A 125,952-nucleotide genomic window follows, 5' to 3' on the forward strand; every position below is an offset into this window, starting at 1 on the left:
CGAAGCGGTGAGCATTTGTACATGGAACTCCTCAGGAGCTCAATATGATTGCCTAAAAACTTCCGCACTTCATCCAAATAGCTGCTTTCTCTGTGCTAAATAAACCATACATCTCGTTGCCTTATCCTGTATGCATGGAAAAGATGTGTTTGAATAAAAAAGCACAGAGCCCTTCCAGTACTTGTTTTTTCCCACCAGCCTGCACCCCTCTCGTGTCAGTTCCTGATCTGGTTTCTCTCCCATTCTCCTCCAGTTCCTCTGCTCCTAAGCCAGTCTCGTCGAACCCTGGCTCTCGCCAGCCATCAGCGGTGACCCCAGGCACTCCCAGTCTGAGATTTGCAGTGGAGGAGCCTGATGAGGAACCTAAGTGCAGGTTCACGCTGGGTGGGGTGGCATGGAGGTGGTCAAGAGGACTTGGCCCATCTCCACTGGTGTCCCTGCTGCAGTCCTCATCCCCCCAAGGATGCTCTTGCTCCTCAAAACCTCGCTGGGGGTGGTGTCTAGCAACAGGTTGCATTTGGGGGTGCAAAGGACACTGTTGCATTTTGGGTATGAGTTTCTCAAGGTAGTTAGTCTTCACAGAGGAATGCTGCAAAGCTCCATCAACATCAGGAGATGTTTCCATAGTGTGCACCAAGCCACAAGTGTCCTTTTTGCTGTTAAGCACCACCAATGTTAATTTAGAGGGGAGCGGGAGGCATGCTTGCTCAGGGAAGATGGGGAAAACCAATTACAAGTTCTCATACGAATCCAAATGCGTCTTCCTAAAAACACCGCCTCTCAAAATGAGGCTGAGATTTAGCTTTCACAATAAACCTGAACTGTGAACTTTTTAATTTGCACATGGTTTCAGGAAATCTAACTCATCCTATCAGGAAAAAAAAAAAAGCCACTTTGAAAAAAATGCTCTTTTGCTTGTTTCTTTATTCCAGGAGCAGAGTAATTTATGTACTCATTTAATTTTGTTCTGCCACAAACAAAACCACAGTATATAATGTGATCTCTGTTGCTGGAGTGCTTATTGTTGGAAGGACATTGGAGAAGACATAAATGTCCCTGACACAAAAGAAGATCCCAGGTTTCAGAGAGATCACGCAGATTGGAAAATACGGGGATTTTTGGTTAAATTTATGAGTGGTCCTTTGTTCTTTCCTTTATAGTATGATAGCATAATAATCTTTTAAAACCACAATAAGAGCCAGGTACCTGAAAGATTGGTGCTTTATAAATACTTAAACAGATAGACCGCTATGAAAATCTTTTGTTCTGCTGCATTTTTGCCCACTGTTAATATTGCTCCAACAATGCAGGAAAAAAAACTTCTAGTAATTGAAAACCAGTTGTGTTTGGAGATGAGGTGCTTAGCGTCTTCAGAGAAATATCTTCCAAAACAAAGAATGTTATATTACAGACGCAAACTGCAGAAACGACGTGCTGGTTCTGCATATATGTGCATATAGAGATACCAAAATTCTCCCAGCCAGCCGGTGAAGCAGCCATATATCATCGTTACGATAGCATCCGACGGCCGCATTTCACAACTTCTGAAAAGTCAAAGAAAAACCCAAAGCAGCCTTTACATCTTGCTGAACAAAAAAGCCCACAACACGTGAATGAACTCAAGTCAGCCTGTGGGTAATTGGCTAAATTATCTCTAATGTCACCATTTCATCCACCAACAGCGAGATGCTGATAAGCTGGGAGAAGCTGAGCTCACTGGGAGGATGCGGGGAAGCAGGCTGGGTACCCCCCGGCCGTGCCCTTGCTCCCCGGGTAAAGCAATCCCATCTCCTGCCTCAGTTTCCCAATTAAAAATGGGAGAGCATCACCCCGCTGTCTCTCACATTGGGATTTTGAGAAGGAAGGGCGTTAGCAGTGTGCTGTCAATGAACACCGCTTCTGCCTGGCATTAGTTTTGAAAACAATTTTATTATTTTCTTTGTCTTGCCAGAAACACCAAACAAAAGGAAAAAGCTTGGGGGTGGGGAGGGAAAGCACCTTTTGCGTCATATCCACACGAATTGTATGTCAGACAGACATGGTCTGTCCATGTAGAGTGGAAAAGGCTGGAGCTGGGCTCTGGGAGAAGTTAGCAGACGTGTGTTTTAAGCACTGTTATGGTATAAAATGGTGATGGAATCGCTGCTTTCATCTGGTGGGAGAGTTGCAGGCAGCTGCTTCCCTCAGTCTGTCTTCACCAGGGGGGCTGAGATTTTCCCAAGTAATGTGAAATTTTGCAGTGGGTTCAGTAAATGGAGAGGTGGGACACTGCCCAAAAAAAAAAAAAAAGGTGCTTTTCATTAAAAGAAATAAACTTACATTACCAAAAGGAAGAAAATTAGCTTCAGGAAGATTGAATTGAAATAAACACTCTTCTTTTGGGTCAAGCTGTATATCAGGTGTCCCGTCGTGACAGCCGGATCTCACGCTGACTTAGGGGACTTTGCAGGCGGCTCCAAAGCCCAGAGTTGGTCTTTCCCAGTCATTAATAAAGGACAAAGCCAAGGAAAGATTTGTTTTTATAAAACAAAGAATAACCCCATCTTTTCACTAGGTGTTTGGGGTATTTGGTTTTTAGTAGGGATGTGCCAACTTGTCAAGACCTTAGTTTTTGGAAAGAATTTATCTATGTTAAGACAACTGGAAAAAGCTAATTCCACCTACTGATGGAATTCGGGGTCAAAGTAAGAAAAAGAGACAAAAAAGAGAGAAAGTGCGTCCCCAGCAACCTTATCAGCTAGGAGCAGGACAGAGCCACATTCCAGCTTCTCTGCCAATAAAAAATAATTATACATACAAGTTCTTATGGAGGACAGAGGCAGACCAACGGCTGGGTGACCAAGAGCCTCCTCATCACCAGCGAGGTGGGAAGGTGACTGGGCCAGCTGGGAGATGCCTGGCTCTTCCAGGAGCTCCCTCCAGCTGGAGGTATCTGGGGGTACTGGGAGGGCGAACAGGGCAGATGGTTCAGTCGGTTTGGCTTCGTCCAGGGAAGCGCAGCATCTTCTGCAGAGTGTGAAAACCTGAGTGACTTGACTCTTACCACAGCATACTGTCCAGTCTTTTGGTTCAAGATCAGATTTTGGCCCAAAGAAAAACAGAAATCAACACAAAAATGCTCCAATTGGGTCAACAGCCTGCATTTTTAGTTTTTTATTATTAGAAATATTTATATTACAGTAGCTTGGTATTTTAGAAGGCTATAAATGCGTTTTTATATAATCAGCATTTTTAAAAGTCTATAAACATCTACTATGTTTGCCTAATGTACTATAAAAGCTTCCAAAGGAGCTGTTATTATCCAACTTGTCACCTCGCACATGCTCCAAGGAGGGATTTTTTTTTCTTGTCTGCTGTTAATAAAATGAAGCAAACCATTAACAGCTTTGGAGCTGCAAGGAGAAGTAAAGGGGCTTGTAATCTTGGACTCCAAAGGAAGCGTCTGCAGCTTTGCTCCTCGCCTCTTTGAGATTCCCACCACGCAACAACAATTTCAAACAGACAAAATCAGTTTAGGTTACATAAATTCAAAAGCCCAAGCCTGCTTCTTTTAAAGTAACATCTTGCATTTTGTTTGGAGTGTTGCAATCTCTCACATAACGTTTTGAACTGGTCCAGTTTTACAGCCTGCTGTGCATCACCCTCAGGTTTCTGTGGTTAAAGGAGCTGTAACGCAGAATTATTACATGCACACACACATTATTATCACATATGTACATGCATATATGTGTATGTGCATGTATTTATGGATGCATGCAAATAGATATATATATATTTTAAAAATATAAAATCTAGCAAGCTGTGGTGCTTGCATGTTCAGGACCGGTCTCTCCTGGCACTTTCCGCATGCCAAACTCACGGCGCTATCGGCACACGGAGCAAGCTCCAGACCAAGTCCTGATAAAAAGATGCCGAGCGTTTTGGAGAGGAACGAGGATATTTTGGTCCCTGCAAGCTCAAGGGTTAGCATGGTGTAAACCAATTAGTGAAGGGAAGAAATCTGTGTGTAAAAAGCAGGCTTGGGTTTTAAACAGTCTCTTAATTCACATCTCAGATATTTGCTTTTGGTTCGTCTCTGTTTATAGTTTGCTCCTGTTCCCAACATATCTCGGTGTCGGGACGGATTCTCCACCCCGGGGAACCTGTCAGGGATGTGATAACAACTCCCTCAATCCAAAGAAGGGCACGATTGCGCCTGCGATAGTGAGCGCCTGTGACAGCGAGCAGTGCAGGGTCCCACCGGAGCACGGGGAGCTGCTCCTCCCGGGGACTTTGTGATTTCGGATGGGGCTGAAAATAGCATGAGAACCTGTCGCTTTTGGCACCCGAGTTCTCAACAATTCCGAGATGCTCCCAAGCACATAACAGGCAATGAACTCCCCCTGTGCTGGCAGGGCTGGTATTTTGGGTAAAGGCCTTCCTGGATGAATTTGGGGTGGCCTTGGGGTGAGTCAGGGTGGAGAAGGGCTTCCATGGCTTCAGTTATTCAAAGGGCACAGGCTGGAAAAGCAGTGGAGGGCCTGGCTGAGGCCTGAGAGGAGGCAGCTTGGACATCCCTGCGATGACGGTAAAGAGAAGGAGAAAAAACCTACGGATGCAGTTTACGCCACTGCAGGAAATTCCTGGCTGTTCTGCAGGGAAATGAGTTGAGGATGCAAAGGGGACACTGGTGGTTGCAAGGACCACGTTGGGGCAGAGCAGTGGAGAATGGAGTGTGGGTGGCAAGTTTGGTCCCTGGGGTCAGATAGAGCTGCCCGAGGGCTACTTTATGTTGTGACCAGCACAGGGTCTGGCACCTCAGGGACACCAGACTTCATGGTTTTGCTGACACACACCCCGCCCCGAACTGTCTGAATGGTGACAGTGTGGAACAGCCTGTCCTTGGGACCGAGGGGGCAGAGGGAAACCCAAGCTCCCAGCACGGGTTCAGGAGAGCCGTTGCCTGAGATAAAAAGCCAATGCAGCCCAGGACAGAGAGCAAATGCGTCAGCCGGAGCATCTATTTCTGGCATCGTCCTCAGAGCTGGGGAGCTCAGACATTAGGGCATGGGGAAGCACCGCTGGGACCTCCTGGGAGCCCTTCCCACCTCGTGGCACTACGGGGTGGTTCCTGCAGGCATTTCCCGTCCTTAGATGACTTGCTATCAGCTCCCAACAAGTACAACAACCTCAGATGAGTGTTGCCTGACGGTCTCACACCAGTGTCCTAAGTGAGGTGTCCGTGGGGATCAGGTCTCTGTGCAGCAGCGCACAGACCCCGTGGATGAGCATCTCCATAGCACGTTGCTCCGTGTTCATGGATGACTGATGGGAGCAGAGGGTGTTTGGCATCTCATTGGATTTCATGCAAACTTCCCATCCCAGCTGCAGATCCGGCCACCACCACCCAAGCATGCACTGGCGGATACTGGTCCCTCCAGCCCCAACCCCACAAAGCCTGCCCACAGCTGTGGTCCGTCAGCAGCATGAGGTGCCCCTGGGGTATGAGGAGGTGCTGTGGTGCTTCTGGCTGAGCCCCAATGGGGTGGGATGGTGTGGAGACCTGGTATGGGCAGGGCAGAGGGGCTGTTGGATTCAGGAGGTGCTCCAGGGTGGGAGGCTGCGGCAAACAAGCAGGACAGGGTGTCTGAATGTGGCCAATGCTGCATCTGTCATCATTTATCTGCTTTCCCAAGGTGACCTCCCCTGGACTCTGCTGTCCTGGACATCTTTACTTTGAAGCCAAACCTAACACAGCTTTCTAGAGTGGTTCACCTGCTTCTCTGGGTGCAAGCCAAGAGCAGGGTCTGAGCTGCCAAAATCACCCCTCCTCAGGGTAATGCTGGGCAACGCTTTGGAGGATGGAAAGCTCCCATGACTCCCAGGCCCAGGAGACACCGCTGTGTTGGTGACCCACATTAACCCACCATGGCAGGAGGGGTTTCCCTGGCTGGTGATGGGGCTTCCCCAGTGCTCCCCACGTAGGGCAGAAAGTCCAACACCTTCCCAGCCTTCAGCACCTTTGGAGACACAGGAGAACAGGTGTGGCCGAACAATGGGGTGCCCAGGACCTCGTGGTGAGGGACCCGGCCCCGGCATGAGGTCTTTGAATCCTGGTTCTTCCCTCTGTAAGGTGAAAATCAGAATCCCTTGAGCTTCTTCCCCACCTTCTCGCCTGGATGCCTTTCTGCCATGGAGGATGAAATACAAATGAGAGGAAGAAAAGGAGAGGAAAAGAATAAATAGCGGATGGAGCCAAAGGTCTTCTGGCACGGGCAAGGTCTCTGCTCCACGTCTCCCAGCACCGGCACTTACCAAACATAGCCAGGGCCCTGCGAAACCTCCGGCCGGCGAAGAGTAGTAAGATGAGCTCCCTCTTGATTTGGCCTAGCTAAAAATAGCGGAGGGGAAAAAAAAAGGCAGAGTCAGGACCCTGCAGGACCAGTAGTCAATGGGCTGCGAGGAGCGATTGAACTCCAAATCCTGCTCAGCAGGCTCCAGCTGACGGGCTATTTTTTGCCGTGGTTGACTAAATATGGTCCGGGAGGGAAGAGCAGGAGCAGGGGCCGCTGGCCCGGGAGCGCGTGTTTGGGATGCTTCGCTGGGTATATAAGCACTGGAAAGGTGGACCCGCTTTCTGACCAGCGCTTCCCCCTCCCCTCCGCCAATCTCCCCCCCCACACCCTCGGGGGTGCGTGTGTGCATCCCTCCTGGCACCCTGACCCCCACCCCGCGCTGACCCCCGGGGAGGGGGGGGTGTGAGGAGGAGAAAAGGAGATGGGGGGGGATGTGCAGGCACTTCTGCAGGCGCAGCCCTTTCGCATCAAGGTGTGCTGCAATCCGGGCGGGCAAGGTTGCTTCTCCTTAACCCCTGCCTCGCCGGAGCCCCGCTCCCCCCGCTCCCCCCTGCTCCCCCCACCCGGCTCCGCCGCTCAGCCCCCGCCGGACAGGACCGCGCTGCCTCCCGCCCCCCCGCCCCGAGCCGCGGTGCAGCAGCGGGGACGGAGTTGGAGCGATGCTGGGTGGAGGGGGTGAGGTAAGGGTGGATGGGGAGGGGAGGGTTTGCCTGGGTTGGTTTTTTTTTTAAATTTTTTTTTTTTTTTCCTCCAAGTGAAGACTAATACCATTACTGGGCCTGCTCTCTTTTTCCCTTCCTGCATTAGAGATTGGCTATAAGGAGAAGGCTGACGGCTGCAGCATGAAGCGCATTATTACCTTGTGATTCCATGACCCTCCTCTATGCATCCCTAACTCTCGAAAGCTGATTCAGCTTTCAGCTACTGCTCTGGTGAGTCCTCTGCTGCAACAGAAGCTCCTAACTGGTATGTCTTCTTCTTCTTTTTTTTTTTTTTTTTTTTTCCTTCCCTTTCCCCTCTTCTGCTCCCTGCCTTGCCTTTAACCGCTACCGGCTCTGCTCGTTTTTAAACACTTTTTTCCTGCCCAAGGCAGGACTGAGTGCCCATGCAACTTACCCGGAGACTTAAATGTGGGCTTTTGCATCGGGCAAATGTATGTGTGTGTGTGCAGGGATGTGCTGGTGTGTGTTTAATCTGTGGATGGGTTAGGAGATCTTCCCCCCCCTCCTTTTTTTTTTTTTTTTTTTTTGTTCTGCTGTGGCATACTCTGCATTTAAAAAAAAAAAAACCTAACAAACTGCAGAGCAAGCAGTGCACTAGAATAATCTGAACTGAAATGTTAGAACTTTGACATGCAACTGTTCTGCAAGGTTAAACTGGCCTTTAAATGCCTAATTCAGACACAGGCTGGCTAATGACACCTGGGGGGATTGGGGCTTTATTTATTTATTTGCAACAAACTAGTGCTATGAGCTAATAGCAGCCAGGGCAAAAGGGGGAAATGTGGTTAAACTTAGCCTAACTTGCAATGATCTCAATGCTGCGGTGATTAACTGTTAAAATGCCGAGAAATGAGCGTTAATTACAGGCGCATGGTTTGTGGACGATCAGAAAGGGAATACGAGGAGGAGGAGGAGAAGAAGTTAGGTTTTCCCTGCCAGGGTTTGGAATTCAGGTTACACTTCATACATCAACTGACTGTTATTGCTTCTGCAGCTCAGAGTTGACTATGGTCGTTATATTTTATACGGTAGCGGTGATACCTACTCACATAAATATATGGACACCGGTATTGTGAGATGGATACTGTGCTACGTGCACACGCGCACATAAATTTGGGGGTGTTTTATAGCATGCATATGTATATTTTCCACATCTTTATACATAGCTATATAAATGTTATATGTAAGCAGGTGTAACACATCATCCAAGTGCAATGCATCTCCAGGCTGTGTTTAGAGTATGGGTACCTGTACGTGTCTGTGCCGGAGAGAGCGTACACTCAGCAATCGTGCATAATGGTATAGGCAGAAATCTGTGATTTGTGCTGTCAGGTTAACTGCTGGCTTTCTCTCGAGGGGACGGTTGTGTCTGTATCTCCCAAGGACTGAGCCCTGCGCCCAGCCCCTCCGCCATGGGCTGCGCTGCGGCGAGCGCATGCCTCTGCCTCGGCCCCGCTTCACTCTCCCTTCTCCAGTGCCCAACCCTAAATGCGAGCTGTTTCCAAAGTCCCCAAAGTTTCCTGCTGCACAGCTCCAGCTCGACTTTGCCGCCTGGACCAGAGCAGCACCTGGAGCCTGGGGCAGAGCAGGGATATAACACACAGCACCTTGCTTTCCATGCTTCCCACCATCCTCCTTCCACCTCCAGGCAATACCCCAGGCTCTTCCCTTCCCTTTTATTTGCCCCTTGGCCTCTGCACTATCCAGGTCTCCATCCGTTTTTTTTTTCTCCCCGGAACAGCCACAATTTTCTTGCACATGTTTTTCTGCTGAGAGCAAGCGCAGGAGCTCAGCTAGCCTGGGCGAGTGAAGGACCTTGGACGACGCTTGCCCACCGCCACTCACTCTTGGCGGTAGCTGCAGGATGGGAACTGGAGGGTACCTCTGGCATCACCATTAAAAGCACGGCCACCCCATTCATCCACTCCTCCACCGAAAGGCACAACCCTGGAAAGCGCGAGCTTCCATACAGACCCTCAAAGCAAATTTAAATCTCCAGGATGAACTTTGCTGCCGTGGTTGTGTCATTGTCTGCAGTTTTAGTAAGGATTTAAAAGGTCATTTTTTTAACTCTTACCTAGCGCTCTCTTTAGTGGCCAGCAGCCACCATCCCGCTTGTTGGGGGCTGCTCAGGACAGCCTATGTCAGATGTGTGTGAAGAAAGCAAACGGGGTACGAGTTGCAGATGTTAAATGGTCCAAGAAGTCCAGCAGCTGTCCTGCTGTTGTCAGTCTGAAGGAAATTCAATACCATGGAGTGCCTTGGCTGTGCAAAACCCCCCACCAGCACTTTGATTTTTGTTGAGGTTTTTTTCTTTTTTTTTTTAATCTTAAGCACCCAGACTTTCCCTCACACTCCTCAGCTCTCCCTTTGCTTTAATTTCACTGCAGTCATGCATTACAATGGTGCCACAGCTCCATCTCTCTTCCCCTTAATCCAAACTAAGGGTTGAAATTTGCCTTGAAATGAGACAAATAATAATGGTTGGAAGGGCCAACAAACCCAGGGAATGAGGAGGGAACTGCAGAGCCAGGACCCAGGCGTGTGCTGGTGTCGCATGAGTGGTGTAAAGCCATTTTAGGGGCTGGGGGCTGAGCACAGTGGATTTACACCCCGGCTCCGCGCGGCCTTTGCTTTTTGTCGGTGCTGGAAGTCGATGAGAAGCAGGAAAAATATTTACTCCCCAGCTGGCAGCGATTATTTTAAAAAGCAGTGGAAAAGCGTCAATGCAATTAGGTATTCCAAAGTGCTTAGTTTGCCACTTGCTAAGTTTACTTAAACCCTCTTTAAAGGGTTCATTAGAAGGCTGTGAGAAACGGTGAAATTCATTAACACGAAGGCAGCCATTCCGCCTTCGCCTGTAAATTGGTATCGATCGGCGGCAGCGGGGCGGTGGGCGCAGGTGAGCGTGCCCCGCTCGCTGTGCTGAGCATGCAAGCAGCGCCCGCCGTGACCTCCGCCGTCGCTCGCCGCCTAAATCCTGCCCATAATAGTCTCCCATTCAGCTCGGGCGGCGTTCGCAGCCCTGCCACTCGGCCCACATTGTCCGGGGAGCTTTAAAGCTCAGCGCGGCTGCGAGGAGGCGAGGGAGAGGGGGGAAAAGGCAGTGGCTGCGCGCGGGGCCGAGCCCCACGGGTGCCCAAGCGTGCGAGGGCGTGCACGGGCGCGCGTCCCACGGGGGCTGCGGGAATAACTCACAAAGACTTTGGCCCGAGTTCCCGGCGCCTGGTTTTTATGTTGCATATCTGCAGGTGTCTCCCCAAAAACCCTTAGCCGGCGTGGAGCTCAACCGGATGACTTATTAGAAGCAATTTTTAATTTTTAAAATTTTTTTTTAAATACCCTGAACTCCCCCGAAAGGCGTGTGCTATCTTTCGGGGTTTGCTTATCTGCGAGGTAGTGTCGCGTTCACAGCGAGCAGCAGAGGAAAAATCCCTGGATTCACTAGGTAAGACGCTTTCTTCTTCCTGTGCTTTAATCTCTACTTACTGATGAAAGCAATTGCTTGTCTGGAGCTGATGAGTTTTCTTACTCTGGCAAATGGAACAGTCCTTCCCGGTGTCGGTTTGTAAATCAGTAGCTGGCTGTTTGATTTTTTGGCTTCCTGAAAACAAATTGGCTTTTGTTTCCAAATTGCAGGATGGAGGCAACTGGGAAATGATACATTTACCTTTCCCCCACATGGCTTTGTCTAAAATTGTGTCTGTATGCATATAAAGCAAAACCCTTCCACTAAACCCAATTTTCGTCTTTTTAATTGCTGGAAGTTGATGATTTTGAAGGAAACACCTACTTTTTAGGTGGAGTGGGAGGTCGGCTTTTACTCTCTGCCGTTTACGTGACAAAGAGCCCCTGCCAGGGCAGCCACCAGACCACTGCCACTTTGTGTCCGGGCAATTATCCCGTTCCTCTTCCCAGGGACCAAAATCCATCACCTGCCAAGGGCAAAGCCGGGGGTGATGGGCAAGGAGCGGGAGTCGGGGGGATGTGTGTGCTTCCGCACATGGGCTGGGCAGGAGGAAAGTCTGCTGGTTTAAACTGAGCCGTAACTCACTCTTGGGATGTAAATTGTAAACCAGGGCTATTTTTCCTCCTGTGACCATATAAATGCGCATATTGAAACTACCTGCTTGAGAGACATACTTCTTTATATGCCCATATGGACCTGGCAAGCTATGGAATGTAAAGAAGTATGTATTTCAGGTGGGAACCCTTCTCGAAGGAGCAGTGCGTGACCCCGGGCAAAGGAGGGGAGAAAGACAGACAGATTATTTTATTTATTTTTTTTTTTTTTAACTGCCTGACCTGGCAGACAGACTGGGGAGTCAATTGATGATCTTGTTCCAGCGCGTGTATTGTTCTGTCACTTTGCCTGTGTCAGCAGGTGGAAATGCTCATCAGGACATTAAATATTCAATATGCTGACTGCGGCATGGGCTTTGAAAGGCGATACCAGAGGAAAACTGGCTGTCCACTCCCGGGTTTTAATGGGGATGCAGGCCAAGTGCTCCTTTTTCCTTTTTTCTACTTCCCCGTCAACCCTTTTTTCCCCAAAATAAGACTAGATAGCAAAGAGAGCTGGCTGATCTTTAGACCTAGGAAAAACAAAAGGAGATGGAAAGGGGGAGAAGAAGAGAGAGAAAAAGGATACAACACCTGTGACTCGGGCGTGCAGTGTTCTAGATTTAAATTAATGTGCAAACTCTGCTTTTTGGCTCTTTCCCATGTTAAAACTTTTTGTGCTTAAAACTGGTGAGGAGATCTTCCATGTTGGTGGGATGAGCCATCGGGTCGGCAGATCCCAGCTAAGGGCAGAGGAGCGCTCCGAATGGATGAGTATTATCTTCCCAAAGGGAAATAAGAAAATTAGCTCCTTTAATTCCAGAAGCCTTCACAGGCTTTCGCTTTTCCTTTTTAACCTTTTCCGATGTAAAATAGTTGGCTGTTTTTCCAGAATCTTACAATAGTGATGAAAGAGATGCGTTTTAAATACAAGTTTGATGTTCCACCTAGATGGGAGTTGGGTCCGAGGGTGGAAAGCTCTCAGCCCCAAACATCCTCATGCTCCTGTGATGCCTCTAAGGACGGACAAAGCCAAACTCCTCGGAAAGCCGCTCCCCAGCTGCCCAAACTTAAGTTGCCTTCTCCGCAGGCCAGCTAAGAATTTGGCAAAGTTTTGCTTTTGACAGTTTTCCTGCAATTGCAACCCCCGTCTTCGCTTGGCCTACGGACTCCTGACGCATTGTTTGGTAGGCGCGATGCCTCAGCGTTCCGCGCCGAGGTTGATCCAGTCTTACGGCTCGCAGCATCCTCTCCCGGGCACAGGAGTGGGCGAGACTCGAAATTTGGATTTTTGTGGAGTCTCTATCTGTCTCTATTCATGGCAAGCGCCGCCGTCACTTGTTCCATGTACGCTGAAGAGGATTTAACTGCAAGCAGGTGCTAGTGAATAGCGGGTTGGGAAAGGCAGGCTGGGCTACCGGGGAGATTTCCTGTGTATAGGAACGGGTGAAGTTTGCTAAGAGCTTTTCTGTTTTTGTTTAAAGTAAATACCACGGCTGACAGAGGTGTGGGAAGCGCTGAGCCTCTTCCTAGCAGAGGAGGAGCCTTTTCGTTGCCAGGTGGCTTTGGGAAGGCCGGGTTTGTGCTGGAGGATGGTTGATGCGCATATCACCCCATTTCCGTTTTGGGATGCTCCGGTTATACCAGGCCCCGCAAAGCAGGGACTTTCCTAGCGGCCTGTGGTGGGGTCTCTGGGGGCCTCCCTGCTCAGCCCTGCCAGCAGCCATCCAGCCCCACGTCCCTGCAAAGACAGGTACTGTGGGGTCCAGCCCCATTTTGGGGTCAGATTTAAACAAAACACTGTTGGATGCTGGGAAATGAGCTGAGCCCGAGTAGGAACGCGGTGCCCGCACAGGGCTGCAGTTTCGCTCCCTTGTAAATCACCAATGTTAGCCTGAGTGTCTGGATGAAAATTGAGGACAATTCTCACCATTCTGGATAGAACACAAAACTACACGTTACATATAATTTATATATAAAATTGCCCTCCTTTCCCTACTGGCCTTTTGCTCCACCTCTTCTCCCTTTCCTTCTCCTTCCTTCTTTCCTTTCCTACCTTCTTTCATTTTCTTTTTTTTTTTTTTTTCTTTTTTCTTTGTTCTTTTTTTTTCTTTTTTTCTTTTTTCTTTTTTTCTTTTTTCTTTTTTCTTTTTTCTTTTTTTCTTTTTTCTTTTTTCTTTTTTTCTTTTTTCTTTCTTTCTTTTTTCTTTTTTCTTTTTTCTTTTTTTCCATTTTTTTTTTTTTTTCTTTTTTCTTTTCCTTCTCTTTTCTTCCCTTTCTTTCATTCGCCAGCTCAGGTTTTACTAAAACTCCTGTGCCGCTGTGCGTTGTTCTCACAAAGGTGCTCGTGGTCTGATTTACTGTAGGTACCTGCATTCCTAATGCAATTTTTATCTCCTTCCCCCCCTCTCTGAATTAATACGCTTGTTAATCACACGGAATTGCTAACTTTAGGAAGTCACTAAGTGCTCAGATTTATTTTTTATGTAAATATTTTCAAAGCTGTAATTCTGAGCGGTCTCGCAGCATGGGAGCAGAGGTGGCAGGTGAGGCTTTGCCGTGGCAGGGGTCTTGAGGCGCCTGGGCTTGGACAATTTTAAAAATGAAACAGGGAGTTTGTGTGTGGACCCCCCCAGAGCCATGGCATCCCCTCCCTGTTGGCGTTGATGGAAGCAGATGATGGCTGCAGGCCTTCAGCAACCAGTTTGTGCCGTTCTTGTGCTTCGTGGCAGCTCCTCTTTCCTTTTTTACCTATTTGGATTAAAACTGTGACCATTACGTTGCACTAGGTCCTCTCTATTTGCTATCTAAAGTTAAGCCACTTCTCTTTCGCTCTTGGTAAACTGGTGAGAGCACCTCCCAGCCTCGAGCGGCGTGGCGGGTGCACCGCGCGGAGCATCGGTGCTGGAGCCGCCGCGTGCAGCCGCGCCGGGATGCTCAGGTGCGCCCATCCATCCTGCAAACCCAGGACCGTGCAGCGCCAGGTGCAGAAAGAGGAGCTTTGAGAATTGTAAAAGCCATAAATCCAGTGGACCAAATTAGTTAAATTTTTCTATTCTATGCCTCACAAAACCCAGCCGTTCTTGAGATGAATTCTCCGCATGTAAGCGGAACTACTGGCAGCGTAAGATGGATATTTTGCACATGTACACGAGAGCACAGGGACAAATTTGTGCCATGTGGGTTTCCCCAGCGGGTTTTTTTTTTTTTTTTAGATTTGTGTGTTTGTTATGTTGATGATCTATTATTACTGCTGTTACCATTACTTAATATTGGAAGACAGGTGGTCCAATAAACTCCAGCACCCTCTTTTGAAAAAAAAAAAAGGAGGGGGGCATGTTTGCAATTCAAGTTTAATAGTGCATTCATCAAGAGCAATAAAGCATTTTATTGCACAAGTATTTCAAGGGATGTGCTGGCCCTGGTAAAAGCATTAGTAAAGGGGTGCATCAGCAATCTCATTTAAAACTGTCGACCCAACGTGAAAAATGTTGCGTTGAAGAATAAACTGCTATTAAGCATGATTAGATTGACCTGCAGGACAGATATTTTAGCTGCAGCAGCACAAGTCGATCAAAGTGAGCATCGCTTAGATTGCAAATTTTTTTTTTTAATGCCCTAAATTAAAAATGAAAGAGCCTCCAAATATTTAGGACCAGAGAGTGACTTTGGGGGTGAGGTTTGTGCGTTCTATTCGAAGCGGTTTGGAAAGGGGGAAAATGTATTAATTGCTGCCCCTTTAGCATACATTGAAAGTATGTTACTCGGATCAACCAATCAAAAAAGAAATTGTGCTGACTCAGCATTCGGGCTAGTCTGCACGTCCGATTGCAGAAGAGATCAGCACTGCACTGCAGTATCTTTCCCTGCCTTTGACACCAGCCTAGCTGGGCAGGGCTTCCCTTGTGTTTCCCAGGACTGGTTTAGGCCAAGAACAAGAGAAGGCCCTGAAGAGAGGAGGAGAGAGTCAAGGTTGCGTGAGCCTTGAGCTGCTAATGATCCTTTTTAGTCAGTAAGGAAGAGCTTCCATGCTAGGTTTGCCCTGCCAGATGCAAGCGGCATGAATTGCTTGGGAATATATCTATTTTTAAAGACTTTCACCACATCTTGCACTTAGCAGTGACTGTGGGCGAGGGGATGGTGTGTTCTTTGCAAGAGAAATATCCTCGCTCCTCAGCTCCCATCCCTCCCCTGAAAGCCCAGAGCTGCTTTAAGTATGTGAAGATGGTAGCTTTAACATTTTCCCCTTGATGTGGAAGTTTCTTTTGACCTTGGTCAAGCAGGCAGTGATGCTGCGAGACGTTTTTCTGTCGGGATGCGAGGAGTCATGATGGGAGCAGCCCAGTGCTCCAAGGGTGGGAGCCAAGGGCACGGGCTTCTCTACCAGCTTGCTGGGCTTGCAGATGAGTTGTGCAGCTCCCCTGCCTCAGTTTCCCCCAGAGATAGAGTAGGTGCTCGGCATGGAGTTATTAAAGCCATTGCTTGCACTGTGAGGCTAAAGCTGGAGGAGGCCAAAGTGGGTTGGTGCAACTACCCAAGGATGAGCTCGTTCTGGGTCTGTAAGGACTGCCCTGCTTTGGTGTTGGGTTGAACAGTGATGCGCAGCACGTGTTTTGGGGAGATAGCACAGCCTGGCTGAACTGTGCCCCCTCTGCCCTCATACCGAAATGCAAAGACCTGGCTGGACTCCCCAGCACCTCTGAGCGGGTTCAGGGCATGAGGTGCTGAGGCCAGACCTCAACCGGGACCTCACGGGGCCGTGGCTGCCTGGGGAATATCCAAGCGGGAGTGAGCCGAGCGATGTGGTCCATGAGATGCTCCAGCACTGCGGGGCTGTTCGCTGCTTCATGGGTGCTGGTTGCCAGTCCGGGCGCAATACTGCACAGCGCTGCGTTGCTGGTTGACTCTGCTGGTGCCGAGGAGGTTCTGCAATGTCAGTGCGGCTCCTAGGCTTGCCGGGCCCTGGGTGCATTGGTGGGTACCTGCATGGGCAGGTGGAGCAGCGTCCCCATGGGCTGCCTCCTCCTGACCACTGCTGCGCCCCGGGATGCTCTGAAGACATTTTTCCTCACCCTGTTTAACCAGGACCAGCCTGCATCCCTGGTTTAGTCTGTATTTCTGCAAAGCGGTAGGTATGGAGGAGCAGAAGCCAACAGTGCATATCCTGCATGCAAGTGGAAGGCTTTCAGATACAGATAGGTCTGGAAAAAGCCAAACATTTTAGCAGTTGCAGCAGTTGCTCGTGGTGCTCAGGAGGCAAGCTACGCGCTGGGGCTTGGGGGAAGCAGAGCGACTGACATCTCGAACAGATGCAGGGTTTTCCTTTTTTTTTTTTTTTGTCTTTTTTTTTTTTTTTTTCAAATGAAGCACAGGGCTGCGCCTGTGAATGCCTCACCATGCCCAGATATGGCCTGCGCTGGGACCTGTGCCGCTATCTAAAAAAGCCCCGGGCAGACTGATGAGCCCGGGGGGACCGGGGAACAGCTGCTATAAATAGTGCTCATTCTCAGCTGCCCTTCTGGTAGGACTGGATTAGGTGGCATCTGGGCAGCCAGGAGGCGTGGGGCTCGTGACCACCGACCGCAGAAGTCACCCAGCAGCTGTAGGGATGGGAGCCATCCCCGCGAAGCCCTTACATAGGCAAGTCAACCCTGGCATTTGGGGAGTCGGATAAAGCTACGGGAGCAGGAATCCAGTGACCTAAGAGCAATCAAGAATAAAGTTCATCGCGATGGCCGGGGCAGCGCTTCCAATCTGGGAAGTGACCCGGCGTCGGAGGCGGGATGTGGCCTTCAGCTGCTGAAGCTGTTCGGTGCAAGAGGAGGGAGATTTTGGGAGGGGGTCGGCAGTGCAGGAAGCCAAGCGTTGCAAGGAGTTGCCAAGATGAAGAGATTGGTGTCCTCTTGTGGGACGCTGTGGGTTAATTTACTGTCAGGAAATTATTGGAATATTATTGGAAGCTCTGCTTTAACATTTGTGTTTACTTTGGGTAAACAAATTAACAAAAACCCCCAAGTCTTAATAATTTAAGGCACCGACTGGATGGAGGCTAGTAGGAAATAATGAATCTCGCGCAGTGATTTCACTCCTAACCTTGCACAAGGTGGACGGTGGCTGTAGCTTATGGATGCAACACTTCTGGTCTCTACATGCGAGGGGTACGGGTAGCTACGGGCTGCAGGAGCCTGATCCAGCTCCCGTAACAGCAGTGGAAAAGGACTGGTTTTGCTTGAATTAAGCTCAGCCTCGAGTATGTAAAGGGAAAAGATGGAGCAGGGAACGGGGATGGTTCGGCCGAGCGGAGGAGACAGCCATGCAGACGATACCCAGAGGGGATGCCCTGAAATATGGGAGATTTGGGATAAAAAGCAGGGAGTGAGGCTGCAGCTTGTCCCCGAGCAGGTCTGCTGCGGGACGGGGACAGGGATGCGTGGGCAGGCAGGGCGAGAGGCGTGTTTGTATATGGGCTTTCTCCCTTCCGCTCCTCACCGCTGCCAGGGCTGTGATGCACGGCGTGCTGCACCACCTTGCTCTCTTTAAATTAAGCCAGCTTTGTCCTAAAGCCCTGTCTTTGAGACAATACAGCGCACCCGCGCCCGCTAAAATCTATTGTGCCATTTTTGCAAAGACCAGCAAAAGTCACCCGTGTGCCTTCCCCTCCCTGTCCTCCGCGCTCATTTGGCCTGTTTGAAGCTGAATTTATTCCTGGGAAGGTCCCCATCAATTTGCCTTGCTCTTTTGTCGACAAGTTTATTAAAAACCCGGGCAACTACATATTAAACTTTTATCAGTGTAGAGGAAGAATACGTCCTTTGAGCGGCCACAAAAGTTATGGATTGGGTCTTAACGTTTCTTGTTCCACCGTTCGGCTGAGTCAGCGTAACAAATAAAAGCTGCCACTTCTTTTTTTTTTTTCCCTTTCTAGTGAGACTGTTCCCTTAAGGGTGTAAGTAACAGTGTCCAATAATGCAGAAAGGTTTCAGGTGTGGATAAGCACGAGCTTTTTTTGTGTGTGTGTGTGTCCCTAAGTCTTTAATAATTTGAATTATTACCTTAAAACGGGAATAAAATACGAATCTTGGAGAAAGTTATTAGTTCTTAGCTCTGAGCTAATAGTTCTGGTAAAATAACTGATAGTTTATAGTGTTTATATGAAAAACGCCCCCCAAATCGATAATGTTTGTTGGACCGCAAGTGATGTGCTTCCATCCCCAGTGAGGGTACGAAGGGGTTGGAGCACCGGCCCTCGGCGATGCGTGGCTGCTGTGATATGGGAGCTTTGCTCTTTTTCTTCAGTCATGAGATGAAACAAAGAGGAGGCCAATATGTTGCACCAAAGATGTTAAAAATAAAGCGTTAGAATCGCATAACCTAGTTCCCATTTTGCCGTGCGGCTGAGTTTTTAGGAGTTGAAAGAAGCCTGAAAAATAATCGGTGGGAAGGAGTTTGAACTCGTATAACAACAGACAGGCAGGGAAAAAAGTGAGTATCCACGGGACCGAGCTGCAATTCTTAAGCTCCGCCGGATAACTAAATAAATAACTGTCCCCAAACAGCATCTTTCTCTGCCTGTCACGGCGTCCAAGGATTTTTCAGTCCTTAAACAGGTTTGCTGGCATAATCTGTCAAGTCCAACAGGGAGGTTTCCGCGCGGCAGAGGATCATTTTTCACCACGCAACAAAGCGGCCTGCAGGTCCTGCAGGCTGGGAGCAGCTCCGTAATTAGATAACGGTTAACATACGTGTGTTAGATGGGGCATCACTCATGCCACGGGATCCAGCCGAGCCTGCCGCTGCCGACGCTGCACCACGCCGAAAGCAGGCAGGGAGCATTCTGGACAAATACGTCTTCCTCCAGGAGTTTATCTGCATCACCATTTGCTCCAATTATAACTAATTGGACACATATTGCATTTTCATAGCATCTAATTTTCTATTGATTTTAACGGGACTGCTGGTGTTTTGTACTATTAAGTGGTATCTTGTATCGGTTGCTGTTTAAAAATGCTGAGTACACTCCCCTGTATGGAATTATGCAGTCAGCAGATGTTTTAAAACCTATTTAATTGTTTGGTCCATAAAATGCACAAACTGTATTAGGGAACGGCTTTGTTCTCTTGTGAGTGAGTGAGTTGCAGAAAAAAAAAAAAAATCCAACTCCGCAACTATTTCCACTGTTGGATTCAGGAGCTGCAGCTCCCAGAGACCTGCTCAGGGAATCGGCTTCGGAGGGTCCATCTGCATCCCGCACGGAGCCGGAGCATTTGCAGCTCTCTCCAGGTATGGATGCTCTGCATTGCCAGAGCAGATCAGGTCTGTGCTTGAAATAGGACCTTTATTTTTACCAGAGGCCTAAGACCAAAATTTGGATGAAAATAGAGATTCTCATATTAAAAGCCAAGATTTTGATAAGGTCACTTTTGACTTTTTATATAACTAAGGAATAAGATGCTAATTGTGCTAGTTGTAGGATTTGGGGCTTGATTCTCTGACGTGGATGTTGCAGTGTAGCTTGGCAATACATCCAAATAAAACCAGAATATCAAATTAGCCATCACGTTTCAGCAAATACTCAGCGAAGCAGGATGAAGGCAATAGTCCGCTACTCAGCATCATTTAAAGAAGATTCAAAAGAGAGATTTAGAGGAGGAACAGAGAGGTGGCCTGGCAAAAAAAAAGCCTTTCCAGCGATGCGCGGTGGATCATTGGCTCGTGGATATTGGATAATGGTATTAATGGCAGGGAAGGCAGATAAAAGGTGATGGAAATTGTGTTATGAGGCAGCCGAGGTACCCCGGGGTGCTGGTGAGTTTGCACCGCCTTCGCCAGCCGTTAGCAAGAGCCACGGTGTGTCTGTGGGAGACAGGTGAGTTCATGGGGGCGTATAAATTAAATAGACACTTTATTAAGTTCAGGTAATAGTTTTGGTTTGAAAGACTGAGCGACTACTGCAATGTCAGCAACTACTTTAATGCACAAAGGAACTGAGTGCTTTTTAATTAAGTCAAATAAAATCCGAGTGGAAGACTCCCAAGCCTTGCCTGGAGTCTACTTTTGGGTTGAATATCTATAATTTTAGAAATGTTAATAAAACACAGTCCACTTTTTACCTGTGATAATATAAGTTAAATTAATATTCGATGACTGTAAGGAGAAGGATAAAAGCAGCAAGGTTGTATTTTCTGGTTTACAAATGGCACATTGTGCAGAATACAGCAAGTGTGGCATTGATTTAAGCGTCCTCGCAAAGACAGCGCGCAATAAAGTTGAATCATCTGCAGTACAAGTATGGCTGTTTGGTGGAAAAAATAGCAAAGTGAGAGAGCAGACATTTTCCTGTATTATCAAAAGCCACTTCATTTGGGGGAAATTTCCTCCAATTTAGTAATGTTTGGATGAAAATCAAATAACACATTAGCTTGAGGAAAGAGGAAAGAAGCCTTCCAAAGCTAATTACAAAGGGAATGTGCACTTCATTAAGATAAAGCTGTAGGAAATCAATGTTCTGTATTGTTGTTTTTTCCTTTTGATTGGATTTTAGGATGATAAATTGTTAATGCATTTGATCTAAAAATGATTTGTTTATTCAGATGAAGAGCGACAGTACTTTGTCTCATTTGGCCTTTTAGCTTATAATGATAATCGCTTCGACGGCCGCTCGTTTCTCAAAAGGGTATCGGACTGGAATAGGCAGGAGATTTCTGGACTCAGAAGGATGGGCCCTATGCAAGGGTTTGTTGTAGGCTAATTCTATTGCATGTTGAATCTTCTGCTTCATTAGGAATATCGACAAATGCTGACAAATTATTTGGCTTTGCTGTACTGTCTATAACACGTTTTTATTAGAATATTGAGGCTAAAGTGGAACGGTCTTCAACAGATCCCATCCTTTTATGTTGCCTGCTACTGATCCTACTTGCCATGGCAGTGGTTTGGTAATGCAGGGATTTTGCCCGTCCTCCTGCCTGTAATAGTTAATGGCGGAGCTGGCAACCAGGCCAAAAGCAAAACAGAGGCACCACGCAATGGGCAGCAGAGAAAGAAAAGCGATGCACACATTTATTTTGGCTTTGATTTGCCTCTGGTAAGTGTTGCTTGCTCAGTGTGCCCATGGGTCTCCAATGCCATCCTGCAGCACACGTGGACTTGGCCCTGCTCGGGGACGTGCGGCGCAGTGGGCAGGCAGGGCTCGGAGCAGGGTCCTGGGAAGGGTGGCACCAGCACCTGATCCTGGCCCTGGGGAACAGAACAGTCAGAAAGGACCTTTCCAACTTGAGACCCAATTTCATGGGGAAATGACTGGATGTGGACTCACTTTGGACAGCAAACCTAAATTTGCTGGTGTTGGGTGGTTGAGGTTTTGAACCCAGGACACGGTGCTGTCGCAGCACGACTTTTGAATGCAGCTGAGCGAGGCCTCTGTCATTCATCTCACTCGGGTGGCTTGTACATCCCCAGCACCCAACTGGGTGGTACCCAGGTCGGTGGAGAGCTGTGCTCTTCCTGCCAGGAGGCTACAAGCCCTCTCCAGCCGATAGCGTGGGCTGCTCTTTCTCGGCTGCTGGGAAAGCCTCACCACCAAAGAGACATCATTAGTTTTGATTAATGGCATCCAGAAGAGAAAAACTAATTTTCTAAAAAGGAAAACCTCACCCATAACTCACTGCAGAGAATTTAAGCAAAACATTAGAGCATCCACGCCGACTCGCATTGATTTCAAATAAGTTCCTGGGCACTCTGAGAAGCCAAGCTGGGGGAGCGAGGACAGCACTTGGCCACAGCAGAAGATGCTCGGTGTAACCCCCGCACCTCTCTCCCACGGCGCTGCTTTCAAATGAGTCTCCCCAAATTGATGGGACCAGGACAGAGCAAGCGTACCTGGGGAGTAGAGCATGGTTTAGGTGCACGGTGGTGATGGTCAGACAGCTCAGCGTGTGCTAACCCAAAATCCACGTCCACATCAGGGTTCAGCGTGCAGGCTCGGCGCAGCGTCCGTCACCAGTGGCACTTCCACCTCCCCACAATCACCAGTAAATAATTGCTTTCCTTTGCCTCCTGTAACTCACCAAAGGAGGAATTTAATACTTCCAGGTCTTCACTGTCTAAGTTTCCATTTAGTTCCTTGGCTTGACTGTCTCTTGAAAAGGTACCTAGAGATAACTCGATTAAATTAATTGTAGAGCTCTTTTTAAAAAGCCGTTCCCTTTCTCTCCATCTCTCTCTCCCCGTTTATTTATAGGCAGCGTAGAGTAACGGGTTTGGGCAGTTAAGTGATCTGCAGTACTTACCGTTACAACGCAAAGCCGGTGTTTCTTGGGGAGCTGCAATCCTGGCCCAATATTTCTGTGCGCAGAGCTTCCAAGCGCAGGTGCTTTTCCTGCCATCATCCTGCAGCGTGGTGGGCTGCGAGGAAGAGGGGGGAAAAGTCACCTTTGCCTTGTGACGCATGTAAATTCTTTAAATAGGTTACGCACATGGCGATGTGCAATATCTGCGCGCGGCTCGAGGTTAAGAAGGGAAGGCCTGACTTTATTGGCTCCCACTGCAGAAATGATCGGAGCTGCTGGGATTTTTAAATTTGATTTACCGAGTTATTTTTAGCGGTGGGGTGGTCATGCCGCAGGGCTCTCCAGGAGAAATCCACTCCCCGGTGCTGCAATGCAAGCCGTCGCGCGAGCGGCTCAGGCAGCTTTTGCCATGTGGGGGCAAATTGCCCGATGATGAGATTGCAAGAAGAAAAAAGTTTTTTTTTTTTTTCTGTTTTCCTCCCTCTTTCCACCCCTTTCCCTTTGGTTTCTGGTGATGGCAAATGCAACCATTGCTTGTCTCAAGCAGATGCTAAAACTGCTGAAAACACCGATTTTAATGCCAGATGAGAAAAGACGGGAGGCTGCAGGGCAGGGAGGCAGAGTTTGCTAACCTCTAAAAAAGATTTCAGGTGTTTCAGCCTTTTCCTTCCCATTTGCCAAGGAGAGCCTGGAGGGGAGAAGGACCGTAAAACACTGAAAGGAAGAAGGCAGGAGGTGGCAATTAAAGTATCTGGATTAAAACAATAGCCTTTGCTTATGTCATGCTGTAATAGCAATGTGGCTCTCAAAAGAGACGGAGCCAAATACCAGGTTTAAAAATGCTCCAGGCTGGTGGTTACCGCTGCAGACTATTCCACTGCTATTAAACCTGCCTCTTTAATTCAGACATGCTCTTCGGCTGCAGCCACTAAGAAACTTAAATAAATCCCGACTGCCTGGAAGTGAAGCCATTCAAACCAGCAGCAAGCTCAGAAGAGGTCCAGGCAGCTGGGAATGGAAAGACCCCGAGGAATTCCCCTCTTTTCTGGCCACAGCCCATGAGGCCAAATGCTTTGCTAAAGCTGGTAAAATGGAACCAAATCAACTGTTCAATGGATTTGGTCCCCTTCAACCAGCTGTAGCTGTGCATTGATCTCTCAGATGAACCTTGGAGGATAAAACACTCGAACCAGACCAAGGCAACTCCAGTAGCAGAAGACAAATGGCCACGTGAACGCTGCCGATAAGGAAATTATGATGACTGGCATCTGCAGATCTATCACTCAGACTCTAAACTGGTGGGCTGAGCCTGAGTCATTATGTGGTTGCCAGTCAATTCTGCCTAACGGAGACCACTCAAGATTGATCATCTCTATCGTCCGCCTGTATTGATCTCAGCTGTGATGCAGGACTGTGTATTTCAATGGCAAACGCTGCGCATTTTCGTATGTATTCGCTCATGCCCACCCGGGAGCCCCGTGCCTCAGTGTTTCATCTGCTGCAACGAGGAATAAAGGTTTTGATCTGAAGTTCCCTCCTTGTGTTTTGTACCACGCGTCAAGCTGCTCGTTCTATAGGCTCTAGTGAAGAAATGGGTTGTTACAGGGCTACCAGAGCAGGGAATGAGTTGGGAATACCATCTACTTTCTAATTGCCCCAAATTGCAAATATTCACAGCCTGTACTGGCCAACAATTTGGGGTTTTTTTTTTCGTTTGGGAGATAGAAGCTGTGCTCCTGAAAAAGGGTCCCCAGTTTGACTTTGTTGACCTAAAAGACTTGTAAAGTGTCTACCCTGTCTGGTCCTTACAAGCACTAATGTTATGCTAATGGACTTAAAGAAAATCACTCGCTTTCCCATGTATTAATGATTGGTGGGAAAGTAAGCTGGGCATCATCTTTTCCTAACCATTGTCAATCTATAGAACTATCACAAGCCATGGATATTGCTGGTATAATGAGTCATTTGGATGCAAAAGTCTGATGGGAGATTATTCATGTCCTTACTTCTTAACGACCGCTGGCCCAAGTTAACTCCTGGCATGAGAGAGTGCAGAGATCTGGTTCTTTCCACACACCAGAAATTTGGTTCACTTGACTCCACGTCTCTGGTCCTTTAGGTATCATTTCAGTGTTCTTACTGGGTCCAAAAGTATTCATGTGCTTTAAGGTAAGGAGCTATTTGCTGTACCTGAGGCTTAACATGCATCTAATATTTATGTCACTGGGTATTTAAACAGCAAAGCCACCAGACAAAATGTTACTGAGGGAGAGCTTTCCTCAGCTGAAAGGAGAACAGTGCTTACTGTTCTGCCAGCTCATTTTTCTGCATTTTAACTGCCTAAACATCCATGCCAAAATCCTACTGAACTCTACATGGCCTACATGGGTTTTTTTCCCTCATATTCTCCAATTAGATCAGGCAGGCACCCAATACTTCCACCTGAGAACAAGTTGAGATCAATAAGCACACAGGGAGCTGAGCGCTCAGGTCTCCAGCTCTCTCTTTCAGGATGCAGCGATCAGTTCTCATACTGAAAAGACTGCTGAGATGTCAAAACATCACTACATATGACTAGTGCCTTGATAGCTGCCACGCAGTGAGGCCATCTTCAGCGGTGAAATCTCCTTTTGCTAGGGCCCGGACCTGTACAACAGTGCTGACAGGTACATCTCCAGGTTACTGCTGGGAAGATGTAGGTACTCAGTTGTTCTGTTACTTTCTCCCTTTCTGTGGTTCATCAGTATTGAAGTGTAAATATGCCAGCAAGGAGAAGTGGTTGAATCAGAACTGATTGGAAATATTTCCTCCTTTTTTTTTTTTTTTTATGCGAAAGCGAGAAGCAACTCTTGGAGAAGGATGTTTTTTATCGTGCCACTAGCTGATTTCTTGGAAACACGTAAAAGAAATTACTGATGTTTTTGTTTAGTTAGTTTTCACAAATTCAACATCTTTCCAAACACCCAACAATGTATCCAAAAGGGCTCTGACCTGACCTCATAGAAGAGATGCTGCAATGTGCATTTACTGACACTGGTGCTCCAACAAATCCCCACATGAGCGTGGAGCCAGTTTGCAGCCATGGGCGGTAAGGATGCTCGTGGCTCTCCAGCTGCATCCAGACAGCACAGCTCTGCCCTTGGCAAAATAAAATAACCAAGTGCCCATCACCTTTGCCGCTGTCAGTCCAGAGACTCATAACCAAAATCACAAGGGAAGGGGAATCCTCAGCACGAGTCCCTAATTGCTGGCAGTCTGGGCTGTGAGTGATAGCGGGACTCTAGAGGAAAAGGTTGAGTAAAAACAGATGCTTCCAGCAAGCTGTGGCCTGGGCGTCCAAAATATCACGCTCCTCCGTCCTGCTCCCTTCATGTGGGTTATTCTTTCTCATTCCCCAGGGCTGCATCCAGTGTAAACACCACGACTATTAAAATTCTTCCTTGGTAATGATAATTAAGTCACTAAAAAATGTCAAATGAGGAAGCTGGAGGCAACCTGATGAAAACATGGAATGTAAATGAAAATGTTTTCTCCTTGAAGAAGTGTGGTCCGTATTTCGTATTTGGGTACCCCCAAAGACACCTTAGCCTTGAATAGCAGGAAAGCTTCCAGTCTTCTTGAAGCCAGAAACATATGAATATACAGGGATTACAAAAGTTGGGCCATGTATTTAGATGCTTAAATGTGGATCCCACCTTCAGGCACTCATGCTTGAAGATTTCTGCCAGTATTTCTATTGCCTAATTATATCTTTATGGAATGAGAAATTCAATTCACTTAGTAAGGAATTTCTACAACAATACAGACTATTATGGTCTGATCGAGGCAATACCAGGCCCAAGCAGAAGGCAGCAGGTAGACTTCAAGGGAACTCTCTAGGGACTACTAATATATAGGGACAAACCTAAGGCATGGGACAAAAGGTTACAAATATCCCTCCCAACAGTTTGTGCTTCAGCCCCTCTCACTCCCCAGTCCCTCCTGATGCAATAGCAGAGTTTTGGAGCAAACGGAGCCAGCTCACGGCTGCCCATTGTAGCCAGGAACTGCCCAGGTCATGAACCTGCCCATGGTCTGAAAACTGGATCTGCTTCCATTGGTTTCCCATAAAGCACAGCTCTGAGTGGAAATTTTACCCCTGAGTTTGAAAACCCCAGGATCAGGTCCTGGCTATGTCAATATAAGCCTTTAGCCAACCATCCTTACCTACATCAACTTTAATTGTCCTCTGCATCCACAGAGAGCCCACCAGACACTGCTGGTTTCCTGGGAACGCTATTAACTTCTCAAACACAGCATCCTGAGAACTCAGTCCTGCAAACCTTTGGTGCAAATATTAAATGACAGTGAATAATTAGCAGGAATAATCCTTTTTTTTTTTGCTTGACCCTCTTCTGTAATAAGGACCTTTGCTGGCAAATGCAAACATTGTTTTCAGGAGCAATTCACAATCTGGAGCTGCCAAACACATCAGCCTAAATACACTAGTACTCTGATATCCCTGTTTATACAGGACTTAATATAGATAAAAACAGCCACATTGTCTGTCCCAAAGACCTGAGAGCATTCATCAGTCAAGTGTAGGAAGAGAAGGTGGCAAAAGAGGTGGCAAAGAAGAGACCCACTTCTACCTTGGGTACATCTGCAAGTGGTGCAATCAGATCAGCTGGCTTCTGTCCATGGACTTTTATTATGTGCATCCTTTTCCTTCATCTGGTTCTTTTATTTTTTTTCCTGAGAGGAGAGAAAAGAAAGGACAAGGCAACCAACGGGCAGATAATTGTTCTGTGCTGACAGTTTTTCAAGTGAGGGAAGCACAATTTTAGTCAAGAGATCTGCGTTACCACAGCACTTGAGCAGAAATGTCTTCTTTTCCAGATGGCCTTGACATATAGCCTGAAGGGGCTATCAGGATGCAAAGCTAAAGATGGTTAAAGACATTAAAAACTGTACAATGTGAGCACCATCTACACCAGAATCATCATCTAGGAGGAAGATTCATCCTGACGTATTGGGCAGAAGACAGACTTTCTACTGGTGTTATGTAGAGTGGTTAAGCCAAAGGTATTTTTGAGATAGATGAAAAAAATATATATATTCCTGCTACTAACCGTGCCTTTTCTAGTGGGTCTTTATTGACTCTTGAAAAACTATGACCAATAAATGTAATGATCTGCCTTCCCCTTTCTTTCCGGGTGAATGATAGCTCCTGCGGGGTGTTTATCGCTGAGTGCAGTGACTGGCTGGAGCCGCTCATGTCTAACTCCACTTCCCAGCAAGCTATTGAATGCATCCTCTTCATCACAGGGCCACGAGTATTTCCCAGGTCCTGCCAGGGCTTCTTTTGATAACAAATACTGCACTGGGAAGAAGACTGTAAATCTTACCATAGGATGGAGGGAATCTGAATTTCTGCATTCCTTGAGTTTGATGTTGTGTAAGTCGCTGTAATTTATTTGCACAAAGGATGAGCTCAATACTCTTGCATTTTTTAAATAAGCTGCACAGCTCTTTTGTACAGTGGGTGCAGTTGGAGGGATAGAGAACTGCAAGGACAGGACTTCACCTGCAGGAAAATATCCTCTACTTCCCCTAAAAGTGATGAAAATGTCAATAGTATTGACACAACCCCTAATTAAAAATGACTGCCATAATCATGCATATGATAGCCACAAGACATTAGTTTGGATTAAACATAAACAGCGAGATGTGCTGAGCATCTTTTCCAAAGGAATAAAGGGCTGGATGATGGTATCTTCTGCACATCCAAGAAGAGGAGAAGGATGCCTTCACTCCCACGCATGGGCTGGGTGCCGCTGAGGTGCACGACGGCAACTGCCTGCGCAGCCTGAGCTGTGTGCAGCCGCGAGATAAAACGTGTCCATGCGTACTGCCTTGGCTGAGCTTTCAGCAAGCGTCCTCTACTCTGTGTTTGACGTGGCCAGACAGCACGAGCATGGCTGGTCGCACAGCTTGGCGGGTTCGTGCATTACCTCAGTTACTGCGGCAGCGCTGAGCTCTAGCAACACCCCAGCCTGAGGTGTGGATAAATCCTCCTTTTTCCCCAAGGAAAAAAAACCTTCATTTTTGAGGTATTCAGCAAACAGAATTACAATAAAAAATGCCTTGTCAGTGCCCCATGTAAATTATTTTCCTATGAAATTTTCCACCTGGATTGGACAGACTGCCTATTCTAATGTTCATCTGCTCTTACCTTAGCCTTGTGCTATTAATGTACACCCAGGCATCTCAGCTGACTATAGGTAGCTGTCTTTTATTGTACAACACCAAAAATAAACACTGCGATGTTCCATGTAGACCCAGGGCTGCAAGATAGGGTTGCACTGCTAAGCTGGGGCTGAGCACAAGAGCATCATCTGCCACAGCTGGGCTGCAAGGAGCTGAACGACTGAGTAATGGAGGCAGAGCATGGTCCATCTTCCTCTTGAATGTACAAGAGGCTGAACACCAAGGATGATTTTTCCATCTCATGTGGGACAGGTATTTCACATCACTTAGCACCTCCCTCCCATAACATATACCTCCAGCTCTTTCTGCCCTCCCCCTCCTATAAATAATTTTGTGCAGGCGTCATAGTTCAGCCCCGATTGGGACTGGACTACACAGTCTCTCCCTCACTCCCCACACCATCCAGGGGGACGGAAGGGAGAATTGGTAAACAAACAAACAAACAAAAAAACCCAGCAAAAACACATGGGTTGAGATTGAACAAAAAGTAAATTTAACAGCAATAACAGAAGAAAACAAAACAGTGATGGAATACAAATACAGTACAATGGCTTACAACAAATCTCCACACCCAGTTTCTTCTAAGCAGCAGGAGGCTCCCTTCAGCACCCTCCTCACTGATACCCTGAGCATGATGTCAGATGGGATGGAATAGCCCTTTAGCTAATTTGGGTAAATTAACCCCAGCTGTTAGCTAATTAGTTAATTATCCCAGCTGGGTGCCCCAACCATAGGGGCTACCAGCTCCAGTTTTCCACCCAGCTCAGGTGAATATTGACTCTATCTGAGCCAGAACCAGGACAGCAGGGCATGACAGACAGCTTCTGCTTTCTCTGTTTACCACTAAGGGGGGAAAAAAGAGTGAGAGGGAGAGAGAGAGATTTGAAACTATTTCCCAAATATGCAAGTGTTCAGCTGTGAGCTAATATCCTGCCAGGGGTAAGAGGTGGCCCCGTGCTGTACTTGTTCAGGAACAAACAATGAATTATCCTCCAGTCCCTCCTTGGCGCCATGGAAGGAATTAATTTCTATCCATCCTATCCAGATGGACAGTAACCATAGCTGGTTTGCCTCATCTATCCTTGCAAGAGAATTTGAGGTTTTCACACAAGAAAAGTGGAGAGGAACATGTTGGTTGTTAAGTATTTACGGGGAAATGAGTCGCTTGGAACGCGTAATCCATCCTTCTATGGTGAGGAATTGCCATGTCGTGCAGTTAGGAAGGAGCTGGCAGATGTCCTCGCCCTTGTTTTAGACCCTGTTGGTCTCCAGAGCTCTTCTGCTTGGTGTTGTGGGTGATTTCTGCCCTTCTGAACAGGCAGGGTGATGCTGGAAAAGCCCAGTGGGTTACTGCAGGTGCTTACATTGATGGATGCAATTCCTTGACTTTATTGAGAGAGCGTCATCTCTGGTGAGCGAAGCTGGAATTAAACCTGGTGTAACACCCTCACTTCACTTTGGGGATGAGAATTTCATTCTCAGCTGTGTTGGAAGTGCTGAAGACTTCCCGATAATACCTTTTCTTCCCTTTAAAACTTTGATTGTTATATCCAGCATGGCATTTAACACTGGAAATTTTTATGTGGGGTGTCTGTAGGTTTTCAAGCATGGGCACATTGATTCATGACTGTATTAACCTGATGCATCTTTTAAATGGAAAACTGACATAACTTTCCATCAGAGACCTGCTAATAAAGCACATTTACTTGGTTAATCCATTTTTTTTCTGTACTAAGTGCACTACATAAGGTATAAAAATATCAAATCAATAGCCAAAGAGTATATAAAAATGAGACTGAGCGGTCAGAAACTACGTGTGAGCCACCCTCTCTTTGGCTTCTTGGAGGACTCCAATTTCTGTTTTTGCTGGCAAAAAGGCTCATTCCCAAAGTCACCCCAGGATGGCGAAGCTGCCAAACCCAGGTGTCCTTGCAGGTCCCAGAGGGGAGCGGGTGCCATGGGCCACCTGCTTCCAGGGGTCTCGTGGCATCAGCTCTCCTGCAGCCCTCCCTATTTTCAGAAGTACCTAGTTTGAAGGTATTGGGTTTTTCCTCTTTATTAGTTTTTGTTATGATTGCAGAAGGAACTGCGTAGCAGGAATGCGTGTAAAAGACAAAGGCATCTTCCAGCACGTTTGTGCAAGAAGCCCGTCCCAGCCTGCCAGGGAATCCGCACAAACTCCCCTTTTTTATTTTTCAGTTGGAGTACAGTGATGTTATTTCAAAGAAAATGCCTGCACAGCCTCCTCTCTGCAAACACCGCAGCCATCATTCGATCAGCACAACTCTCTCGTGTGAGCTAATTTAACAAGCGGTTGCTTTGCAGGCTGTGGAGAATTGCCTTTTACCTAATAATTCTGCTAATTTGCTTAACTTTCCCGGATTGCAAACAGCCCTACTCTGAACAAGCAGCTCTCTAAATGAACCCCCAGACAATTTGTTGACAAGAGAGGAAAGGAAAGGTGGATGGCTTGGGAGGTTGAAGCTCAGAGTCTTTTATTTTGACCTTTGGGCCAGCATTCAGATTTGCTTGTTGGGAAAACTGCATTCAGGATATATTTTCTTCAGGGATTTACGCTACCCTTTCGCTCGTAATTATTCTCACTTGATGTCTTCCATAAATTAAAGATGCTTCTATTAGCGAGCTCCAGTCCTCTCAATTATCCTGCTACAGTCTCCTTATTTGTGGCTGTTTGCGACACCAGGATTGCCATCCTTGCAATGCTGCTGGTCAGGGGCTGCCGGCAGAGAAATAAGGAATGTACACGAGTAATACAAACGTCTGAGCAATCCCAGAAAGAAATGAAAACTGCAGTAAAGGTAAATGTCAGACTATTTAAAGACAATGTTAACTATTGATTTTTTAGAGGAGACTACCTCTTCAAAGGATGGCGAGCATGCCTTCAGATACCGATGAGGCAACCTAGATGGATGAGGGAGAGAGGGAAGAGAGCGAGCTGGGAAGACAGAGATTTTCCCGGAAAGCAAAAGGAGGCCTTTATGAAGCCTTTGGGATTAAAGAGGTGGCTTAGGTCTTTCACAGTGTCCATCCTTCCGCCAGTTTAAGCACCATGCCTTTTCCAAGAAATGAAGGGCAACGAAGCACTGATGAACCACAAAGAGATAAGCAGCAAAGGACTCTTTTCACCAGCGTTTTCCAGTGAAAAACGAACCCTCAAGCACACCCAGCGATTTGTTGTCTAAGTAGCAAAGCTCACTCAAGTTTCCCGATTTGGCTTCCAGCAGAGATGCTCATTGCTCATTCTCACACCCTGGAGCAACTTGGACTCTTCACGCAGCGCTCGCTCTCCCCACCCGGGACCACCACCGCCGCAGCAGGGACTTATGCTTATTGCTGGCGTGGAGATCTGGGCAGCTAGCAAAAAGCAGGGCGCAAAACTATCATTCTCCCTGTACCTACAACTAGGAACTTGTGGGGAATTATAACCAACTTGGCAATTTTTTATTATCCCTTAGTACAACAGGATAGGTTGTGATTTTGTATGGTTTAAGAGAAAATCAAGCCTAGAATAAAAGACTTTTTTTTTTTTTAAGAAATACATGTGTGTGTATAAATATTAGAAAAAATACATATATATGTACGTAAACATTATATATATTTTTACGCACACACACACTTGCCTTATGGCCCATGCTGTGATATCCCTGCCAAAGCACCCGGGAGCAGACATTCCTGGCCTCAGATGCACACATCTGCAGGGAATTGTTCCTTTTCAAGCTGTAGCACAGAGATGATGCTATACATGGTGCTTTGGGAAACCGGCATGATAAGAATTTAGTTTGGGGATTTAAAGGTCTTCCAGACCTGCATTTTCAAAAAAGGAAACTTCTTATCTCGATGGGTGTTTTGGCACAGGAGGGAAGAAGGATCTAATCCAGTGAAGTGTAGTGTCAGCAAGGGCAAATTAATTTTTCACTTGGATACAATGCCTTCTTTAGAGGATAATTTGAGTCTTAAAATAAAAATTTTTACACACATCCACACAGCAAAGGAAACGGGTGATGCTGGGGGGGCCGCTACTGACTTTGGCAGGTTTTGGAGTGAGTTCATGAGAGGAACGGACCCTCCCAGTGCCCTAAGTTTCCCCTCTCCAAGTCTTTCGAGTGCTTCAGTTTGAAGATCCCCATAGGGCTCATAACCCCAGCGCGCCTTCTTTGCAGCCAGCTCAAGTTGCAGAACCCCGCCCCCCCATTCCTGGTAGATCCTAAACACAGTGCCATACGGTATTACTGCCTGGGGTAACTTTTGGTTTAGATGCATTATTTCAGTAAGGAGGTCTTCAGACAGTGTTAAATGACAGATGATGTAATTTTTGAATGCGATGTTCATCCAAATTTTATTTTCTGATGTTTTGACTCATTGACTTGATGTCTCTCTATTATGCGCACACCTCTGAGATGTTGCTGGCAATCATTACGCATAGCACTGAGTTAGTGAATAAAACCACTCCCGGAACTGCTTTGCAGATCACAGTATCGTTTTCTCTGTAATTGTCCTACAAACGGCGGAAGTTATATGGAGAGAGCAGTGCGCTCTGACAGGCTGCATATTTTTGCAGCGTGCATCAGATCTCACTCTGGCTTCTGAGACTTATTTCTGATGGTTCTTGGGGATTTAACTTTAAGACCAATGTATTTTAGTATCCATATACGCGCCACTGTTCATGTCACCCGGCAGCAACCGAGGATGAGCTGTCTCCTTAATATGGATGAGACACCAATTTATCTAAGTTATCACCTCCCAATCTCTCATTCATCTCCGCTGTTAACTGCTGTGTTTCTGACATCCATACCCAAACTATCAGCAACTTCTTCTCCTTCAATTGAAACCATAAGTAATTTTTGGCTGGAAGTTCTTGTTATGTATATAACGGCTTCTTCATCTCCTAGCTGGAATTCAGCAGTCAGGTGACTGAATCAGGCTCCGGACACCACATTTCAAACCCACAGCACTGCATAGATCCATGCAGCACGGTAAATCAAAAGCCAGGGTGTCTTTTCACCGTCTGAAAATATATGACCAAATTAACACGTCCCAGGCTTACTCTGAACAACACTGGCTGTGTACAGCCCAGGCGTTTGACTGCACAGTCAGCAATAATTTCCCCTTCCCTATGCAACCCCAAACCGGCAAAACTTAGCTCTACTCCTGGTATTCTCTTTATAGAAGGTCCTAGTGGTATTACATATCGAATAAAGGTCTCATTACTCTTTTTCTGCTTCCTTCATGCCATTGCTCTTATTAATCATCGTGTTCTTCAAGCTGGTGCTACAAGTTTCCCTGCCCTGCAATCCCCCTGCCCCTCCGTGCTGCAGGTGCCATAGGGAGCATGGACCCGCTGAGGACCACTGCTGCTGGTTGGGTCAGTGCTGGGTGGCTGGAGACCTTTCGGCCATCAGCTCTGGTCTTGGTTCTCAGCCTAAAGAGATGGTCTCCCCTTTCTGCCCAGCCGTGCCTCGGTGCACCCAGGGATGCTCCCGCTGTGAAACACCCCAACGCGGTCAGCTTTGTGCCTTGCAGCATCTCTAGATGTAGCCCCAGGCAGAAAGGAAAACTCTTTGGTTGTGCCCTAAATCTGTTAATTCCACTCCAATTTCCCTCCAAAAATTAGTGTGAACAACTGAGGACAGGTAATCTGCAGCATCTCCTTCTCCCCCATTCAAGCTCCCATTTGAGTTTATTTCCACTCAAAGAGCCCCACTCCTCATTTCCCACTGGCAGAAGCACCGCAGCCCACGCTTCCCACCCCGGCTCCCACCCACCACGGCCCTGCCCGTGCCATGCAGCAGCATTCCTGTTTGCCGTGTGGGACCCGGGGAGTTTGCTGCCTTCTCCGGGTAATGTATTTTTCAGGAGCACAAATGACTTGCTCAGAGCACTGGAATGTAATTCTCTCTGTGCTGAGGATGAAATGCAAAAAGGCAGAAGAGCAGGGGAGAGCTGATCCCCCCTCAGCTCCGTGAATTCAACAAATCTGATGGTTTATTCATTTTAATTAGCCTTGAAATTTATATATATGTCTGTGTGTATATATACACACATATGAATTCACATAATGACACATAATTAATCTAGAGTTTGGTATTTCAGAACAGGTAATTAAAATAGTTCATTGTTGATAAATCACTTGCAAAATAAATTATTAGCAATATCACTGTTAGCATTATGTTTATTACTACAATTTAGAGAAATTAAGGCAGTTCGCTTACATTAAATTAAACACGAAAGCACGGATGTAACGTACCCTGGACAATATCTATTTACTCGGAGAACAAATGTGATGTGTGCATTACAGTACATTTGCTAGGTCATACATCTTGGATGGCCTCTTCACGTCACCACCAGAAACTTAATGCCGACGCACAGACGATTCCTGTCTCTTCCCGTAAACATAAAAATAGGATCTGCTGGACTTTAGCACTTGCTCTGCACTGCAGCACGCTCCAGGCAGCTCTGGCTGATCCGCGGATGCTGAAGGAGGCTTGGACCCATGTGGGATGGAGGGTGGCTGTGCGGCATCGCAGCCGGACCCGAGGAGTGGGGAGCTGACGGGGGCCATGCCAAATGCAAGTCTCCAAAAAACAGACGTGGGAAAGAAAATAAAATTTCTCACTCCTCAGCAGGACTCTGGGCCACCGTTACGAGGCAGATTATAGCCAAACCACACAGAAATGGAATAAATCTCAGCCTGACTCTACGAGGTGTTAAAGGCTTGAAGAGATCATTTAAGCATAAGTTGAATTTGATTTTTAAGCAGCTCTCCTGTGGGGAAATAGGTATCCCTTGCATTTGACAAGTGTTCTATCTGGAGGTTATTCAGCCTGGGGTCTAAGGAGCAGCAGGGAGGAGTCAGTAGATGAAGAGGACACAGAGCACCTCATGACTCCTTTTCTGGATCTGCCTCTCTATGGTTTTATAGCTATGGGAAATAATCTATAATTAGGTGTATAAACCAGCCCTCTGATCTCTTTGCTTCTGGCCCAAAAGAGCACAAAATTGATAACTCAATTATAGCTGCTGGAAATACAAATAAATTAAGAGCACCTGGTAGGAGGAACGCTGACAGAGGGACACCCATGCAGAAAGCGCGTGCTGCTCTTTAATTGTGAGCTCAGAGACGATTACAGCCCCGGGGCTGGGGCTGGAGCAGAAGAGGGACCAGGCTGAGCCCTTCGCTCTCAGAGACGTGGGAACAGTCCCACTCCGTGACGGAGCTGAACGTCCCCTGAGCTGATGGCACAGCGCGGCAGAAGCCGCGGGGACGGTCATCTGACCTTCTCAACCCAGGAGCAAACCCAGGTGAAAGTTTTGGGAGTGATGAAATCCTCTGGGAAGAGAGGGACCTCCTGAACGGCTGGTAAGCCTAGCTTGGTTATGGGGTGAGGAAAAGCAGGGTTGGGTTTTTACAGTTTTCAGCATAAGAAAATAATTAGTGCCTAATCCTGTCCCTGGCAAATTCCTGGGAGTTTTTGCTCTGAATTTACAAGTAGAGTAATGTAGGATATCGAGGGTCTTCTTCACTTTCTGCCAAGGCATCTAGCATTTACAAAACCCCCTTTCTCCACCGAGGCTGGTTTTTAATGACTCCTGTGCTGAATTAACAGTCTGCACCGGTGTGACAATGACAACAGCCACCAATGACCACTCTGTTTGTCTAAGCCACATGTTGAGCTCTGATTTCAGTCCCTGCCACAGACTCTCTTTGCAAAAGGGCTTCTGGGTCTTTTAGAGCCATTTAAAATGTGGAGGATGAGCTGGCCTGTCCATCCCGGCTCCTTTGATATTCTGCTGCCTGGAAGTGTCCTTGAGTCAACAGGGAGCACCGGTAGGCAAGAGTGACCCGGAATGTTGTGAAGAGCAGGAGGAGAGAAGCCTTTGTAATTTCATATCCCATTCTGGTGACCCACCCAATAACCAGTGAAATGATATTTAAGCAATCTGCCCTTTGATGCAATCTCAACCACATCAGAAGGGTAAGCGTGGCTTTGTGGAAAGGTCTGTTTGTATCAGGCAACACACTTCGTGGCCCCATGGAGAGTGTGTGATGGTGCAGGCACATGGCATACGTGCAGGTTTTGTTTTAAAAAGAAAAGCAAAAGCACTCTGCAGATGATCCCCAAAATCTTTGTGCCAAAACCATTCCACCGTATCGCATTGAACAGGACATTTTCACCCATCAAATTGTTTCTTGGACGAGGGAGGGCATAGATTTAGCTTTGTGTGGTGCCATGGCACAGTCCAAAGGATGCGAAATCCAGCTAGGGTCACACGCAGCCCGTGACGGCCATGCAGGGGAGGGGGCACAACCTGGGGAAGGTGCCAGCTCTTCTCATCCCAAGCGCCGTGCCTCCTACTCGCCTGTCCATGGGCATGCATTGCTTTTCTGCTGGAGCTAAAACAGAGCAGCACAATAATATCCACTTCATGGACATGGCAGGTTTTTATTTCCATTGCCCATGAAGAAACCTGGTGCACACCATCCTTCCTCTGGCCAGTGCGCGGGGCGGATGTTAGAGTAATTCTATCTGAAAGCTTTTAGCTCCCGTAACTGATGATTTATCCTTGTGCTGTAATAGCCAGATATAGCAATAATAGTAAGGATTTAATTGTTTTAATGAAAGTAGCTTTTTCTGCATTCAAATCAATTTGCTAAGTTTGGATGACGAAGTCGAAGATTGGATTTGGCCATGCTTTTCGTGTGCCCTGAGCAAAAAGGCACAAGCCATTTCAAAAGAATTATCTTGGCATACTAAAACTTCTGATAAGTAACATCTGCATAACTAAAGGCAATAGGAATAGCCCAACCTGAAGAAAAAGGGGTTTACAGGAATTAGTGTCTCGCTGTCACATTTGTAAGAGGGACACATGCATTGTTCAGATCTTTGCACATTAATGGCTGTATTTGATTCAAAATACAGCCAGTGAACCCTCAGTAAATGGAATTAAATGGTATGTGTCTGATTTGAGGGTGACAATCCACCAATTGTTTCTTGTTTGAATTACTACCTGCGTGGCTGGGCACAGCGGTAATTGAAACCATAATGTTTCATTCCTCTTTAGCTATAATTTATCTGAAAAGTTCATTCACCGTTATTCTATTCGCCTTCCTGAAATCTCTCCCTTTACCATTACCGTGCTGTCAGGGACCGCATCCTTTCTGCGTGCCCAGATTTTGACCTGGTTTGGGCTCAGCAATTCTTTGGCATTACCTTTGGCTTAGAGCTGAGGTGAGTACATCCTTACAAGGTTCTTCAAATTTCCCTTCAAAACCAAGGATTTGCAGTGCCTTTGAGACCATCCGATGTGGTGTGACCAGGATTATTGACCTGGACCAACTTGAACAGCAACAGCTGTAAATGGAGAGGTGTCAGGGGTTACTCTTTCTTCCATCTGTGCCTTGTTTTGTTCCTTTCCTTGGTTCTTACACACCATACAGAGGTGACTGTGGCTGCCACAGCAGTGCTGGGCATATAGGGGTAACAAATAGATTGCCTCTCTCTTGACACTACCAATTTATAAGCAATTTCTAGTCTGTTTTCACCCAATATTGATAAAGAGAAGAAAATGGAATGCATTTTATTCACCCATAAAGTCTGACATTTTCAAAGATAGAATCAAATTATCTCCCTCATCTACCTGCAGATAGCTGGATTGCTGGCTGGGTACGACTTTACGCCTGCAGAGTAACGACACCTGGTAATAACAGGGTTATTTTCCCTAAAAATAATATGAACCACAAAAGCCAAACTCTGTGTCCCAGGATGGTAGCACTTCTTTTCCCCATGAGACCAGGCTGGAAATCCCTGGGAAGCCCTTGAACCTCTCTGTCAGCAATGGGGCATGTTGTTGGCAGAGGCCTTTCTACAAAGGCATTTGCATCTTCTTGAGTCGGTGCCACTGCCTGTGGTCTGGTCGTGACTCAGGAGTGATGAACCTCGGATTTTGTCCTTGTTTTGGGGCTGATTTAGATAAAAATCCCGCATGGCTCGTGTACAAGTTGTCTGGGAATACGGCAGTGCTATGAGGAATTGCAGGGAGAGACAGAACTCTCTGCTGCCTGCAGACACAGGGGGGTGGAAGAAGGAACAAAGAGGGAATCTTAGGAAAGAGGATAATGAGACTTAAAAGATAATTAATGCTACTGGTTCCCAAATACCACAGTTCTCATAGCTGGGCTGGTGAGCCCAGGGGAAAAGCCAAGTGCTGGAGAAAAGCTGGCAGCTGAGGTGGGGCTGCGAGACTGGAAGTGCTGCTGCAGGGAGGGTCCTCAGCACATCTGGTCCATCTCTCCAGAGACAAGGTGTGCAGAGATGCTTAGGCTCTGGGAGGCATTCATGGCACTGATCTACCAACCTTCACCTCTGTTGGGGGATCCTGGCACCTTGACAGAGCATCCTCAGGCTGAGCTGAGGCGATGGGTGGAGAATAGCAATGAGCAAGGACAGACTGGCATCTAAATGTGGAAGGAGTGTGGCAGCTCTTGAAGACAGAGCTGTGGAAGGGGTGAGGGTGGAGCGAGACAAAGCACCTGGAGGACAAGTGCTGAGAGGGGAACACGTCACCCAAGGGCAGAGAAGGGCAGTTTCTCCCTGGGGAATTCCTTGCGTTTCCATACCAGCACCTTGGTCCCTGTGGTGACAGCAGATCAGGGGAAGACAGCCTCTTCTCCATCCTCTTCTGGACCCAAAGGCTCTTCAGTTTCCCCTTCCAAAGCTGATGATTCCACATCCACCAGCGTAGGAAAGCGTAGGGCTCTTGGCGGTCTCAAATGTGCTGGGCAGAGAGAGGAATACTGACCCGGGTTATGTCACTGTTTTCTCTAACCAAATCCCCAGCAGCAAAAGCAATCCCAGCTGCCTCAGAGGGGAATTTCACCTGAAATGAGACCTCAAGAGTTGGTCTCTCATGTTCTCCCACTTCTCCCACACCTTCACACACAAACAATGGCATACACACAGAACATCTTTGTTAAGGGTTGTACTTCTTCATACCTGGAGTCACAGAGCCCTCCCAATTTAAACCATCCCTTGCTTTTTCAGGCTTACCTACTAAATATATATTTTTTTTTGCTTGCCTTAGAGTGCAAGCTGAATAATTAGAGCAAGTGGCTGCATTTCTCGAAATCAAACTGGAATTTGTAAGTGCCAGAGGACGTCGGCGGTGCTGGAAGGGAGAGGTAATTGACATTCTCTTTGGGAAACCTCTTCAAAAACTCGGGCCCGGGTTGTTCTGGATTTATTGTCAGTGGTGCAATACAGGCAGGGAATATGATAATCCTTGCAAGCAAACAAACAGCACAACCAAAAGCAACCAAAGCAGAAGTTCAGCTCCGCTGTGCCTCTGACAGCAGAGAGGGACTGGCCATGACCCGGCTCATCTTCCAGATCTTTCATACCAACCATGATGTTAGGGCATTACAGTGCAAAAAAAAAAACCAATAAAGTTCTGAATGCGGCTGGAAGGTCTCATCAGCAAGCGCAGGACCCCACAGACAAAGCCCAGGCGGGGCTGAGTGCTCAGCCGCCCCTGGGGCACTGAGGGGGATGTCTTTTCCTGGGCCATGGCTTCTTCAGGGCTTCCCAAAATGCCGCAGTGAGGTCCCGCTGCCTGCAGCGGTGCAGAGTGACACAGCGCTGATTAACTGCAGGCTTCCCAGGGCTTGCCAGGATTTCCAGAGAAGCAATGGAGAGAATTTGTGTGGCATCCCACACCCCGCCGTGGTGAGAGGAGAGCCGGTCTGCTCCGCAGCCCGCGTGCCATAGATAACGACATACCTGTATATGTGAGATATATACATATATATGCTGCAAACGCGGCGCATACGCGCTAGGTGCACAGCACAGCCTCGATTAACTCTTGCCTGAGCCAGGCATCCTCTTGCACCACAACACGCATTGAATGACACCCTTAGGAGATGTGCGTGCACCAGCCTCTCAGCAGCTTCTGCTTAAAGGGCAGCTTTGATGTCCTTGCCGTTGGGATATTTCCAAAAAGGAATAAATTGTTGTCCCTGATCCCAGTTCCCCTGGAACAAACTACATAGCCTTTCTGAGGTGGGCACTTGCTGTCAGCGCTTGCGCCAGGGCTTTGCAGGGCCCAGCAATCCAGCCTGGGCGTGTTAGGACGTTTTGCTCCTGGTTGGGTTGAAGCAAAGGCTCAGCTCCTCCTCATGTGTCTGCGTTTATGGAAGTGCTTGCAGTACCCTGAGCACCAAACTCTTGCAAAATGAATAATATTAAAAAAAAAAAATTAAAATCCAAGTTAAAGCTCATCGTAACACAGCCCCAGTAACCCCACGGTACGGGATTTGCAGTGCTGGAGGTTGGGGCAGGGGTTTGCTGGGCGTCGGGGTGCAGTGACCTTGGGGCAGGTTGGGCAAGGAGTCGGTACCAGGGGCTGTGAGCCCTTGCAGCAACCACAGCTCCCCCTTCCCCACAAGCAAAGTGTTCTGGGGAGTTTTCCAGTGATTCCCCTTCAGCTGGCCGTTTACCAGTGGCAGAGAAGAGTCTCCTCCCTCACCAGCTTTCGGAGGTGCTGCTCCGTGCCCCAGCCTGCCCAAGCCCTCGACATTGCCGTGTCTTTACCGCTCACGACCTGAAGGACCACACGCCTCACTTCTGCCCACCATCTGCCTCTCCTCATTCGGTGATTTTACAAATGAATGTCTCCAAATCCCCTCTCATTCCACCTCTATTTCCAAATTGCAGTTGTGTGGCTCGTGGTTTAACTGCTGCCGAGAGCGCAGCAGCTCCGGTGCATCTCAATAGCTGATTTTTTCAGGATCTGATTCAGGTCTTGCCTCCAGTGATATCAGCAGTGGGAACACGCTGTTAAATGTGTTGAAGTGAAGGAGAAAAACACTTGGGAATGTCAGGGAAGGGGCTGGCGAGCTGCACCATGGGTCCTCTCCACCAGTGCTGCCCTGGTCCCTGGGCCTCCCGCTGCTCCCTGTCTGAATTTGGTGCATGGCTCGAGCACGGAGCAATGCCTGCTCTCCCAGGCTTCCAAGCTTCTGCTTGGGTGACAAAAGCGGTTCATCCTCCGAGGTGTTTCGAACACCCTGCTTTGCCTCCAGCTCAAATGCCAAGGTACTGCCACGATATCGTGCTCGTGCCCCTGGATATTTTTTTCCCATGTTCCAGAGTCGTCACTGCCAAGGAGCAGGTCGTACCCCAGTGCTTTCCCCTGACCTGAGTGGGTTTTCCCTACTGGAGATCCAGGGGAGAGGAGAAGCCCAGCACACTTTGGGTGCTGTTGGTCCCCAGGACTCGGTGAGAGGGTGCATCTCTGCTCTCCATCCGCTGCTGTAGCTCCAGGGGCGCTTTGGGAAGGCAGTGAAATGATTGGGTTTAGAAACAGCCTGGGAAGCACTTAATTCCTGATCACCTGTGAGCCACTTATCCTGCGGAAAAGCACAGGGAGGCAGGCACGGGGGAGAGCTGCTCCAGCAATACTTGGCTCCAGTCGCAAAGAATCCCTTGAGACCCTCACTGCGACTTCTGCCTCCGGCTGTGAGCAGAAAGGTGCTGATCCAACAGCAAGACCCTGCGGAAGTCATCGGGAGGTTTGCACCAAGGAGCTGGGCGACGCCGCAGCCAGGGAAGGAGCAAAGCCTCCAGCGGGACAGTGATGGAGAGGTGCTCCCGGCTGTTCTGCAACCGGGACACGCGCTGGTGCCACTGCCCCTGGAGCCACCGCGGCCGTGGCCGGAGGGCACGTGGGTCCCGCGGCGGCTGCGCTGGCCTGGGCCTGGCTACCACACGCTCACACATAATTCCTGACCTCCAGTCGAAAGAATAATTCTTTCTGCCACGTCTGACATTTAGCTGTACAGTGATCCTTGCCAGGAAATTGCCATCATTTCAGTTCTGCTCCCAGCTACCATTCTGATTTATATTTTTGTTTTTATCCAATTTTTCTGACTTGTTTTGGTAGGGTGGACAAAATGTTCTCACTCAAGACAGATGACAGTTTGCCGATAAGAGGAGCAACTTATCACAAACAGCTCTGATTCTTTCTCAAATGCTTAGTCTGTTGGAACGGCTTTAAAGGCTAATGTGATATTGTAGGTTAGCCCCAAATCTGCTTTCCCTCCTGTATTTCATACTTTATGGCTCTGAGCATTGGTCCTTTTAAAACAAAACCCTTCCATCTTTTTCAGATCATCCATGCTTCTCTTCCTTCCCTACCCGCCTCCCCGCCATATCTTCTTAATTTAACTGTTTTAAAACTTCTTTTGGTGTGGCAAATAAAATAAACACCGTAGATGAGTGACCTCTTGGAAGCTTGGTGTCCTTGAGTCTAACTTTAGAAATCATTTGTCACAGGCACAGAAATGTGCACTGCAATCAGAATTAGCTGCCAGATTTTTTTTTTTTCCAGACAATTATATTGTAATTTGAGTGGCATTCTTGATAATAATTCAGCTTCTTCAACCTCCCCCCCCATGCTCCAGTAAATCATGCACTAAAACCCAAAAATTCTGGCCTATTCTGGTTTAAAAATCTTTTTCTTATGAGTTATCATATGGAAAATAAATGAGAGGGAGAAGAGACACAAGAAGCTGAGCAGCTTTGAGCTCTGGAGATAAGCCCAGTAGGCTAAGAGGGTATTATGCGGTTGGTTTTAGTTCAGCAAAACCAGAACATTCTACCAGAACTGGGTGAATAATTTGCAATTAGTAATTTGGGCCAGGAAAACTTGCAGCTTTACTGAGTGAAATTCCCTCTTCTGCTAGCAAAGCATGACATGCTCTGATCAGGTGCTACTGTTTGAAATTGTAGATTTTGCAGCAGAATAACTTTTGATCTGTAAATGTGTTATTTCCATGCGACTATTTATTGCTAATCCTCTGGCTGCATCGCTGCCTTGCACAGGATGGGGGATGTGCTGGTGCCAGCGAAGGGATAAACCCCCAGGCACTGGTAACGATGAGGAGCTCAATGATGTTCAAACTGGTGTCCGAAGCTCAGGGTTCAAACCTCCTCCTCCTCCTCCGCCGGGTAGCGATGCGGCTGGAGCTCGCTTCAGCCACCCGTACCGATATTCGTGCTGCAGATGCATTTTTATGATGCTCATTCCTGTAGCACAAGTGCTTGGGTGGGTGGGGACAGGGCTACTGCAGGGCTCTGTCAAAGTTCCACCGGGATTGAGTTTTTGAATAATCTGTCGGACTGCTCCCTCTGCCCTCCGTTCAACAGACAGTTCCAGTTTTTATACAGCAGTACGACACTCAGTTGCTGAAACCACTCCGTGAGTCTGTGTGTGCCAAGTAACCAAACACTGGAGATCTCTGCCTGGTGCAGGACATCCCGGAGGGACAGAGAACACCATCTCCATGGGTGCAGAATCCATCCTCACACCCCAGAAAGATCCTGAAACCCTTTTGGGAGCTCCCACTCCCCTCCAGAGCCATCGCGGGTGGGTTCGCACAGCCCCAGCGTGGGAAAAGCCCCTTCCTGATCGCTGGGTTTGGACCGCGGGTGAGAACTCTACAGGGAACTCACTTGAATTAATACATTTTTGGGAAAAGCCTCTGGATTTGTAGCATTAACTGAGAGCAGGAGGAGCAGGTATCCTGAAACAAGAGTTGCTGGGGAGTCAGGTCTCTTGAAGAATTTTGGCAGTCCGATTCAAAATCTTGAAAGACCTTTTTGGGGTTCAAAACACAGCTGCCAGCCTCCATTGTTAATCACACCACTGCAAACAGCCCTCACCTGTCCTGGGAAGGAAGGTGTCTGGTGAAAAACAAAGCTGCCCGGCCGTAGGCGTGGGTTCGTTCCCCAGGCGTGCTGCAGCATCGCTCCCAGACGCCACGGCGAAGCGGCTGCACCTGCAGCGCTCCCCTCTCCCAAAGGGAATTTCCCAGCTGTGTCCAGGCTGACGCAGAGCCGGGCTGAGCATCCCGGCAGGCACCGCACGGATCCTGCCGTCGCAGGAGACAGCGTGAGCCGCAGCCTGCACGGCAGCAGCAAACCTCTCCCAAGGTCGAATCCCCCCCGAGCAGCACAAAGGACCCTCTGGGGGCCCCTAAGACTAACACAGCGTGAAATTCAGGTCTAAACACATGTACAGCTAGCAAGGTGCCTCCTGCCCACTCCGTTGTTACCTGGAAATGGGGCACGCGGTGTCTTGTAAGGGTAGTAGCTTCATTTTCCCCATGCTTTTACCCGCCCCCAGCGCTGGCAGCTCCCCCTGTGACTTCCCGGGCCCCGTGCGCATAGAGGCAGTCAGAGGAGACACGTTCACCTCTCCGTGTGATGGAGTTATCCTCCTTCCAGAAAATAAATGTCCGTGTGGGTACTTCGCATTTGTATCTGAGGAGGTGATACCGTCTGCCTGGTTCTTTCAATTTTTCATCCTTCTGGGAGGAAAATGTGATAGGAAAAGTCTAAAAATTAAAAAAAGACTGAGTGAACAGCTGTACCTAGCACCTTTTGCAGCACAATCCACCCAATTACTTTCTTTCCTCTGCCTTTTTTAATTTTAAATCTTCCCCTGAACGTAGGTCCAGGGTCAGCACGGCATTAAGGTGCTCCTGAAGCACTTCAACTTTAAACCGTATCCCATGGAAAGGACACGAATCATCTCTCACATCTTCAACTAAAGAAACAGCATTCTATCCAGGATCCAGCGTGTATCTATAAATACCAGCCCCTCGCAGCCAGGCGAACGCTCGGCCCGTTACAGAAATGGGGAACCTAAATCACGGAGCTGGCCGGGCTCGCCTGCGGTTAATCTTTATAACGAGAGGGAGCTGCACCGAAATCTACGTATTGCTGAGATGGCAGGAGGTCCCGAGGATATACAGAGGATATATCCAGTGCAAATGCCAGGGAAAGCTGTTCCCATAAAGATGCCCAGAGTAATCCCATCTCCTCCAGACTCTCTCGCAGCCCCATGGGTCACCACGGGACAGAGGTGACACGGGACATGGCGAGCGGTTGACGGCCTCTCTGGAGCTATGCAGGTAGAGGACACGTCTTGAGGGGGCCCTTCAGAAAATAAGACAAGGAAAGATCTGTGCCGCAGCTCTTCTGCTGATGGAGGAGGCTGGATGGGTCACCTGCTTGCTATTGCCCCTTATCTAGATGACAGGCAGAGAGCTCCTGAAACACATCTGTACATCGAAATGCAAAACCTAAAGGGATTTCCAACCCTTTGATTTTTTCTAGCATTTCGCTTTCATTTTATTATCCTAAATATATAGGTTTTTAAGTCCCAGGGCAGATGCTCACCTGCAAAGGCTGCTCCCAGGGACGCAGCCAGGCCGTAAGGTGTGGTACGCTGCTCTATGATGTGTCCTTAGTCAATTGTTGTGGCTGGTAAGCAAAACCACCCAAGCTCATTTCTGTTCTAAAACAGGAGGGGAAAAAAGGGAATACAATAACTCATTTTGAGGTAATTTGCCAGGGATTTTGTATATGATCACGAGGTCTGTAAAAAGTGGGAATAGTTGCAAAAATCTAACATGGCCTTTTAGTGAAAGGGATCGCAAAGTTATCAAACACTGACAAACTGAGGTGAAGGTGCAGTGGTCACAACGCATTTTGCATGTCTATAGATCACAGACTGGGTTTGCACAGCCCAAGAGCTGCTTTTCTGGTGAGTTTGATGGAGTTTTAGTCAAATCTCAGAGAGATGTCACCACATGGGCTGGTGGGCAAGGATTCAGTGCCGGCGGTTGGCGCATACGAGGTGTGACCGCCCTTCTCCTCCATGACCACCCACCACATGGACCTGGCACAGGTCCTGCTGCTCTTTTCTCTTTCCCACATCTCCAGGAGAAGCATGAGGAGATCTGGGGTGGGCGAGGTCCCCTTCCCCAGGACGCAGAGCATGAGAGTCCCTCCGAACATGGAGATAAATTTCAAAACCACCATGGAAAGACAGCCATGTCCCATAAAGTGCTGGCTGCTCTTAGGAGAGAAATGGAGATTTCGGCCGCTAATTATAAAAATGGCAGGCAAAACCCTGCACGATACGATTTCTTACATTAGATAAATTTTATGACAGAAAAGACTTTTAGTGGCACTATTTGCAGACCTGGCCTTTCGCCAGCTCACTGTCATTAAATCTGCCGATCTTAAGTATCAGCTGCACTTATTCAAAGGGGCTATAAATAAACCCCGAGGACTGTTAAAGGAGCTGGCTTCTTCGGGCTCTTTGGCAAGCCGTGGATGGACTGACATCGCGAGCGTTCGGGCCACCCTGGCTGAAGCGGAGCACGCAGCATCTCTTGGGATGGGTTTTTCACACGCTCTGAGATTTATCTTCCACGCTGCAAGACACACACGACTTTCATGAAAAGGAAACCTCTGTTTACGCCAGTAACAAACTGTGTTCTGTTAGGGCTGGACGAGTCCTTGACGGCGTGCTTGAAGGCTGAAACTGTTTAACCTTTGCCTAGCTGCAAGGGTTAAAGATGAACAGGAGCACGGGGAGAGGATAAGGAATGGAGCTGGGATGTTTTATAAAATAAAAAGGTGTTTTAATGTGAAATACAGCAGAAGTCACCACTCCCAGGGCATTTATATGGTATCAGCTACACTCGCGCTCAGGAGTGCCACCGTTCTGGCTCTCCTCAGGGATTTACCTGGTAAAAATCTGCCAAGCCCACAGGTGCACCCCACCACCCCGAAACGCCCGTGGGTGGCAGGCAGGATGCTCCGGGATGCAGCAGCCGCCCTCCGTGTCGCTGGTGCAGCCCCTATGAAAAATGGCTGGCAGTACTAATGTGTGGTTAATGACCCATGGGCCAGAAATGACTAAGATGCAGGAATTAAATTTACAATCAACTTCCTTTTTTTTTTTTTTTTTTTTCTCCCCAGGCCTGAAACCTTGAAACCAAAGTTCCTAATCACAAAAGCCCATGAAAGCACCTCTTCTCTCCCAGGCAGGGCAGGTGACTGCAGGCAGCCGCAGTATCAAAGTTGGGTGCTGTCACTGTGCCAGGCGTGACATGGGGCTGCTTCGGTGGCAGGGTAAATTGATGACACAATGGCAGGAGAGCTCACTAGTCGATGCCAGGTTTATTTTTGTAAGTGCAAACTAATGAAATTTAGAGGTTTTAATAAAACTTAAAAAAAAAGTAGACGGTACAATTTAAAAATGAAATTCATAACTGGACCAAGCACCAATCGCATTAAGGAAAGGAGAAGCTCAGGCTTTTTCCCAGAACAGCACCCACGGTTTTTGGCAAGAGACAGGGAGCTCCAGTTTGTCCCAGTGAATCTTCCGGCTCTGCAGAAGCGATGGAGCAGGGCTGTGAGGAGGCGGGGGCTGTGCAGGGTCCCTGCAGACACCGCGCCATCCCTCTGTCCTGGACTCAAATGGGGGAAACCACCGAGAGGGGCTTGCAATGACACCCTGCAGCGGGCACTGACCTCTTACGGAGACCATTGAGGGGGGACCTCACTCATCACAGTCTGAATTTTAAAAGGTAGCAAAGAAATTGCTTAAAAGGGAAAGAAAAGCAACCATAAATCCACAGTAGCAGCATCCCAGAAAATGAAAGTGAGTATCCACGAGGAGAGCTGTTCAAAGAAACAGACAACCTTGAACATCTCCCAGCAGGAAGGATGCCAAATTTAGAGCAAGCTGGAGGCATTTTGTAGCTTGTTTATTTTACAGACTTTCTGCTCTCTTCTCTCTTACTTCAATTCTCTACTCACAGATTTGCCCCTAAATACTCTGCCGGGATAAAGAAGATGGAGGGGCTCTTCTCAAGAGTAGGGACAGGCACATCCCCAGTCACTGAGCCCAGTGAGGGCCAGATCTGGAGAATCGCTGCAGTTTGGTTTTGCTCTGGAACAGAATTCTCTCCCCATAACACATTAACATGCATCAGCTGTAAATAAAATCACCCAGACAGGAGACTTTTTAAAACCGTCAGAAGTCTCTGTTCCAGCCCTTGGCTGCAGAACGTTCGGGTTGGTTTTTTCTTGCTTTCCAATGGACCCAGTTAAGGTGTATATGGCTTGGTCCAGGCTGTTTTCAAGCCAACACACCCCTGAAGCACGTGCCAGAGGCAGGAGACGAGCGGGCGAGAGGAAACCTCCAGCTCTCAAGCCACCTGTGCAAGTGCCCCAAGCGCAGCTCTTCCTCTCTTCCTTTGGCACAAGGGGTTGCCAAAACTTCTGGAAATCCCCTGGGGAACCAAAGGCAAGGGAGCTTATTCCCTAAATGTTATGTTTTTGTGGCAGCCCAGTAAAAGTGCTGGGGTGTGTGGGGGGGAAGAGCCACAGAACAGGTCAAGATGAATGTGTGAAGTGGCTGCCGGAAGAAATCAGGAGGTTGGAGGTTGTCTGGAGCAGACGTACGAGAGATTGGTTTTTGAGTCCTTCTGCATCCACTGCCATCATGACTCTGAAACGCATCTCTGCTGCAACGGGGGGTGGTTGAGCTGAGCTTTTTCCCTCCTGCTGCGTTTCTCGTGCCAGCTCTTTGGGCTGGACGCCTTTCTGGAAGAAGAGACACTTGGACTGGATGGGCAGGAACAGGCACTGGAGAAGATGGAGAAGCACAGAAATCCTTCAGAATCCACTCTCATCCCTGGCCCATGGAAGAAAATGAAGAAGCCAAAACGAGAGCTAATGAACACACCAAGGGAAGTGACGAGAAGAACATTAATTGCCTGTACAGCAGTGCGGCGAGTCTCAGCAATAAAAAAAAAGTGGGAACATCTAATTTATGAGTGCAAATTCTATCTGGAGAGCATGACTTAAACTTGGGGAGAAAATCTATGTGCCTGGAATATTAAAATCAATAGTTGTAACCTATTTAGAAAGATCTGAGAGGGGAAAGAAGGTGCAGGAGGAACAATCAATGTCAGAAGTGACATTGCTGTGTTCCAAGCACCACAGAAACTTAAGAGAAAGTGACCTTAAATACAAATAAAAGCCAAAAGAAGATGCTTCTTCAGACCATCAAATCTCACTAACTCCTTAGTTACCTATCTATATAGTATTTAAGAAAATTTCCCTATGCTACCCTGGGGAACATCAACTTGAATGATATGAGACGAAGGGCTCACGCTGCTGGTTTTTGGAATTTCTAAATGTTGTAGGAGAGCATCTCCTAACTAAAACCAGGAGGATGCTCTATAGGATCATCTTGACAGCTGGAGAACCTATCACAGATCCAACAGCTAGCTACAGCCAGCACAGAGGTGACCCCGTTTCATTTGTACATGCTGGGCACAGACAAAAGAAAGCCTGAACCAACTGTTGGTCCCTTTGCCTTTCAGCAGTGTAAGCCAGGTCACCTGGAGGATTTTAAACAGAAGATGTGAATGATATTTGGCAACTCTTTGTTTAAAAGCACTCTGGCTTCCAGGGAATCTAGTAAAATCTCAGCGTTGAGAAAGAGGAGGTTGTTCTGGTTAAAAACAGAAGCTCAAAGGGAAGTGAGAGTAGGTCTAAATTCATTGAAAGGAAGGAAGGGAAAGTGAGTGAGGAAGAACATAAACCACCTCCAAGCAGAAGGCTGTTGGGTCAAACCTATGGCTAGCAGAGCTCAGGGCAGTGCTCTTTAGATATCAGAGACTAAAAGTAGCTGTCTAGACAGAATAGCAGACCTTAAAAAAATGCATAAAAGGCAGACACTAGATATTTAATTTCTCTATTTTGGGGAAAAAAGCTAAGTGAAGTAGCAATGTAATACGATGATGTGAAATATCTTCAGTCCCAACTCAGGATGTTAAACAGCTGCTACTACAGCTATAAGATTTTTTTGATCAGCAGTCCTCAATATTCAGTGCCTGAGAGTTTTAAAATCTGTCCCAGGAGCACTTCGGACCAGCAACGTCTGCGAAACGAGGAGTTTTCCAGAAGACCGACGCAGCGCTGACTTTGTGCCAGTGCATAAACGGCGCAGGGGAGGATGACTTGCGTAATTATAAATCTGATTGTCTGATGTTGATTTTGTGAAAAATAATGGAAGAGCTGATAAGGAACTTGATTAATAACAATTTAAGGAGAACAATTAATTATAATCAACATGAGTTAATGGAAAACAGATCTTATTAAATGAAATTGATATAATTTTTCAAGAATGTGATTAGAGATTTGATTGATTTAGTACATTTCATCAACACTGCTACGTTTGACTTCTGCAAGGCATTTGACTTCATGTTGTCTCATTTGTTAGGAAGCTAAAACAATACAAAATCAACACTGCAAGCACTAAACGGATGAAAACCCCGCTAATATGTTTAAACATATCAGAGAACCATCCCAAGTGGCTGTGTTTCAGCTCATCATTTTTAGCAAATGGTAGAAAATCAAAACTCATGACAATCAAAGCTTGCTGATGAGATTCGGAGTAGTACCACGGTTGTTCTGTGGATCAGTCTCTTCCTCAGCCCTGCGTCTTTTGTGAGCGAGTTAAAAGCGAAGACCAGCTGGTGTAAAGTGGGCACACATGAAGCCACACTTCTAGGAACCAGGATTTCACCGGGGGCAGGAGGGATCCTATTACACAATGCTGGAAACTTGATAAAATAGCGGAGTGAAATATCTCCGGTGTAACGTCTGGTGGGACGCTGCAGCTATTTCTGGTGTCTGCGGCTCACGAGGGATGGTGATGAATGGGAGAGGGCACACGAGAATGACTGAAGCGTTGCAAAACATGCCTTATAGTGACAGATTCAAGGACCCCAATACGCTTAGCTTAACAAAGAGAAGGTTAAGGGATGGCTTAATGACAATCCAGATGTATTCAGACAGGGTACAGAAACGCAGAAAGGGAGAACTCTTCAATCTAATAGACAGAGCTATAAAAAGAGCCGGTGACTGGAAGCTGACACTGTTAAATTCAGATTAGGAAGGGTGCACTTTTTAAATGGGGAGAAGTAACATCAGAACTCCTTCCCAACAGATGGTTTCAACATCACTGGCCGTTTCAAAATCATGGTGATTTTTTTTTGTTTTTTTTGTTTAAGTCATATCCTGGATCTACCAAGGATCACTATAGACTGACATACAGACACCCACACTGCACGGATGGGGTGGTCCTTCTTTGGGTTTATAGTGTTGCTAATAATGAGTATTTAAGTTATCATCCCCGGGCACTGAGTGGGACAATTCCCTTTTCTCAGAGTTACTGGTCTGGCCTTGCTGCAGACTCACGAAAACACCTCAGTGTTATTAGTCCTTCATCTTTGCCTTTCACCAAAATTCTTCAGCAGGAGCTGTGGGTGCAGGCCCCTCGCTTGGGCAGCTCCAGGAGCCACCCATTGACTTCTCCTGGGACTGGTCTGCAAGCCCAGCCAATGTCTTGCTGTGCATCCACATGCACTGGGGACCAAACACGTGTATATATACACACACATATATATACACGCTTCATGTTTTGTTTGTTTGGGTCCTGGGGCATTATTTCTGTGTTTTCAAGCTCTGAAAACAGTGTCAGAAAAAAAGAATTCCTTTCAAATAAATGCTGTGATGGGTGGAAGGGTTTAGATAAGAACTGATACCTAAAAGTGGGATAATTGAAGTTGTTTCATAATTGATTTATATATAAGGGACTTTATCTTCTGGTATGGTCTTTACCTTTAAAAGCATGTCTTTATCTTATATAAAGGATACAAAAGAGATGTAATTTATTATCTTAACTTGTAATGAGGTCAGGAAAGAAAGACTTCTAAGCCCCTCCACATCGATTCATGATTTTCCCGTGGTTCTTTAACAGCAAAATCCACCCAGCTGTAAGTTCAGGGCTTCGTCCCTACATCTGGGAGGCTGGGACCCCGTCTCATCGCTGCTGTCCACACCAAGGAGCTCTCTGCCCGTGCTGGGCACCACGGAGGAGGTGGGTCTTGAGCTGTGCTGGATTTAGCTCTGGCATGATTCAAGCCATCGCTGCTGTCCCCACCGCCTGTCACCTCTTTGTTGCTCTGACTGGCACCCAAGCGCCGCAGTTGATAATCCAGATTATTAACGAGTGGGGAGGAGGCAGCACTGTAGGATGCTGCCAACTGCAGTAGCCAACCATGTGTGTGCTTCTGCATCTCCTGCTCAGGGCAGAGGGCATCAGGCAGCAAATTCATCAGCACCTCCGATTCAGTCTGCAAGAGCCCTTTGCTCCAAATGCCATTTAATCCAGCTCCGTGTTAGCCAGCCAACAAGATTTCCATTGATTTCAGGTTTTGGCCCAAGAACCATGCAGATGCTTTTGAACTGAACAACTTCAGCACAACGCTTACGTTTTGTCAGAAGAAGCCTGAACCGGCAGAGACTGTTTTAAAGCCAGGGTAACATCATTGCTATAGAGAAAAACACTACTTCAATGTGTTTCACTGTAACAACAGCCCGTTTATTAAAACACTTCACCATTTAATTTATCCGGCATTTTATATTGAAGAGCACTTTCATTAGGATTCCACTGCAAAACCGAAGGAGGCATTAAATCATTTAATATACTGACAGCTCACTTAATTTGTTTGAGCACAGGAGTCTGATTCGAAAAAGCAGACCTTACGCAGTGCCCTGTCTTTACAGCACTGGCATACAATGTCCTATTAATTCCAGGGTAGGGTTTTATACGAATTTCGTTTGAGATCCCGTTACGGGCTTTCCTCTGGTCAGCAACCTGCTGCGTTTGCCGGTGCTGCCTGCAGGCATCCCTCCGGGTGCAGGCCAGCCCAGCTCCACGCCTTTTGCTTCTGCTAATGCTTGTGAGCATTTAGCCCTTTGCATTTGACGTCTGGCTTCGTTTGATGGATCATAGAGCAACCGGCGTGGCTGGAGCAGCGGGACACAGCAGCAAAAGCAGCCAGCCCCGAGGTCCTCAATGAAGTCGTCAATTTAACTCTCATTAATCGGCATTCCTGGCTCTGGAGCGCTTGGTAAAACCTGGGAGATCCACTGCAGCATGCTCCTGTCTGGGTTTGTGTTGAATTAACTGGTAGCACTCAGTTCTCCAGCTCTGGGGTGATGTATGGTGAGGTTCCACCAGCCCTGCCCTGGGAGATGCTGAGCAGCCTCAGGACTGTCCACAGCTGTCACATCCAAGCTGTCCCACCCAACTTGTCACATCCTGCCTGAAGCAAATCCTCCACTTGGTATTCTGGGCGCTCAGATCCTTGGACAATCAAGCCCCTGTGGCTTATTACTGATGTTCCCAGATCTGCCAGAATAAATGGCGGAGAAGAAAACTTGTCATCTGTGACAAAGCCCTGGGTGACACTGGGGTCCCCAGCGGCTCCTGGTTTGGCTGCTTTCCAAGGCTGGCGCTGAAGCAGAACCTGGGAAACAATAGGACATTGTCCATCGGAGGCACAGGACATCATTAATAAACATTAGGGAGCTTGATACAATCTGGCCAAAGCAGTACAATGAAACGAGGTACCAGAAGCAGGATGGAGAGGAGGGAAAGAGACCTGAACGGGGTCTTTAATGACTCATCAGACTGCGGAACACCGCCCAGAGCAAGGCTGGGATAGGAGACATTTTAATGAATTCAATACGTGTGCACCCTTTGAAGGCTTAGCTCCCCATTCCCCAGTAATGTTTGACCCACCTGAAGATACTGATCATCTAGAAAATAATAACCAGTAAGCAATAATAATAGTAATAATAGGAAGAGCAGGACCCTCATCTCCAATTCATATTTATAATCCAGCAAATATCTCACCTAAAGCCAGAAGATTTATGGGTTTGCATCTATAATTAATATTCTTCCTTAAGCAAGAAAGGGTATTTTTTCATACAAATAAATCTGGTGCTTTAGACCTGGATTTTGAAGCCTAATATTTAAATCCCCGGCAAGACACGGTTATTGATTGTATAGCTGCATATACAAGAGAGACGCCATGCACATACATATAGATAGCATTGTACATTTAGATTTAAAACAAATAGATAAAGTTTCTCTTTTAAATGCAATAGATGAAGGCTAAGGAGGAGGAAGATGGGTAGGCTGGCTTGGTGTCTGCTCCCAACTGTCCCTGTTTCCCCAAGATTCAATTTGCGTTAGGCCTGTCGCTAACGGCAGGGCTGCTCCTGGGCGCCAAGGCACATAAAGGGCTTTGAGACAAAGGCAATCGATCTACTTTTAGTTTTATGAGGAAAATAAACAGTTAGGCTGATATAACAGTAAAAGGGTCAAACAGGGTCAGAGCTAATGAAGTGACTCACAGGAGGGTAAAATTAAAGCACGCTTCCTTTTCTCCATCCTCTCTTGCATACCCCTCCGTGAATGACCCCTGTGTCTGCCCAAAATCACACATGCGGGTAACAGCAAAGCACTAAGGGTCAAGCCAGCTCGTTTGGGGCTAGGAGCAGTACTTTCTTTGCCTAAAGGTTTCCATCTCCAGCAGCATCTGCTGAGCAATGGAAACCCATGGCCAAGGCAAGCCCTGCCCTTCAGCTCCTCGCCATGACTGCGGCGTGGACCACAGCCATTGCACGCTGCCAGGGAGGCTCAAAGGTGCCCCAAATCGCCCCTTCAGGGCTGAGTTGGTCACTGGTGGTTGGAAGTTTCCTTTAAGGAGCTGTGTTGTAGGCTTGGAGCTTTGCAAGTCTGGGGCTAGCTTGGGTCTCACGTGGCAACCCCCTTGCTAGCCCACAGTGGGTCAAGACCAGCTTGGTCAGCATTTGTGAGCTCCAGTCTGTGCTCAGGGGATTTCCACACTCTCTGAATAGTCTCTACAACCAGATTTCAAAAGGTTTATTGATTCTTTTGATTTTGTCAGAGTTTCTTTTCACTTTCCTGAGTGTGACTAGCAGAGTGGGAATGTGCTGGGTAAGCAGTCGAACCAAAACTAGGAAAGGACAGCTTCTCTGGTGCTAGTAGGGATTTATCTGAAAAATACTGAGAATTACTGGAAATTTAAATGTAGGCAGTGTTCCAAGGTCAAGGGTGTAAGCATCACCTCACTTAGTGGTGCACTTACCAACGGAGGTGAAGTACTTCTGCTGTTCTGGATCCAGAGGATAAAGATATGAACAGAGCCCAGACAATTGTATTTATACTGTCCTAAGCTGTATAACATCCCCATTTAACTGAGATTTTAAATATTCATGTTTAAATATTATTCATCAAAAAAAAAAAAATCCTTTATGCACTCGGTCACTTGAGGAGCACATCGGCGATTGCACGCCAGTGCAAGAGCCCTGTTCAAACCATGTGGCACAGGAGCTTCCTCCCCCAAAATTATAATCTCTCAGAAGAAAGATAACAGCCCTGGGAAGGAGGAGGAGGGCAGTGGCAGCGATGCTGGTAGGGTGCAGCAAAGCAACAGTGAGCCCCCGGGCAGGCTGCTTGCACCCTGTTTTGGCGTGTCATCTCCATCACCTGTGGGATGCATGGACAGGTAGATGGTCTCCTTCCTCCAAACATCACTTTCCAGAGTCAGGAAGTCTCTATGGAAGGGGAAAAAAAAAAAAAGAAGTAAAGGAAAACTTCCAGCAAGAACACGAAGGAGTTGTGCTGCTCCAAGACCTCGTCACCGTGGAAAAGCCCTCCCTAGAGATCTGTTGCCCAACTGAATCCTAAATGATTTTTACCCCCACGAAAGACACATATTGTGGATGCCCAGCCACTGCTCTTACCTGCAGCTGGGAAAGGGGGAATAAATTCATGGTTGTTGCTCTCCAAGGCCAAGTACAAATAGCACAGGGGCTCAGGAAGCTGCAACCAGCGTGGGGTACTCAGCCAAGGCAGAGCTTTGCTGCAACTTCATTTTCATGATTTAGCGTTCCCGCTGTAAATAATTGATACTAATGTAAGTGAGATAAGAGACAGACTGTCTGTGGCCTGGGAGGAAGTGGATCCTGGTGACATCCACCCAAAAATGTGCTTGCAGATTTATCTGAAATAAAAACGTTGAAAAGCCAAACGCAAAATACGAGAGGTGAGGAAGAGAGGAGGGATGCGAAAGGTAATCCATGGATCAGCTCCGAGGATGCTCATCTAAGAAACAGCTACTGATATTACTTCCCTTACCAGGAGAACTCCTGCACTAACTAGCACTTTCTAGCTCTCCCTAAATGTTGCTCTCACCCAAGTCAATAAGCCGTGTCCCTGCATTGCCAGAGATCTGACTGGGTACCAGCGTGGTTTAAGGAAACAAAATGTCATTGCCGGGGGTGTGAGGAGCACACCCCTCCTCATGGGAGACACTGTCAGCGGGAAAATGCCGGTAAGCTCGGTGTATTTGATGCCGTTGGCTTAGGTTATCTACAAAACAGCTGAGTACCAGGAAGGAGCCCTCCTGCATCTTTGTCTTTGAAATCGGAGAAGACAAAATTGTATATGTGGTCCTGTGAGGGCAGCTGTGAGACGGGCGATGGAGACAGCCGCGGCTAGGGTGGAGAAGGGGAGAGCTCCCTGCCAGGAGCGTTCAAACCCAGCATGTCCAGGGGCAATTACACACTATCTGTTTCTGAATCCTGATTTTTGAGGCTGCTGCTGGCATTTCACGTCCTCTGAGCAGTCTGCGCCCGGTGGCAAACAGACATTCGCTTCACCTGGCGTGACGTAATGCCGGTTTTGATCCTGTCTAGCATATATAAAAAAAGATAATGTCAGCTGGAAAAAAAATGACACCACCGCTGAGCCACCTTTACAGCTCTCCACTGAACTTTCTCTCTCTCCGTCGTTACATCTGACCTGCGTTACCGGTCACTCATCAGCCCAAAGACCTTCCGCTACCCACTGTAAAATATAAGCATGCCTGATGGTTTTAAATTGCTGGAGGACGTCCCAAGTATGTGACAGCAATCTGCAGTGGTAATTCCTTTGTTTCAAACAATTTCCTTGGAAAGGTGGTGGAGGGTCCCTCAGATCATGGGTCTCCCATGCCTGGAGCAGGCAGGTTTCTTGTACTCAAGTCTCAAAGTCCATGACTTTACACATCACTCTGGTAAGCACCTATTCAGAGCTCTGAACAGGTTTTAAAATCTATTTCCTAGCCCATAGATTTCATGCAGGAAGCCAGGTGAAAAGAGCTGCTTCGGAAATACTCAGAAAGAGCAGTTTTGAACCATCAGTGACACAGATGGAGAAAGCTAGAGAGACTTTCTAATCTCTAACATGATTTTATGATTCAGTGAATAATACATATTAGCATAATACTAACCAAAAAAATCCATACTCATCATTTACTATTAATTAGTTATCAACATTATCCTATTATTAATTATTAACATCTACACTATCAATCAGCCCCTGGCTGACTGATAGCTTAAAATCTTGCATGAAGATGGTTACAATAGCTACAGTACATCACATAATGCGCTTCACAGTTGGGTTGTCACATCCTCATCTATAAAGCTTTTTACTAATGCACTTTACAACATATCTTACAGTACACAGATGAAGAATGTGGCTGCACCCAGTAATAATTCCATTAATTATGAATAAAGCATTTACAAATGACATCCTTATTTAAAAACGGTGATGAACACATTTTGTTTTAATGCGGATGCGCTGTGTAATTTGTAATTCTGTAAAAAGCAATGCTGGCAGCATAGGTCAGGGAAAAAGGGCCAAGATCTTATGATCTTTGCATCAGAAAGCAAAGGGGGAAAAAACAGTGAAGAAAATTATTGACAAACAGCAAAACGCTGGGATGAAGCTGACCAAACTCCAAGGTGACGGCTGGAAGGAACGATTAAAGGTGCCGCACAAAGCTGAAAGGCGAAAGCTCTCATCCAGTGACCTTGCATCACGGTTGTGTCAATAAAACGCTATCCTCTATTAATGAAGCCTGTGTTTTCATCGCTTTCTCTCGTTTGCAATGGTTTCAGCTGGCTGGCAGCTCACCAGGGCTCGTTTGCCATGGAGAGCTTGCCTCTGCAGTACCTCGGCACCGCTCTGTGCTATAGACTTTCTGCGACGGCAGAATATTTATTACATACGATATTTCACTGAGGCTACTTACGTCAAGAGGCTATAAATACATTACTCTTCCTAGTTTACTTAAGGGATAAAAAGTGAGTAGCTAAGTTTACAGATCAGGCTCAAGCTCTATTAATGTGCGGTCTATTCATTTGTATGTGTATCTCAATTGTTTGAAATTATTTTCCAAATTAATCCTATGAGTTATTCTTGACTTACCGACAATTTCCCAGCACAGTTGGTCGAGTTGTGCAGTGGTCACATTCAGGTTATTACTTATATTATGCATAAAACGGTTAATTTAAAGTCATGATGCTTTTTGGTAATAAAACTCTTAATATTTATGTAAGTCATAGTTTTTAACTGAGAGCCGTGAGCCAAGAGCTTTTTATCCCAAGGCTCCACCATTTAAAAGCGTGCTAACTGGGGATGCAAAAATCCCAGCAACTCACTGCTGACCGCACTGGTGGGAGATTGAGAGATTTGGTTGCCACCAGAAAGCCAGCCAAATCCTCATGATTATTTTTTTCCTTAAGTTCCTCATTGTTTGCAGCAGCCTGGAACAACAAGATGGCCACGGTGCCGTGTATCTGTCAGCACACAGCCAAAGCGTGCATGGCGGTGAATGCTGTGTGCGGCGCAAGTTTCTGCAGAGGCAGAGAGTCCGGAGAAAAGACCTGGATCCATCACAGAAAGACAAGAAAAAAAGATTGCCTTGGGAAGGACCCAGATTTGGGTTCCGCCAGATCTTTTTGCAGGGCTCCTATGGAGATGAGGCTGCAATTTCACGTGAATTATTTTCCACGTTCCTTTTCAATGTCCCATTCTGGTATTCAAGGGTGACACTTAGTGCAAAGGATGACACCTGATACAGCCCTTTCCCCACATTTTCAAGGCAATAAACATAGTAAAAGGTTAATACATAGTGTTCACTGCCAGCAGTGCCAAACAGGACATTTTGCAGCCCCCTTCTCCTCTTGAACCCAGGGAGGGCCAGGCAGCGCAGGAGAGGCTGCTGGAATTACAGGTCCCTTTGTGCAGGGCTGCTTTGAAATGCCCAGTATTTCTCCAAACCACCAGCAAGTTGGTTTTCAGAGCTGGCTGACAGAGGATTTATTTATTAAGGTTTTTGGCTCCTTGCAGCAGCGGCTGGGCAGCAGCGGTTCCGCAGAGTTATCAAAAATCTATTTCCTTGCAGAGTCACGAGTAAAATATCCAACCCCCTCTGAAAAGCCGAGCACAACATTTACATTTTAATCTCACAAAACACTTTCGTTTCTGACAAACTGTGTTTTTTGGTCTGTGTGTTATGGAGAGGAAAGGCAGCGGGGTTGCAGGAGAAAGTTTTATAGCCCTGGCAGCGAGCGTGGGCTGCTTCGGACACATGCCATGGCCGGAGCGGGGCGGTGACCTCCCCATCCGCAGTGACAGCAAAGACCGTCACCCTTCGGCGCCGCTGGAAAAGCAACCTGGCCACCAAAGATAGCGGCTCACAGGGCATCTAGCATCGGGTTCGGTTAGCGATGGCACCTGCCTACGTGGAACAGGTCGGGGTCGGAGGAATAAGCCGCCGTGGCTACAGACAGAGCCAAGAGACGGGGTCTGAACGCGGGCTCACGTGGGGTTTGCGGTAGCCGTCTTCAGCCTCGACTGCCAGCGACCCAGGAGCAAAGGTCCGCAAGGACGCACAGCTCTGGGCCGCGCGCGGAGGTTTTTATCGCACCCCTCAGCAGGCTGTACACACCGGCAGCTCGTCCTTCCCCAGACCCAGCCGCAGCTCGTGTTTCACCGTTCCAGTCCCGTCTTTGCCCACAGGGCAATGGGAATAAAGTGGAGGTGCTGGTTGGACCCAAGATCTACAGTTTGCTGCCCGGCAATGAAAAGCGTCTCTCTCTTTTCCTCGTTATCACCGGGGCTGAGGTCCTGCACTGCTGCCGTAGAATCGCTGCAGCAAGGTATGAATTATGGATGAAATGAAAAATCCCAGCCCGGTGCACAGAGGGAATATGCAAAGTGCAGAACGATCACCTCTGCGCAGGAGCCTGGCTATGTGCTGCCTTCAGGTCCAGGATGCCAAAAAAAATCCGCTCAGCCTGTGACACCCTCACCCCATGACACCCTCACCCCATGACACCCTCCTCTCACAGGTCTGAGGATTCCCTCCTCCCGAGGGCTTGGAAGTGATGACGTCCATTAATTTGAAAAGCATCCCCTTATGCTTTATGAGATCTTCCTGTGGAGGTACAGAGGGCACTGTATGGATGAGATTCCTTTGGGATTTAAACATGGAGCATCTCCAGGGTGTGGAGCGGTGTCCACTCCCAGCGTGGAAGGGCTTCCCCGGGGAAATGTGCCATGTTGCAGATCCACCCCCTGCTCCAGATTTGCTCCTGAGCACATGAATGCCCGGCATGGCCTTGCCACGAGTGGAGGAGCTCCCAGGGGTTTGCGGAGGCGTTGGCCGTCTCCTGCCCAGGGTCCCTTCGGCAGAAGCACAGAAGTGTCAGACAAGGGCTTCAAGGCAGTCACGGACTGCGGCTTTAAGGGTCCGTGACTTGAGGAAGCTCAGTCTCTCTGCTCACAACTTCTCCATCAGAGAAGAAAATGCCTTTCAGAGGGCATTTAAAAAATGTCTTTTAATTTTTAAATGCTGTAATTCCTCCCTTGCAAGCCCAGCTCTTTGCGTCCACGCACCATGTAAGAGCACGCTGCAAATGCATTTCCGCGTGGCCATTTCTGAGTGTGCAATATCACATCTGTGCTAAAACCAAGCAGAATTTTTTCCCTGAAGCAATATTTTCCTCAGTATTATTGTTACTTTTTCTTTTTAATGGTTTGCTTGTCATGAAGGCTCTTCAGCCTCTTCGTCTGAGGAAATGAAGGCTCCCTGCTTCTCCCTCCTTGTCAAAGCCAGCTTTGGCAGGCAAGAGCAATGCTGCCCTTGTCTTTTCTGCTAAAAAGTTTTACTTAGCGCTGACTACAATTATACTGGACTGAAGCATCTCATTGAACTGGAGCTTGGCCACCCTCTCCATCATCACGCAGAGCCCAGGTTGGCATAGCCCAAGGGTGGGAGAAGGGCCAGGCGTTGCAGCCGGACCAGACATCCTTCTTCACAGCTCAGCTTTGCGCCAGATGAAGACCACAGATTGGAGATTGAAGAGATGAAAAATAACGAAATAGAGAGGTTGCTGCTATAAAGAAAATCCCCAGAGGCCAATGGTCACCCTCCCATGGTGGCTGAGATGCCGCAGCTGCTGCTCAAGGTCTGGTTTAGTTAAACCTCCTGCAGCGCTGTTATTCTGCCTGGGATAACAGTCAAAATTTGTCCCATTCCAAAAACCAGCATGGCATAACTGCAGGTAAAGAAGAGCTCATCTGTGCTGAAGGTGCTGATGAAGGTGACAAACAGCTGAGCAAAGTGCTGCTTTCTGCCTGGGGAGCAGCATTTAAGTGCTGGTATCTTAGCAGGGTTTCCTTGCAGGAGCTTCAGCTGCTTCCTGCCTTTGCCCTGGTCATTGTCTGCGCCTGTTCTGCTGGGAACCACTTCTGGTGGGCTTATTGCCACTGGTGCCACAGCCCTCTCCATGTCCACCAGCATGTGCTCCTCCAGCGAGGATGGGACTTGAACAGGCTGTGGGATGCTGTTCAGGTGAGGATTGCGTTCCTGAGAAAGGGCTGATGTGCAGGATTGGCCTGGGGTGCTGGGAAGGGAGTGAGGATCACCAGTTATGTCCATCTGTAGCGTCTCCAGTGGAAGAGAGCACGATCAATTTTCAGCTCTCAGAAGATGAAATAGGTCCAACGTCTAAGAGTCCAGCTTTAGCTTCTTTCTTTCTGCTGCCTTGCAAAATCCTTGAAGGATTTTGTGTGATGGCAGCGATGTCTTGTGGGAGCTCCTGGCGTGGCTGTACTGGAGGACAAACAGGAGCTCTGGGCTCTCTCTGCAGGATGCACTCAGAAATGGGAACGAAGCAAACCGCCGGTGTCTGGACAGGGCTGGAGCAGGTGACACCAGCTTGGCCCTCTCCGCCAGCAGTTTGCGGGTCTCTGGGCAATTCCTTTCTCACCCGTCATCCTGCCCCTGCCCGATACCTGGCAGGCTGGCAGAATTAATTGATTGGTATTGTACAGGCTTTTGAATTTTTCCTGGTAAGTAGCTGTTAAATCTTATTATTATTATTTTCTGTCACAACCACCGTGACGAGTGCTCCCCTGTGCGTGTACTTAAGCCATCCAATGTTGGCTGCTTTGTTCTTAATTTTGATTATTTTAAGAAGTCCTTTAACACATCAAGTAGTCTCCACAGATGAGGATTTATAGGAAGGTCTCAAAAGCTGTCAGAGCAATGTTTTTCCAGCGGCAAAAACTTAACCTCCTCTTAGATCTTTATTTCTGCTTCGTCCTGGGTTAGACGACGAGATGGCGTAGCCGCAGCAAGCGCTCGGTTACAGCTATCAGGATGAAGACGTGTTGTCAGTTGTTTTATTTTTGATCCTATTTGAATGTGTCAATCAACTGTCTCAAATCAAAGAAAGTGAGAAGGAGCCTTTAATAGTTGTGATTTTGAAACTTCAGGCTTACCTTTATTTTTATAGACACTAGGTTAACGGTCGGCGGGCTCTTGTAAATCATAACATTTCTAAATATACCGGACAGGCTCTCAGCCAAGCTGCTGGTGAAGACGGTGTCTGTTCCCATCAACTTCTTTTCCCCCTTCAGATTACTTTTGCATTGAATAATTTCAAATCCTAACACAAAAAAATCAGGGACTGTTAACAAGACTAACAACGCTGTGATTAATGGAAGTGTAATGTGAGCTACTGTACAGCCCTTAAAACCGGATAGCTAATTAGTGTAATCACAGAGGTGGAAATAATTAAAAGACCATAAAATAGAGGTAGCCAAATAACTTTATCTGACCCAGAACTGGTGAGAAGAGGATGGTTTAGTGGGTTAGGAATGGAGAGGAGTGGAGCAAAAGGATCTGGGAGTAATCACCATCAGTGAGGTCTCGGGCCATTGTCTCTCCATCAGACAAGTAGAAACAGCGCAGATTTTACAGCAACGTAACCCAGATTGCAGCACAGTCCTCTGGCAACGGTGCTTCGCGTTGCAGAACCCCCCTTCCATCTTGATCCGTTGCCACAAGTTTAGTGGCAAACTAAGGAAGGATGCTTGCGGCGAGGCGGGATCCGGCTGGCTCTCGGTCTTTCTTACTCTCTTGTTCCCTTTCTTCTTTCCCAGGTTATTAGCAAACACAGTCTTAAACCTTCATTCACCTTCAGTCCCTGAGCCCTGCAGGTTTGGTTTCAGGAAAGCGAGAAATCAGCGTCCTAAGGTGCTTAAGAAGAAAATCCTGTTAAAAGATTCCCTGTACACATACAGCTTGTGGTGTATTTATGTGTGTTATTCACTATAAATTTCACAGGACTCTAACAGCTGCTTGAAAAATCTCTTGCTGAGAGGGAAAAGCCTTTCTGTGCAGAGGAGAGTGGCGCAGTGAGCAGCGAGGGTGGCAGTCGCTGCCAGAGCTGCTCCCAGGGGCTGGGTGCCTGCCACCCTGCTGCATCCGCACCCACAGCCTTCGCACCCAGGTCGGTGCAGACGGCCCCGAGTACTTTGGGTGATACCACGACATTTGTGCAATGGAGAATCCTAAACAACCCCCAAAATGCATGCCTGGTGCTACTCCACGGGGTCCTCCCGTGCAGGACCGCTCAGATTCATTTCTTGTTAATGAGAGACCCAGGATGGTGTGATGGGCTGTATCTCACCCTTGGAGATCAGCGGTGACCTACCTCTTGCTGCTGGATGAAATAGCTCCATGTAATGAGCTATAAAAAAAATCCTAATTGGTCATTTTCCAGTTGGGATGGGTCACCGCTATGGCCACCTCCATCGGCTCTTCTTGTTTCTGCCGCGGTTTTGTGTGTGTTTCGTTTGACCTGAGTGTAACGAGCAAAGAAGGATAAAGGAGCTGCAGACACAATCAACGATCAACTGCTGAAGCTGATGAGTATGCCGAGACTGCTAAGTGGGTCTTCATTAGCTATTCGCACACTAAGAGCAGCCCTTATTTAGTCTGCTTTCCTAGGTGAATCTATTTTTGAATACCTTTTGTACTGATCTTGTCTGGGGGGTGGGAGGTTGGATGGAGGGTACCACCACCACCAGGTAACCAGATTATTTTCACAAAAAAAATAGACCTTGGCAGCAAGCTGAAAAGAAGAGAGAATGTAATGGCATTTAGAGAAGGAAGGAATTATTTTCCCTGGTGACAACTGTAGTGGGAGGCAGAACTTTATCTTCTTTTCACAGCTCAAATGAAGCATCACAGCAGCAGCATTAACTGTGCTTCCACGTTTCCAGCATGCCCCACCAGCTCAGATACGTGAATCGCATCCCGGACGTCCTCGAGGGTGCGGATGGGACAGTGCTTAATCTCTGGCAGTGTCTTCATGAGAGAAAGGTGTCTTTTTCATATGCACAACTCTTTTCCACAAGGAGTATCACCTCAACTTTCTCATTTAAGCTTTTCTTAAAAGCCACGGCTCCCCTTGTGCCGAGGCTGGTTGGTTGCGGATGCCTCTCGCCCTCCCGGCCACATCCATCGGCGGCGAAGGCTGCCCTCTCCCGATACACCGAGCACCGGAGGGATGCAGAGGCTGAGTTGTGACCCAGCAGTGATGGAAGCCCAGCACCCACCCTGCTCCCAGCTGCACAGAGCACGGCCCAACGATGTTCCGCCCAAGTGAGCACAGAGCAATGCGGCCACAAGTGTCCCCTGAGGTGGCCTGGCCCCGTCACTGGCTCCTGCCCAAGCTGCATCCCCTCTTCGACAGCGTGTGGGTGCTGCTTGGGAAACCACCCAGAGCACTGCATTCCTTCTGGCAGAGGGTTTCCATCTTACCTGACCACTCCTGCCCTCCCAAACCTGCCCAGCACCATTTAAAAAAAAAAAAAAAAAAAAAAAATTAAAATCTCCCATTGTGGGAGTGAGTACCATACTCCTGTGAGTTATCTTTTTCCAGCTGAGGCTGTGGACACTGCAGACCGTGGGTGACACCCTGGGAAAGCCGTGTTTAGCAGCCTTTTTGTATGAACAGCAATGCAGACCGAGCACTTGCATCTCTGGGGTTTGTAAACAACTGATCTAAGAGAGATTCGGGTTTTTTTTTTCCCCTTTGTGCTCTTGACCTTATTTGCTGAAAACGAAACATCACCTAACCTTCCAGGAAATGCTACGACTCTTTGATCTGACGCGAGAACATAAATTTTCTGTAAGAGTGCATCTGTTCTGCATCTCGGGTCTCTGGAGCCGAGTTCTGGACACCAGAGTGGGAATCGCAACGTCCTGAACCTGGGACAGCAGGGCCGGAGCCCCACACCTCTTCAGCCTGGGGAGCAACAGCCCCACGGGGCTAGGCACTGACTGAACTGGTTTAGCACCAGTTCCTCATGGAATAATCCAGCTTTCTTGGGCCTGAATCCCCTTAAGGATCTTAAGTTTTGTGGGAGAGGTGAAACCCTTCCCATCCAGCTCTGTGGGTCTGGCTGAGATAAAACGCAGCTCTTCAGCCTCCCAGTAACCCACCTGGCCCTGCTCCAGCCTCCCCACATCACCTCCTGGGAGAAGAGGTCTTAAATTCTGTTGCATTGCTGAAATTTCGGGCTCTGCATGCCCCATTCAGCGAGTGCAGCCCCCAGCTCGCGTTTCCGACAGCGTGTTTCCTGACCGCGATGCCTGCGGGTACCCAATCTTGGCCTCAGCAGTTCATGCCTCCCCCTCGCTATTTCGAGGGACAGCAGAGGTCTTTCCGGGAAGGTGGTGGGGTGAGCGTGGGGCTCGCGTGTGAGGTGGCTGTGGGGCTGGGGGGAAGCTGTGAAGCTGTGTCTGCATTGGGGCCGGAGGGTTATTTGAAGGTAAGAGGTTATTTGTGGGAAGATGCGGTTCTCGTGCTGCTCACAGCTTTCTGCCCCCCACCATCGCGAGTGGCTGAAGAAGACATTTATTTTGCCGAAAAAGCACACACATTCAGATCCAGACTGTTCTACCCAGGGTGTTTTCACCGGCGTGCAGATCTCTATTTCATGGCTTATTCCTGGAGCAGGGGCTCTCCAAATCCCACCAGACCCGGGAACGACCTGGAGCCACCTTTGCATTTTGATTCCCTCTGGATCAGGTGGGTGAAATTCCCAGCCCCCAGCATGCTGGGGAAGATAGGTTTAACTGGCCCCACACTGGTACCCCCTCCAAAAACCAGTATTTCTTTCTTTCTGCCTGGCCCACCTTTCCTTCTTTTACCACTAGATGGGAGAGCGAGACTGGGCTAACTCGTGTCCTCATCCCGCCGGGAATTCCGAGGGGAGGTGGGAACGGAGAAGCTCCCGCAGGCACCCTGCAAACCCTCCCACCTCGGGAAGGGAGGGGGTAAATCCCAAAATCCACAGTTATCGCCGAACCCCCAAAATGCACGGTTAGGGGGGACGAATTCCTGCTGCTGCTTTCCCCGATACCGGTACCCCGGCCGTAGCTCCTTTGCCCTCATGTGAGGAGGAATCACTTGCACAAAGACTGGAGACGTTCTGGGGGTGAAATGCTGCTTTTTTTTTTTTTTCTTTTTAAATATCCACCTGTCCCAGAGCAAAGGAAGATGGGCAAAGGGCTTGCAATTCACTCCTCTCCTCCACACCCCAAATCCCACTTCCCAGGAAGCCGGGTAACCCCAATAATTACTTTGGAAGGTAAATAATAAAGCATTTTTCTCCTCCTTTCCTTGCACACTTTCCTCCTGCAGGATTCTCGTGGGATGATACTCCCAGTGATACCGTTTTCCTGCAGATATTAAAATTTGGTGCAACCATTGCACGTGCAGGAGGAGAATCCGCGCCCCGGTCTGATGCCGCTCGCCTCGGGAGGGGAAGGCACCCGGTTCATTATCGTCTCATTAAAATTACTTTCCCCGCAGCACTTCCCATCTCCCGAGGCAGCTCCCGAGGTTTTGCTGGGACTGGGTGTGTTTGGGAATTACATTGTTGCAGAAGCACTTTCTCAACCAAATTAAGGATTGCCTAGTTTGACTATTTTTATTATTACAAAGTTTAGAGTTTTTTAAAAATGAGCATATCTTCTTCCTTCCTGAGATTTCACAAGTCCTGGAAGAAATCTCCTAGCAGCCAAATTCTCCCACTGCCTATGTGACTATGGCAGAATATGTAATCCTGTAACTTCAAAATTTTCTTTTTCAGGGTTTTGCTGTTTGCTCAACCTTCCTAATTTGCAAGATTTTTAGAGAAGTGACTCATCTGATTTGTTTCATGCTTGGCACAGTTGGGCACTGAAATGAAATAATTCTGATAGCCTCCCTAACTGCAGTGCCCTTTGCTGTTTCTGTGGGCGTCTCCTGGCTTTGCCTGCACGGAAAATACCTGTCATTAAGCTTTTAGACAGAAATAACGGCTGCTTTGGAAGAGGAAGCCGCTTTGGAAGTTCCTGGATGTAACTGCTCCTATTTTCCGTAAGCAGCAGCCACCCCGCCCTGTGTGTGCAACGAGGCTGTTGAGTCACCAGCACCAAGCATTGACTGGCGCGTGCACCTCGCTGGGGCAGCCTCAAAATCGCCTCCAGAGAAGAGACATCTTTCTTCAGCTGATAATTACGGATGAAAAAAATGTTGCCTGGAAGCACTTTGAAAAAAAAAAAAAAAAAATTAGAAATTCCAGATCTGTCAGGTCCAGGACGCATTTGCTTGTGCAAAGGCAGGGTCTGGCTGCTGGGGAGAGCCTGGGGTGACAGCAGCAAAGAGGACAGTGGGGTGGGAGCATCCCTGCCAGAGCTGGGATTCACAGAGGGATCTGGGAGATGCAGGGATGAAGGTCAGGGCAGCCATAGGGCATCTCTCATAGATGGTCAATCATATGTCTGCTTCTGGCCAGGGACACTTATGGGGGACGTTGCTGCCCTGGGCCAGTTGCCTGCTGCTCCCTGTGCTCCTTGGATGCCAACACTGGGTAAGCAAAGAAAAAAAAATCTCAAATACACAGGACCACTGCGTAACTCTGACCGGCTTTGCTGTGCTCCCAGTTTTATATCCCTTTCCTCTCACCATCCGAGAAGAGAATAAAAAAAAAAAAACAAACCAACCAGAAAAAGCCCTAACTGGGGAGAGGAGCTACAAAGCGACCGGGGGCACAGTATACCCTTGCGCTGCCACAGGACCAGGGGGATGAGGACACCACGGACCGACCGCTGGCCTCTGCCGAATGCGGGAGATGCTGCGGCTTGTGGCTGCCTGATGGCTTTCAGTGTGCCAAATACAAAGGAGAAGTGGAGCTGATTAAGTTTCTCTTTGATTATAGTGAGGAAGCAGCATGTGCAAGTATTGCTTCAGATGAGAAAGATGTGGCTGTCACCGATTGCTGGGCAATGTCGTGTCACTGCGGGTCGCACCCAGAGCCCTTCGGTAGCTGGCTCATGGCATCTGCGTGGACCCTTCTGACAGCGATTAAGAACAGCTCCATGGATTTGGAAAGGGGGCAGAGGAGCCTGCCTCCTCCTCAGGGGCGTTTTGAGCCCCCAGCTGGGCACGGAAGGGTGCATGTGCTGGCGATGCCGGCTGTGACCCTTTTGGAGGGGCAAGAGGTGGTTGGGTGGTGGCAAGCACAGAGCATGACTTAAGTGAAAACGATAACGTGGGTGAACAGCGGCCCTGCACACCAGGCATCCCTGGATGAGGGCTCTGCACCACAGGCGACGGCTGACGCTTGCTCTGATCCTGACCCGCACGGGCACCTCCCGCCCAGGACACAATCCGGCCTCACAGATGCAGAGCCTGAGCTCTCCTCTAGACCTTCATCCTGTCAGAGGAACTGTAGGGATGGATGGAATCAGCCAGAACAAGTGGGATCCAGGCCTTATCTGGGCTAACAGCAGGATTAGCTGCACAGTTTCTTTCCATGTTTACAGGGGCAATATTTTTCCAAAGTTCAAAGTCTTTCTCTGCAGAAAGCATGTGATGCGCTTCGCAGTCACACCATGGTTTTGGTGCTATGAACAATTAAAAAAATCAATTTGTGGAACAATATTTTCTATGTTTGTAATCTCTGAACTAATTACAGGCCTGGAAAATCAATTGCTATCTGGAAATCTTTCCAATACAGCTCGCTAAGCATGCTGCATATCATGCTGGAATATATTCCTCACATGCACGCGATGCTCGTGGCCATCTCCTGGATCACACGGGCAGATGATATCACTGTCGATAAGTGTCTGTTCTTCATCACGCTGCGATGGCAACACTTACCAAAATCTGCAGGGGGGACGGGGCAGAGCAAATAGCCCAGTACGTGAGATTCAGAGCAACGCCCACGCCAGCATTTTAAGCCAACAATAAAGAGTTGAAAGGCTTGGTTAGTTCAACTGGAATCTTCAAAAAGATTATGAAACAAAGTCATTAAAAGTTCATGCCTCAGTTAGAATGTTTTTTCATCAGGTTTTATGGAAAATAAAAAAAAAAAAATTAAAACCTTTGGTGACTTAAAATAACCTCTTTCTCTATTCTCCCAGCAAGAGAGAAGTTAATGGGTAGTTCAGAGTTGATTACACTCCAAAAGCACGCGTAAAGAGGAAGGGTGTTGCTTCGATGAGTATGATCTCCTCTTGCTGTACAAACACGCTGTGCTGACCATGGCAACTCGCTCAGAGCCAAAGCTCAAACCTTCCATGCTGATGCTCAGCACTGCTTCCCACGCGCCGCGGGCGTTGGTGGGTCTTACCGGAGCCGCTACTGCCTCGCTCGTGCCCTGCGAGAGCTCCGTGCGCTCTTCCTCAGTACAGTGGAGTTTGTGCTGCTGCTAAAGGAAGAGTAAATACTCCCATTGGACACGGGGTAGAGAGCAGAGCAAGTGGATAAGAAGCAAAGACCACAGCACAGGTGATTTTCCCCATGCTCCTGTTTGCGTCGCTGCTTGGTACAACAGAGTGATACATTCCCAGCTGTCACAACACCAGAAAATATTTGCTTTCATTTTATACATTTTTTTTCTGATTATTCTTCATAGCTTTTTCCCTCCCAGCGAATGGAGCAGACAAAAAGTGGAACTGGGGTACAGCTCTGACCTCGCTCCCTCCCCAAGCTGGGGACCCACAGCTGCAGCCGCAGCTCTCGGAGCAGAGCTTCGGGTCGAGTGACCCACGCAGGTAAGGTGCAGAGCATCCCCTGTTCCAGCCCTCATCTCAGGAGACAGGCCACAATTCATAGTCCCTCCTAAGTAAGAACTTAGCAGGTTAATTACACTCAAAGAATTTAAATTTTGGAGATGGGCATGACCCATGAAATGATCTGGATTGTAATTATTGCGATTATTAACTACTGTTTGCATTTGGGTAGGATTCCCTTGTCCAGCTCAGGAGGTCCGGTGCACGGTGTGGCACAGAGGAAGGAGCCCCGCGAGCAGCGGGGCCGGACCCGAGCCTGGCCGGGGGAGTTTATGGGAACAGCACTGCCTTGCCCGCACCCAGAACATACACTCCCATGGCGTGGCTTTGCCAATCTGGGCTGCTTCCAGCCAAAAAGCAACAGTTACAAAAATACGGTGCTTATCATCATCACAGTCAAAATTTCCCTTTTAACTCCTAGGCTTGATCTGACCTTGATGGGAACTCGGAGCTGCCGGGTGCCACGTGCTGCTCTCGCTCTACGGGAACGCACCCACGGCTGCCGCACTCCACTTCAATGTGCGTCCTCCTTGGGTGATGCTGTCTTTGGATGTTTCCATCATTCTTCCCAGCGTGCTGTCACACTTCATTCAAATAAAACTTGACTGGACTGCAAGAAATCGCTTCTATTTCTATCTGAGGCAAGAAAGGCTGTGGTGCCTGCACATCACCTGATGGGAAAGACCTGAGAAAAAAGAGCTCAGGCCCTTCGGAAATCTTTCAAAAAGAAGCTACAGCTCTCCCTTATCTCTTTTAAATTTAACACATCACACTTTGTGCATGCTTAGCAGCAAAGTTCCTAAGCTCGTGTACAGGTACAGCGTGGCCGTGCTGCCGCTGGCTGGTTTATAAAGAGGGGAGAGCAGGACAAGCAGCGAGGGATCACTGCCATCGTGCCATCAGCACCTCGGGGACATCCCAGAAGGTTTGCATGAGGTTATGTGGTTCAGCAGCCGCCAGAGCACGTGTCACCCATGAATTTATCTAATCCTTCCTCGAACAGTTACACTTTCGGCTCCGCAATGCCCCCCAGCAACGGTTGCCACCGTTTAATCAGGAGTTGTGCAAGAGTTTGCTTTAAACCTCCTACCTCATCCTTCCATTTACAGGATCTTTTGCTCTTATAACGATAAACACAGCTCACGGAGCCAAGCAGAGTGGATTCTGATCTCTGGTTTGCAAAACCAATGGGGTCTTACAGAGGCAGGACAACACAAGGTCTGATAAAAATCCCAGGGGGGGATTTTCAGCTGCATTTGCCACTGCAAGCCAGCACTAGCCAGTGCTCTGGAAAAATCCCATCTTTATTTGTTATTTATAGTATGTTTCCTATGAATGAGTTTCTGGCTCAAACTAGAGTTATAATAAAACTCCGAAAAAAATCTTCTTTTAGAAAAAAAAAAATCCAGTTCTGTACTTCCTTCCCGGAGATTTGTTGCTTGTTCTGTAACAGGAGATGTGAATTATGGAAGTATTTATAACAGCGGCATTAGGAAATGATCATTCAGGCACCAGAAATCTGTATGAGACATTATGCCTTTAAATAAACTGTTTATTACTATGTTAACTTAATCTTGTAAATACATGCACACTCAACTATATTAAAAATGTAAATGTTCCCAGAGTAGGACTTTACGTGATGAATATACAACAGGTCCCTTTCTTTCCTAGTCAGCTCTGCGGATCTTGGAAAAATGAGGATAGCTTCATTTGATGGCGTTAATAAGTTTTATGTCTGCACAGATCCAGCCCAAAGATTGTCGTGATCATCTCAGGGCCCACGTGGCTTACAGGACTGAACTTGAAGAAATATCTCCCACAGCCACCGGTGACGGAGCGATTGCAGCTCTGGGAGCGCCTCCAGCCAACCGACTTCCCTTCCGCGGCACGAAATTTGCATCCATTAAACCCAGAGCTTTAACAATTTATGGAGATTTATAAAAAATGGCAACCCAGAGCTCCCGACAGTCCCAAAGCTTCTGACAGAGGTACAACACACCATAAATCCACCCCGGTGTGAAATATTGAATTAAAATCATTGCAGGTGTATCTGCAAGTGTTAACACGGGCCATAAAATCAGGGTTTCAGTCAAACTAAACTGACTAGAGCATCCCAGACCTGAGGAGATAGTAACCCATACAATAACAACAATATAATGATTATAATGTTAGAAATAATACAACTAACATGATCACCAGTCTCCCTGTCATTGTTTATTACCGTCACTGCCCTGATCATTCTCAGCGCTAATGATGGAGAGGTGCAGAGACAGCCCCATCCTTTCAGAAACCTTTGTACCCACCACCAAACCCCAGCCAAGGAAAAAATATTGTCCCCTTCAGTTTTAAAAGAAAAGCCACCAGCAGCGTCAGCCGCTAGCAGAGCTCCGTATCCAGTCTGGCTGAGCCTGACCGGCAAGGGAGGGAAAAGAGATGGTCCTGAGAGGAGGGACTGGCTGAGGCGAGGAGGACTTAGGCCAGATGCTGCCAAGGGATGCTGACACGTGTACCAGGCAGCGCGGGGGACAAGGCTGTGCCTCCCCATTGCTCTTCCCCACCTCCTTTGGTGGAGGGGTCTGTGGCTTAATTCTGCTGCAACAGATCTTTCCCTTTCCTCCCATTGCATCCTTCCCCTTCGCAGGTTTGCAGAGCCAGGAGAGAAACGGAGTGAGGCACGACCTGAGCCCACCCCAGCACCCTAGCACCCTGCCCATGCTCCCCGCCGCGCTCATCTAGGCTCTGCCCAAGCCTTTCCCATGCTTTCTATCCACTGTCACCCCCAGCTTTCATCGCATCGCACCCGTTTCATGCATCTCTACAGCTTTGGCAAATCAGTTCCAGCTTCTCCTATCCCCTAAACAAGCTATAAAAATCCTTTTGGGTGAGCCCAGTGCCGGTAAGGTGCCGGGCTCCGGAGAAGCCTTCTGCCGCTGGCGCAGTGAGGTGTGCATTGGCTCAGGAAGGCTGAGCCCCTGCGGGCCTTAAAACTGGAGTTTCAAACAAACTTGCCCCTGGGAGAGACCCCTTCTCATTTACAAGCGAGTCAGCAGAGGTGGCAGGACTGATTTGTAAACCCACTGCTCAACATCTTTTAAAGATTTTTGTAGGAGATGGATTTCTTCCAGGTGACCTCTGTCCTTTCTTGGCACACCTCCTCCCGTGGACACGTTGTCATGGTTACTATCACCTCACGCAAATCCACAGGACAAACTCCGTATCTTTACATCTCCCTCACCCAAGAGGTAACACATTTTGAGATGCTGTGCAAAAAACTCACCACAAATTAAACAGAACAATTACTCTGCACCTCTGAGGGCAACCTCACCAAAGGCAGGGTGGACCAAAAGATGGAGGAGTGAGCAGAGCTGAGGAGGAGGGATGCACCATGCTGAAGCTGGAGCCAGCGACAAACGCAGCTTGGCACGGCCGAACAGGAAATGCGCGGGGTTTCCCCAGCTCGCATGCTTTTGACGCACTGCTTCACCTTTGCACATCTGCTATCCTTTCCACCCTGTTTATTTTAAATATAAACGGTTTGAAACAGAGCCTTACTCGTCAGTGACTGGACAGCACCAGAGAAAACAATGCCCAGGAAATGATTCCTATGTAATAAATCAACATTAGCGTGTGTCCATGGAGAAAAAGCTTCCTGCTTTTCCTGACCACAGCATGTCGCAAACAGCAGGCTCTCTCATATTTAATTTTGCTTTAAAAGCTTAATCAGCAGCTCCCAATTCAGCCCAGTAAGTGAAAGCAAAACCTGCAAGAAGCCCATGCACCTCCAGCTCCAAGGGGCACAGCCAGGATGGGACAAAAAGGCAGCACTTCCCAGCTCCATCCCAGAGCCGTTGCTTCAGAGGACGCTGGGGATGCAGCGATGCACGCGGCACATTCCCCCACACACCTGGGGGTCCCTGAGCTCTGGTAGCAGCCGTGGGAAAGGTCCAGCACCACTGTCCCCGCTCCCCGCAGAGATGGGTACCGCAGGGCGGCGCAGCGGATGGGCATCAGGCCTCCGGTCGCATCTTCGCGCTCCTCGCTGCCTCGTGCAGCGTTCGCTGGGGTTTTCCATTACCCAGGTTATCCCACGCACTCTAGATAATGGAGAGCTGACTGCACTTTAAAGAGCTAAACACACAGTGCCTGAATTATTTATCTCTGAACACGCAGAAACAGGCCAAATTCCCCAGCGATGCCAAACAGCCCTTGGAAGAAACGCAAAGGGGGCTGCAAAAGCTGCCCTGGCAGGCAGGCAGGAGCTGCGTGGTGAGACCCTCGCACGTGTTACGTCCGCTGAGATTCTTCCTGCACGGGTAATTTATACCCCGGAGGGCGTGGGATGCTCAGGTGTGGGTGCTGGTTTGAGGACTCCCCCGCGTAACCGCTCAAGGGCCCCCTCTGTGCCTCTAAACCAGCCACCGTGACAGCAAGTCCCCAAACAGTGGTGAAAAAAAGGCCCAAACTGATGTGTAAATGCAAATGGAAGGGGTTCGGGGGGTTCCCACGGCTTTTCTGTGTGGCTCCCCGCGCTCCGCAGTCGTACTCCCTCCGCAACCGCCAACCCAGCGTGCCCAGCCCCACAGCACCTGGCACCATTTTGCACCAATAAAGATAACGCCGCGATAACTGTGTTTACGCCCCGGATAAAATAATACTCATGCATCTGCTCTCCTGCTTTTTCCTCCTTTTACGCCAGGTCTGCTCGCTGCAGGAGCTGGGAGTCAGGATTAAATTCCTGCCATTGCTCTCAGCACAGTTCTTCCCTCCGCTCGGGTGCACGGATATATCCCAGAATTTCCCCCTGAGCATCCCGGGGGTGCAGGGAGGATGGGATACCCCGAGGTGAGGTGGATGCAGCCCCAGCCCTGCCTGGGGGGCTGCGAGACCCCAGGTGCGCAGCGGGACGGGAAGCGGGGCATTTTCCACAGGATGCCCCTGCCCCTCTCCCTGCCGTCTCCCCCCGCCCGTTTCTTCTCGCTCCCCCATCCCTCTCCCCATCCTCCCCTCACCGCCCCTCTCCCTCTTTTCTCCCCTCCGCCCCCCCCAGCATCCTCTCCCTGCCCTTCCTCTCCCCTTCTCCCACCTCTCCCTACCCCTCTCCCTCGTATGACCCCACCCCATCGCCTCCCCTCCGTCTCTCCTCACCCCATCTCCCCCTCCCATTGCCCCCCCTTTCGCTTCGGCCACCCTTTCCCCGCCATTGGCTGACTCGCCGCCGGCCTCCGCCGCTGATTGGAGGAAATGCGCATCCGTCAGGGAGGAGCGCGCCCGGCCCCGCGGCGGGGGTTGGGGGAGCGCGGGGGGCGGCGGCGAGAGGGCAGCGGTGGAGCCCGGCGGAGGGTACCGGTACGGGGGGATGCGGGAGGGATGCGGGAGGGATGGAGGGGCGCGGGGTGGGGGCTGCCGGGCGAAGACAGGGACAAGACCTACCGGGCGGTGCCGCACGTGTCCGCGGGAGCGGCGTGGGGAGCCCCGCGTAGGCGGGGGTGTGCGCAGAGCATCCCGCGCTCCCCGCGCGGGGATGAAAAGCCCCGAAACGGGGCTGGGGGCGGCCCCGGGGAGGGGAGAGGGCTCGGAGCCGGCGTGAGGGCTTCTGTCGCCGGTCCAGCCGCGGGCGTGCGGGCTTTGGTGCGGGATCCGTGGTTTGATGGGTTTGCGTGGTCCGCTTCGGGAAAAGCCCGTTTTCGTTCAAAGGGAGGGGGAAAAGTCACCAAAATACCCAAATTCATTGAGATTTTCCATTTGCAAGCCATCTCCGGTGATGCTTCAAAACTGATATTACTGCCTCGTAACTGAAATTCGTTAGAACTGATTCACCGGAGTTTGGGGTTTTTTCCTTTTTTTTTTCTATGAGCAATTTAAAAGCTGCAGAGAAATGTCGGAAAATACGAGAAGCTAGTAAGGTGACATGGCAAAATGATCCTTACAACAAATAGAAATTCTGTTAAAGATGAAATGGTCCTTGTTTCAAGAGGGTAGTACCTGAAGTTAGAGAAGGAAGTCCCAGGCAGCGTGCTGAGCCGAAATCGGAGCGCTTCCATCGCCTGACCTATATTACTTTTGCCAACCTATTTGTTCACATGATACGAATAGAAAGCATTGTCATAATAAAAACGTGGGTTCCAGTTCTGAGAGCTCAAAAGGCACAAGTGGGCATGGATCACACGAGTTTGCGTTAACGTTTTATTGCCATTTTATAGGCTGTTTGCTTTTACCAGGCAACACGCGACAAATGTGAAGTTATCCCAGTCTGGCACCTCCTTTTTTTAAAATTTCTAGGCTCCTACTTTTTATAGTGCCACTTGGTTGTAAAAACACACGTTAAAACAACACTTGAGGGGGAACAACACAAAAGAGAGCTTTAGAGACGTAGGCTTTGAGCTGTTGTAAATGTGAGAAAAAGGATGAAGCAGTGGGGAGAGAGGGTTAGTCAAATAGTGAAAAGAAAAAAAAATTATGTAGTTATTTATATGCAAAGAGGTTTAGCCTGCAGGCTACTGGAAATGATCGGAAACTGAAGCAGCAGCCTCTGTGAGGGACAGACCACAGCCACCTGCCCTGCCACGGCTCGGCCGAAACCGTGATGGGGTGAGGAGCGTGCCCAGGCGTGACAGCATCCTCTGAAGCCCCGTGAAACAGCCACTCCCCTGGTTTTACCTTAATTTGCCCCGCACGTGGGGCAAACCCACAAAGTGGCAAAACCGTTAAGCGCGACCCCGGGATGACAAATGAGAGGGGAAGCAGCAGTTCCTGCACGGGTTAGATATTCTCGGCCGGTGAAACCAGGAGCTACCTGAGCAAGTACTTACTAGAAATCTTTACAGAAACTGGAGATTTACTCTAGGGGGAAGATGGGATCAGCCACTAACAAAAGAAACTTCCACCAGCTCAGGGCGATTGGCATCCGGCTGCTCAGTGCCTCATGATTTCCGACTGGGACTCCTCGAGGGAGCTTTAATCTTTTTGTGTGTGTCTTTACAGCATGGGGTGTGCTGGGGAGGGTTCTGCTCTCCCACTTAGGGTTTTACACCCTGCAGTAGCACAAAAAGTGCATCATGGCTTTGCCTTACGCTGCTTATTTTGCTCAGTTCACCCCCCAAAAAAGCATCACGGAGCAGTTGGTTTGCTTTCCTTTATCTTAAATGAGGGTACCAAGCCCAGAAACCTGCCTTTGCCCATGGGGCTGGGTACAACTCCCAGGTGAAGGTGCTTGCGTGCCAGACTGCCAAATATTCTGCTTTTCCATTTGGGTTTCTTGTCTTTCTCGCCTAGTTCCTTGAGCTGCTGCCCATGAGTTGGTTTTCCAGAGCCTGGGATGCTCTCATTTTGCAGAATCCCGTTGATGTGGCGATGAACAGCAGAAACACTTCCCAAGACGATGCAGGCACTTAGGGGATGTTGGTGGGTTAGTGAGAGGCTGAGTCTGATTTCAGGGGAAAGGATTTTTTGCTTAATAAACCGAGGCTGGTGACTTAAAGCAGTGTGCTTAACCGTGCACAGGCTGTTTTGGACGTGGGCTCCCCCAAAATGTGTGGGTGTTCTGGTCTGGATTTCGATGGCCACCCTGAAGTGTGTTGTGCTTCCCTAGGACATTTAAAAAATGCGTTACCTTGGCCCAGTGAGGGGCTGATCCGTGTGCAGAGGAGCAGAATTTGGGATCCACAGGCTTTGCCCACGGGGTCAGGGGCAGCCCAGCTCTGCCAACGCCTGTGTTTCGGCAGGTTCCCGGCTCTCCCAGCTCTCTCTAGCTGTGGGATCTCTAGATATGAGAGCGGTTCCTATCCTTCTCAAGAGAGCCACTCTTCCTTTTCAAAACTGATTTATTGCTAGACCTCCCCGCGATGTAATTAGTTTTGTTCCATCTTGGCCTTGAGTGACCTCCCGGTGTACGCGTGGTGATGCTGAACTGGGAGATTTGAGAACAAAGAGTTTCTGCAAACACTTTCTGGGAAAATGCTCTGAGAGAGGTCGAGGACTTCATCTGGTTTATGAATCCCAGACAAAAGCCTCCATCCCACTTTGGCAGCTGTGATGAGTGGTTGTAGAGGGATACTCAGAGAGGGCCTCTAACAGATTTTGCATCAAGACCTCTTGCTAGTTCGGTGGAGAGCATGAGATAAGGCAGTGAAGTGTTTAATATTAACAGAGTAATGTTATTGTAACCTTAAGTCTTTCCTCAGGCAGAAGTACCCCTAAATCTGGGGTATGACTGTGTTGCTGCTGTCAAAAATAATGTCATTCCACTTCCAGATTGTAAATGAGTTTTGTGAGCAGTGGGAATATGTTAGTGGTGGGAAGTACTCTGTTCATACTTGTTTGCTTTGTTTGGCACAGTTCTGAGCCTGTCCAACAGGTTTTGAAATTCCTGGAGCAGCAAAGACTCCAGTCCCACTTCTTCTCTTGTGCTGTTCAACTGATGTACGTATCGTTACACCAAAACTCAATTTGGTTGCTATTGTTAATGGGTAAAGTGTATCACTGTATGGCATCAAAAATCTTCAGTCATTTGAATTCTCAGAGCTTGGCTTGGTTGCTTCAAGAAGGAAAATGAAATGCTGACAAGCTTTCTTTAACCGTTGTCCAGTGGTTTGAAGGAATTAGGGAGTCGATTTCATGTTGAGAAAGCAAGGCCAAACACTTTTTTTTTTCCCAAAAAACACTTTGACTTTGCAATGTTCTGGCTGAAAAAAAATCCGAGAAAAACTACTTTTTGGCATTTTTATAGGCACGGTTTCATATTTGTGAATTCAAGTGCTTTGAGTACGCTGTCAGATAGTAGTTTGTTTTTCTAGATGGCATTAAGAGATTAAAAAAATAGGTTTAGATTCTAGAGTTCTGACAAATGATACCAACCCATGAAAAAGAAACAAAAAGTCCCCCAAAGAGCTGAAGGACACACGTTCTCTTCCTTGTGTGGCTGGAGTGGATTTGGTCTCACAGAGGATTTAGACCCTTCAAGCCAGATGTGGGTCTTGGTTAGAGCTGAATCAGCCTTCTCTGGAGTCCCCCTATAACCCTGGTCACCCTGCAGTCCTTTAGTGTTGTGTGTTTGGCAGAAAACCTTGAAAAGAGTATTTTAAGATGCTGAACAAATGGAATTAAAAGGAGTAAAAAGTAGGTATCCAGCCTGTGGTACACTGATTATCTGTCTCAAATATTCTTGTTTTAAAATAATTTAAAACTTGAAATACTGCATTTTTTTTCCGAAGGCAATAAAAAAACTTCCTTGCCCACCACCACAAACCAGGCAATGTTTATTCCCTTGAATTACCTTTTACTTTCTGTGAGAGACCTCGGGATCCCCACTTGAACGCCTGGTGTGGGCAAACACAGCTCACGGATCGGCAGCAGTGGCAGGACCAGACCCATCATTTTTGGGGAACACCGATCCAGATCATCCCTTGGTGACCTCGTTCACGCTGAGAACCCACAACCAGGTTATCCCTCTGTGTCTGTTTCTGGGACCACCGTGGCCAGGGCTGTAGGATGCGAGCAGGTCCTTAGCGAGGAAAATCAGAGTTCCTGAGTCTGCTACACTGCTGCATGGAAGCAGGAATCCCTAGAAGACAATTTTCAGATTTCCAAGTAAATCTCTCCTCCAACAGCAGCCGCCTTGCCTCGTGTGTGAGAGAAGGGAGGGTACGACGTGGAGGCCATCTCCACATTGCGCGCGGACAGCAAACCCCTCTGAGCGCCCGCAGATGTTTTGGGTTCACAATGGGAACATTATATCCCTGTTTGTTCCTTTATCTCGGGAAGAAACACCATTTGGCAGCAATTTGCTCCCTGGCAGTAGGCATGAATTACTGACCCGACTGAGCCGTGCCAGCCTGCAAGAGGGGCAGCGTGCAGACGGCGCGGTGCTTGCGGAGAGGCCGCGCTCGCCTGCGTGCGCACCTTTCTATACGTTCCTGTGTGTGCTGGTCTGTATGTGTGTGTGGGATTGCTGTTTCATGCTGAGCTGGGCTCCTGAGAGAGGCCTGTTAACGCGGAGTGGTATTGCTCAGCATTTTTCTGCTAGCGTCTCTCAAAGGAATCGGTGGAGCCTGATCTCTTCCCATCAGTGAGGATTTTTATTTATTTAGATGCAGCCAGCCGTGGAGGAAGCAGGCAGCCAAGGACAGCACAGCCAAGGTGTATCTGTCTCCTTGCAACCTGTTGTGCTTTGTGGCCATCCTTGAGATTTCTGGGCCAACAGCATCCTGGGCTGCATCAAGAGGAGTGTGGCCAGCAGGTCGAGGGAGGGGATTCTGCTCCTCTACTCTGCTCTGGTGAGACCCCACCTGCAGTACTGTGTCCAGCTCTGGAGTCCCCAACACAAGAAGGACATGGACCAGGTGGAGAGGGTCCAGAGGAGGCCACGAAGATGATCAGAGGGCTGGAGCACCTCTCCTATGAAGACAGGCTGAGAAAGTTGGCGCTGTTCAGCCTGGAGAAGAGAAGGCTCTGGGGAGACCTTAAAGAGGCCTTCCAGTACCTAAAGGAGGCCTACAAGAAAGATGGGGAGAGACTCTTCAGCAGGGCCTGTTGTGACAGGACGAGGGCTAATGGTTTTAAAACAGAGGGAGGTAGATTCAGATTACATACTAGGAAAAAATTCTTTACAATGAGGGTGATGGAACACTGGCACAGGTTGCCCAGAGATTTGGTGGATGCCCCATCCCTGGAAACATTCAAGGCCAGGCTGGACGGGGCTCTGAGCAACCTGATCTGGTTGGAGATGTCCCTGCTCCTTGCAGGGGGGTTGGACTGGATGGCCTTCAAAGGTCCCTTCCAACCCAAACCATTCTATGATGCCAGTGCTTTCTGCCTTCGATGTCTGCTGTAGCAATCTGCAGCACGAGGACTCATCCTTGAAACGGATCTGAGGTTTCTAAGGAAGGTCTCATTTCAGGCTGGCTCCTTCTGCCCGTCCTTAGTGGCAGGGGTCATCAGCCCTGCAGCTTGCTGATCTAGTGCCGTGTTCTGTTCACCCTTGGGTCTGGGTTTCTACCCTTCGTCTTGTAGTTGTTGTGGCTGTTGTCTGTGGTTGTGGTACTGGTTTGGGATTTGGAGTCGGAAAACGAAGGGACAGTCATCTCTGTGAAAGTGGTGACCATTTCCTCTCGATTGCCCAATAGGGATATGACCTCTTCAAAGAAATCCCAAAATATACCACAATGTGCCAAGATCTAGGGTGTTGCGTGATCACATGCAAATTAACTGCAAGTAACACTGACATTGTTTTTATTCTAAGGGGATGCAATCTGCTGAAGTATGATGCTTTTGTTTCGCTCGTCTTTGGAGGGCGGATGGTGTCTGGAAACTTCAAGGCTGCAACGCCGAGCCTGAAACCCTACAGCTACATGAGCCTGCGCACTGATCTTGTCCAAACTCCCTTGTGCCACGCCAGACTGGCACTGGAAGGGTTAATTTTGCACCATCTGGCTTTGTGCTAGATCAAATATTGTTTGCATTGTGGTAGCCAACATGAGGCCGGATAAGCTCAGCGTAATATGCTTGGCTAATCCAACAGAAATATGATTATGTGCCCGTTCCTGTTCCAGATCATATCTGCTGTTATGGGTGATGTAGTAACACACGAAACGGTGATTGTGGAGACATGGCTTGAGGGCTATGGGTAACCTGGATTTGAGGATCTCCTTGCGGTGGGCAACAGAGAGACAACAGGAATGTCTAACTCAAATTTTACTTTAAACAAGTAATTAAGAGAGATAAATCCCACTCATAATGCAGAATGGCTTTCTAGGGAGTCACCTGAGACACAGAAATTGGGGTTACTTAACTTTGCGTTTTGCATGCCGTAGTGACTTCCTAGGTGCTAATCTGAGGTTAAGCAAAAAAAAAAAAAAAGAAAAGCTGGAGTTCTACTGTACTTTGCAAAACGACCCATTTCAAGCAGCGAGCTCGTTTAAGTGCTGTCTGGGAGCCTGTGCTTGGCAGGAATCTCAGGACTAATACCTAAGAGGATTAGAGAGCATCGCAGAATGTTAAACAAGATCCAGGCTAAGCGGTGTGCACCAGTGAGCTTGTGCTCCGGGGGCTGTTTGGGGAAGCTGTTACTTACCCATCTGGAAAAAAAAAAAGTGGGCTTGTGTGGGAAATGCTCTTCCCTCAGCTGGATCTGTCCCGTCGTTTCTGTTTCTGTCGTGCTCCCACTTGACACAGGGTTTCCACCCTTTCCGTCCGTGATCACTGAGGATGGAGAACGTTTCAGGGGATGCTGATGATCAGCAAGTTTCTTTTTCTGTGATGCATTTAGCTTTTCCAATGTGCTCTCTTCAGCTCTGTGTTGTCTGGTTTAAGACGGGAGTGGGTGGGCATCCAGCCCACCAGCATGGGGTTGAGTTGGAGAACTTGTCCAAGCTAACTCAAGCTGAAGGCTGTCGTTGGCTGGTAGAGCAATGTGACCTCGTGGTACACGATTTTCCCCAGAAAGTCCACTTACTATGGAGAATTGGGGTTGGGAGAAAATCTTGTCTCAGGAAAAAGTGAAGTATGAGGTGATCTGGATGTTGACCTCCAACTCCCTTTGTCCACGGTGTATGAAAAAGACAGCAAGGAGGCGATGCCCCGTGCCAGATCCCTCCCTTGACAGCACTGCGTAACGCCCCAGGATTTCACATAGTTTTCTTCCCATGCTAAGCAGAAATTTGGGGTTTGAGATTTGTATTTTAATCCCCAAATTTTGATGTTTGATCCATTTGAAAGCAATAAGGCATTAAGACCCCATGAAGGAATGGTTCTTCAACAGCGAGGGTTGGTGTGAAACCCGCTTCTGACAGCTCCTCGCTCACAGTCTGCAGCAGCACGGGCACGGCGGGTGTTCTAAGGAAACAAACAATTGTGGAGATGGGGAAATTTCTCTAGATTTTTTGAATGGTTGACGGTAGAAACGGGGGTAGTGGTCTGAGTCAGGGTATAAATAGTTCTGGTTCCGAGCACGATTGTGTTTCTGCTTTTGCTCTTACGATCAAGCCAAAAATAGATTGCCGATAGCCTGCAAGAGGAGGGCAGCCTGGTGTAACACAGGAACTGATCATTCAGCAGTAAAAAAGCCAGCTGAAGGAGATGTCTCCATCAAAAGCCTGTTATCCAGCAGTGATGCGAGAGAAAAGCCTGCAGAAAGGCTTTGCTGCTCCAGCAATGACAGTTGCTCTCTGTTTGTAAGGAGGATGCGGTAATTCTGTGTAATGTTAACACGGCACTTACAACAGAAGGTCCTCGTGTTGTTTGTGTGAAATCCAGCTTTCTGTGGCATGGCTTCCACAAGGTTTCATGGTATCATTTCCTCTGGTTTGCCTTTTTTGTTTTAACCTTCATACGGATCAAACCAGGAGGATGAAAGAGAGTAACTTCCCTGAAACCATGGTAGATGTCAGCATTATTCTGTTATATTTATATTATTCTATTATATTTATATTATTTTTATTTTATTATATTTATCCTGTTCTCAGCATCCTTTCATTGTGCAACACAGGATCTTGTGCACGGAAACAAGGAAGGGATCTGTATGGGAGCGAACTGGTAGTCGTTGGGAAAAGCTGACTAACGGCTCATGCAGGAACATTATCCTGAGTATTAAACATCCTTAAATGGGCTGTAAGAATCCAAATGCTGGAAAGTAATGCCATGCTGTGGGCAGGGCTGGGTGCTGGGGAAAACATCTGCATCAGAAGAGCCAGGGAGACGGCAGCTGCACGGGCAGGGACGGTGGTGGAGGGCACCACACGGTGCCAGCACGGAAACCTCGTCACCGATCAAACTTAGAGGTAGGAAAGAGATATTAAAGCCAGAGTGACACCAGGGAGAGGGAGTTAGGTATTAGAGCATAAAAGAACCTTTTGTCTGGCTAATCCTGGCTACGGCAGAGTATAGTGGCCCGGTTAAATCTGCGTCGTGCATTGGCACTGCAAGTTTTTAACGATGGTCTGAGGCAGCTGCAGCCAATAGTATTTGCACAGATAAGCTGGGACAAGTAAGTAAGCTCAGAAAATCCAGCTAGATTTATCTTCAAAGCGTTTTCAAGCAGCTAATTGAAAATTATCCAAGCCACCTTTCTGATTTCTTGCATATTATTGCATTAATTTGCCAGGGAATGGGAAGTGCTTGGAAAACATACAGAGGATTTGTGAGCGCTGAGCTTTACGATTTGGAATTCATTTGATTATAAATGTGTCTGTGCTCATGTGATAATTTAAAGCCAGTTTCTACTGCTCTCTTCCGTGCTTCAGGTTCTGGTGAGACTATCATGTAAAAACACGTCTCTAACAGGAGGGGTGGGCCAGGGTATCCCTATCGCCCTCCCCATCTCGATACCTCCTCCCCTGCGCTTCCTCTTTCCTGAAACATTTCCGTGTGTGCAGGATGATGCTGTGCCTGTAGGAATTGCTTATGAAAGGCTCCAGGCTGGTCCTGATGCTGCCCATGGCAATAGCAGCATCCCGTTGCTGAGCCAAAGGGGTGCTTTTTAACAGCGTGCCAAAAAATGCAGGGTTCACACTCGGTGTGAGCCGAGGAAAGGTCCTCAGCTGCCAGGAAAGCAGTTCAGTGTTGCATGTGAACAACCTGTGCTTTTTTTTTTTAACTGAACCAGTGCCCTGAGGACAAGCCCTGTTCGCAGGACCAGGACCTGGATTTATCTCACTCCTGGGAGGCTTTCCCACTCCTAAACCAGCGAGCGGGTTACACAGGATCCGTATGGCGTGTGTCAGCTGCGACAGAATACTGATCATCCTCTGGCGCCAAACTATCCGAGAAAAATTCAGTGTGTTATTAAGAGAAATTAAGTGTACAAACCCCGATGAATCTGTCCCTTTCTGGAGTAACATGCGCTTAGCAAATATCTCCATGTATGCCCTAGAATTGAAAAAAATTATTAAGTCTGCTCATAAACCGTAAACTGTGCGCAGCTATGGAAAGCAGGAGTTATGAATAGATGTTATTTGCCACAATAATACCCTATAAAAGTCAAAAACCATGGAGTGAAAGGGAAGATTAACTATTATTGGGCATGCTTCAGCAAATGGGATCATTTTGCATGTCAGTTAGGAGTTAATTTGTAACATTAATCTAATCACAGTCCTCGGCAGAGGCACAAGATGTTTTTAATTGGTCCTGTGACTTTTTAAATGATCACCTGATGAAAAGCTGGTAAGTTTTACTGTTGATTTAATGCTAAATATTGGAGGGGGAGTCTTTCCCAATTTCATCACGCAGTACAAATCATATGCTTTCATTGCCTTGCTACTTTTGTGGTATTGACTTGGTAATGTTGGCAGTCTGGAACCAGCTGTACAGCTGAAAAAAAATAGTAAAAAATGAATAAATCTGTAGCCGGGGAGATAATAGCATTGGGACTGATTCAACGTAAGCAACAAATCACCAGCTGAGTCATTAAAAACGGAGATGAATGGGATGCAATAAACGGATGGCTCGGATGAATAAGAATGATTAGGAAGTGCGTGAGGTGGGTTGGGTTTTTTTCCCTAAAGATTATATTTTCTCCTCTAAAGTGGCATATGGCTCCTGTGAAAGCCAATATTCCCAGTGAACGTGTCACCGCCGGTTTAGAAACACCGTGAGAGATCGAAAGCAGCTTGGTGGCCAGCACAGAGCAGGAGTCGTTAGCCCAGCTCTGTTGGGAGTTGGCCAGGACCTGGGCTTTGGGAGCAGAGAAGGCTTCTGTGGGAGGAAACATCTGCCACTTGGAGGACAGATTGGTTGCTTGCTTGGAAATATTTCACCCTGTGCTTGCTGCTGAGTAGGACTAAGGGGAACCAAAGTCAAGGGGGAGGACGATGCGGTCGCCAGGGTCTGGTGGCTCAGAGTCTTGCTGCATCGAGGAAAAGAAAACTGAATGAGAAGCTGTAATCTCTTCCCTGACTCCTGAAATATTGAAGTATCCATTTATATTAATGGCATATCAAAGGAGATACCCCAGTGCTGGTGAAAAGGCAGCAGGAGCATGCCTGAAGGTGCGTCGGTTGGGGAGATCTTGGCTCCTGGTCGCATCGGCTATGAGCAGAGCTGGGCTCTTCCATCTGCTGCAATCAGTGATAGCAAAGTCAGTCCCCAGCCAAGCAACTTCCTTTATAAGTGCAGTCAATTATAACGTCAGACTTGTCTTTGATACGGGAAGCGTGCAGCTGAGGTCAGCCGGCTGCCATGCAGGAGGCACGTTTGATTTACACCGGGGTAACGTGGCCGGTTTCGCCCCGAGAGCCTGATCCGGTACCTAATAATCGCTTCTGACTTTAGTGGGGTGCTAAAGCACTCATATTTATTGTTTCCAATATTGCATTCGAAGATGAGAAAACAGATTTAGAGCTGTAAGAGTCGTAAGAACATTGGAGGGACAAAAAAAGTGAAAAAATAGAACATTGGAGGGATGAAAAAGTGAAAGAATGCACCTGAGGTATTATCTTTTTGTGCCAACACATTGCCACAGTCTTTCTCTGCAGCAAAATTTCAACGCCTGCAGTGAGTTTTTGCGTTTACGTGTTACACATCAAAGTTATCCTGCGCTGTACTCAGCCAGCGAAAGCAGGAGTTACCCGGAGGAGTCCAGCACGGACCTAAGAGTGATGCCCTTCTGGCTGCCAAGCTCACCCTGCCCCTGCGCGATCGTCAAATTCCTGCTACAATCTGGACCCTGAAATATTCTGTCTGCTCCCCAGCCAGGGTTATTTGCCAAGGAAAGGCGGGTCTCATTGGTTTCAGGTACCTGGAGGACCAGACCTGTTGTAGCGCTGCTGACGCGGATGTTTAAAGCGTGCTTGCGCTAAGTGCCTCTTTTTCCCGTCGATGAGGGACACTTTTATAGGAACCTTTCCAACAGATATTGGCAAAAAATATTGGGAAACACAGGATGCTTTGAAGTCGCTCTCTAATCAAACAGTTCTTGCCTAGCATTTGTTGCATATTTAGGACCAGCATTCAAGGGAGAACCTTATTGTTTTCATCGTTTATAGTTCAGCCAAGGCATTTAAGGAAAAATACTCCTGGTTGCGGGCACGGTCAGGTGGTGAGGTGCAGAGGAAGGGGTGGAAAGGCGGCAGTCTGCATGGGTAATCAGGTTCGAGTCAGCTGCCTCTGCCCTCCAGCTCGCTCTGAAACGGCATGTGGTCTAATTAGCGAGAGAAAGGATTTTACTGAATAGTTGTAAACAGATCTGAGGGCTTGGAATAAAATCAATCTGACTGTGGAAACTTTTCGGGATAATTATAAACTGTTATTGAGAGAGCGCGAAAGAGAGAGCAAAGGACTTTTCACAGTGGGAAACTTGTAGCCGTGCGCGCCGTTCTCTGCAGGGGAAGGAGAGGGACAGAGGTTGTGGGGGTCTGGTGTCTAACTGGGGTCTCCTCAGGAGGGGGATAAGGGGCTTCAGCTGGTAGGGAGACTGCCTTTAGAGGTGCTTTTTAATTTTTTAATGCTTTTGAATGTTGTAGGTTTTTTTCTCTAATATTAATGATGCCTCGATACCTGAGGTACCAACATCTCCCATGGTGGAAGGCGCACATCCAGCTGAACTGCACAGTGAAATGCTAATAATTATTTAAAAAAAAGAAGGAACAATATTTAAGAGGTTTGAGCGTGATTTTAAAGGCAGGCATGTGTAAAAATTCTCTCTTCACAGATCAGAATGGTCTTGGCTCAGATCTTTGCCCTCTCCCTACTGATGTAAGCGCCAAAAATTGCATCTCCCGGATAGGCAGATCCTCACTGCCCCGCAAAGCCACCCCGGCTGCCAGCCCCACCTCAACCTGCCGCTTGGCTCCGCGTTCCCGTTCATGGCAATGCCCCAGAATTCGACCGGAGAAAATGGCTTTTGTTTTGCTCAGACGCTCGACTTCTCCCGCCCGTCTCCTCCTCCCGGTGAGGCCAGCCAGACCTTCGATGCCCCGAGTGAGCAAGAGGCATGCGGTACCTCGCTGAGCAACGGCACCGTATCCTCCGGCGCTGCCAGCCCCTCCGACTCGTGCGCCGAGCCCCTCTGCTCCACTGCCCCGGGAAAGGAGGAGACCCAGTTCGATGAAGGGATTAAATACGTGTCGGCCGAAGGGGAGGAACTGGCTTGCGGCTGGGGGGGGTTCACCCCCGGGTGCATACAGCTCTTTAACACGTCCAAGGGCGTCTTGTTCTTCCTCTGTGTGGCCTCCTTCCTGCAAGGCATGACGGTGAATGGCTTCATCAACACGGTCATCACCTCCATCGAGCGACGCTTTGACCTCCGCAGCTACCAAAGCGGGCTGATCGCCAGCTCCTACGATATCGCAGCGTGCATCTGCTTGACCTTCGTCAGCTATTTTGGGGGGAATGGCCACAAACCGCGATGGCTGGGTTGGGGCGTGCTGGTCATGGGCTTGGGCTCCCTGCTCTTCGCCTTGCCCCACTTCACCACGGGACAGTACAAGGCGCGTTCAGCAGCAGAGGTGGGCGTCTGCGGGGGGAACCAGACCCTGCCCTGTGCCCAGGCTGCCTCCAGCCTCTCCAGCTACAGGTTCGTCTTCATGCTGGGGCAGTTCCTGCACGGCATGGGAGCCACGCCGCTCTACACCCTCGGTGTCACCTATTTAGATGAAAACGTCAAGACCAACTACTCCCCTGTGTACATTGGTGAGTCGAGCCAGAGGGGCAGCTCGGATGTGTGATCTGGGTGATGGGAGGGAGAGCTGGTCCATCCGCCTGGGCACCCAGTAGGCCACACCAAGAGGTGCTCCCCATCTTTTGTTGGTCATCAGAGGGACGTGGCAGCTGTTGAGGAGGTTTTGGTTACTGACAGGCAGGAATTACAAGCGCAGCTGGGTATTTTCACTCCTGCAGCGCAGGCCCTGCAGATCAGGAGATGCCTCCTGCTCCTGGTGCGGGGCCAGCTGGGCAGAGCCCTCCTGCATGTCCCAGCGCCTGCGTGGCATCAGCATCTCTGACAAGGGGCCCTACCCCATCCGTGCGAGGGGACATCACCCCTTTAGTGCCATAGCACGGCAGGGACGGTCGCTGCGCTGCTCATACGCGGCTGGGGTGAAGAGCAGCCGAGCTTCACCGGGGGAAGAGGCTCAGCTCGCTCCCCTGCCCTGCATCACTGATCACTTAGCAATTGCCAGACACTTACAGCCCCACTGGGTGAAATTGCTGAAAGGCTGACCTTTGAGCTGCTCCAGAATTTAGCAGTCTGCCCATAGTGTTGTATGAGAAGGCTGCGCAGGGAGAGAAGGAGGTCAGAAGGAGATCATCAGTAAGTTGATGATCTTTCCACGGCAGCAAACCAAAATAAGTGCCGGTGGTGCCATGTTTAGTGTAGATGTTGTGTACTGTCAGTGGGAGACAACGCCGCTGCTCATCACGCCGGCAGCGGGGTCAGCTGCATCCCTGCTAAATAATAAAACAGTAACTGCATAAATACGGTTTTCCAATTTGGCCTGCCCATGCTATAAAAATTCCCAGGTTGGATGCAAAAGTTTCCCTGGGACGTAAGCGTGAGATGAAAACTTGTTAAAACTGCCTGGCTTTGTTTCTCGGTGGCTTAGGGAGTGGGGCGCGAGGCGGCAGGAGGCTGAGCATCCCAGATCCGGGAGGGAACGAGGCTGCGGTGGGACGGGGGATGCTGGGCACCGGCAGCGCTCCGCAGCATCCCTGGCTGGGACGTTGATGGTTGTCTGACACAGTTTGTTTTCCCTTCCAGCTGTTTTCTACACTGCTGCAATCCTTGGGCCTGCAGCGGGTTATCTGGTAGGAGGAATGTTTCTAAATATTTATACTGAAATTGGCAGAGAGTAAGTTGCTAAAAAATAATCTTGTTCCTTTTCCTTTATACTGTATGTTTCCTTTGGGGTAATAATAATAATAATAATAAATAATAATCTGGAGAAATGACCTGGTGGCTGGGTGGAAGCGTGCCCGCGGTGTTTCTGCGGGGGTGCTGAGGCTGGAGCGGTGCCTTGCGTTAGCGCTGTCGCTGGAAGAAAATTGCTGACAAACCTGTCAGCTTCCATCCTTCCTCACGCTGCACTGCCTGCGCTAATGAGGCTACGAGCAGCAGGTGAATTTTTTGAATGAGTTCCCTGATGAGGCAAAGCTAGCAGCAGTGCTGCTCATCCTCCTGGTAATCCAGCCAGGGTGCTTAGTCCCTCCTTAATTCCCAGTATTTGTAATTTATTCTTATCTCCTGATTTATTCTCACCTCTTTGGCAGATGAATGGGTTAAAAAGGGAGAGCGGGTTTCCAGGGGATGGAATGGGTTATTTTCACCAATTTTCCTGCAAAGGGTGGCTCTGGGGTGGCTCTGGGATTGTAGCAGCCCCCAAAGCACAAATGAAATGGGGAGAGGTGAATGTGCAAGCCAGAGATTAAAGGAGAATTAAATTATCTTGTTTCCGGGGCGTGTGGAGTGTTGTGCTCGCCAGTAAGGCAGGCAGCTCTCTGGTGTTGCGGAGGGGGCGATGGATGTGGCATACCCAGCAGATCATCTTGGGATGGGCCAGAGCTTGGTTTCATTCGCTGGCGTCCCCCTGTGTCCCCCCAACCCTTGCCAGCTTCAGCGAGAGGCACGCCAAGCCGTCCCACTCCGTTTCCAACCACTGCATCTCTCCCTTGTGTCCTTTCGGCTTCGTTTCTTGCAGGATCAACATCACCCCAGAGAATACACTGTGGGTGGGGGCATGGTGGATTGGCTTCCTCGGGGCTGGAGCAGCCTCCCTCCTCATCTCCATCCCCATCCTGGGATACCCCCAGCGCCTGCCAGGTACATGGCCCTGCCACGGCTCGAGGGAGTTGGGGCTGGGGCTGCGCAGCCCTCGCGCTCGCCTTGGGGCTTGCGTCCTTACGCATGCGTGTAGCTGGGAACGCAGGGGCAGAGGAAGAGCTTCCAGTGTTTGAAGCATAATTCCTACACAGATTGCACCCTCGTGGTTTCCAGCTGCCTGTTTTCCTGCTCCTCCCTCATGGCGGCTGGTGGAAGGAGGATGTCGCGTTGCGTTTTCCCCCTGCAAATCCACCGCTTCGGTAGCATCCATGTCCTATGTCTTGTCTCACCTGCTCCTTGTTCCCATTTGCCTCTCGTTTTCAGGATCCCAGCGGTACATCATTATGAGGGTGTCAGAGGCTCATCAGCTAAAGGATGGGAGCCACCAAAAAGCATCGGATCCAGACTTTGGGAAAACAGTGAAAGATCTACCTCGGTGAGAAAACCACCCCAGGCGTGAGGTTCAGGGAGCGCTCCCCAGAAGCAAGAGCAATGGGCCCAAACTGAGCTTGCTTTCTGCAATGCTAGTTAAAGGGTTTTGCCCATCTTCAAACGTAGCAATAACGCTTTCTCGCGAAGGAGGTCGCAAAGCGCCTGGTCCCGTCAGTGGCTGGGGCCCCTCAGCAAATGGGCTGAACTAGAAATTGTGCTGGGGATTGTGTGGGAGAGCAGGGGACAAGATCCTGGTCCTGCCCGTGGCTTTCAGAAGCCCACGTCCATGGGTGAAGATCCACCTGCAGTCATACGCAACACGCTGAGTTTCACAGAAAGGGGCTTGGTGCCAGCCTTCCGCTGACAGGAGGGGCACAGGCCACAGGCACTGCCGCCTCACTCCCTCTCCCCAGCAGCGTTATTTCTTCCTGCACTTCTTCCTTCCCTCTGTTTTTGTTTGTGTTAGATCCATATTTTGTCCCTTTAATGAGAAAAGAGAGGAAACAAAACCCTGACTCATAGCTCCATTCCACGTCCAGGGAACAAGATAACCTGCACTGTAACTTTCAGTTACCTTTTTATTCTTAGTTTCTTTATTGGTTTTTTTTTCTTTTCCTTTTGCTTCTTCCAGCCATTTTTATGTGTTACTATTTCTTATCTCTCCTGCAAAGCCGTGGCACAGCAGCAGGCTTCATCTCGGGGCCGCTGCTTGGCTCTGTGCTGTGGGCGAGCACGCTTGCACCAAAGGAGGTTTGGTAGGAAATGGTTTAGGGGGATCCTGGGTGGGAACAAGTGAGTGACCAAAAGAAAATGTGGTCTTTTAACCTGGAAACATTTGCTATGGATCTTTGAAATATTTTATGATTATTTTTTTTGTGTGTGTGTTGAGTTGTATTTACGCGAAGGGCAGGAGGAGAGGTGCTGCTTTGTTTACAGCTTGGGTTTAGCTGGTGTGCAAGCTGTGGATGTTGCAGAGATACCTGGGTACCAATTCCTTTCAGAGCTTGCAGTCATTTTTCTGTCTTGTATTTCTCCCAGGACCACTCTTAGGGAGGAGTTTGCATCCGTGTCTGCTGGCTGCCCTACGCAAAGGCAAACGTGCAATGTTGCCAGACCCCAGCGATTGCTTCTGAACTTGAGTTGTGGAGTTTGCTTTGTGCTGGCAGAGGAGGATCGAAACAGGTGCTCAGCAGGGGAGTTTTCAGCAGCAGTCGCTCTGTGTTGTGTCAGTGCAACTACTCACGTTGGTCTGAAATTCTTGGAGACTTCGTAGGAAGTTTGCCAGGGGTTAAGGCAGTTGTATGAAGAATATTACGTTGAACAGATTTCAATACTGTTATTAAATGGCATTCTTGACTGGGTGCCATTTTCCGAGGTCACGACTTATTCCCCACACGGAAATTAAATTCAAAACCTGCATTTAAATAATGATAAGGTTATGACTAAAACCAACACAAACAGGGTAGGAGAGAGGGAGGAGATTCTGTGGTTGATACTTTTCTTGCTTATCTGGAACAAAGCTGCCACTGTTTCTTGGCAAAGGCTGTCTGACAGCAGGTAGGGAGGCAGTTTTCCTCCGGGAGCATCTTCTTTCATGCCTCGTTCCTGAAGAACAAATACCTGAAGGTGGGCAACTCGTATCAAATAATTCAGATCAGTCCAGGCCTTAGCGTGGTTTTTGTCTCAAAGCGAAAACCCAACAGACTTTTGTATTCCCTGCTTTTGATTAATAAAAGGGAAGTGCCTTAAAGGGTTGCTATTCTGGAAACTTGCATTAAAAAGGAGATCACATCTGTGGGCACGGCTCTTGGGGACACGTGGACCAGGCTGGAGAGCGAGGCCAAGGGACACTGTTACTTTTGTTTTAGTAAGGGACCGGGTGCTACACATTTTCTCACAGTATGGACAGTAAGAGTCTCATGAAGATAAGCAGAAATAGTGATAAATAAAATACTATTCCATGCCATCAGGTCCTTTCTAAGCGAGCTTAATGAATTGCTGTATTCACAGTGCTGCCTAAGAGCAGGAGCTTACAGGAATGCAGCTCATACGCCTTAATCCTCTGTCCTGAAGAGACTTCTGTCTTAATTCGTGGGTTGAAAAGCCTGATAAAATAGCGTTTTCCTTTCTCTGGTTCCATATGATTGCTCTCGTGAAATAACCCCTGCTGTCAGTGCAGAGGGATTCAAACAGAAGACGTAGAGCTGTGCCAGGAGAGGAGGCTGTGTCCTAGCGAGCTCCAGGATGGAGTTTGTGGGCATTGCTCACCGGCCTGTCAAGCCCTGATCTTTGACATGGGAAGTTACAGTCAATATTTCACTCATCCCTCTTGGATTAGGTGGCAGGGTGAGGCTTTGGTTTGTCCCATGGCTTTACTATAGCTTCTGTGAGTTGGAAAGGGAGGTTGGGTTGCGTTCCTGTGGGACGTGCATGCTATCCTCCGTTCCCTTGGTGGTGGTGACCGTAGGTGTCGTCTTTCTGATGCTGAAAGAAGTTCCTTTGCATTTTCCTACCTGCAAGTCTAACCTGTAACCTTTGGCCAGCAAGCGCAAAGTCACGCTAGTGCCAGGGAGCAGCTCCTCTCTCTTCTCCTGGCCTGGAAAAAGGTGAAGGCATGGTACCATTTCTACATCAGCCACGAGGCCCACAGGAAGTGTTTTCTCACTAAAAGTGATCAGGCTTTGTGCTTCCAAATAAAGCACAGTCAAAAAGGTCATTCCTGGGAAATAGTGTAGTAATTTAAACTAATCCCAACAGCTAGACAATGGTTTGTGTAAAGCCCCTTGTAACCAAGGTGTAAAAATGCCTGGTATTTCTGTCTTTCAGCTTCTTTGTCCTTTCAGTATAAATAAATTCTCCACTTTATGTGGATAAAGTTGCATAAACCCGAGGCTGAGCCTCAGCACATCTCATGCAGTTGTAGTACAGAGATTTTCTGTGATTTCACATTTCCTCCAAAGCAGTAGGTGGTGGCTGTGCTTTTCAGTTCAGCAAGCATCCCATGGCATCCCTGTTGCTGCCATCGCTGCAGGATGACGGGGACGCGCCTGTCTCAGAAACGGGGCGACCTGTGGTACTGGGCTGGGCTGGGCTTGGGGAAAGTCTCATGGAAGAATTTCAAGCTTGTTACAAAACGCTCCCTGCAAAGCAGTGTCAACCCTCTTAGTCCAATATCCGCGATAGTGAGAGATAATTGAGACCATCCCGTGTGCCCGAGGGCCTTTCTGTGTCTCGGAGATGGAATCATTGCTGGATCATCTTTCTGCATATAAATGACACATGGCAATTTTTCAGGCATATCTAGGGCACTCTGCTAAATCCCTGTAGGTCAAAAAGAAAATGCATTTGCGCAACTTACACATTGATCTTAAAGTAAAACTGCGCTTAGACTGTGGGAGAAAGATTGCTTTCTGTTTTTCAGTAGGATATAAGGTGTCTTGGAGGTGCTTCCTGCATATAGAAAGGCTTGCTTGGTATGTCCCCCAAGCTGCAAAACATCCCTGGTTATCAGAGATTGTTATTCTCGCGAGGACATAGGTGCGCATGAGTAGCATGTGTGTATGTGTGTAACACAGTGTTGTTCCCTGCTTTTAGTTGAGTCATGAGTCCCAGGATCACTGCCATCAGGGATTAATAAAACCTTGAAATGATTGAGAGTTGGTGAGGACTAGTGTCCTTTCAGTATTGCCCCATTTAGGAACAGAAATACTCATCCTGACCCTACATGTTGGAAAACTACCGCTGAAATCATCCATACAGAAGTCATGGGCACCCTAAGTGTGAATTAGATCACACAGACACTGCTGGTGTCCAGTCCCCATTTTGAACATGCGCAAGAGATAAATCAACCCATCTGGTGCCCTCATGAGATCTGCAGAGAGAAGCCCCAGATTATTCCTTCTTGTTTCAGGTGCTGATGTTCCTCAGATTCCCTTGGTGGTTGGTTGTAGCCAACGGGGCCGTGTAAGGTGGCCAGGGTAAGGACGTCTGTTAGGTGGCTGAAGATGGTCAGGACAACACCCCTTAGGAACAAGAGCCAGAGCAAATTGGCGCATGAGAGACATTATATGTGAAGGCAGATTTTTAAGAACAAACGGTTGGTCCTCACCTGCAATGGAGACTGTCTCCCCAAGAGCACCAACATCTGCTCTGTGCAGGTAAACAGGGAGAGCTGAGGGTATCCTCAGCATCTTTCCTTGGCTGGTAGGACTCGATAAGCCTAAGAGGAGAAGCTCCCTGCTCTTTCAAACTGCAATTAACTCCCTTTTGGATTTTTCTTTCAGAGGAGTGCAGAATGGTGGGATGCTGCCTGCTGTTACCTGTGGTTCTTCTGACTCAAAGATAGGGGACAGACCCAGAATCAGAATGTGCCACAGTGATTCAATTCCGGTGCATTTGTCTTTCACAGATCAGTGCTGCTGCTTCTGAAGAACCCCACCTTCATCTTCCTCTGCTTAGCGGGAGCGACCGAAGCCACCCTCATTGCTGGGATGTCCACGTTCGGACCCAAGTTCCTGGAGTCTCAGTTTAGTTTAAGTGCCTCTGAAGCTGCTACCTTTTTTGGTAAGAAAACCTGGTGTTCGCAATGTTTTCCCATGTTGCTCATGAGCAGAAGAGCACTGTAGCTCATTTAGAATGGAGACAAACATGCTTTGCAGTTCATTTACAGAGCGGTTATTGTCTTCAGCTATTAGATAGGATCGTTTCCCGTCAGCACATCTGTACCAAGTGCATTTTCAGAGCTGTATCTACTGACATCAGGGAGAAATGTGTCACTTCTGTAGCCATCTGTTACCCTCTAGAGGAAGGCAAAATAGCAGTAGTCCGTTCCTTCTAGTGCATTGCTGGGAAACATTAACTAAAGGTGTCCTTTAACGAGGAATGTCTGAACTGGGGGACTTATTTTGTCAGCATCCTGAAACTGGGAAGATCCTCACTTAGCTGCCGTATTGTAGACTGAGGAAGTGACGTCCAACAAGAATCAATACTCATGATGTGTTCCTCAAAGGGTCTGGTTTAGGATCTCTGGATAGGAAAAGCTGCCTTTCCTGGCTCATGCCACCTGAGGACCACTCACCTGCTGTGTCCGCTGAGCGTCCACCAAGAAGCCAGGCAGCAACCAAAGGGTTATTCTCATGCAGACACGCTGCCCTTAATGTATTCAGACATGAAAACTCCTTGCTGACATTTCTAAACTTGCTTGTGATTTTCTTTTTTTTTTTTCCTTTGTTTCAGGTTATCTGGTCGTGCCAGCCGGAGGGGGAGGCACATTCCTGGGAGGATTCCTTGTGAATAAATTTAAACTCCGCTGTTCAGGAATCATCAAATTGTGTTTACTTTGCACGGTGTCGAGTCTGCTGGCTGTGTTCATTTTTTTTATTCACTGCCCTAACATGCCAATGGCAGGAGTAACCCAGATGCATGAGGGAAGGTAATAATCATCACCCCATCTGTCTTCACTGCGTGGCCCTGGTCAGGATAGAGGATAACTCCAAATACATGGTGTTGGTGGTAGTCATGTGTGAATGTGTTGGTGATGGAAGGTGACGTCCAATCAGTCTTGCAGGCAGATACTGGGAGTGAGACCCAGAATATAGATGTCCTAATTTTTGCACCTAATTGGAGTGTATGGAAGAGGCTCCTGCTGTAGTCAGGGAGGGGAGATGGGCAGCACCTGAGTGTGAGATGCTCAGTTGCCTTCACAGAGTCTGCTGTGTCTATCCAGTGGGATAAAACGGGCTAAAAGTGGGAATCTCCTCTCCAAATGGAGGCTTCTCCCTATGAGCTGGTCACTTAAACTCCCTTGGCAGCTGTGGGTAGCTCCAGGGGATGGTTCCCATTCGTGGTTCGAAGCCTGGCTTTATGCTACTTGGGGATCCACCACATCTCCTACCATCCCCCATTCTCCTTCTCTTGCTCTACCCATTTCCTCCTGGAAAATGATGTTCAGTGTCTCCCCACTGACTGCTCCTGTGTTTCCCTTAGTGCTTTGCCTGGTGGCCACCTAAACCTGACGGCAGCCTGCAACGCCGAGTGTGGCTGTCTACAGGAGACCTACAGCCCCGTCTGTGGGAGCGATGACATTATGTATTACTCTCCCTGCCACGCCGGGTGCAAAAAAGTGTCCGAAAACCTCAGGAATGGCAAGAAGGTATGTCTGAAAGCACTGTGGATTAACAAGGTGGTGGCACATCTTCTTTGGAGTGACTTGGCTGGCTCTGCAAATGTGTCCACAGGTTTGAGCTTTATTGCAGATCAGTCTAAGAGCCTGGTGCAGGTTGGATTCTCTCAGGTACTGGCTGGGATGAAGGCAGAAGGTACCCTGAGGTCATCCTGCTTTCCTTCTCTCAATGTGTCAAACCAGCTTTCCCTCACTCAGGAAAATCTGTGATAAATCACCCAGGCAGGTGAGGAGCTTGGTAGGCACCTAATTCCTGTCCCAATGCTTATTTTTTATCTTTCCAGCATGTCACTCCTTGACTTAAGAAGGATAATGATGACATTCAGTATTCAAAGGCTGCCTGGCCAAATTTGCTTCTGGTATTTAATAACCTGGTTTGAAACAGAGGTGTGTCAAGAATGCAGCTTGATTTCGGCTTCACTCTGCTCTGGGACCGAAGCTGGCTGGTTTCTGCCCTCTCTGAATTTCTTCTCCTTAAAGCCCAGCTTTGACTACCACTGTGCTCTCCCCAGCAAAGTGTCCACCAGCCTTTCTTTCCCAGGTCTATCACGAGTGTAGCTGCATTGAGAAAACCTTCCTGCCTGGCCCCGGCGATGCAGAGGCGGGGAAATGCACGTCTTCATGTGCCAAAAGGCCGCTGCTCCTGTTCTTCATGTTCGTGGTGATCCTCTTCACCTTCCTGAGCAGTATTCCTGCCCTGATGGCCACTCTGCGGTAAGCATGGGATCACCTTGTCCTGCGCCAGCACTGCAGGAATCCACCTCTCTGCTTTATCCTGCTGGCTTCAGCCATGGGGAAGGTGTGATGGGAACCACCTTGTTACTGGCAGCCTGGAGACATCGGAATTCCCTTCCCTGTCTAGCTGGGATAGCGAATTTTAGCATTGGCAGCTCTGTCCTCTGACATAAGACACCCAAGTCTGCGTCCCAGTTTGCAGCATTGGTGGGGGGACATTGTACTGGGGTGAACCTCGATCTCCGGAGGAGATGGATGTCCCAGGCAGGCTGTAGCCAAGTGCGTGGCGTTGTGGGGCTGGGAGGTGCCACGCAGCCTGGCAGCGTTGTTAAACAATCCTTTTTTGTTCCCCAGGTGCGTCTCTGACAGACAAAAGTCATTTGCGCTTGGGATCCAGTGGATTGTAGTACGAACACTAGGTATGGAGCAGAAGGAATTTGGGCATCGGTGCGGTCCGTTGGCTTTGTGGAGTGTGTGCCAAGCTGTCAAAAGACCCACGGGACTCTCAGATCTTGAAATTCAGTGTATTTTGGGTACCCTGTAGCTCCAGGCACAGCTGTAGATGTTGCAGGATGAGTTTGCTTAATCACTTTTCACCTTGCAAGCACCCTGCATCGTGCCAGGCTGGTGTGTAGGAGCTGCCCAAACTGAAACCCAACTGCTCTCTCTTTTCCCACAGGAGGCATCCCTGGCCCCATCGCCTTTGGGTCCATGATCGATAAGTCCTGCCTGCTCTGGCAGGACCAGTGCGGCGAGCAAGGCTCTTGTTACGTTTACCAGAACTCAGCCATGAGCCGATACACCCTCATCGCTGGACTGGTCTACAAGGTGATGCTGCCGGTTAACTTCACTCTCTGATAAAGAGAGCAGGTCTTTAGGAGACAGCGTTTTGCTCTGGGAGAGAATTTTACAAAATTGAGTTGTGCCCCCCAGCCCAAATGAGACATTCACACAAGAAACGTTCTCAGTTGAAGGCAAAAGCTCCATTTGCTCCTCGCCAGGTAATGGTGCTCCAGGCACCATCATTCTCTTAAATTCCCATTACTTCCTGGGCTTACAGCTTCTGTTGCACCATATGAAATATTTCCTCCCAACAGTTACCAAAGTGATTTTTTTTTTCTAGAAATTGAGTAAAATATTTAACTGCAGTGTGTTAGTGAGAGTGAGGGATGGCATTGTGGCCAGGCTGTAAATAACCATTCCTCTATCTCTGCTAGAAAATAAGAGCTTAGCTGTGTGTTTCTTATTTATGAGCTGAAAACCATCGTTTTAACTGCTCCCAAAAAAGCCCTTGTCCTAGATATTTAGTGTTTAGCAGTTCCTGTGATAAAGAGGCTTTCAGAATCCTTCCAGTAAACATCTTGGGTGACATTAGTCCACACAATGCTGTGCTCAAGGTGTCCGTGTGGGGCTGACACCTTTCCAAATTCTCACTGTCCCATTGCTATGGGGCTGACTACATTCAGATTTTTACCCACTCCATCTCTGTGCGCTGGTCTGCTGCCCAGGCTGGCCTTCAGCATCATCTCCCCAAAGCTTTGTCAGCAAATCTCATCCCAGATGAGGACTGGGCACTGGGCGCGTGGTTTTGCAGGGAGCAGAGAGTAACGGGATGTCTTGGTGGCTGCAGGTGCTTGGGACAACCTTCTTCTTTGTCGCCTATTTACTCTACAAACCCCCACCGCCAGAGTCGGCTCCGGGCAGCTCAGATGCATCTGAGAACGGGAACTGTGACCTCCAGGAACACAAACCTTCACTGCCAGCTGAAAAGGATATATAGTATGCATGGAAGTGACTTTGTCCGTCTCAAAAATATGATAAGAAGACATCATGCAGTCTCTAGGGGTTTTCAAATTAATAGTAATATTATCACTTTTTTAGTTCAAGAGAAATAATTTAACTAACCACTGGTGTGCTTGCTATTTTCTTAATAGCAGAAGCACATTTAAAATTGTGTGCTGATGCCATATGCAGTTATTTAATTTTATTTAAAGAAAGGGCTACCGTAGCTTTATTCGATACCTATGACAAGCAAGGACCGCATCCTCCACTCGTGGAAATAAGCACCAGTAACTCCAATGGAGCGTGTGGGGTTTAAACCACTGGAGGATCTGGTCCGTGATAATTGTAAAGCCGACTGTAGCAAAACTTCTGTTGAGACTTCTGAAGCCTGGAAAGAGCCCTGCTGTCCTGCCGTCTGCATTGCAAAGAGGACAAGTGGCCCTTAAACTACTGTGTGCAAAGCAGACAGCCCTTCCTTTCTGTGACACACGGCATCGCGCCTTTTCTTCAGGAGCGGGTTATTTAATTATGCAAATCCGTATAACTGTGCAATGGGAGATTGAGAGGAGACTTGTCTAGCAAATCCATCAGTACACTACAGGCAGCCAGCCCCGAGAGCTGCCGAGCACTGTACCTTCACTGCCTCATTTCATTGCAGGGTTTACACCGTGGTGACACTTCCTTTTGGATTTTTTTTCTTGCATTGTTTAAAGGCGATGCCTTTTGTAATCTCCTGTGCAGCACTTGAACTCTTCTCTTGCTGTTTGTTGGGTGTGGGAAGACATGAGATACAGATCTATGCAATGCTTCTCTTCGGTTGCTCTGTGAAGACATTGGCTTTGGGTAGATGAGAAAAGTTAGAATGGATTTAGTTTATTTCTAGACCGCTAGCCTAAGGGGGAGCTTAGCCTAACGACAGACTGCCTCGTAGAGAGAGGATGCTGACTTGTAACTGGCCTGCTTGCGAGTAGTGAGGGCGGCGTTCCAAAAATGACCTCTGAATGTGCATTTGTAATGTTGACCAGGACCTTGCTGAGAGGGGAGAAGTGGAATTTGGGTGGGCGTATGCTCTCCACCCAGGTCAGGCTGGGTTAGTGCTCAGCCTGCCCGTATTTGCACAGCCGCACGATCCAGGTACAGCTCCGGGCGCGGGCCGTGGCTGGCCCCTGGAGTCCTACACTGTAAAACCCACGTTCGCAGGGATGGCACCCACATTGCTGAGCTGCAAAACTGGTGCTTCTTTCGCGCCAGCTGCTACTTGGAATTACTTTGTAGATGTTTTTGTATATTTTGTGGTTTTACGCTCTTGTAAACGGACACGGGATGGCCGTTTGTTTCCTTCGTTAGCAGACGACTGACTCTTAGCGCGGAGGTGAAGCCGTTCCCAGGGCAGACAGGGACAGCGGTGCTGGGAGCGTGGTTGATCCTCAGGTCGATCATCGCTCCTTGAGCCGTGGCTGGGGAAACAACTGCTTCCACTCGCAGATCCCCTTCCTCCAAAGCCGGGCAGTGACCTTCCCGCTTCCGAAGCCTTTGCTTCCCATCTTCTGTCAAGCACTGGGGAAGACTGGAACATCTCCAGTAACTGCTGGAAAAACCAGAAGTGCTAAGGGTGAGGTGGAGGGTGGCTTCTGGCTGCTTGAACGCGGGAAGCTGGTGCAGCTTTGATGGGGCACAGCACAGCTTGTGGGAGAGAGCCCGGTTTTTCCAGGACCCACAGATGCAGGAGTTGTCCCCGACACCACCTGAAATCCAAAGGCTTCTTCACAACCTGGGTTTGAAGCCACCTGCAAACACAAGCCTGGCTCCAGACCTTACCCATGGCTCCACACCTTGCCCGGCGATTGCCCTTCCCAGCTTGCAGATACGTCAGGTACGAGCAGGGATCTTAGATGGAAAAAAATGCATGAATGTATTTTTGGGAACATATTTGATGTATGATGCATTTATGAAAGGTAGAAGTTTATCTTAATATATATGTGTGTATATTGCAATGCAATTCTAGTGTTTGTAAAATGAGCTTTATCTGAGTGTGTTGTTTCCAGAGCAAAAGAAAAGCTCTCGGGATTCTGGGCATTTATTATGTTGCTGTGGGACCGATCAGTCATGGATTTGAGTAAGCAGCAACAAGGTGTTCCTGTTCTATAAACAGGTTATGTAGCTGTACAGGTAACTTTTAAATATTTGAAAGTATGTTTCCCAGTCTCATATGAAGTATTATATTGCTATAAAAGCATAGAAATATAATCTGTATTTCACAGGTACCCGTATGTGTGTTTTTTATCACTCATCCCCCTTTCCCAGCTGCTGGTCTCGGTGGGCTGGATCCATGCTGCCTGGGAAGCCTCAGAACCTCCTGCTAGCGGGGTCAGGGCAACCCCATGGGGGTCCAGGCTTCACTGCAGGTCATCACGCTGTCCCCAAAGGTCTACAAATTCACCTTGGATTTAAGTTTGTGCTTTGTGTTAATAAAGCCCCTCATGGATAGAGGAGCTGCAGGCGCATCATCTGGCTGGTGGAACAGCAGGTGACATTGAGACCCTGTGCGTTGGGGTCTCCTACTGACTTATCCTCGCTTCCCGAGCCAGAGGATAATGACTTTTGAAGGCAAAAATGAGGTTTTTAGTTGCTGGGGAAGAAGAAAAAAGAGGGCAAGGCAATATCTGTGCTGCCCTTCTTCACCCGCAGACCAACGCCGTTAAAGCCATGGAGTTTCTCTTAGACCCACGCTACGTAAATGAGGTCAAAGTCATGTGTCACCTGTGGTTTGCTTGAGGAGTGATTCATGCTGTTAAAGAATACAAACCAACAGTGGCAGGTATTCAGGAAAACCACAGGGAAGTAAAACAAATGAACTCCCAGAACGGAGTCCAAGCAGGAGGAACTGGACATTATTTATTACAAACACCCAGGCAGTCAAGCGGCCGTTTTCCTCTAGTTTGTTTAGAAGCTTCCTAGAGGTAGCAACTAAAAGCTTTAAACGTGATGCACATCTCGTTTTGCAGAGCTTCCTACCCTCTCCCTGCTGCTATGGCCTCTCCTACGCCCGGGCGTGCAGAAGAGCCTGGATGCCTCCCTGTCCTGGAAGCTGCACCCCCTCAGCACCCCAAGCTCCCTGCCTGGCAGCCCAGCCGTCCTTGCTGCCATTGATGGGAGCAGAAGCAAATACCCATAATTCATTTTTTGTACTTAGATTATTATAATTCAGGAAGAAAACAAACAAACAACAACAAAAAAAAAAACCAAACAAAAAAAAAAAACCCCAAACAACTGCTTGGTGTATATTGATTGCATCAAAAGAAAGAAAAACCCCTTTTTTTTCAGGGGGACCGAGGCGTTTTTCTTTTTCAGGGAGGCCCAGATCCTTTTCCTGGCTTCATCCCATCGCCGTGGGTCGGGTTTTGCGTGGGGCCCGCGTGGGGACGGTGACCCTGGTGCCACTAGATGGCAACGCAGACGGCAGCATGGCGAGCGGGGAGCGCGTTGGTCCTGCGCGGGGCGGAGGGGAAGGGCAGAGCGCTGCGCTGGCTTTCGGAATTGCACCAGGAAAACCGCAAATAGACTGTATAAGATCCAAATAAGGTTCAAGGTAAACTTCTAGTATCTGGAAACAGATCTTTCCAGGGAAAATAGGTCTCGTTTGTAACCAGAAAGTGATGCAGCAGGTGAGGGTTCAGACCAGCTGTATTATTTTTACAAAAGTTGATAAATTCTTATTTGAATCCTTCCCAAGCCAGGACGGAGAGCTCTGAGCTGTCAATCCAAAGGCAGTTTCTTCATATTTTCCCTTCTTTATTTTCATCTTCCTCCAAATGTGACCATTGTGATCACCTGAGCCCTTCACCTCGCTCCGAGTGAGGGGAAGGTAAATGCCCCAACTCCACTTCTCCAAACAGCACCTTCCCCTCTCTGCAGTGCCATCTGGACTCATCTTTGTATTTAACCTCTGTTTGGAGGGCATCTCATGCTGATGCCCCTTGGCCTTCTGTCATAGTTCAGCCCCGATGGGGACCAGACTATGCAGTCTCTTTCTCACTCCCCACACCCTCCAGAAGGGAGAACTGGTAAACAAAAGGTAGCAAAAACACCTGGGTTGAGATGAAACAAAAATAAATTTAAGAGCAATAAACAGAAGAAAACAAAACAGTGACAGAAAACAAATACAGCACAATGGCTTACAACAAACCTCAAAGCCCAGGTTCTTCCCACATAGCAAGAGGCTCCCCTCAGCACCCTCCTCACTGATATACTGAGGAGGGTGTCCCATGGGATGGAACAGCCCTGGGGCTAATTTGGGTAAACTTACCCCAGCTGTTGGCTAATTACTAACCTATCCCAGCTGGGTGCCACTCCAGCTCCAGTTCTCCTCCCAGCTCAGGTGAATATTAACTCTATCCTAGCCAGAAGCAGGACACCTTCACACTCCGTTGTTGCTGTGTTGTCCCTAAGCTGGAAATCAAAAGCAAGGATGGTTCTGGAGGGTGACAGGCTGGGGCATGCCCTGGGTCAGAGGTGGGTTCCTTCCCCTTCACTGGTAAATCCTTGGGGTTTTTGGAAAACGTGACTTGCAAACAGCTAAGAACGGGCTGTGGAGGGGAGTCAGGGCTGTGACAGGGGAATGGTGAAGACATCTCTGCCTTGCCACGAGCTGGCTGTGGCTCCGCTTCAGGGACACCACTGGATTTCTGTTGAACAGCTCGAGGGGCTCCAAGGGAGCAGAATGTGCTGGCATTTTCTGTGGCCAAAATAATTTCCTCTGGAACAGAATAAATGCCAAAATTTTCTTGTCTTCCCTCAAGTTTTCATATTGACCTGCACAAAGCAGTTTTAGAAGATGAAAATGAGACCATTCCACTCCTTTGAATGAGGTGTTGCATTTCTCCTCCAGCCGAGGACCCTCTGTCCAATTTCCTAGAGACACATAGAAGACTAAATCTTGCATTAAATTAAGAATTTCTGTTGTGTCACATCTTGCCTGCTTCATTATGAAGTAATGCACTCTCAGTTAATAGAGGGTCCTGAGAAACCTCCTAGAAGTACATACAATGGGATGAGCCCACCAAAAACTCTCATTATAGACATACGCTTCTAGTAAGGGGGAAGCAGAGCTACTATAAAATTAATATTGCAGTAGTTCAGTGAAACACTAATGCACTAGTAACTATAGAAACTGTCGCTCTAGACACCAATGTTCGACGTAGTAATGTGCCCTGGTTTGAACTAACGTGAAAAATGTGATCTCTTCCTATTCTAGCAATCTGGTTTAAAAATATAAAATCTGTTCCAACTGGAGTAATGCTTTGAAAGTCAATGAAATCACAGATAAAACCTTCCACCTCAGCAGAGATAAGAATTAAAGATCATGACCTATCTGAGCCTTTATGGCATTACAGATAAAATTTGCCCAGTAGTTGTCACCTAAGCAATATCTACGAAAAATGTTTTTAATAGGAAAAGTAAACTACCCATCATCTTTGCATGCCTTCATTCTTAAGGATGGATTGGCGGTGGACTTGCCCTGGGAGATGCAGACACTAATTTTTGTTTTACTCTGTGAAAAAAAAAAAAGCCATAAGTGCGAGCTCGATGCACCAAACAAGGTTGATTATTGACCGAACTCAGGTGAGTAATTAACTTCTCTCACTAAAACCTTGCAGCATTTCTTTCATTTCCTCTCCATGCTGGGGAGCCAGGCACTAAGCAGCGTGCTCCCTGCATCTGTGTAAAACAAATAACCGGGAAGAAAACTGATGAAGCCTTGGGACAGGCTCTCAGTGCTTTTCAGGGATCCCACAATTTGTGGGCCACTATTATTCTGGACTTGTGAACATTTCTGGCATCCTATCTGCTTCTTGTCTTGCTCTGAATCAAATCTTCTTCTCTTAGAGACAAGCCTCATCTCATATTTTTTCATAGCCTTGTTATCATCGTTATCGTGGTCTCGGTAGCTCTGTGTGGGATGGCTCACGGGAATGGCCGGCTGGGTTTCACATTCCCTGTGGATTCTGCAAACACTCAGGAAGGAGGACAGCATCTGCTCCTCCATGAGGTTCACCTAAATAACGCGCTCCAGCTCAGTGGGTGCTGGGGCTCAGGGGGGTCCCCACTGCCCTGAGCAGACTGATGAGCTGCTAAATCTCTGCCTTCAGCCTCAAAAATTTAAAAGCTGTAGGGAGAACCACAAATCACTCCCACAATGCTCTCCTGCCCGTCCCCAGGGTGGGCACAGGGGGCTGTGGGCACGGGGGGCTGTGGGTATGGGCGCGACCCAGCTGCTCTCAGCCCTGGGGCTGCCTGGGGAAACATCTCCCTCTGGAGCATCCCGGAGCCAGATGGGTGATGCTCCTTGGGAGGCACAAGCTGGAGAGCTGGAAGGAAAAAAAGAAGTGGCTATACTCATGTTTTGCTAATCTAATTAGGCAAAAGAATCATCATTAATGCTCTGCGTGTCTAATTGAATAACATTCCCACTAAGCACAAGGCTGCTCTCATTAGCAGAGCTTCGGATCTACAAACGCCTCTTTGCCTGAAGTTGCAAATATGCTGCATCTCTGGAAGGCACATCTCGTTTCTGTCTTTGTGAAATACTTAGCATTTTTACATGACTATTAGTGATGAGGGGAAAGGGAGGAGGTAGGAGAAAAGCCCTAAGTACGCAATAAGCAAAGGGTCCTGGAAAGTGAACGTTTGTTATTTTTTGTGCCTCGTTAGCAGTAAAAGGCAGCAAGATTTTTTTTTCTTATCCCGTAACAATAGTAAACATTTTCTATTTTGCATAGGAAAAAAATATTCATCTTTAGGGCTTCAGCGAGCTAAAAACCTAGAAACACACAACTCATTTTCATCAAAATTGATCAGATTTCAAAATTTTCAATTTACATTTCTTTTTTTTCCAGTTTCATATATTTAAAAATGAAAATCTATTTTGTGCCTAAACCAAGAATTTGCAGTTCAGTAAAAGATAAATGTGAGAAGATTTATGTCTCTTGCTGACGTCCAAGACATGGGTGCCCGCAGCGCCAGCCTGCTCTCCTCTGTGGCAGAGCAGTGGGTGTTCCTGGGACATGACTTATCTCGGGCAAAGCCCAGCATCAAGATTAATTTCTGCCATAGGCTGAGATGACTGGTGTCCTAGGAATGCTCTTTTTTTTTTTTTGCTGACTATGGAGATGATTAACTCACATGCAGATTTCTACATTTCACAGTGTTGTCAGGGGCCTTTTCTACCTTGGAATGAAGAGTGCTGATGCTGTCCCATCCCATCCCATGGTTTATTCGGTGTCTGTGCCAGCAGAACAGAAGCAGCCAGAGCCATCCTCGTTTTGCACATCTTGTCCCAGATCACTGCTGAGCCCCTCTAGCTGTGCAGACGGCTATTAGGCAGCAGATTAATGAGACTGATACCATTGCTATCTGATAATAACCGCAGCTTTTCTTTCTTGATGCCTTTGCCACCATCATTTTCATGGATGCCAAACACAGAGGCAATGACGGAATCTGCAGCGGGTTTCCCAAATGCTGCCACCAGCAGGGTCTGGCCTGCCTGTCCTGGGGCTGCATTACAGAACCACAAAATCATAAAATTGTTTGGGTTGGAAGGGACCTTTCAAGGCCACCCAGTCCAACCCCCCTGCAATAAGCAGGGACATCTCCAACCAGATCAGGGTGCTCAGAGCCCCGTTCAACCTGGCCTTGAATGTTTCCAGGGATGGGGCCTCCACCGCCTCTCTGGGCAACCTGGGCCAGTGCTCCACCACCCTCAGTGTAAAAAATTTCTTCCTTATATCAAGTCTGAATCTACCTTCTTTTACTTTGCAGAAGCAAACAGAAGCCCAGAGAGAGGCCAGCAATACAAAACCATCCATAATCATAGACCGGGCATTGCCTTCCCCTGTCGTGTTTGGTCTCTTCCCCGGGAGCGGTGACAAATCCCGTGGGAATCTGGGTCACACTGGAACAGGAAAAAACAAGCAGCGCAGACTGTGTGTGCTTCGGCTTTCGCTCAAAGCCAGCCCCTCTTTAGGTTGTGAAAAATGGTTTTATTCTTCAGGAATGCACATTAAAAAAAAAAACCTGCAAAGCTGATTAATGCAACCAATTGAGTTTTATGCTCACTGCCTACATAAACACTGTTCAATTTTGTTTCTGTTTCTTTGAGGGGGGAAAAGTTACCTCCAAGAAGCATTTGCAAATAATTCTATTTACAGAATTATTTTTGCATTCATGGGCTCTACAGGGGAAGCAGTGGGAAAGGCAGCGGGACTGAGTACATTGTGATCTCACAGATAAGCTGCTCAATGGATCCACTTCCCAGGCTGCTGCTATTTCAGTTTGGCATTTGTTTATTTTTTTCCTTTCATTTTGACATTTCCTCTTCAACGCCTGCCTTCCTGGCACCGCCTGCGCTTTTCATTCCAGCAGGAGAGAGAAACCAAAGGCTCAACAGGTTGAAGAAAGATCCCTTTGCAAATGATGCTCTGTGTTATTGAAGTTTATTCTTGCTTTTTTCCGGCTCCTCGTTCCCAAAGTGATGGAGCTCATCGCAGTGAAACCCAGAGCTGGGAAAATGGTTTTCCTACCTGGATAAGGAGCAGAGCTAGTGCACTAGGAGATGCGGACAGGTGGGTTTCAAGCAGTAGCTTTGCAGATGCTTTATTAACCCTCCTCTTCCAAACAGCAGTCCTAGGGTCTCTCCCATCCCTGTCCCCTCCTCTCCGTAGCCGCAAGGCTCAGCCTGCAACAGAGCAGACCCCAATGCACTATTAAAACAGACAAATTCCCTTTATATCTCTGCTACTCAGAAAAAAAACCCCATCCATCCCAGATCTGGAATCCCACTTCTTTTAGAACACATCTTTTTGGGTGTAAAACTGAGCTTCTGCAGATTCGGGGGTTCCTACCTGCATCTATGCCAGCTTTGGTTTTTAAAGAAACACCACCTTAGCTTATCCCACCCAGGATCATGGCAAATCCTCTACCTCTGGAGAGCTTTAGTTACCAGCTTTTGTGGAATTCTCATACAAATCCTGTAGGTAGATTAAAACCAGGTCTGAGCAGCTTATACCCCCCAGGCTGTGGGGCCAGCGCTCCTGGTCCCTGGGTGCAGAGCATCCCCCCGTATAGCCCGAGGTGAGGGACAACCCCTCCCCAAGCATCTGCCCCTCTCACACCACAAAGGAGCTCTCACCTTTACCTTCCCAAAATCCCTGACAGAAATAAGACAGACAGGTTTGTCTTACTGTCATCATCCCCTGGATTGGCTCGACATCGGGAGTAATTGCCATGACAACGTGATTTGCTCTGTGCTCAATTAAGCCAACCTTGGGGACCACGGTCCACACGAGAACTTGAGTGTCCCAAAGGTTTTCTGTCACATCTTCCAGCCCTTCTGGGGATGCCTCAGATACCACGGGGGGCCCAATGCAGCACACATTACATGTTCAGGCATCTGAATCCTTCCTCAAACGTCAGCCTCTTTTGGAAATTTCACACTGAAAAAATCCACTGTGCTTTCCCTCCAGCATTGGGTTTTTGCTTTGTGTTGTGTATTGTGAGAGCTGTGAGCAGGAATGTACATACACATGTACAGAGGAAGAAAGAAACACTTTAGATGAAAGATCAAGTTATGACTTAAAGAGAAAGGAAATGTAATTACTGTAGAAACCACATGAGAGCATGCAAATGCTGAAATGGATTCAGAGGAAGTGCTCACCCGGCATTGCCACATTTGCCTCCACAATATCCTGTTCATAGAGATAAACCTCAACACAATGCGCCGTTTCAAAAGAGCAACGTTTAACCTCCCCTATGCCAAGTGTTTTGATTTAGCCTTCTCTTAATGTGCCAGGGGTAATTAAAACTCCAAGCAGCTGTTAGAAGTGGTGAAAACACATCCTTTCTTACCTGCAGCTGGTTGAAAGGTATAATTGAAAGCAGACAATTAATAAGACACCAGAGAGAGATCATTCGTGTCAACCTTTTCTCTGTGCACTGCTCTGACAACGCTCACGTTACGGGCTTTCCCTGCCTTTCTCTGCTCTGCAGCATTCCCCATCTCGCTGCCCAAAGCTTTCTTCCCTTACACACGTAAAGGCGTGAAATTCAGGCAGCGCACCCGCGGGTGTTTCCGAGGGGAAGCGCATTTGGTGCGGCCCCATTGTAGCAGAGCTGTTGACAATAGGAAGAGCCTGAATCTGCATCCTCTTGCTGTCCCACTGGCTAATTAGGTGTTAAATCCTGGAAGATGACATTAAATGGACCCAGACTGAAAGTCACCTTGGAGAAGATCAAAGTGAGATCAAAGCTAAATTTCACCATGTTGTATTAACATGAAGACCAGGTAGATGAAGTTAAAACTCTGTATCAGACCCAAATGCTGCCAAACCTTGACAGGTTCAGTTTTTAATTCAGATCAGGTAACGCATTTGCTTAATTTTAGGAGCATCAGGTCTGAATTAAACCATGAGGAGGAGCACATCTTGCATCATTGCTCACTGCTCCGGCTGAGCTCCATCCCACCTGTGTGTACGGGCTCTGCTGGGTCTGCATCTCAGTGCTCAGGCCCATCTCTGACTCCTGCCTAAACTGCAGTGTCTGCACAAATCTCCTGGGAACTGAAAAGTTTTACTTGTCTTTTTTAAAGTTAATGTGAAAGAGAGAGTGAACACAAGTAATTCCTCCAGGCCAATCACATGCATTTGGAAAATGGGCTTCATTTTACTAACTTGGGTTTTTTAAGCGCTGTTCCTGCTGAAGAAGATGCCAGGAGACACATGGTGAAACCAGTAACTGAGAGGGAAATGCTCTTGTCTCATTCTTGCTCATTCACACTCTTAAGTTCCTACTGATCCAATGTTCATCAGCTGCTTTTCCCCTAATCAATCCCCTTTGGTGGGTAAACCTTCTTCTCACTGCCTTCCCCATGCGCAGCCTCTTCAGAGGTGCTCTGAATGCCAAGCTGCGGTTAGATTATGGTCTACAAAGAATAAAGAAACAAAGAATAACATATTTAGGGAATCCCGTAGCTGCAGGGAACAGAGGAAATTCCCCAAATCCCGTGGGTTTTGTCCCTGCTGTGCCAGCACCGTACCCATTCTTGGTGGCTCTTGTCTTGCTGCCATCGCACCTGATCCTGCAAAGGTTTTCCTGCCTGTTTGCCTGTGGTGCTGTGTTCTCAGCTGCTAATTTGAGTAACATCATCGCTGTAATCAGAAAGGGAAAAAGAACACAGAAATAAAAGAATTCCTGGGGTGCGCAGGAAAAACGATGAGGCGTGTTTGTGATTTCTCATTGCTTTCTTCATCTGATCTGCGGCTGTGGTAAATAAACACACACATACATAAATTCACATAGTCTAGCTTTTTCCAAAGCGTACTCTCCACAGAGAGAACATAAAACCCACCATCATTTGGTACTGTAAGTGGCACACAACTACTTGACATTTTTCATTGTGAATATCAAGATTGTTTTCTTGCCACAGCAAATCCCTGAGGATACATTCTGCCTGGTTATCTCCGTTCAACACATTTCACAGGGAGACTTGTAAGAGAGGCAAGACTGACAAAAAATAAAAATTCACTTAAATGTAGAAGGCAAATCTATTTCTTTTTTGGCAGGCTCTGGCAACTGATACTTAAACAGCTCTTCATGCATATCGGATACACATGCGGCACTTCAGCCGAGGAAATAGCTGCCTTCCAGGCTGGAGGAGGAACAGGCACCTCACGTCGCCCAGCTGATCATGGATGATTGGAGCCAAAGTTGCACAAAAGCAGCTTAAATGCATTTCAACCTGGGGAATTCAGAGCTGCCTACGCCATTTGTATCAAAGTGAATCGGTTTAAACATCACCCCTACCCGGGGTGCACGGGGAGCAAGGTGTGGTGGAGTTCCTGCTGACTCAACCGGGCAAAGCCAGGGTACATTTTGCAGCATTTCTGGGCAGGGTTGCTGTCCTCCTCCATCAGGCATGGGAGCTGGGACAGCTAAAACGCGTTGGAGGACTCAGAATATTTCAAATTATCTTACCCAGTGCTCCATTCTGGGGTAGATTTTCCTTAAGAAGAAAAGGAAAACCTGCTGAAAACTGGGTAAGAGGAAACATCTGATGGGACAGGCTGAATGCTTCCAGGGTGGCTAGTGGGCTTTCATTTTTGTATTCTCCCTGGGGATTTCAGTGGTCACCTCATCTCCTGAGCTGGCTCCAATGCTCAGCGCTGTGAGAGCTGGGGCGACGGTTGGGGTCCCCTCACCTGCAGCTCCAGAGACAGCTGAATGGCACGGGCACTGGCAGCTACAGATCCTCACCAGCCAGTATTCAGATTTATTGAAAACGGGCAGCAGACCTGGCTGACTTCCCTGGGTCCAGTGGGCAGTAAACTCAACGCTTTGCCTGGAGTGAATCACAGGAACAGAGTGCGCTTCTTTAGAAGACCTCCTCATAAGTTATTAATTATTATTTAGACTCAATACCAGACAGTAAAATTTAATCAGCTGGTTTCATGTAATAGCAGTGAGGGAAAACTCTAGTGAGCAGCTACAAATTACCAGAGGCATTATGAAATTGTCCCTGCGGCCTTAACTGCTTGTTTTGCCGTATTTGTTAGCAGTCCTGCTCTGCCTGCTTTATTTCTGCTAAGGAGAGCCTGTAAGCATCCCTCCTCTCCATCATCCCTCCGCTGCAGCAAGAAAGGCTCCTTGCTGAGCTGGCCAGGACTTTGGGGATGAGACCTCATGGTTGGTGGCACATGGGGAGAAGAGTAACCAAGACTTTTTGGTGAAGGATGTATGGAATATGTTGTGTTCACCTGCAAAGCCAGCTCACCTGGTCCTTGGACATTTAAAAAGAGCGTGACTTTCAAAGTGACTTCCCAAAACCACTGTTACATGGATTATAACTCAAGAAGAATATTCCCAGTCCTTCCTACTTTTGATCATGCCAGTTCAAACTGGCAGCAGACCCTCACTGCCATGAAGTAGACGTAGCTTTCCCCTCTTTCCATTTTTTTTCTGTTAACTTGTTGTCAAGGCTTCACTGACCCGACAATAACATTGTTGTATTAAGATCGTCATTCACAGTTCTCAGTTTTTTTTTCCTTTTCCTCGCTGCTGCTGCCGTGGGTGAATGAGAGAGTCCTTTAAAATGACATGGCAATTAACTGTCATTGTTTCTGAGAGATACTGAATTTCCCAGTCATAACTGCATGGCTAATTGGTTTTGTGAGAACAGCAGAATGGACCACCGGGCTCCTCTCACTTGCATTTGGAAGGTGACCCTTTAATTAAAGTCAAAGGCACCAAAAGAGGATTACCCCATCTGAGATGCCAGCTCTGAAGGGTGAGGCAGCAGATGTATGGGCAGGGGGATAAACAGAAGATTGTCACTAAGCTGGTGGCAGAGAGCAGAGAGGACCCGGGGGTCTGCAGGGAGGGAGACACCCAACTGCCCGGGAAGGCAAAGCCTTGCAGCCAGACGTTGCTTACTGCAACTCTTGCTCGAGCAAAACTAGGAGATAGCATGGGATAAACTCAGTTTCTGGATCTCCTCTGGAGCTCATGGGGGTTGCAATTGCTTGGGAAAAGCTTCTCCTTCCTGATGTGTTCAGCAAAAGTGAAGTGCTCAAACTTCTCATGCTATAGATGCAAATGGAAGTCATCACTGCCAGGACTCATCTCAATCCTCACCAAGAAGGAAAGGGAAAATGTTCTAGTAGTTGCTTTTACTGGTTTGTGGCTGTTCACGGCACTCTCTGAGGCAACACGCGGTGTCTGAGAACTTCGTGATCCTTTATCTGAGTCCCCTCTTTGGTTACAATTGGAGATATTCCTCTCTCATTTGGCTGATCTCCTGGGCAGACAGCAAAGCCATACACTTTTTAATACCTCTTGGTAATCTTGAGAACAGAGGTCCAGACCCCCCCAGCAGTCTGCTAGTTTCATTTGTCTTTTTAAAATGGAGGGACACATTAATTACTCACAGGACTCACACAAGCTTCTTGCGAACAATCTCAGGGTTGGTTCTCAATATCCACGTCAAAGCACATTGCATCTCTGTGAAATATGGAGAAGGAGCGTAGCAAATCCCCCTGAGCCTGAAAGGCTAATGCATTTGCTTACTGCCTCCCCTACTCTCCCTAACACCATAATCTGTTGGAATTAGGAGAGATGGTCAAAAAGCAGAAGAGGGGATTTTTTTCCTCCAAAGCCTGTGAACCGCTACCGCACATCTCCATCTTTGCTGAGGGTCTTGTGTGAGAACTGACAGTACCGTATCCGAGCAGATGCATAGGAGCAGAGCCATATGTTTTAACGGGTTATGGTTCCCGGGGGGATTACTGCCATCGCTGTCCTACGGACAGCAGCTCTTGTTAGGAAAGATAATAGAGAGGCTGAGGCAAAGCATGTGTCTTGACGATTTCACAGTTCTAAGAAAGGAGCGTTTAAGGTCTCTGTGACTGCCTGGAAGAGGTGCCAGGGTTTTCTCACCGGCTTGGCCCCTCTTCCTTTCTCCTATCAGCACTTGGAGGGGCTCCATCCCACAGCTTCATCTGCTTGTCTTCCTTCAGCCAGAGCTCCACTGCGCTCGCGCTCGCTCACAGCCAGCCTTCTGCTCTGCTAATTAAGTAATACAGCTTCTCTGCCAGCCACCTGGTGCCTTTGTTAACAGAGGAGTAAACCTCAAACTGTTCTCATTTCAGTTCTAAGGATAAAAATTGACAACTTTTCTCATGTGTAGAGCCATGAATATGTAGGAAATTCAGAGACCCCATGAGATGCCTGTTCCTAACTTAAACCTGACCCTCCAAGAAAGACATGCCTGCTCAGAAATCATTTGTCCTGAGCCTTGATTATTGTGGAGTCTGTGCCCTCTCCCATCATCTTTACTGCGTCCTTAAGTTCTCACCTGAGTTCTCACTAAATGGATGAAATCATCCCTGTTAACGCAAGCTGAGCAGGGCACCTTGTAGCAAATGGGGGAGAGATTTTGTGACTATCTCATCACATCCTGGCTGAGGTCAAATGAAGGAATAATTAAAAGTCAGACGGTGTATTCTGTTTCAAGTAGGAGGTGATGGAAAGCAGGCACAGGTAGCTGGACTTGTGCTGCGGCACGGCAGTGCTGCCGCTCTGCAAACCGCGATGGGCTGCCTGCGGTGTGACAGTCCTGGGGGGACAGAAGTGATGGAGAACAGAGCTGAATCAGCCCATCCATCAGGACACAGTTTAGATGTACCATGAGTCTCATGTATGCTCATGTTTGTATCCCACACGTCTTGTGTCATTCATGGCTTGAAGCTACAGCTCTTTGTGAGTGGATCCTGACTGGCTTCACACTCTGCAGATAGTGGTGTTGCGCCGTTGTCTTCACCTGAGTGACAGAGAACTGAATGTGGCAAACGTGTTTTGCATGCTGGAGCGACCATAGGCATATGCTTATGGAGACTGACAAAGGACACGTAGTGATGGAACTGGGAAATTATACAGTCACTGGAGAAACATGAGGGGACATCATGTCTCCAGGCCACAGGGCTTTTAAAGCACAACCATGCTTTTCTACAAGCTCTGTGGAGAAAGCGGGTGTGTATAGATTAGTTAGACTTGATCTTCTGGTTGCCAAAGGACTGTAAATCTATAAATTTTCCATGCCATAAATTTGCCACTCTTTCTTTTTTTTTCTCTTGATTTTTATTTTCATTTGCCTTTAACAGAGTTTTAAACACCGATTCCAATGTAATATGCTTACTAAGTAGCATTAGTGCTGAGTCTAAACCAAACATTATCCGATTAAATCTTGACCCAAATGAGTTTGTCTACTTTCTGTGCTTCTAAATACATATTTACCATATGTTGCCTCATATGCTGCTTTTCTTTTTTCCTGATGCTTTGGTCCAAATGTTGTAGTAATCATATGTTGCTTTTAGTCATGAGTCAAACAAAGTTTCAAGTTTGTAATCACTTTTACAAGTCTGAAAATTAAACAGCATCAACATCCTGGTCAATCATGATGTTGTCATGTTTTCCCATCTCCAGAAACAGCCGACAAAGCCTCGGAGGACACGTGTCTCTCCCTGTGCTGAGTTTGCCCCAGCACACAGCACTGCACAGCCACCCCGGGACCCCTTCTATGGTGCAATGTCATGTGTGGGTTAAATTCATCTAATCCTCAAATGAAAAGCTGTCCATGGCTCCAAGCAGTCCTTGCTATCCTACACCGACTCTAGCTGATCCGCTCGTCCTTTGCACAGGAGAAGCGTTCAGGAGGACCAGCTTCCTGAGCTGGGTGATGGCACTGCCACTGTGGCCCAGGGGCAGCCAGCGGCAGGGAGCCAGAGAAGCTGAAATCACAGCACAAACACACCTTTGCTTTCTTGGAGTCATCACGCACATCTATCCCAGGCTAGGGATGGTGGCTCCTCCCACCTCGGCAATCTTCTCCTGAGGTTTCATCTCCCTTCAGCCATGGGAAGAGCAGCTCCTGGGGAGGTACAGCCCACAGGTCAGGAGACCCCCATGGGCTCTCAACACCCTCCAGCTCAGCAGTCCCAACATCACAAGCCCTTTAACAGCTGCCGTGCCTCCAGCCCTGGGTTGCACTTGAATTCTCAAATGAATCAACACAGAGATGTGTCAGATTGGAGAGAGGGCTTTGGCCAAACAGAAACAGCCTGGCTGGTCCTGGGCTCCTCTTCTCCAGCCTCCTGCAAGGAAAATGTGGCTCGGCTGCTGGGGAAGGCTGTGTTTTCCCACCGGCACTTCATCACAGGTTGTACCCCTGCACATTCCCATGCAGCTTCTCACCACCATGCAGGAAACTCGGTCTCTGCTTCAGAAACTGGCTGTTGTCCTCCTGCCCTTCCCTATGGCCAGGAAGTGAGGCCCAGGAGCAAGGGGCAGTAGAGATCACAGAATCATTGACTAGTTTGGGTTGGAAGGGACCTTTCAAGGCCATCCAGTCCAACTCCCCTGCAAGGAGCAGGGACATCTCCAACCAGATCAGGGTGCTCAGAGCCCCGGCCAACCTGGCCTGGAATGTTTCCAGGGATGGGGCATCCACCACCTCTCTGGGCAGTGGAGAGCTGGGAAATGGCTGGAGTGGAGATGGCAGTGGAGAGCTGGGAAAGTCCAGTCAGATCCTGGAACAGGGCTGGAGAGGTCCCAAACATGAAGCGTCAGTAGCTGCATTCCCACCCGTGCCCGTCCTCACAGTTCCCAGCCCTCTGGGCTGCTGTGCAGACAGGCTAAAGTGTCCCAGAGGCTGCATCAGCCACCAGGAGCTGCAGAAGCAAGAAGATAGTGGCACCTAGTGCCATCTTCCTGGGTGCTGGGTCTGATTCTGGCTGCGCGTTGGGTCCGGACCAGGCCAGGAACAAGCACAGGGAGGTGTCTTGCAGGTATTGAGCAAGACGATCCCTTCGCTTGCTCAGCCATTCTCTTTGTTCTTTTCAAGGCTGATGATAAAATCTTCATGTTAGCTTCAAATAAGCGTCAGTCGGCAGACGCAGCAGCAAAGCAAGAGATTTTGTGAGCCTGGGGGTACTTTTATTCGTTTATGAACCGCAAGCAGAGGGGCACCATGTGCTATGCAGATTTTTTTTTTTCTTTTCCTAACAATTTTCCTATCAATTGTTTCTGTGTTTGCAGCACGGACAGTCCCATGAGTCTGTCTTGCTTTTGTTCATCAATTTCATTAAAAAGCCCTAATAACATTAGAAGCATCTAAGCAGGGACCCTCACTGCATTATCTGCACCTTCCTGAGCAGTAAGTTCCAGTGATCTGTGAGTCTGGACACGGCATGTTTCTTCCCAACTTTGTGGTTACGTATCCGAGATGCACAGAAGGAGAGTTTATTTCAGCGGCTCAGATGTTATTGGGGGGAAACGAGAATAAATCAACAGGCACAAACACGCAGAGAAGTGGTGATGTTAGAGTCCACGTTTCCAGGTTAAAGAAAAATACTTTGGGTTTCCACCTCTGTTTTAATTTGTATCAGATCTGTGCATCCGTGGCTAAGGTTGTATCTCCTCACTGTCAGTCTTTTTTTTGCTCCTATCTGAAGATTTTCAGGCTGTTTTTCATTCCCAAAGCAAAGCTCCTGTCCCACAAGCTGATTCCTCTTGCGGACATGGGGTTGCTCCAGCCATCAGTGCCTTCCTTGGTCAGATGGATCGGTCAGGTCAAAACCTTCCTGAGGTTCCTGGGGAATGTCCTTTTGGTTCAAACTTCCAGAGCAAACATGAGAAGATGGTACAGATCCTATTTCTAGTCTGCTGCTTAAAAATGTCTTGCTTTCTAGATTGGACACAAGGCTTACTAAGATGCATATGTACCCACAATATTCAAACTCCTTCACTGACTTCAGACAAATTTGGCAGTGCCTACAAAATCTTTGAGTATCTAGAAAACGTAAATCTTTGTTAATGTGCTTAAGTATTTGCACTGTCGAAGTGAACGTGAATATAAATGCAAGTTTAATATTTAGCCTAGTTTGTTCATTTTTTTCAGGTTTTTATTTCAGGATTCTCCTTTCTGTGAGGGTGATATACATGTAAGGCATTGGTGATAAATATGCACATTTAATTCCTCTCTCCCAGCCCTTTGTATGCTCACACTAGTTGCTCTTACTTGACCTCTTCTTTTTTTTCCCCTCTTTCCTAGCAAATAGGTGAAGTATTTTCTAGTTCAAGCCAGTTTCTAGAATTATTCAAGCATTTAATTTAAAAAGAAGCATGTAATTATAACAAAGCACTTCCAAAAATTTTAATCCCTATATCATGAAGCTGCCTTGGAGTTTCTGGGAACAGAGACATGTCACGTCACCACAGGCTGAACCGGGACCCCAAAATAAAATGTGTGAGCTAGCATGCTTCAGCTCTGTGGTCATGTGGAAGCAGACTCAGCGTTGCTTTTGGCTGATACAAAGAAGGTCCCATTAAATACACCCACGAAAGAGCATCTCAAGGGAGTGGGTTTCTGCCTGAACAGCAGAAGTTACTGTGTTTAATTTAAACATTTAACATCCTCTCACCCCACGCTCAGAATTTATTATAAACATAGAGATTTGTATCTTCTTTCTGCGGAAGAAAATTTTCAGTGGACAGAAATTGGGAGGGAAAGCAGAGGCTAGTGCTCCTTTCGTGAACCCAAATTCACACGTGTTGGCCCAACCATGTTACATATGGTATTTATTTACATATATTATGCATACCATTCATAATTATATGCCTTATTGCGCTGCTGGTGCTGAGCCTGACACCAGTAACGGCAGCTCTGAGCAGTAATAGCAGGTTACCTGCAGTCTTACTGCAAAGTGAGCTGCTCTCTCTCTCGTTGCTTTATTCCAAAGCAAGAGCACTTCTTTGCATATGATCACAGAACATTTACTTCACTCATCTGTGCCAGGGTAGAAATTGCACTCCAGAATGGGGGTTGCTCTTGGACCTGCAGGAAAGTCATCATAAGATCACTTAACCCCATTTAAGCTATACAGGACCAAACATCACTGCCAAGATGTCAGCAAACCCAAGGGCTGCAGGAACCGGACCGTTTCAGTGGAGGTCGTGTTTGAGGTTCTTGCTCAAAGCCAAAATCAACCACAAGGGTTTGTTACTATTTTCTAGGCTGGCAAAAACCACATAAACACAAGCCGTAAGAATTAGCTCAAGGTAGCAAGATACATGTACCTTGAGTTAGAGGAAGGGGATGGATTTTGGCCCTGCTATTTCTCCTCTCATTTTTATTTAGGTGGTGGCATGGGAAGGTTGAAGCACTTTGCTGGTGATATCCAAACCCAGTCTGTCAGTTAGATCCCAGAGTCAGCTGGGAGGCAGCAAAAATCAGAAATTCCTGTTTTCTGGAGCAGGTCTGGGCAGTCAGGGAGACAGCATGAGGCTCACCTGTGGAGCCCAGTCACCGATTCCAGATACAATGGAGACAAGCCACTCAGTGAGGCTGTCTCCATCCCCTCTCCATGAACTGTCAATATTTGACCCTAATTTGCCTTGTAATAAGTTTCACATAATGTCTTTCAAGAACAACAGCAAAATTTGTGAATTCCTGAAGAGAAAATCAAAGATGCTTACAGGGGGTTCCAGTTATTATTGGCACATTTTGGGGCTCTGTCTGCGTGATCAAATAAAATGACAAGAATGATGATGATTATTGTCATCATTAGCAGTTCCTCTCCAGCACAATCTAAGGATGATCAATGCCAGTGTTTCGGGACAACTGTGCTGCTGGCGAGCCCCAGCCAGCCCACCCACTGCGACAGAAGGACAAAGCGTTGGAGCAGGTCTGGATCTGCTCCTCGCTTCTCCTCCTGATGAGACACAATGTGAGTGAAACACTGCACACTGCTGCGCATTGATTTTGCGTTGCTGTGCATTGATTTTGGCAGAGAGTGGAGGACGGGAGTGCTGTATTCACCAGATGCTGGAGGGAAGACCTCATTTGGGGGGAATAATTCACCTGGAACTCGCTAAGGGAAGCAGGGATGCTTCTGCTCCTGAGGAAAACTTTATCTTCATATCCAGAACTACCACTTCAGATCTCCCTGCATGTCCTGAATGGTGGATCCCCAGGAATTAGGGGGCACATTTCTTTGTTTCCAGATTTATCAGCCAGCAGGAGCATTCCCCGTGACTCTCTGATACAGAAGCGGGTGAAACCCCATTTGTGATGGGTCCGCACCAAGGGCTCTAAGGGACATCTCCGTCAGCAACTGCTGTTTGCCATGGAGCCAGGCAGAGCAGCTCCCTCCCAGGTAGGAGACGAAGAAAAACACCATCTCCGTGAAATAAGTGGTCCCTGGAGGAGTTACAACAGTAGGCTCTTACATGGTGAGGCTGGTGGGAAGGTGGGCAGAGGCTTGTCAGTGAAGAGTGATTCACTGGATAACTGTTTTACAGGAGAACTCGCAGCACTAATCACAACTTCTCAATTCCTAATGGCTTAGAAGAGTTAAATGAAGAGAGAAAATAGCTTCTTGCCTTCTGAGTCCTCCATGAGCATCGAACTTGAGTGGAAGTCGGCAATTAGGCAAATTAAGATTCTGTAGAGAAATTTTATTTCAACCTCTGTAGTTGACTTTTCACACTAGAAGAAGAAACTCAACCCATGGGTAACTGAACATGAGACTATTACACCGCTCCTGGATTACGAACATCACTTTCTCCCAAATCCTCTGTAATTAAATTCAGAAGTCAGAACAGGATTAGGATTCATCCCTCAAGCAAAACCAGCCACTTGAACTCCCCATCTTCAGCTCTTTCTTCTCCTATCATTCTTTGAGGTCCAAAAAAGGCAAGATAAAGCTGTGAGCTGCCATTGCAGAAGCTAAACCAGAGTTACGTGCTAAATATCTTGGATCAGTTCTGATCATAGACAGCAGGAAGGAAGGGACCAGCTGTGCAGGACCCTACAGTTGGGTGGTTTGTTGGTGAGGGTGGGATTTGCATACCTGCTGTCTCTATCTGCCATCCAAAATCTGCTCTCAACCAGTTTTGCTTAAACATGCACAATTGCTCTTAACATAATCCCTTTTCAATCTTGCAGTAAGCATGCATTTGATCAAAATGTTTCTTTTTGTACTACTTAGAGTTCAGCCTGAGACATGTCATGCAGCTAACTCAATACCTACAAATGCTCTTTTATTCCAATAAAAGATGAACAGATAAAGTGCTCTCCTCACAGTGCAACAGGATGTGTATTTCATTTCTCATAAATCTGCCCTTTTTCAAGCATATTCTCAAATCTCTTTATATGGCAAACTATCCATTTCTTGTTCTATCTGGTGTGTTAGGCTCGTAATAAAATGTCTTTGCATTCTCGTAAAAGAAAGCAGAGAGCCTAGTAGAGGGCAGGGGCGTATTTCTAAGCTCCTTGGAGGGGCTTCTGGAATGTGAAGATCTCCAGTAAAATACAGATACAAGCTAGTGGGACCTACATAACTTCCTAATGCATCAGAACATAAACTCTCATGGAGACACATTTAGGATTTGCTGCTTGCTCAGCTCATTTGCCAGTTGCTGCAGAGGCTCCTCAAACGCTGTTATTTTGTTATTCTCCAAGTTATGATCCACCATTGAAATATCTCAGGTGCCTTTGTTTCACTGGCAAGACACCCAAACAAGATGCCCCTCGAGACAAGCTGTTTGGAGACAACAAATTAAGAACTCCTAGAAATCTTTATAAATAGCTCCTGACATTTGCGGTCAGACCTCCCACATTTTTTATACGCCATATATTATTATATGCCCCAAATTTTGGAGAAGCATTTCCAGGAGTTGACCTTTCTTTCTAAATTAAACCACAGAGGTGATAGGAAGTGTTGTGTGTGTACTTCTGCTCTCTAAAATTATAACTTGTGCAAACAAAATGGGGAGAGATTCTGCCACTCTGGCTTCAGCTTGGCTTTTGGATTTTAATTATTGAATTTCATAGGTTCTGCTCCTCCTTGTTTCTCACTGGCAGAGGAACATTTCTCTCTGCACTGAGGTCAAGCCGGTCACCTTGTCAGCGTAGCTCCAGGAAAGGCAGACTATAAGCGTCTCTCTGCACCATTGCCTTACACCACATCCGTGCCAAGCTGACCGGCGGCCGCAAAATCTGCTGAAGGATTGGCTGGAGGGTCAGAGCAAATTCTGGAGAATCAAATCATTTAAAGAAATCTTTTTGTTAAGTGAACTCTGTTCAGCTGTCTGCGAGTTCATCTTGTGGCAGTTATCAACATTATTACTTCTGTGTTTACCACATAGTGAGAGATGGCTTTCTTTGTTGAAAGGATCATTACTGAGGAAGAAGGGCTCCATCTAATCTCTCTAACCCATTTCACATCCTTGTCTTCAGTGTGGCTTTGCTGATGTTTATCAGTTTCTTGTATGAATGCACCCTTCTACCCAAATAATTTTCTAGAGTTTTTCCTCCAGCGTTCAGCCCTGGGTTCAAGGCTGGGTGGCAACTTTTTCTCTTTTGCTGTAAAATTATGTTCCTCCAGAGTTCCTCGGTTATAACCCTACTGCTCTGCTATGCTCCCCTTTAAAATCTCTCCCCGTATGTATGAGGTCTCCCTATTTCCATGTGTTTGAAGAAATATAAACACAGTAATTAATTACTGTTAGCAAAGTACATTTTGGGATTAAATACGTTCTTGCTTTTCCCTTCCCTTCCTCCCCAGGTAAGCCTGTGCTCTGCATTAAGCCTAATCCACCTCTCTGGCTTTTTAGCGGTATTAGACCACACAAGATCGCAGGTTGGATAAGGCTCCTCACGAAGACTCTTTAAATGCTGCAAAGTCTGAGCTAGACACAAGTCGTTATTTTAAATGGCCTTTGCACCAGTGGAAGACTCTTCATTTCAAGGCAAGAGGTGGATTGTCTTCTTTAGAAGGTATTCCAGAAGAACCTGAGAAAAAGCTTCGACCATATTTTCTTCGCACCATGTGCTGTGATCTTCCACAAGAGAAACCTTCCCTCGTCTCACAGCTATGGCAGCGTGGCCTGAGGACCAAATTATCAGTTCTAGCAAAGCCACCACAGGATCACCCCTTTGCTTTGGCATTACGTTTTGAAAATATATTGGCAGTTTAGACAGGATAAGAAGCAGAGGGAGCAACTCTCTAGAAGTGAAAAGGAGAAGTTGCTGGAAGAGCAGGCATTGCTTTCTGTAAGATGCAAAAAAAAAAATCACTTATTTTTTAATAGTGAAACAGTTGGAAATATTTGTCCTTGGAGTCAGAACAGTTTGGTTTTAATTTATGAGAAAGGTTAGAAAGATAGCTGTTGTCTAGAGATTTCCCCGTCTCAGTAAACACCTTTCCACTAAATCAAATAAAGATTTATTTAACAGACGTTGTTTGGGTTTGTTTGTTTGCTTGTTTTTTCCCAGACTTCCTCAGTACCTGGAGTTCCCCAAACAGCTCTGATCAGATTTACAAAAAAAAACTCCAGCACTGAATGCAACCACAACCAAGCCACGCTAGGGTCTGCGGGACAACTCGGCAAGTGCCTCAGGAAAGAAATGTCCCCAGGCGAGCCCAGAAGAAAGCGTTCCCAAGAGTTCCCTGGCCGCAGGGGTGCAAATAAACCCTTCCTCTTGGGCTCAGGTGAGCCCTTCCTCTTAGCCTCTCGCACAGGGAGAGGGATGCCGGCGCGGGATTGGAAGAGCCCAGGCTCAGGCAAATCCAGGGTGCTGGTGCCGCGAAAAATGAGAGGATGTGGGCTCTTAAAGGGAAGAATAGCAGGAACGAGCCAGATCGCAGAGTACAAATAACACGTATTTGCAGCAGGTCACGGTGTGCTTCGGAAGACACAAAGTGCCAAGTTTTTGAGTCTGCTGAAGTGGCACAGAGTGACTCGAAGCCAGCGTTGGGCCTCCCAGGAAAATTTCCACTGGGAACCTCTCTGGGGCTGATCCTTCTGCCTCCCACAGCCCCGCTCTCGCTGGTGTAAGGAAAAGGCATTTCTGGGTGTAAGGGACCAGGGCAGAGAGCGGTGTGTGAGCAAATGTCGTGTTGTTCGATGACGAGCAGCCGAGGAGAAAGCCCTACCAGCCTGTGGTATTTCCAGCATTTAATAAAAAGACTCACAATAGGAAAGAGCACAAAGTGTTTCCTGGATTCCAAGGCGTTTAATAAGGATTTGGGAGCATTTCAAATGTACGGGAAGGTCACTGGGAAAAGGCAGAAGAGTGTGTTTGGCTGCCAGGGATTTTTACTGCCCTGCTTTTACATCTGCATTTCAAAATTGCCAGGGAAGCTGAAATTTCGGAAAACAACAAATTCTTTGGGGTATGAGAAAATGAGGTTAATCTATGCCTCCTGATAGTTCCTGGAAAACGCTGGTGCGGTGTATGGGGAGAAGGGAGGATGCTGAGCTGGGAGCTGGAGCTGGAGCTGGAGCATTCCCCGGCAGCCAGGTCTGTGCTCCGAGCCCACACCGCTGAGCGGAGCTGTCGGAAGAGCCGCTGGAGGAGCTGCCGCGATTCCAGAGAGCCAGGGTTGCAAAAGGAGATTAAATCGTTTAGAAATAGCGTAACCGCCCGTCCGCGTGTGCAGCGGGGATGCCAGCACCCTGCCTGGGGCTGCGGCGGAGGCTCCCAGCTGCTGCAGTGCAAACTCTCCCTTTGGACTCCTCTGTCCTTCCTCTTCAGATTTGTTCCTGGAATAAACCGGAGGATTTCCAAAGGGAAACCTGTGCGCAGTGTGAACACAAATGCCGAAGTCTCAAACATTGATATTGCATATTGTAAGATAAAGTGCATTTATTGCCATGAGGAATCCGACTTGGGCTTGTTGCAGTAACAACTCGTGGGTCACAAAACCTACTTTTATCTCTAAACTAAAT

The 125,952-nt window shown here is 47.9% G+C and overlaps 1 protein-coding gene and 2 long non-coding RNA genes across 15 annotated transcripts; 2 read left to right on the plus strand and 1 right to left on the minus strand.

Annotated features, from left to right (window-relative positions):
* The first annotated feature begins 6,632 nt into the window (after positions 1-6,632).
* On the plus strand, positions 6,633-68,044 carry LOC147598720 (uncharacterized). 13 transcript variants are annotated; one of them, XR_015260296.1, is made up of 3 exons: positions 6,633-7,015; positions 7,143-7,301; positions 67,774-68,044. It is a non-coding gene; the product is annotated as an uncharacterized LOC147598720 (long non-coding RNA). The 13 variants fall into 13 exon arrangements; XR_015260293.1 differs by lacking the exon at positions 67,774-68,044 and adding an exon at positions 65,070-65,531; XR_015260292.1 differs by lacking the exon at positions 67,774-68,044 and adding an exon at positions 64,843-65,063.
* LOC147598721 (uncharacterized) lies at positions 21,150-22,757 on the minus strand. The gene is made up of 2 exons (XR_015260352.1): positions 22,408-22,757; positions 21,150-22,269 (listed from the first exon to the last, which is right to left on the minus strand). It is a non-coding gene; the product is annotated as an uncharacterized LOC147598721 (long non-coding RNA).
* Positions 68,045-88,533: 20,489 nt separating the features above from the next.
* Positions 88,534-100,612, plus strand: SLCO4A1 (solute carrier organic anion transporter family member 4A1). Its single transcript, XM_010129564.2, has 11 exons — positions 88,534-89,359; positions 90,426-90,516; positions 91,363-91,484; positions 91,809-91,920; positions 96,325-96,479; positions 97,152-97,347; positions 97,902-98,067; positions 98,639-98,811; positions 99,187-99,251; positions 99,512-99,660; positions 100,463-100,612. The coding sequence occupies exons 1-11, from the start codon at positions 88,534-88,536 to the stop codon at positions 100,610-100,612; spliced, it is 2,205 nt and encodes a 734-aa protein (XP_010127866.2).
* Positions 100,613-125,952: the final 25,340 nt, after the last annotated feature.

Source organism: Chlamydotis macqueenii, chromosome 16 (genome assembly GCF_036417535.1).
Source record: "Chlamydotis macqueenii isolate bChlMac1 chromosome 16, bChlMac1.mat, whole genome shotgun sequence".
Classification (NCBI taxonomy): Eukaryota; Metazoa; Chordata; class Aves; order Otidiformes; family Otididae; genus Chlamydotis; species Chlamydotis macqueenii.

Bases quoted from the DNA above. Each gene is read 5' to 3' on its own strand.
- SLCO4A1 (XM_010129564.2), top strand. From the start codon at position 88,534: ATGGCAATGCCCCAGAATTCGACCGGAGAAAATGGCTTTTGTTTTGCT. The intron at 91,485-91,808 runs GTACATGGCCCT...TCTCGTTTTCAG, and splicing joins ATACCCCCAGCGCCTGCCAG to GATCCCAGCGGTACATCATT. The intron at 98,812-99,186 runs GTAAGCATGGGA...TTTGTTCCCCAG, and splicing joins GCCCTGATGGCCACTCTGCG to GTGCGTCTCTGACAGACAAA.